We start from the raw sequence: 144,179 nt of genomic DNA, 5'->3' as shown, positions 1-144,179 counted from the left end.
CCGCGCAGTCCATGACTGCAGCGCCTTACACCGCTCTCTCGTTCCAGAAGTGAAAGCTAGCGGATTGTGAGAAGTATCCTCACGCAGACATACAACACTGTGAGCCAAGCACTGTTCAGCATGGCGCATGGGAATCCCCTTCTGCCAGTTGTTCTCATAATGCAGGCTTTGTAATGTGGTGTCCTAACCTTATCGAAAGAAGTCATGTAGCATGCTGTAAAAAGTACCTGGGCTGGTGCAGACTCTTTGCTTTTACAAGCTGTGCCTGCCGTCAAAACACATTTCAAAAGTTTTTCGCAGACGGGTCGGCTTCCTAGAATGCAGTAGAGTAGTAAACTTGTTCCAGATACAGATCTTTGTGTCCCGCGAGAAGCAATGCAACTGCAGTTTGCTCAGGATTTCTTTCCTGTCGTTTTAAAAGCGATGGGCTGACATTCTCGCGCTGCTCCATTTTGGGTGTATACACTACTGTGTAAAATGTTGTAAGATGGCACCTCACTGCTAATCTTAAAAAAAAATAGCAGACAAGGAGGCAAGACGCCACTTTGCGAGAAATTCGGACGTGGGGACAAGCATATTGGCTGAAATGAGAAATTTAACTGAAGGTTGGGAGTGCAACAGAATGATGTAAGAACTGCATATGTGGCAGTTAGGTGATTGGTTAACACTGTAAATTTTTTGTCAGATGGAGAGTTAGTTATTTTGTTATCAGCGATATCATTGGCCATCATGTTGTAGAGGCTTTTCACTGACGGACAGGATTGGTACAGGCTTGGTAGAGAGAAGAAAGAAGTCTGATTGAGGGTGAAACTCTTCGTCTTTGGACTGTAAGTGAAATTCATCGTCTGAAGATGTTGAGAGAGACGCTTGGTCCGCAGAGGCAGAGAAGAACACTTCGCCTATAGACGTAGAGAGGAGACGTTGCCACAGTCAGCAGCTGATGTGTTGCAGAGAACAACAGATCGCGGCCCTCGCAGCTTTCCACCCTGCAGTATGCACAGCGTGGTGAAAAATTCAAGCCTGTTACGGGACTCAAGCTGCACAGCGCCCACTTTAACTACGTCCTCCGGCCATCAACTTTTTCTTGTTAGTGGCGTTAGGTTTCAGTGTGTCCTGTTGGTGTTCTTATGTGAATCCTCACGTTGTAACATAAGTGCAGTATTGATGTTTAGAATTTGCTAAGTCTTGGTATACCATGCAGTAGACAGTACCACCTTTGGGCTGTGAAACATTATACCGATGCTTCTTCTTTAGTCTTTTTCTTCTTCTTGTTTATCCCGGCTTCTTGAGGTCTCTTGTGAAGAGACACGATACAACAAGTTCCATAGTGGTGTAGAACAATCAATGAAGTTGCACAACATTTAATAATTTAACTTTTGAAACCGCCGGTTTATTGGCTTTTATGGAAAGAAAAACACTCCCATACTCTCATGCGGTCAGCAGGCTTCGAGTGACATTTTGTGTGTGTAATGGGCCTTACTAAGTCGCAAAGCGTTCTAATGAATTAATTAAGGTGCTTTACAGTGTTGTTAGGCAACGTAATCAACAAGGTGATACGTGTCTCAATTAAAACTGGACCTCGATATTTTGAATAAACTTTCGGTTCATTATTTGTCAAAATCAGTACTTGTCTCAAAATTAATTTCCAACTTCGTGCATTAAGTCCAAACGCATTTGCAACAATTGTACGCTATTTACTGGAAATCTGGATCATACTCTGACGTGTAACGTATTTCAAATCGAGTGCGCAGGTTTCAGTTTTCCCTAATGGGCTAAACGACTCTTTTATAATAACGTGATGTGTCTATCTCACGTAAAGTTTAAATGAAACTCGATTTACGCTCCATTCAGGTCAAGATCACAAAATAAAATTCACCACGTAGGCCAGTGAACTGTACACGCGCACTTTTAGCGCTATAAGTGATAACTCGTCTCAGAGTAAAAGCCACACATAAATGCACACTTTTTTATGCATACAAAATCAAAACACTTTTATATTCAACAGATAAATTCCGGCATATAATTACTAATTAAACATTTCCGATTCTGAATAAACTTCAAGAACTTGTATTTCATAATCAGTAACATTTTATCGCCTGAGAGAAAGTATTAGTTTGCTAAAGCGGATTCCGATTACAGTCAACTCGTGTCTGGACGATGACGTCACGAATCGACAGTTGCTTGGAATGAACGAAATACCTGTACTGAAAAATACTATCCGTTGAGTGATTTACTGACTTTTACGACAAATCTGGTCCCCCTTGCATCGCTGCAACATGTGTTACAAGATAGTACTATTTTTGGTAGATGAAGGCAGCTGCCTATAATTTACAACTGAGCCTTGTGAGAGTATTATGCACCAGGATGAGATGTTCAAGGAAGAGTTTTTATGTTCTGACAATGCATGTTTGCTGCTGGCTTTCAACTTTTGATGGTGCCTCACGGCATAGAAACTTTAAGGTATTTTGTACTGCAGGAGAATATAGACATTTACATGTGTGTCAGTGTCCTGACCAGGTGAAACCAGTTACGTCTGGCCACATCTGTGGGTTCTTTGATTGCTTTAGGAGAAGGCTCATAAAACTTAAACACACGAAATATTAGTTCAATCTATTACATAAGCCACACTTCTTTGTCACAGGAGTACTCGATAATTTACAACTGTCGTGGACTAGCAAAGCATCACTCGATGCAATAATTAACAAACTGTTTTATGGGGTACAATGTTCTACATTAACGAAGTACATTTCATGACAAATTCTGTCACGGTCCTATTTAGTCATGTTGACCAGCTGAGGTCTCGAACTGGGCAGAGGTTTAGGATGCTTGACACTATATTGACCTCAGCGTGAGGACGCTGCTGTACTGACAAGGAAGGCGTGGTCTTCGTGAGCGCCTCGCATACGTCGTTGAGGATTGCAGCGAGCCATCGTTGGTGTTTGCGGTATTGATTCACGTGGCCAACTTTGGACGATACCATTGTCAGTATGCATAATACTGCAATGCATTCAATTGTTTCCTTCTGTTGTAGAACTTGACAATAGGATAAAATATCATAATTTCAATCACGGGTGTAAAAAAGGACTATCATACTGTTAGAAGGGAAGAGATATAGCAAAGTCTGAATAGATTGGAATTGTGAAAAGGAGTGCAACTGAGAAACAGAAACATGTCCAAAAATGCCTGAATTGTATTATAATATACATATACGTCTACATCTACATCTACATCCATACTCCGCAAGCCACCTGACGGTGTGTGGCGGAGGGTACCTTGAGTACCTCTATCGGTTGTCCCTCCTATTCCAGTCTCGTATTGTTCGTGGAAAGAAAGATTGTCGGTATGCCTCTGTGTGGGCTCTAATCTCTCTGATTTTATTCTCATGGTCTCTTCGCGAGATATACGTAGCAGAGAGCAGTATACTTCTTGACTCCTCGGTGAAGGTATGTTCTCGAAACTTCAACAAAAGCCCGTACCGAGCTACTGAGCGTCTCTCTAGCAGAGTCTTCCACTGGAGTATATCTATCATCTCCGTAACGTTTTCGCTAGTACTAGATGATCCTGTAACGAAGCGCGCTGCTCTCCGTTGGATCTTCTCTATCTCTTCTATCAACCCTATCTGGTACGGATCCCACACCGTTGAGCAGTATTCAAGCAGTGGGCGAACGAGTGTACTGTAACCTACGTCGGAGAATTAGAAAGTTTTGTAACAAACAGAGGGGTTTCTCAAGGAAGCGTTATCTCACCAGTGCTTCTTAATATAGCCATGGACAGCATCATAAAGAAAGTTCAGTGAGAGGCAACAACAGATAATTTGAAGATCATAGCATATGCGGAGGCAATGTGATGATTGGGGACTAAAATGCGCAGAAAATAGAAGAAGAACTGAACAGCTGGCAGAGAGTAACCGAAGAAGCAGGTATGGAAATAAGCTTAACAAAAAGGGAAGTAATGCAAACCAGGAGGGAAATTAAATGGTGCAATTTGCAATGGAAAAATCATTTAAGAAGAAGATGCTTTCAAGTATCTAGGAAGCAAATTAATAAAGAAACGAAACATCAAGCATGAAATTTCGAAGAGAATAGAAAATTGTTCGAAATGATTTTGTTGGTTAGTAGAGATAATTAGCAACTGAAAATTACCTGCAAACGCAATGATCATGATATACAACTCATATTATCTGCCAAATTTGAAGTATGGATCATAATGCTGGGCAAAGAAATACCCGAGCAGAATGTACGGAACAGAGATGTGCTTTGTACGAGGCATCCTGGGTAAGACGAGAAGAGACAGGATAAGGAATGAAACAATGAGAAGCACCTTGCAGATCTAGCTCCTAAAAGAAGTTATGGAGAAATACAGTCTTACGTGGTGTGGCCACATTAAAATGAGACCAGTAAAACTTCCATGAAAAGTCCCAAATGGACAAGAGAATTGGCGAAGACCAGTGGGGAGACCACCAACGAGATGGAGATATCAGGTGAAGGATGACGTGAACGGAAGAGGAGTGGAATGGGAATAATGTTGAATGATAGATTGTGGAAGAAAAACGAAGTTTGAAAGAAGCTTTTCGAACGATTTGCATAAGCAGAAACGTTTCAGAAAGAAGAAGAAGTCTCGAAAGATGTTGTGGTAAATATATCAAACATTTGACAACGGTGCGTAAGATTCTCGGTACTGACGCCGAGACTTAGTGTGTTTGCTTCAAACAGCTGCTTGTATTCCCACTGGTTGGGTCTGGATATCTTGCTGGTCACAGGAATACCCCAACATCATGCAGCAGTTCATGCAGATTTAAACCACGGGTGGACACTTGTTCTCCTGTTGGAAAGTGGCACTACATACTGTCTCATGAATGTGTGGGGCGGCGGGTGGATTTATTGTTATTTAAATGTTTTGTTTTTCCCGGCCGATGCACCATATGTGGGGCGGTGGGTGGAATATTTTTTGTTATATAATGTGCCTATTATTATTTATGCTGTTGTTTGCCGTTCTCAACACTGGCTCTCTAACTACAATATTGGCAGCCAGAAAGTGAGTAGCAAAACGTGAAGCCTGTAATTAGAATTCCTAGTGCCCACTTCATCTGAGAAATACATTTATAGCTACAGCTTATAGCTCTGAGGAATTAGGAGATTGTCTGGGATTCATAATCAAAAACAATTTTCTCTAAAATGTTTACTATATTCTGAAAGTCACAGACCAAAAAGCATCCACACAATCCAACTACCAGAGCAGTTCAGAGTCTAATGCGCTGATGCAACTATAACTATTCAAATTAAATATTTAAGTGAATGCTCGCCATAATTTGATGATAGTGTTCATCAAACGCCACGCTAAATAATGGTAGAATGTCTGTCCCGCAGCAGCACGTGAAAATACGACATACGCAAACTGAAGATAGGTCATTAAAGTCATCCCAGAATTAACACTTCACTCGAAAATGATTTCATGGTTACGCGTATCCCGAGTAACTTATTACGGCATCCGAGGCTGTTTATAGCAATGCTACCAACGCGACGCGTTTCCCGGCGCAGGTGGTGCGCTAATCAGCGTCTGGAGAGAACTGGGGCCTTTTTCTCTCGCGCAGCGTTCTTATATATGAAGCCGCGGTGCGGACGGCTAAGTAAACGCCTGATCAAATCCGCTCTCCCGACTAGCCGCTGGGCTAGTAATGCACCACTTTAAGTTATTGAATAAATCATTGCTTCCTTTGCTGATGGCCGATGAATCTCTCAATTTAAATGTGCAATCAGTACGCAGGTAAGTAATCATAATAAAAGTCTGACGTGGCTAAGTCAAATATTTTGGCCGAGAGAATTAATTCAATTACACTACACGCAGTAGACGAGCTCTGAACTTGCCCTTTGGAGATACGCTATCGCTATAGTTTTACAGTTATTCAATTGAAACTTCTCACATCTTTATCATTATAGCGGATCTCCCTTCTACTTAAATTTAAACATCCTAGCCTTATTTATTCGCCTACGTAATCTATCTTGCTTCCTTAATTTTTAAGACAAAAACCAGAAAATCATAAATTTCAACTAAAATTTTAATTTGTGAGAGCCAGAATACTGTTTCTACTAAATTATTATGCAAAAGGAATCTAAATATAAATTTTTAAGTTTCTAGCTCTTCTCTGTTGCGCCAATGATTTTTACAGAAAAACGTCCAAATTTCGAAAATGGTTAAAGTTATCGAACTGATATTCAACACATATTGATTTAGTATTACTCCTGACATGCTAGAAACGTTTCAGGTTATTTACTTGATTTTTAAACTATTGCGCAACATTAATGACGTCAGAGCTAGTTACAGCGGACTAGGCTGGCACACAATGGAAAGACTGATGTGAATTCTATACGGCGTGAGTAGGCTGCTTCCCTACTAATAGTAACACTTAAGGATGCAGGATGTCCATAAGTACAGTTTGCCGTCAGAGTTCCTCAGACTCTGTGACCCGTGACCTGATTGACCTGAAGTCACACACGATGCATCCACACACCATGACTCCTGGAGTAACACCGCTGTGTCTCTCCAAGATAGTGAAGGAATGGGACCTCTCTCCAGGACGCCGCCATACTCGCGAACGACGGTAATCTGCATTCATCACCGAACACAACTTGATGGCATTCATCTGCGTTCTATGCTTCCCAATCATGGCAACGTTGAAAATACAATCAGTGGTGTTGTGATGGCTGTCGCACCCTACACATGAGACATTAATTCAGTAGCCTGGTCACCGCTAGTCTCTGACCAATGGTGTGGGAAGACACAGAATGTTTCAGGGAGGCCATTACCTGCTCCCAGATGGTAGCTGGAGATGTGAAGGCGTTCTGACGTGCTTGGCCCACAATACGGCGATCCTTCCTTGTGACGGTCAGCTGCGATAGACGAGGTCCGTGACGATGGCTGTGACAGCCGCCACACTCCCGTGCAGAGCCACTGTGTCACGTCCGAATGGCCGGCAAATCAGGATCTTGGGCGATCCGACCAGCTGGCAAAACGGAGCCCTGCGACGAGGAAGCTTTAAAACTCTGCCAGGTGCTGATCACGCTGCCTCATACGAGTACACGACACTCTTGTGTCCTTCGAGGTGATCACTCGACATCTGACGCATTTCACACCACTCATACACCCTACCACACCTGGTAACAAGTCAACAGATAAACCACACCAAAGCACTCTAATTACCAATGAAATTCACCAAGAGGCGTGTAATTGAGATATTTCATTTTATTCTGACTACCAGTTTCGGCATTCCACTATGCCGTCTTCAGGCCCCATATTCACCTCTCAAAAGTAAACGATATTCTCACACAAATTCCATACACTCCTGGATGTCGTGAATTCAAAACCGTATACCACTACTATTGTAATTTAGTATTCTTTTACCTAAATAACAGAAAACCCTCTCTGTATGTGCCACGTATAACCCTCTTCCTAAATTTAGTTTAGTTTCCAAATAAAGTACACTATGGGAGGATAATCCTGTTAAAAGGAAAAGCTAATCGATAGAGTTACGCTTTTTAGAGGATCTGACCGTGTGTTATGTCTAATGGATAAGTAAATCAGACTATTCAATTCTTTTCCTAAGATCTTACCCAGCGGTTAGACAGAAATGCAGTATGAATAGTATTATATTGAAGCTAGGACAATTTAGTTCCAAGTTCACTTAATAGTTTAAAATATGTACCAACAGTCGCCAGTCTATCTAGGCAATGAAATATTGAAGTACTGGAAAAGCAGAAGTATCAATTTTGCCTACTTTCTTGTTACCGTTTAAGTGGCTTCTTCAAATAAATCTCACTCCACGTAAACAATGTTGGCGCAGTCACTGGAATTATTTGTCTACTACACTCTTATACATTGCGTTTTTAAAGGAGCAAAATCCCAAATAACTTCAAGAAGACTAAAAAAAAATTGGCAAGGGTGGACTTTTAGAACAGCACTTTCCATAATCAACAAACTTTAATACTAATACTTAGACACTAAAGCACACACTTTTTATATTGAATATATCACTTCAAGAAAATCTCTTTCCTACTCGAATTTACTTTCAAAAGCTATTACTCTTTCTTACTTGACTTTACTTTCAAAAGCTATTACTCTTTAAACTTAGTCTATATAGTCATCCAACAGATTCTAGTAACTTTGTTTCACTCTAACTGAATTTTACTTAAGCAATCTTTTAGCATAACACGCTGAATAGTTAAGAAAACTTTTAAAACAAGAATAGTTTGACTTTATTCCTCTGTAAGTATGGACGTGTTATTACTGTAACTAAACTTTTCATTACGCCTTTCAGTGAAACAACTAAGGGAACTTTTCTTTAACTATTCCTCAAGATGAAAATATTTATGATCTCTTTAACTTTATGATGAAAAATTGCATTTAAATTCATTCTATTCAATTTACACTCTTCCACTATTGAGGCGTAATTTCATTACTATAGGATTTAGTCCCTCACACATATATCTCCTTATTTACAGAAAAACCGCTTAAATGGTGCTTCTGTATATTAACTTGGCACTTCAGAAGTCTGTAAAACTGGATACTCGGATTAATCAACACCAGGGAGGAACCCGGTATAGGTGTATGATTTGGATAAAATAAGAAAGTGAGCCAGTTTCTTTAAAGTTCAAGAATGATTATCCACTAATAAAACACAGTTTAAATTAATGGTTCACGCTGTACAAAAGTAAAATACCAAAAAAAATGTTATCTGGTGCTTGTAGGCTTTGGTCTGACGAACGATTATAGCGACTACATTACCCCCAGTGCGGCATGCAAGTATCTATGTGGGCTCGATTTCTCTTCTTGGCGTTGTTCAATTTTATATACGATAGCCCAACAACACGCAGCCATGCCGTAAGCCGTTTGCAGTCTCCATCCGAGGCATTTTTGCGCAAATTTGCAGGCAAAGCTTCTCCTGCTCCACAAACGTGTGCCTCAATCACTGCTGCCTACATACAGACTGTATGACTTACTTCCCGCGCTTCCTCTAGGTAGCGCTCCAGCTCGCCCTTGCCACCTTTTCCACTCCCCAGAGCCACTTTCGTTTCAAACAATAGCACACTGGCTTTTACATAACACCTATTTTTTACATTGTTCTCCCAATTCTCAAATATACATCAACATCAACAGTTTGTTCACACAAACATTTTTAAATACAAGTCATCAGAAAATTATTTAACGTAATAAACGATTTACATAGTATTTTACATACATTACTCACATACAACGAAAAGAAATTCAACCTCTAGTATAGCACACTTTACTTAACATATACAGAAAATTATATAAATTTAGATGAACCACAAACAAATGGCGTTATAAAGTGCTTCATTCGAAGAATTGATTGAAACTCCAAGTCTTCGAATGAAGCACTTGGAATACGGTTTTGAATTCACGACATCCAGGAGTCTACATCTACACATCTACATGATGACTCTGCTATTCACAATAAAGTGCCTGGCAGAGGGTTCAATGAACCACCTTCTAGCCGTCTCTCTACCGTTCCACTCTCAAACGGCACGCGGGAAAAGCGAGCACTTAAATTTTTCTGTGCGAGACTTGATTTCTCTTATTACATCGTGATGATCATTCCTCACTATGTAGGTGGGTGCCAACAGAATGTTTTCGCAATGAGAGGTGCAAACTGCTGATTGAAAGTTCTTGAGAAGATCCTTTTGTTTTAATGATTGCCACTCCAATTCACGTATCATGTCTCTGGCACTATCTACCTTATTTCGCGATAATACAAAACGTGCCGCCCTTCTTTGTACTTCTTCGATGTCAACCGTCAGTCCCACCTGATGCGGATGCCACACCGCACAGCAATACTCCAGAATAGGGCGGACAAGCGTGGTGTAAGCAGTCTCTTTAGCCATCTAAGTGTTCTGCCAATGAATAAGTCTTTGGTTTGCTCTACCCACAACATTATCTATGTGATCGTTCCAATATAGGATATTTGTAATTGTAATCCCTAAGTATTAACTTGAATTTACAGCCTCCAGATTTGTGTGACTTATCGCGTAATCGAAATTTAGTGGATTTATTTTAGTACTCATGCGAATAACCTCACACTTTTCTTTATTCAGGGTCAATTGCCACTTTTCGCACCATACAGATATCTTATCTAAACGATTTTGCAATTCGTTTTGCTCATCTGATGACTTTACAAGGCGGTATATGACAGCATCATCTGCCAACAACCGAAGACGGCTACTCAGATTGTCTCCTATATCGTTAACATAAATCAGGAACAATGGAGGGCCTATAACACTTCCTTGGGGAACGGCGCGTATTACTTCTGTTTTACTCGAAGACTTTCGGTCTATTACTACGAACTGTGACCTTCCTGACAGGAAATAACGAATGCAGTCGCACAACCAAGGCGATACTCCGTAGGCACGCAGTTTGGTTAGAAGATGCCTGTGAGGAACGGTGTCGAAAGCCTTCTGGAAATCTAAAAATATGGAATCAATTTGACGTTCCCTGTCGATAGCATTCATTATATATAAAGAGTTAGTTGTGTTTCGCAAGAAGGATATTTTCTGAAATCGTGCTGACTATGTGTCAATAAATCGTTTTCTTCGAGGTACTTTCTAACGTTCGAATACAGTATATGTTCCAAAACCCTGCTGCAAATCTACGTTAGTGATATGGGCCTGTAATTCAACGGATTACTCCTACTTCCATTTTTGGGTATTGGTGTGACTTGAGAAATTTTCCAGTCTTTGGGTACGGATCTTTCTGTGAGCAAGTAGTTGTATATAATTGCTAGATATGGAGCTATTTTATCAGCATACTCTGAGAGGAACCTCACTGGTACAGAATCTAGACCAGAAGCCTTGTCTTTATTAAGTGATTTAAGCTTTTTTGCGACACCAAGGATATGTACTTCTATGTTTCTCATCTTGGCAGTTGTTCTTGATTGGAATTCAGGAATATCTACTTCGTCTTCTTTGGTGCAGGAGTTTCGGAAAGCCGTGTTTAATAATTCAGCTTTAGTGGCACTGTCATCAGTGACTTCACCGTTGTTATCGCGCAGTTACTGCGTCTTGCCACTGGTGTCCTTTACGTATGACCAGAATCTCTTTGGGTTTTCTGCCAGATTTTGAGACAGAGTTTCGTTATGGAAATTATTAAAAGCATCTCGTATTGAAGTACACTCTATATTTAGAACTTCTGTAGAACTTTGCCAGTCTTGGGGATATTGCGTTCTTTTAAATTTGGCATGCTTTTTTCGCCGCTTCTGCAACAGCGATCTGACCCATTTTGTGTACCATGGGAGATCGGTACCATCACTTATTAATTCATGTGGTATATATCTCTCAATTGCTCTTGATACTATCTCTTCTACAACTTTACTACGCTTACATAACCAGATCGGAAGGAGTGAAGACTGTCTCATAAAACGGCGTTAAGGGCATTTTTATCATCTTTTTTAAAAACACACATCAAAAAAAGTTTTGCATCACCTCGGTTCCGAGAGTTCCGCAACCTGTACAGAAAATTGGAATAGAGATCAACATAAACATCACTTCCGCCCTTTTTATTGCTTATGAAAAACACACATTGCATATTGTACCGCCATACAGCGAGACCCTAAAAGGTGGTGATCCAGATTGCTGTACACACCGGTACCTCTAATACCCAGTAGCACGTCCTCTAGCATTAACGCATGCCTGTATTCGTCGTGGCATGCTATCCACAAGTTCATCAAGGCACTGTTAGTCCAGATTGTCCCACTCCTCAACAGAGATTCGGCGCAGATCCCTCAGCGTGGTTGGTGGGTCACGTCGTCCATAAATAGCTCTTTTCAATCTATGCCAGGCATGTCCGATAGGGTTCATGTATGGAAAACATGCTAGCCACTCTAGTCGATCGATGTTGCTATCCTGAAGGAAGTCATTCCCAAGACAGGCACGATGGGGGTGCGAACTGTCGTCCACGCAGACGATTTTCTCGCCAATATGCTGCCGATATGGTTGCACTGTCTGTGGGAGAACGGCATTCACGTATCGTACAGCCGTTACGGCGCCTTCCATGACCACCAGCGGCATACGTCGGCCCCACATAATGCCACCCCAAAACACGAGTGAACCTCCACCTTGCTGCACTCGCTGGACAGTGTGTCTAAGGCGTCCAGCCTGACCCGGTTGTCTCCAAACACGTCTCCGACGATATTCTGCTTGAAGGTGTATGCGACGCTCATCGGTGAAGATAAAGTGATGCCAATCCTGAACGGCCCACTCGGCATGTTGTTGAGCCCATCTGCATGGTGTCGTGGTTGCAAAGATGGACCTCGCCACGGACGTCGGGAGTGAATTTTCGCATCATGCCGCCTATTGCGCACAGTTTGAGTCGTAACACGACGTCCTGTGGCTGCACGAAAAGCATTATTCAACGTGGTGGCGTTGCTGTCAGGGTTCCTCCGAGCCGTAGTCCGCAGGCAGCGGTCATCAACGACAGTAGTAGCCATTGGGCGGCCTGAGCGAGGCATGTCATCGACAGTTACTGTCTCCCTCTATCTCCTCTATGTCCTAACAACATCGCTTCGTTTCACTCCGAGACGCCTGGATATTTCCCTTGTTGAGAGCCCTTCCTGGCGCAGAGTAACAATGTGGACGCGGTCGTACCTCGTATGGGCCGTGTACCTCCTTCCCGGTGGAATGACTGGATCTGATCGGCTGTCGGACCGCCTCCGTCTAATAGCCACTGCTCATGCATAGTTGTTTACATCTTTAGGCGGTCTTAGTGACATATCTGAACAGTCAAAGGGACTGTGTTTGTGACACAATATCTACAGTCAACGGCTATCTTCAGGAGTTCTGGGAAGTCGTGTGATGCAAAACCTTTTTTTATGTGTATAAATATACACTCCTGGAAATAAAAAAGAACACATTGAGACCGGTGTGTCAGACCCACCATACTTGCTCCGGACACTGCGAGAGGGCTGTACAATCAATGATCACACGCACGGCACAGCGGACACACCAGGAACCGTGGTGTTGGCCGTCGAATGGCGATGGCTGCGCAGCATTTGTGCACCGCCGCCGTCAGTGTCAGCCAGTTTGCCGTGGCATACGGAGCTCCATCGCAGTCTTTAACACTGGTAGCATGCCGCGACAGCGTGGACGTGAACCGTATGTGCAGTTGACGGACTTTGAGCGAGGGCGTATAGTGGGCATGCGGGAGGCCGGGTGGACGTACCGCCGAATTGCTCAACACGTGGGGCGTGAGGTCTCCACAGTACATCGATGTTGTCGCCAGTGGTCGGCGGAAGGTGCACGTGCCCGTCGACCTGGGACCGGACCGCAGCGACGCACGGATGCACGCCAAGACCGTAGGATCCTACGCAGTGCCGTAGGGGACCGCACCGCCACTTCCCAGCAAATTAGGGACACTGTTGCTCCTGGGGTATCGGCGAGGACCATTCGCAACCGTCTCCATGAAGCTGGGCTACGGTCCCGCACACCGTTAGGCCGTCTTCCGCTCACGCCCCAACATCGTGCAGCCCGCCTCCAGTGGTGTCGTGACAGGCGTGAATGGAGGGACGAATGGAGACGTGTCGTCTTCAGCGATGAGAGTCGCTTCTGCCTTGGTGCCAATGATGGTCGTATGCGTGTTTGGCGCCGTGCAGGTGAGCGCCACAATCAGGACTGCATACGACCGAGGCACACAGGGCCAACACCCGGCATCATGGTGTGGGGAGCGATCTCCTACACTGGCCGTACACCACTGGTGATCGTTGAGGGGACACTGAATAGTGTACAGTACATCCAAACCGTCATCGAACCCATCGTTCTACCATTCCTAGACCGGCAAGGGAACTTGCTGTTCCAACAGGACAATGCACGTCCACATGTATCCCGTGCCACCCAACGTGCTTTAGAAGGTGTAAGTCAACTACCCTGGCCAGCAAGATCTCCGGATCTGTCCCCCATTGAGCATGTTTGGGACTGGATGAAGCGTCGTCTCACGCGGTCTGCACGTCCAGCACGAACGCTGGTCCAACTGAGGCGCCAGGTGGAAATGGCATGGCAAGCCGTTCCACAGGACTACATCCAGCATCTCTACGATCGTCTCCATGGGAGAATAGCAGCCTGCATTGCTGCGAAAGGTGGATATACACTGTACTAGTGCCGACATTGTGCATGCTCTGTTGCCTGTGTCTATGTGCCTGTGGTTCTGTCAGTGTGATCATGTGATGTATCTGACCCCAGGAATGTGTCAATAAAGTTTTCCCTTCCTGGGACAATGAATTCACGGTGTTCTTATTTCAATTTCCAGGAGTGTACTTTGCGTTCCTTTTTGATGGTTGTAGGTGTTAAGGCATTCAGCCTAGCAGCAACTGCCTTGTAGTCGCTAATCCCTGTATTCGTCACGATACTCAGTATTTGTCCAGGATTATTTGCTGCTAAGAGGTCAAGTATGCTTTCGCAACCATTTATGCTTGGTGTGCGCCCATGAACTATTTGTTCAAAATAATTTTCTGAGAAAGCATCCAGTACAATTTCAGATGACTTTCATGCTTGCCGCCGGCTTTATACGAGGGTTGTCCACAACGTAAGTTCCGATCGGTCGCGAAATGGAAACCACAGTGGAAACCAGAAACGTTTTATTTGCAATAGTTAGGTACACCTTCCACCCACTTCTCTACATAGTCGCCCCTCCAACTTGGAGTTTTTTCGTAGTGTTGTATCAACTTTCCAATATCCTCATCACAGAAAGCAGCCGTCTGTGCTTTCGGCCAGTTATCTGAGCTGGTCTGCAGCTCAACGTCTGTGGAAAAATTTTGTCATTATAGCCAGAGATTCTTGTGAGCAGAGATGAGACTCATGGAGAACCAATTTTTATTTTTATTTTTTATTTTGAGCTTTTCCTTATTACAGAGGCTTATCTCCAACACAATAATTTACTCGGAAATTACTCTACAAAGAATAAACGTTCTTAAACTATATTTCCAAAATATTCCTCCAGGACGTTGTGTGTCCTCTTCTTCTGGGCCCATTCTCCTCATTGTGTGCTGTACATTCTGGAGCCAGGTGGTCACAGGCCGTCCACTTCTTCTTCTCCCCTGTGGTCCCCACTCCACGATTTTGGTATTCTGGGTTCCTCCATTCTTCGTACATGCCCGTACCAATGTAATTTCTTCCTATCGATTACGTCATATATTCTTTCTTTTATTTCCATTCTCCTTATTATTTCGGTGTTCCTTATCTTCTCTTTCCTGGAGGGTCTTGCCGATCTTCTCCAGAAGTCCATCTCTAGAGCTTATAATTTTTTAATGTGCTTCAGGTTAATTGTCCAGGTCTCCGTTCCATACAGAACAACACTCTCTAATATAGATTTGTATATTAATTTTTTAGTTCTGCTCATTACATTCCTGCTCCATAAGACTGAGTTAAGCATCTCAATGGCCTCCCGTCCGCTACTAATTCTTTTATTGATTTCTGACTCTGATTTTTCCTCGATTTGTAAAATGGATCCCAATAACAGAGCCAATTACGGACAAACACTTCTCATCGCGAACGCTGTAGAAGCGTCTTTATTGCCCATGCAGTGCGCGGCCGAGAATTGGCATGAAGGAGGAGCTGCTCGACAAATGTGTTATGTGGGCTGCATGACACAGGCGAAATCTCTAACCAGGCCCTCATACTTGGCGGGAGATGCTATTCCCTACACATCTTTATGTGCCCACTGAACTCAAAACTGGAAATAGCGATGCGACACGCTCGACGGGCATACTAGAGACACTGCCCAACACATCTGTGCAAGCCGGCCAGAGTGGCCGTGCGGTTCTAGGCGCTACAGTCTGGAGCCGAGCGACCGCTACGGTCGCAGGTTCGAGTCCTGCCTCGGGCGTGGATGTGTGTGATGTCCTTAGGTTAGTTAGGTTTCATTAGTTCTAAGTTCTAGGCGACTGATGACCTCAGAAGTTAAGTCGCATAGTGCTCAGAGCCATTTGAGCCACATCTGTGCAAAGCTTTACCGGATTTTCCCAAAGGTATCCATTTCACGACCGATCGGAACTTACTTTCTGGACAACCCTCGTTTATGGCACTGTATGACAACATCATTTACTTTTGAGAGATGCTTATGGGGCCTGAAGACGCCATAGTGGAATGCGGAAACTGGTAGTTAAAATAAAATAAAATAAAATAACATCTCAATTACATTGCTGTTGGCGAATTTCATTGATAATTACTTGACCAGCTGGTATCCCCTCTCCACGATGGATCAACAGGAACCACAGCACTCTTGTGGCCATTCTACCTGCCATGGAGAATTGCAACTGCAACCATTTGGATACCTGATGATGGTGGCTACGTGTACGAAGTTAAATAGATGTCGGACCATGTCTTTTCGGTGCTTCAATTTGTTCGTCAGGAAGTGTTTAGTTAATGTGGATGGCTGTTGCGAAGTGAGCTGGCGAGTTGAAAATCCATTTCCTTTTAAGGGGACTTGGACGTCAAACGGGCCGAGTTGGAGCAGGAGAGGCACCACAGGACATTTTAATTTCCACTGTCTATACTTTTGCAAGTAAATTCATGAAACTTTGTCAGCATGACCAGGAAGAATTCAGGATTCACACTCGTAGCAGCGGAAGTTAAAAAACATAACAAAATAATTTTTTTACATGTGAAATTTCATCAGTTTTTCACTTACTATTGGCTGCATTTGTTGCTACACGTACACTTTCCTTCATAAGTAAGAGAGACTGTTCGATGAATTTTGCACAGGACACAAACCGTACTTACAGGTGTCTGAAACTCTAGAATCTATTTAATTTATGAAAAAATTAATGAGCTGTTACGTTTTAAACTTTATGTTTAGAAAAAAATCAAAATTTGTAGATAACTATCTGAATTTTTACCGCAGTTTTTAATAGATTTGGAAAATTCTAGAGTTTCATGACCTGAAAGTATGGTTTGTATGCTGTGCAAAATTCATCAAAGAATCTCTCTTACTTGTGAAGAAAAATGTACCTATAGCAACAAATGCAGCCAACAGTAAGTGAAAAATGATGAAATTTCATATCTAAAAAAAAATATTTTGTTATGATTTTGCAGTTACACTGCTATGAATGTGAATCCTGAATCCTTCCTGGTCATGCTGACAAAGTTTTATGAATTTATTTGTAAAAGTATAGACAGTAGAAAATAAAATGTCCTGTGGTGCCTCTCCTGCTCCAACTCGGCCAGCTTGACGTCCTACACCCCGTAAGTTTCCCCTACGAAAATGCGACACTGAAAACATTGGTGCAACACCCACCCAGCTTCAGATAGCACCAACAGCTGCTGACGAATTTAATGTACAATTGTTGTAACTCACCGACCCACCCACCCAAGCACCCACACACACGCACACACACACACACACACACACACAGGTTGTCCAGAGAGTGAAGAGACCACAACTCAGCGAGTAACTGGGCAGTTTGTCAACGTTTGCCGCCGCGTTGTCAGCGGGGAGCCCAGAGCGGCGTCTGCTCGCCGTGTTCGCGCCGCCGCACAAGGAGGCGTACGTAGGCGCCTGCCAGCAGGGCCGGCGCGCGCCGCGCCCTCTCCACAGCCTGAGGACGCCGCCGCGTCGCGCAGCCGCCGTCCATCACGCCGCTACACAGGGGGACGGGCTGGACCCGGCGGGGCGTGACGTCACCGCGCCTGCGCCGGCTACCTGCCGCCGCCGCCGCGCCGCGCCGCTCGTAAACAATCTCCGCGTCTCCCACACCTCGCGACGACGCCCCGTCCTCATTGTTCCTTGACGCAGAATACGGTACGAGGACGCACGCTGTACATCGCTTCTTCAAGGTGCTGCGCTAAATATGGAACCGCTATGCATCTCAAGGCTGAAAGAGACTAAAAGTGAAATCGTAAATTACTGTGTGTGTGGCTGTAGCACCGTCACAATACGCACGCTAACCATTCCAGTAATACATTACTTACTTCTGAAATATACACTACTGGCCATTAAAATTGCTACACCGCGTACATGACGTGCTACAGACGCAAAATTTAACCGACAGGAAGAAGATGCTGCGATACGCAAATGATTAGCTTTTCAGAGCATTCACACAAGGTTGGCGCCGGAGGCGACACCTACAACGTGCTGACATGAGGGAAGTTTCCAACCGATTTCTCATACACAAACAGCAGTTGACCGGCGTTGCCTGGGGAAACATTGTTATGATGCCTCGTGTAAGGAGAAGAAATGCGTACCATCACGTTTCCGACTTTGATTACGGTCGGATTGTAGCCTATCGCGATTGCGGTTATCGTATCGCGACATTGCTGCTCGCGTTGGTCGATATCCAATGACTGTTAGCAGAAAATGGAATCGGTGGGTTCATGAGGGTAATACGGAACGCCGTGCTGGATCCCTACGGCCTCGTATCACTAGCACTCGGGATGATAGGCATCTTATCCGCACGGCTGTAACGGATCGTGCAGCCACGTCTCGATCCCTGAGTCAACAGATGGGGACGTTTGCAAGACAACAACTATCTGCACGAACAGTTCGACGACGTTTGCAGCAGCACGGACTATCAGCTCGGAGACCGTGGCTGCGGTTACCCTTGACGCTGCATCAATTACAGCAGCGCCTGCGATGGTGTACTCAAGGACGAACCTGCGTGCACGAATGGCAAAACATTTTTTTTCGGATGAATCCAGGTTCTGTTTACAGCATCACGATGGCCGCATCCGTGTTTGGCGACATCGCGGTCAACGCACATTGGAAGTGTGTATTCGTCATCGCCATATAGGCTTATCACCCGGCGTGACGGTATGGGGTGCCATTTGTTACACGTCTCGGTCCCCTCTTGTTCGCATTTACGGCACTTTGAACAGTGGACGTTACATTTCAGATGTGTTACGACCCGTGGCTCTATCCTTCATTCGATCCCTGCGAAACCCTACTTTTCAGCAGGATAATGCACGACCGCATTTTGCAGGTCCTGTACGGGCCTTTCTGGATACAGAAAATTTTCGACTGTTGCCCTCGCCAGCACATTCCCCAGATCTCTCGCCAATTGAAAACGTCTGGTCAATGGAGGCCGAGCAACTGGCTCGTCACAATACTCCAGTCACTACTCTTGATCAACTGTGGTATCGTGTTGAATCTGCACGGGCAGCTGCACCTGTACACGCCATCCAAGCCCTGTTTGACTCAACGCCCAAGCGTATCAAGGCCGTTATTACGGCCAGAGGTGGTTGTTCTTGGTACTGATTTCTCAGGATCTATGCACCCAAATTGCGTGAAAATGTAATCACATGTCAGTTCTAGTATAATATATTTGTGCAATGAATAACCGTTTATCATCTGCATTTCTTCTTGGTGTAGCAATTTCAATGGCCAGTAGTGTATCATTACAATAATTCTAGCGAGCCTCATATCTTGTACATGTATTTTAAGTGTTGCTTTCAAGCCTAACACGTCACATTCAACGTCAATAGCCTTCAAGCTCTCAGTCTATCCCATTATTTTCGTAACACTTTTGTCACTTCCTGAACTTATAATAACATCTGTAACATTCTGCCATTCACACTGTGCTTCTGCGTCTTCGGTATATTTGTTGATTCCATTCTTACGCGCAATATTCAGACGACCGATGTAGCTGTCTGCTCCAGGTGCTGCAAGCAGTTATTACGCTTAGTCGCTGCCTAGACTCTAGCAACACTCAGTACCTGAAGGTGACCGAGTTGCTCGTCAAAATATCGTGTGTAAGACAACGGAAAGCACACAAAAATCCTATTACGCTGCGGAAACGTGAGACATCAGAGCACTGTCAGATGTTTGCCTAGTATCATCAGACATGACGTTTCTGTACGGAGCTAACAGACATGAGGTGTCGTGTGCTGCAGGGCCGGCCACAGCGAGCGAACTACACGCAGATCTGTTGTGCGGATCGTGTGCGAGCCACGTGCGGGCCACGTGTGGGCCACGGCGTGGCCTGTGTCGGCTTTTCTCGTTCCTTCTCGCACGTCCTCTGTAGAGCGCGACATTTTATTTAGTATTGTAGTGTGGCGTTATTCGCTCAGCAGAGCTCTCTTTCAGTTCGTCAGAAACGCGGCGGAAGCGGTGTTTACCCTTCGCTGTTTGTGGTAACAAGGACATCCACATGTTCAATGGATGTTTGCACAAAAAGAGGCAGTCTAGCAATCTGTCACCAAAAGCTTTCAAAATGTCTAGCAATGACGGACTAGAGGGACCAGACTTCTCAGTGTATTTATTTTCTATGAAATGATATAATAGAACGGTACTGAAACAATTAAAAGATTTATTTAATAATGAAAGAGCAGATAATTACAACGATTGACAGAAGAGATTAATTGGCCTGTACACCGTAAAGTAATAAGTACTCAAATTGGTGGCTAGGCGCACGTGATCATCTAATGGTATGAATACCAAATTTCGTGTAGTCGCACGCATTATTCCACTGTCAGTTACAACAATTTTCGATGGAACTGAACGAACAGTATCCAGATTTTATACATCGCTGCAAAGTACGTTGTTTAAGTCAAGGGGCATTTAAAACCAGCTATTGTTGAATTTATGAAGGAAAAACGAGTGCAGGAACGAAAATCAGTGGATTGTGGACCTCGCATCTTAAGTGGGCTTGAGTGCACGCTGCCCACAAAAACACATCGCAAGATGAGAAACAACTTCTTTCTCGTTTGATGGGAATGCATTGCAAAAGGAAATCGCGCTGTAGGAGGGGCACTTTCTGACGAACACAGTGCAGGTCCGTCCGCTGACTGCCTTTAAAGAAAGAAAAGGTCTGAGGAATTCATTGTAGCCGTGAAATAATTACAAGGATAGCCTCCTATACGATTTGAGGAAGCTGGCAGTCTTACAACCGCCATGCCATTTCAGTTGAAAGCGGCACTGTGTATGAGCAGATGTAACTAATTGACCTGCCTAGTAACTCCTCTTTTACTGACAAAGCTTTCCACGTTAAAACCGTATAGGACAACTACATTGCTTTCCTGAGAGAGAGCACTACAACATTTCGATCGATATATTTGTGTGAAAGCCAATTTTTTGATTATGAATCTAAGTAAGTCACGATTACGTGGCAATCTGAGTGAGAAAATCTGTGACATTTTCTGCGTCTCTCCGTACGCCATTAGACTGTACCAGATGAAAATTACATTGTTTTGAGCGCGCCAGAAGCAATTAAATACTGAAGATTTGCTTTAGTTGTGATCTACATTGTTGGAAAAAGTGAAATACAAAAGCGAGTCACTTGCAATTTGACTGCAGTGTCATTTAAATGCACCCCATTCGCAGACCCCCTATTTACCCCCCCCCCCCCCTCTCCCGCTCCTAGCGGAAAGACAGCTCGCCATGGCGGTGGGGGAAATGTGCGGGGAGACTGTGCGCTATGGCACTCATGCTGGGGCACAGGCTGCGACCCCACATCTTGGCCGCCCCTTGTGTACTGGCTTATCCAACATAATACACTCCTGGAAATTGAAATAAGAACACCGTGAATTCATTGTCCCAGGAAGGGGAAACTTTATTGACACATTCCTGGGGTCAGATACATCACATGATCACACTGACAGAACCACAGGCACATAGACACAGGCAACAGAGCATGCACAATGTCGGCACTAGTACAGTGTATATCCACCTTTCGCAGCAATGCAGGCTGCTATTCTCCCATGGAGACGATCGTAGAGATGCTGGATGTAGTCCTGTGGAACGGCTTGCCATGCCATTTCCACCTGGCGCCTCAGTTGGACCAGCGTTCGTGCTGGACGTGCAGACCGCGTGAGACGACGCTTCATCCAGTCCCAAACATGTTCAATGGGGGACAGATCCGGAGATCTTGCTGGCCAGGGTAGTTGACTTACACCTTCTAGAGCACGTTGGGTGGCACGGGATACATGCGGACGTGCATTGTCCTGTTGGAACAGCAAGTTCCTTTGCCGGTCTAGGAATGGTAGAACGATGGATTCGATGACGGTTTGGATGTACCGTGCACTATTCAGTGTCCCCTCGACGATCACCAGTGGTGTACGGCCAGTGTAGGAGATCGATCCCCACACCATGATGCCGGGTGTTGGCCCTGTGTGCCTCGGTCGTATGCAGTCCTGATTGTGGCGCTCACCTGCACGGCGCCAAACACGCATACGACCATCATTGGCACCAAGGCAGAAGCGACTCTCATCGCTGAAGACGACACGTCTCCATTCGTCCCTCCATTCACGCCTGTCGCGACACCACTGGAGGCGGGCTGCACGATGTTGGGGCATGAGCGGAATACGGCCTATCGGTGTGCGGGACCCTAGCCCAGCTTTATGGAGACGGTTGCGAATGGTCCTCGCCGATACCCCGGGAGCAACAGTGTCCCTAATTTGCTGGGAAGTGGCGGTGCGGTCCCCTACGGCACTGCGTAGAATCCTACGGTCTTGGCGTTCATCCGTGCGTCGCTGCGGTCCGGTCCCAGGTCGACGGGCACGTGCACCTTCCGCCGACCACTGGCGACAACATCGATGTACTGTGGAGACCTCACGCCCCACGTGTTGAGCAATTCGGCGGTACGTCCACCCGGCCTCCCGCATGCCCACTATACGCCCTCGCTCAAAGTCCGTCAACTGCACATACGGTTCACGTCCACGCTGTCGCGGCATGCTACCAGTGTTAAAGACTGCGATGGAGCTCCGTATGCCACGGCAAACTGGCTGACACTGACGGCGGCGGTGCACAAATGCTGAGCAGCTAGCGCCATTCGACGGCCAACACCGCGGTTCCTGGTGTGTCCGCTGTGCCGTGCGTGTGATCATTGCTTGTACAGCCCTCTCGCAGTGTCCGGAGCAAGTATGGTGTGTCTGAGACACCGGTGTCAATGTGTTCTTTTTTCCATTTCCAGGAGTGTATCTGGATAGCTCAGTCGGTAGACCAGTTGTTCCTGAAGGCACAGGTTATGGCCTAAAGTTTCAGCGTGCCACTGCAAAGTGAAACTCCGTAATGGATGCTTATGTAGATAAAGTACTACGCAGTTACTTTAAGGGCAGTGCTTTATATCGGGAGGAGCTACATCTCGTCATTATTAACTGCAAGTTTACTGGATTTTTGTCTGCATGGATGCGATAACGGCGAGGTACAGGGTGTTTTCAAAACCATCGGCAACCCTTTAGTACGTTATGCAGCACGCGGGACTAGTCGGTTTCCACGAGGCAACCCACGTCTTGGCGCGCACTGCCTGAGCACTGCAAAGCGTCGAAGTTTGAGAACTGTGGTCTGAGCGGCAAAAGCGTCCAGATTTGTAACCGATTTGATTTTCAAACTCATTCTACATCCAAACGGTACATTTACGGACGTAGGTTCCTTGTTCAAACTTTATCTACCAAGTTCCCCGTACAACTCTCAGAAACCTGTAGTAGAATTTGTGAAACACCCTGTATATGGCTATTATTTGTATAATAATATTGTGGGAGTAAGATACCCTTACTACCGCTAGGTACGGTTGTGTGGCTGAGAAAAAAATCACGTGTAAAAATATACGCAAAAGATCTGTTGGTAGTTCTTTCCTATATTTAGTTGACTTTCAATTCTTTACAAGTGTGGATTCAAGCTTTTTGCTTACTTTTTACCTAGGCAGAATTATAAGTTCTGTCAGGAGTCTGTTGAAACCGGAGGGTAATATTCGCTACAGATGTAAATGAAATATTTGTACAAATATGTGTGAAATATGTGAAATATACTTACAACATCTGCCCGAACTGTGGATGGTGTATGTTAGGTTGCGTGTCTTAAGGTGCATGAAATGTATTCTGGGACAGTCTTGTTTGGCCAACAAAACTGGAGCAATGATTAAGAGCAGAACATTCACCCAGGGCAAACTGATACTAGATTAAGATAAAACTGAATATGTGGAACCTTTCAATTACTTCGGAAGTACAATGTCAAGGATTGGAACTGCCAAACCAGAAGTACAGAACAGAATAAGAACAGGACCCAAATTTTCTCATTAAGTGTGGGACCTTGTGTTGGACTAGCGACTTCCTGTGAGAGCCAAACAAGCCATGTTTAAAACGTATCTCCCGCCGATTATGACATGCAGTTTGGAGTGGTGAGAAAGTTACAAGTATCCAAAATGAAGTTTCTGCGATCACCGATACATAAGAGTAGAAGAGAGAAAATTAGGAGGGAAGACGTCAGAGGAGAGATGCAAGTGGATCTGTTAATGGCCGAGAGCTGTGAAGTGCACGGTCAGGCGTCATGGACACTTTGAGAGCATGGAGTAGAACAGCCTTCCAGAACAATACTCATATGGGAGTGTGCTGTTGATAAGTCCAATAGGATGACCCAGAAAAAAAGACGTGCTAGAACTATGGCTCTTTCCTCAATTGGAAGAAGCTGAGTCGCAGAGCCTTATGTGACAGCAAGATGGCGCACCGCTTCACTGGCATAACTCAGTTGGATTGGCTGCAAGGGGCCAGATAGTAGAACTTGTTTTCCATCATCTCCACGTTGACACACAATCTGAGTTCATGCGATATTTACTTTTGGCGGTTCATAAAGGATCATATGTGCCTCCGCTACCAACTGATCTACCCGATTTTAGAAACAGTATTGTTGCAACAATTACTCCATAGACACTGATCAGAGTTTGGGACGAACGCGCCTATCGAATCGATGTTGTGGTGAATGTTACCCAAGTTGAACACTTGAAAGAAAAACTGTTTGAGTTGCTCTTTCACTTGATGTATTATTTATAATTGTAATATGAATGCAATAATGCTACAAAACTTTAAAATCAGTGCATTCGTTTTGAAATACCCTGCATACAGTGATGAGGTACCTGGTGGTTTTGCCCACGGGGTGATTTTGTGGTCAAGTGACACCATAAGGACAGTGTATAACCGGAACAGGGACGTTTCAGGAATCATTCTAGCGACAAAATGGTGACATCCACGAACGGTGAAATCCACCAACGTAAGCGACTTTGACAAAGGACAGATTGTTGTGGTCCGGTGCCTGAGTACGCACATTGTTCGCGCGGTACTGTTGTGAGGATCTATCTAAAGCTTCTGAAGGACGATGAAACCACGAGTGGGCTACAAAGTGGTGTAGGTCCACGCCTGCTCACAGCGTGAAGCAGGGTAGGCGACGATTTGTGGTAGATCTGACGACAGAGTACAGTGGTGGAGCAGGCAGGTTTTGGAGCTTACCATTCAGCGTAGATTTCTGCAGCAGACGAGCCCCACGTCTTTCCACGCTGACCCAATCAACTGCGACTGCAGTGGGCACGGGATCATCAAATTGTATCTTGAATCAATGGAGACGTGTCTCCTGGTCGGTTGAATCAAATTTTTCGCTAGGCCAGGTCGATGGTCGTGTACGGATATGCTGTCAAATGCGACACAGATGCAGACCGCCAGGCCATTGGGTGGTGTATTATGCAAAGGGGGGTAGCTTTCTCCAAGCATATAAATTGTTTCCAGAATGAGACTTTCACTCTGCAGCGGAGTGTGCGCTGATATGAAACTTCCTGGCAGATTAAAACTGTGTGCCCGACCGAGACTCGAACTCGGGACCTTTGCCTTTCGCGGGCAAGTGCTCTACCATCTGAGCTACCGAAGCACGACTCACGCCCGGTCCTCACAGCTTTACTTCTGCCAGTATCTCGTCTCCTACCTTCCAAACTTTACAGAAGCTCTCCTGCGAACCTTGCAGAACTAGCACTCCTGAAAGAAAGGATATAGCGGAGACATGGCTTAGCCACAGCCTGGGGGATGTTTCCAGAATGAGATTTTCACTCTGCAGCGGAGTGTGCGCTGATATGAAACTTCCTGGCAGATTAAAACTGTGTGCCCGACCGAGACTCGAACTCGGGACCTTTGCCTTTCGCGGGCAAGTGCTCTACCATCTGAGCTACCGAAGCACGACTCACGCCTGGTCCTCACAGCTTTACTTCTGCCAGTATCTCGTCTCCTACCTTCCAAGCTTTACAGAAGCTCTCCTGCGAACCTTGCAGAACTAGCACTCCTGAAAGAAAGGATATAGCGGAGACATAAAATTGTTTTTACAAATTGACACGCAACAATAAAGCCCACCTAATACAACATCAAAAAGAGCATCGAAGGGAGACGCTCTCTTAACTGTCATGGACACGACTGGGCTGTGCCTTGGAAATTTTTCTAAATACACTCCTGGAAATTGAAATAAGAACACCGTGAATTCATTGTCCCAGGAAGGGGAAACTTTATTGACACATTCCTGGGGTCAGATACATCACATGATCACACTGACAGAACCACAGGCACATAGACACAGGCAACAGAGCATGCACAATGTCGGCACTAGTACAGTGTATATCCACCTTTCGCAGCAATGCAGGCTGCTATTCTCCCATGGAGACGATCGTAGAGATGCTGGATGTAGTCCTGTGGAACGACTTGCCATGCCATTTCCACCTGGCGCCTCAGTTGGACCAGCGTTCGTGCTGGACGTGCAGACCGCGTGAGACGACGCTTCATTCAGTCCCAAACGTGCTCAATGGGGGACAGATCCGGAGATCTTGCTGGCCAGGGTAGTTGACTTACACCTTCTAGAGCACGTTGGGTGGCACGGGATACATGCGGACGTGCATTGCCCTGTTGGAGCAGCAAGTTCCCTTGCCGGTCTAGGAATGGTAGAACGATGGGTTCGATGACGGTTTGGATGTACCGTGCACTATTCAGTGTCCCCTCGACGATCACCAGTGGTGTACGGCCAGTGTAGGAGATCGCTCCCCACACCGTGATGCCGGGTGTTGGCCCTGTGTGCCTCGGTCGTATGCAGTCCTGATTGTGGCGCCCACCTGCACGGCGCCAAACACGCATACGACCATCATTGGCACCAAGGCAGAAGCGACTCTCATCGCTGAAGACGACACGTCTCCATTCGTCCCTCCATTCACGCCTGTCGCGACACCACTGCAGGCGGGCTGCACGATGTTGGGGCGTGAGCGGAAGACGGCCTAACGGTGTGCGGGACCGTAGCCCAGCTTCATGGAGACGGTTGCGAATGGTCCTCGCCGATACCCCGGGAGCAACAGTGTCCCTAATTTGCTGGGAAGTGGCGGTGCGGCCCCCTACGGCACTGCGTAGGATCCTACGGTCTTGGCGTGCATCCGTGCGTCGCTGCGGTCCGGTCCCAGGTCGACGGGCACGTGCACCTTCCGCCGACCACTGGCGACAACATCGATGTACTGTGGAGACCTCACGCCCCACGTGTTGAGCAATTCGGCGGTACGTCCACCCGGCCTCCCGCATGCCCACTATACGCCCTCGCTCAAAGTCCGTCAACTGCACATACGGTTCACGTCCACGCTGTCGCGGCATGCTACCAGTGTTAAAGACTGCGATGGAGCTCCGTATGCCACGGCAAACTGGCTGACACTGACGGCGGCGGTGCACAAATGCTGCGCAGCTAGCGCCATTCGACGGCCAACACCGCGGTTCCTGGTGTGTCCGCTGTGCCGTGCGTGTGATCATTGCTTGTACAGCCCTCTCGCAGTGTCCGGAGCAAGTATGGTGGGTCTGACACACCGGTGTCAATGTGTTCTTTTTTCCATTTCCAGGAGTGTATGTGATAAGTTCCTACGCGACCAAACTGTTGAGGTCATCGGTCACTAGGCTTACACACTATGTAATCTAACTTACGCTAAGGACAGCACACACACCAATTCCCGAGGGAGAGCCGCACGAATCGTGGCGAGGCAGCTCAGAGCGCGCGGATACCCCGTGCGGCGCTGTGCCTTGGTGGAGACTCCGTTACCACTAGACCGCGCCCCCTGGTGAATGGGTCATTTGGCTGCAGCCGACCATCCTGACTTGCGGCGGGAGGGGGCGGATGTGGTACAGAGCCGCTGGAGGTGTGGCTCAGCAGGCATCGGATCCAGCACGGCCACTATTAGCGCCTGACGGCAGCTTGTGTTGCCGTTACCAACTGTAGGACGCCGCTTGGGTAGTATCCATCAGTGATACCACATTGTAGACCATCTGCACCTCTCTGTGCTTTACGTATTCCCCGACAGCAATTCCGTCCTTGATCAGGATAACTTTGTCACAAGACCACAATCAAGCTTCATTGGTTTGAGGAGCTCAAGTTGATTTCGTGGCCACCAAATCCGCCTTATCTGAATTCGCTGTAACCCAATTAGGTCGCTGTAGGGCAGCAGCACCACACGTACGAATTTTCTGTCAGTAACTTATGGGAAATACGTGACCTGTCTGTAGCCATCTCGTGCCCTGTCCCCAGAAACCCACCACGGATTTGTCGAATCCATGCCACGAAGAATGGTTGCTCTATTGCAAAAATCAACCGACATGGTATCAAACAACTGGTCATAATGCATTAGGCTCATCAAAGTGCAGAAGAGGTTTTTCGGTTTTATTACATTCAATCACACTCGTAGACTTCTGTATGGGTGCTAAACGTCTTATTGTCGATTACTCGTACACTTCATAATCAGCACCATCGCCATCATAATCATCGGCCAGTCCAAAAATTATATTGACAGCAATAATTACAAGTGTACCAAATAGATTAAGAAAACAAACTAACACACACACACACACACAAATAAAACACACAGGAGGACAGGACGAAAAGAAATAAAATTCACTGGTTAAGAGGGTAAGTGCTGTTGTTTCAGTCATTAAAAAATCGAGCCAATTTACAAAGAATTTGCCAGTATGAACCCCTTATCACTATGATTTTGCACCCTCTCTGGCCTGCAGGCATGCACTGATGTAGTTGGGAAGGGTGTCATAAAGCCGATTCATCCTCTCCTAAGGCTTGCTGGATGCTGGCCCTGGAACACTGTAGATTTCTGAGCTGGTTCGGTACATGTTGTATCGGAGACAGATCTGGGGATCGTGTTGACCGTACGAGCACCTCATCCTCACGCAGATGGTTCACAGAGATGCATGCCATGTCTATACTAGCAGTGCACTGTTGAAAAATGGCACCACGGTATTGCAACATGAGGGATAACGCTAGATGGTGGAGGGTGTCCGTGAGGTATCGCTGTGTCCTGAGAGATCATCAGCCACATCCAGCCGTGATCTGTCCTCATGGCTTCCCACACCATAACGCCAGGAGCAGCATCGCCTTGCCTCTCCAAAACAGTGAAGGAATGGGACCTGTCTCCAGACCACCGCCATACGAGCTGACGACGCCCCTCAGGGGTAGTGCAGTTTCGTGATTCATCGCTGCACACGAAGCGGCACCATTCATCAACAATCTATGCTTCCCCGCCATGGCAGCACTCCAAACGCTGTCATTTGTGTTGTGGTGTTAACTCCAACCCACGTAAGAGACAGCAATCCCCAAGTCAGCTGCCGCTAGTCACTGATCAATAGTGCAGGATGACAAAGGACCCTTGCTGGGAATCTACTGCTTGTTTTTGGACGACAGGCGCAGATGTGGAGGTGTTACTATGCACAATACAGCGATCCCTCCCCCTTCCCCCCTCCCCCCCCCCCACCCCTTGAGGCACTCAGATGTGGTCGATTGAAAGTTTGATGACGAGTAAACCTGGGCTCGCGGTCCCATGCACTCCAACACCTGGCTACAAATTTGAATACTGGACAATTTGACCAGCTGGCCACATGGAGACCCACAGTGAGGTGTCTTCAAGCCCAGTTAGATGCTGATAATGCAGACGCAGACGATTACGGGGCATCTGCGTGTCCTTCGCTGTGACGCTGTTCGTGCCCGATATATTTGCTAGCTGGCATAGTTGAAAACTTAAACACGAACAATAGTAACGAATTCTGGTGGCCGTTCTATCAGTTACAGGCAATACTTATTCTAATCATTTACGTTACCGCCGATGGTGTGTTCTTGTACTAAGTTATATTTACATCTGGCATGTCTTCTGACTTATATTTTCTGTCGGGCGGTGTACGTTTCCAATATAGTGGTTGTATGGAACCCAGAGAAAGAGCCAAATGGTTCAAATGGCTCTAAGCACTATGGGCCTTAACAGCTCAGGTCATCAGTCCCCTAGACATAGAAGTACTTAAACCTAACTAACCTAAGGACATCACACACATCCATGCCCGAGGCAGGATTCGAACCTGCGACCGTAGCAACAGCGCGGTTCCGGACTGAAGCGCCTAGAACCGCTCTGCTACAGCGGCCGACTTGGAAGAGCCGTTGAACGGAATGAGCAATGATTTGAAATGAGTATACAAGATGAACATCAACAACAGCAAGACAAGGATAATGGAATGTAGTCGATTTGATTCAGGTGATGCTGAGGGAATTAGACTAGGAAACGAAACACTTAAAGTACAAGATGAATTTTGCTTTTTGGGCAGCAAAATAACGATTGTGGGCGAAGTAGAGAGGATATAAAATGCCGACTGGCAATTAAAGAAAATTGTTTAAGAAGAAGAGAACTGTTTTTTACTTCGAATGTAGATTGTCAAGTGTCAGGAAGCCGTTTCCGAAAGTGTATTCATGTTATGAAGCGAAATATGGACGATAAACAGTTTAGCCAAGAATAAACTACAAGCTGTTGAAATGTGGAGCTACAGAAGAATGAAGATTAGATGGGTAGATGACGTAATTAAGGAGAAGGTACTGAATAAAACTGACTAGGAGAAGAGATAGGCTGATAGGACACATTCTGAGACATCACGGTATCAGCAATTTAGTATTGGAGGGAAGCGCGAAGGGCAAAAATTTTAAAGGGAGACCAAGAGATGAACACAGTAAGCGGATTAAGAAGGATGTAGGATGCAGTAGTTACTCGGAGACGAAGAAACTTACATGGGAAGAGTAACACGGAGAGCTGCATTGAACCACTCTTCGGACTGAAGACCACAACAGCAGCAATAACAACAACAACACGGAGATTTTGTGATATCAAAGAAAACCACAACGTCTAGAGTTTCTAATTAGAAATTTTATTTATACACTCCTGGAAATTGAAATAAGAACACCGTGAATTCATTGTCCCAGGAAGGGGAAACTTTATTGACACATTCCTGGGATCAGATACATCACATGATCACACTGACTGAACCACAGGCACATAGACACAGGCAACAGAGCATGCACAATGTCGGCACTAGTACAGTGTATATCCACCTTTCGCAGCAATGCAGGCTGCTATTCTCCCATGGAGACGATCGTAGAGATGCTGGATGTAGTCCTGTGGAACGGCTTGCCATGCCATTTCCACCTGGCGCCTCAGTTGGACCAGCGTTCGTGCTGGACGTGCAGACCGCGTGAGACGACGCTTCATCCAGTCCCAAACATGCTCAATGGGGGACAGATCCGGAGATCTTGCTGGCCAGGGTAGTTGACTTACACCTTCTAGAGCACGTTGGGTGGCACGGGATACATGCGGACGCGCATTGTCCTGTTGGAACAGCAAGTTCCCTTGCCGGTCTAGGAATGGTAGAACGATGGGTTCGATGACGGTTTGGATGTACCGTGCACTATTCAGTGTCCCCTCGACGATCACCAGTGCTGTACGTCCACTGTAGGAGATCGCTCCCCACACCATGATGCCGGGTGTTGGCCCTGTGTGCCTCGGACGTATGCAGTCCTGATTGTGGCGCTCACCTGCACGGCGCCAAACACGCATACGACCATCATTCGCACCAAGGCAGAAGCGACTCTCATCGCTGAAGACGACACGTCTCCATTCGTCCCTCCATTCACGCCTGTCGCGACACCACTGGAGGCAGGCTGCACGATGTTGGGGCGTGAGCGGAAGACGGCCTAACGGTGTGCGGGACCGTAGCCCAGCTTCATGGAGACGGTTGCGAAAGGTCCTCGCCGATACCCCAGGAGCAACAGTGTCCCTAATTTGCTGGGAAGTGGCGGTGCGGTCCCCTACGGCACTGCGTAGGATCCTACGGTCTTGGCGTGCATCCGTGCGTCGCTGCGGTCCGGTCCCAGGTCGACGGGCACGTGCACCTTCCGCTGACCCCTGGCGACAACATCGATATACTGTGGAGACCTCACGCCCCACGTGTTGAGCAATTCGGCGGTACGTCCACCCGGCCTCCCGCATGCCCACTATACGCCCTCGCTCAAAGTCCGTCAACTGCACATACGGTTCACGTCCACGCTGTCGCGGCATGCTACCAGTGTTAAAGACTGCGATGGAGCTCCGTATGCCACGGCAAACTGGCTGACACTGACGGCGGCGGTGCACAAATGCTGCGCAGCTAGCGCCATTCGACGGCCAACACCGCGGTTCCTGGTGTGTCCGCTGTGCCGTGCGTGTGATCATTGCTTGTACAGCCCTCTCGCAGTGTCCGGAGCAAGTATGGTGGGTCTGACACACCGGTGTCAATGTGTTCTTTTTTCCATTTCCAGGAGTGTAGTTACATAATTAGTAATAATGTCAACGGCCTTGCTGCAATGGTAACTCCATTTCCTGTCAGACCACCAAAGATAAGCGCTGTCGGGCTTGGCTAGCACTTGGTGTGCGTCCGCCGAGCACTGCTGGCGAGCGGGCTACACCCCCACCCCTGTGAGCACAACTGAGTAGCCAGCCGCGTGACAGGAGTAGTGACAACGGCCGGGAGAGCGGTGCGCTGACCACGTGCCCCTCCATATCCGCATCCGGCGATGCCTTTCGGCTGTGGACGGCACGACGGTCGGTCGCCACCGTTGGGTATTCCGAGGCCTGTTCGAAAGGAGATAAGGACTGACTTATCGATCATCATTTTGTACTGACTAAAGTAGTAGCTATTTAAGTTGTAGAGACGGTACTTCTCCCACTAATTGTTAGCTAATGAAGTAAAGGTTAATAGTAGTTGAATTGTTGGTAGATTATTCCATCCAAGGAGTGGGATACGGCGTAAGCAGCAATTACAATGAAACAGAAGTACATAAACAAGATGAATATGAGTTAATGACTTAGTCTAGATACAAAGTGTGGTGTCACCGCCAGACACCACACTTATTAGGTGGTAGCCTTTAAATCGGCCGCGGTCCGTTAGTATACGTCGGACCCGCGTGTCGCCACTATCAGTGATTGCAGACCGAGCGCCGCCATACGGCAAGTCTAGAGAGACTTCCTAGCCCTCGCCCCAGCTGTACAACCGACTTTGCTAGCGATGGTTCACTGACAAAATACGCTCTCATTTGCCGAGGCGATAGTGAGCATAGCCTTCAGCTACGTCATTTGCTACGACCTAGCAAGGCGCCATTACCAGTTACTATTGACACTGAGTCATGTACAGTCAAGAGCGACGCTCATCATTAATGGATTAAAGTTAAGTATTCCACCAGCTACGTCCGTTTTTCTAAAGTCTAAATTCCTTGTCCTGTTCCAGACCTCACGCCAGCCTGCGTGAGCTAAAACGCGTGCCTTTCGGCTTCTTCTAGTACCCGGTGTTGGCTCTCCTGCCAACCCACAACACAAAGGGCGTTCAAAAAGTTTTTCACTGTCGTCTCTAATTTTTTTTTATTTTTTGGAGGAGAAGGAGAAATTTTTGTGAACATACATTTAGCTATAAGTTGGTATATAAAAGTTTTTGTTTTATTTACAGGTGAGCCATAATGGACCGTGAAGTAGATGTCAGGTTCCGACAACGGTCGGTGATGGACCTCCTCGTCAAGACCGGCGAAGATTCTGCCACATCGATTCACAGGAAGTTGCTCCCTGTTTGTGGGGAGGACGCAGTGGATATCGCAGCAGTATCCAGCGGTGGTTAGAGCGGTTAAAAGAAGGTGATTTCTCTCTACTGGATAATCCACGATGCGGTAGACCATCGACGGCAGTGAGTGATGTGAAAAAGGAGGATATTGAATTTTTTGGATCCTCGCTCCACAATTAACCGGGACCGTTACTGTTTGTCACTGGACAAGTTGCGACGTGCCATCAACACCCATAGACCACACAGCTCCAGGCTGAGTTCATCAGACTACATCATGACAATGCGAAACCCCATACAGCCCTTATGACGCAGGAGAAAATCAGGAAAATTGGTTGGAAAATTGTTCCCCATCCTCCTTACAGTTCGGACTTGGATGCGTCTGATTTTTACCTCTTTGGTCGTCTGAAGGCTCAACTGTGCGGTAAAAATGTAAATAAGCTGTTTAGGTTTTCATGTTGGTAACGCCACGTAGCGCTCTGCATGAAAATGACTGGCTGTGCTGTGTGCAGTCTGTGGCCGCTGGGCATTGTTGAAGTAGTCGCTATTGTAGTGTTGGGCAGTTGGCTGTTAACAGCGCGTAGAGTTGCGCAGTTGGAGGTGAGCCGCCAGCAGTGGTCGATGTGGGGAGAGAAATGGCGGAGTTTTGAGAGCGGATGATCTGGACAGAGACAGTAAATTTGTAAGACTGGATGTCATGAACTGATATATATATATTATGACTTTTGAACACTATTAAGCTAAATACATTGTTTGTTATCTATCAAAATCTTTCATTTCCTAACTATGCCTGTCAGTAGTTAGTGACTTCAGTAGTTAGAACCTTTTATTTAGCTGGCAGTATTGGCGCTCGCTGTATTGCAGTAATTCGAGTAATGAAGATTTTTGTGAGGTAAGTGATTCATGAAAGGTATAGGTTATTGTTAGTCAGGGCCATTCTTTTGTTGGGATTATTAAAAGTCAGATTGCGTTGCGCTAAAAATATTGTGTGTCAGTTTAGTGATGATCAGAATAAGTAAAGAGAGAAATGTCTGAGTACGTTCAGTTTTGCTCAGCTGTTTGAAAATCAAATAACATAAGGGGTTTACCAGCACAGTAACTCAATAATTTTTCTAAGGAGACGTTTCATAAAACATTTGATACTGGGAAAGACCTTATTTCCTGTGTCAAACGATGGGGGAAAAGCCAATCCCCAGAATTTTACAAAAGTGCGTTTACATGGAAAGAACATTGGGCCAGGTGCGTCACAGCTGACGGAGGCTAAATTGAGTAGGCTCAATGTACAGAGTGATTCAAAAAGAATACCACAACTTTAAAAATGTGTATTTAATGAAAGAAACATAATATAACCTTCTGTTATACATCATTACAAAGAGTATTTAAAAAGGTTTTTTTTTCACTCAAAAACAAGTTCAGAGATGTTCAATGTGGCCCCCTCCAGACACTCGAGCAATATCAACCCGATACTCCAACTCGTTCCACACTCTCTGTAGCATATCAGGCGTAACAGTTTGGATAGCTGCTGTTATTTCTCGTTTCAAATCATCAATGGTGGCTGGGAGAGGTGGCCGAAACACCATATCCTTAACATACCCCCATAAGAAAAAATCGCAGGGGGTAAGATCAGGGCTTTCTGTTGAGTGGTCGCCATCTTAGCATCAACTGACGCTGACGCCTAGTCAACAGCGCCTCAAGCGAACAAATGTACAACTAAATGAAACTTTATAGCTCCCTTAATTCGCCGACAGATAGTGCTTAGCTCTGCCTTTTGTCGTTGCAGAGTTTTAAATTCCTAAAGTTGTGGTATTCTTTTTGAATCACCCTGTATAGCTATATGTTCCAAGTATTTTCATAAAAAATTTCATTCTCCTCCTGCAAAAAGGATAAAAAAAATTAAAGACGACTGTGAAAAACTTTTTGAACGCCCTTTGTATCTCAGAAGTGGGCAACAACTGTGAAAGGATAAGTAAGGCAATATTGACAAATGTGGCACACAGACGGCAAGCGTCTTTCCCACAGCCACACTCGGCCTTGAGCGACGGCAGATCCTGGAGGACCTCTCTCTGTCTCTCTCTCTCTCTCTCTCTCTTTCTCTCTCTCTCACGCACCTCGCCTCGCCTCGGCCAGATTCGGAGGTATTACACGCACGCCTAGACCTGTGGCTCGCCCCTCTTTGTTTTGCGTCGGTCATTTACCGGGAACCGCTGTTTAAACACGCCGCGTTGACTCACGGCTTCTTTAAGCACCATTGATGTTTAGGCAACCCAGTAATCAGTGTTTCGTGTCGGAGTGTTTCGGGGCGTCTCTTTGTGTACCGCGAACGCAAACCGCTCGCTAGCTGTCCGCCCGGCCCCCGGCGTCCGGTTCGTTCTCGCAGGCGACAGCGTTTACCTCCCTGCTGTCGCGTTCTGTCAGAGGCACAAGAGAGAAAAGAAGAAAAAAAGAAGCCGTGTGTGCGTGCGTGTGTGTCAGCCAGGAAACAAAACAGTCTGCGTCTGTGTGGCCGATACGCAGAAAACGGTTCCGTGTTGTTGACTGTGAGCACCGACTGATATTTGGTTTACTCTACTATTCTACCTCTCCTTTATGCCGCGTCGACACAGACTTCTCCGAACCACCTCTCCACACAAAATGTCTCTATCACATATCGACACACAGTGCTCTCTACCACATTTCTATCCCACTGTCTCAACTCTCTACCTTTCCCAGCAATCCCACCTGCAGTCAGCTTTATCATACATTTTCCTGCATATTTATGTGTTATGTAAGATTAATACTATCAGCCGCCAAGATTTGTGGTTTATTTTGTGGTAAAGCTGAAGCAATTTTGCATGATGACTGATACACTGTATATACTTGAGAAAGTTGTATCGTTTAATACAACACTACGTGGCCGACTTAGTTGCCTCATCTCAGTTGTACCGTTTTGGTGTGTTACAGATGTTTGTGGTCTGTCTCCATCTAGGTGGATACCATTGAGTCAATAGATAATATCCACAGTGTTATTTTACGGTCATCGACATTGCTATTTTTCCAAATAGAGTTTGCAACGTACTAGCTGTTAAGGTTTTCTAATCAGATTCCCAGACGAGTAACCATATTTGTGACATACGAAATTTAAGGGATTGGTGGTCGGTTGGTATTTGGGCTACGCGCGGCTCTGTTTATATATTATGGATCGAGAACGTCATAGGGTCGAACCTTGAACGTCTGCTTTCATGTCCGTTATTAAGACAGCTCAAATAACAGTTGCAAATTAAACGAAACTTTTAATAAACACAAATTGCAATTAAATGAGTAAGGGAAATGGCAGTAAAAGATTATTATCTGCAGACAATATATTTGTGTAGATGACACTACAAAAATGTATGTAGAACGAAGTGATAATTTATTCAGTCACTCATATGAAAGGATATCTAGAAATGGTGGCCCTACAATGATCCACTATAAAGGTACATACTGAGGCCGAGGGTTGAGTGTGACAGTGAAGCCGTCTGGTCGCGCAGAACAGTTGTAGATGAAACCAATTGTTGGATTTTTTACCGGCCAACCGATTCCGCCGTGGCAGTTCTAGAGTCATTCAAAGAAAGTCCACTTTCAACAAAAAAATGGTTCAAATGGCTCTGAGCACTATGGGACTTCACATCTGAGGTCATCAGTCACCTAGAACATGTAGTTGTTGTGATCTTCAGTCCTGAGACTGGTTTGATGCAGCTCTCCATGCTACTCTATCCTGTGCAAGCTTCTTCATCTCCCAGTACCTACTGCAACCTACATCCTTCTGAATCTGTTTAGTGTAATCATCTCTTCGCCTCCCTCTACGATTTTGCCCTCCACGCTGCCCTCCAATACTCAACTGGTGATGCCTTGATGCCTCAGAACATGTCCTACCAACCGATCCCTTCTTCTAGTCAAGTTGTGCCACAAATTTCTCTTCTCCCCAATTCTGTTCAATACCTCCTCATTAGTTATGTGATCTACCCATCTAATCTTCAGCATTCTTCTGTAGCACCGCATTTCGAAAGCTTCTATTCACTTCTTGTCCAAACTATTTATCGCCCATGTTTCACTTCCATACATGGCTACACTCCATACAAATACTTTCACAAATGACTTCCTAACACTTAAATCTATACTCCATGTTAAAAATTTCTCGTCTTCAGAAACGCTTTCCTTGCCATTGCCAGTCTACATTTTATATCCTCTCTACTTCGACCATCATCAGTTATTTTGCTCCCCAAATAACAAAACTCATTTACTACTTTTAGTGTCTCATTTCCAAATCTCATTCCCTCAGCATCACCTGACATAATTCGACTACATTCCATTATCCTCGTTTTGCTTTTGTTGATGTTCATCTTATATCCTCCTTTCAAGACTGCCCATTCCATTCAACTGTTCTTCGAAGTACTTTGCTGTCTCTGACAATTACAATGTCATCGGCGAACCTCAAAGTTTTTGTTTCTTCTCCATGGATTTTAATACCTACTCCGAATTTTTCTTTTGTTTCCTTTACTGCTTGCTCAAAATACAGATTAAATAACATCGGGGAGAGGCTACAACCCTGTCTCACTCCCTTCCCAACCTCTGCTTCCCTTTCATGCCCCTCGACTCTTATAACTGCCATCTGGTTTATGTACAAATTGTAAATAGCCTTTTGCTCCCGGTATTTTACCCCTGCCACATTCAGTATTTAAAAGAGAGTATTCCAGTCAACATTGTCAAAAGCATTCTCTAAATCTGTAAATGCTAGAAACGTAGTTTTGCCTTTCCTTAATCTTTCTTCTAAGACAAGTCTTAAGGTCAGTATTGCCTCACGTGTTCCTACATTTCTACAGAATCCAAAACTGATCTTCCCCGAGGTGGGCTTCTACCAGTTTTTCCATCCGTCTGTAAAGAATTCGCGTTAGTATTTTGCAACTGTGACTTATTAAACTGATAGTTCGGTAATTTTCACATCTGTCAACACCTGCTTTCTTTGCGATTGGAATTATTATATTCTTCTTGAAGTCTGAGGGTATTTCGCCTGTCTCATACATCTTGCTCACCAGATAGTAGAGTTTTGTCAGGACTGGCTCTCCCAAGGCTGTCAGTAGTTCTAATGGAATGTTGTCTACTCCAAAAATGGCTCTGAGCACTATGTGACTTAACTTCTGCGGGCATCAGTCCCTAGGACTTAGAACTAATTAAACCTAACTAACCTAAGGACATCACACCCATCCATGCCCGAGGCAGGATTCGAACCTGCGACCGTAGCGGTCACGCGGTTCCAGACTGAAGCGCCTAGAACCGCACGGCCACATTGGCCAGCAAGTTGTCTTCTCCCTGGGCCTTGTTTCGACTCAGGTCTTTCAGTGCTCTGTCAAACTCTTCACGCAGTATCCTATCTCCCATTTCATCTTCGTCTACATCCTCTTCCATTTCCAAAATATGTAAGTAAGCTGTTTATGTTTTCTTATTGGCAACGTTACGTAGCGCTCTGTATGAAAATCACTGTCTGTGCTGTGTGCAGTCTGTGGCTAGTTTGCACTGTTGTCTGCCATTGTAGCGTTGGGCAGCTGGATGTGAACAGCGCGTAGCGTTGCGCAGTTGGAGGTGAGACGCCAGCAGTGGTGGATGTGGGGAGAGAGATGACGGAGTTTTGGAATTTGTAATACTGGATGACATGAACTGCTATATATATTATGATTATTAAGGTAAATACATTGTTTGTTCTCTATTATAATCTTTCATTTGCTAACTATGCCTATCAGTAGTTAGTGCCTTCCGTAGTTTGAATCTTTTATTTAGCTGGCAGTAGTGGCGCTCGCTGTATTGCAGTAGTTCGAGTAATGAAGATTTTTGTGAGGTAAGTGGTTTGTGAAAGGTATAGGTTAATGTTAGTCAGGGCCATTCTTTTGTAGAATTTTTGAAAGTCAGATTGCGTTGCGCTAAAAATATTGTGTGTCAGTTTAAGCACAGTCATGTATAATTTTTCTAAGGGGATGTTTCATAAGTCGACTCTTAGTCGAGGATACCTCACTGGAATCTTCTGATTTTTTCTTGTAGTTTGTGTATTTAGTGTAGCTTTTGTTTATTGCTAGCGAGTAATTATAGAGAGAATTTCCTTTGTAGTTGTGGTTTTTCATTGTTGCACAGTAAAACAGTTGTGGCATGCATGTAGATTTGCACCAAGTATTTCGCAGCTGCGCTTGCAATTAACTAGATATTATTTTCAGTGCTATGTTAATGTGTTCTCTTATTTTTGCTCTTCAAATTGTGTTTTTCTGTGTTGTCGTGTGAAATATTGTGACAATAATGGCGTGTGAAAAACATAATACTAGGCTCCAAAGTAAACTGAGAAATGACAGTGTAGACGAAAGCAGTGTGTTAGCGCCACCGTGTAATGAATTAACTAATGTTCAAAGTAGTAATTTGGTAATTGTGCATAGGGAAATGGAGCGGGCTGCAAATAATGGTGTAGGCAGTGAAACAATTAGTGAACAGGGAAGCATTATCGATCGACCGGTCGGCAACAGCTTGCCTCAGGAATCCGAAATGACAGGACACAATCCTGCAAATACTGTAGATTCAGGTTTTGCGTCCTCGCCGTTTTCTCAAATAAGTCAAGACACATTTCCTGCTTTTCAAAATGCGAATATTGCCGGTTCAAATGCATTGCTGAATAGCACTGAGGAACATGTTTCAGACACCAGTGCATTGTTATTACAATTAATGCAACAAATGGGACAAAAGCTTCAAAAGTTAGACACAATCGAACAAAATCTTCAAAAGTTAGACACAATGGAACAACAGCAGAGACAAACACAACAACAGTTAGACACAATGGAACAAAATCTTCAAAAATTAGACACAATGGAACAAAATCAGAGACAAACACAGCAAAAGCTTCAAAAGTTAGACACCACCCTTGAACAAACACGTGAAGATTTAACTACTGAGTTACATAACATTGAATCGAAATGTCAAAAAGTCTGTAATGACGTAAAAACACAAATTTGTGAGCATTTTCAACGTATTTTTTCGCGGCATGAAAATGCATTACAGAATCACGAAGCAGCCATAAAATAACTGCAAACTATTGTTCATCAAAACCATGAGACCCTGCAAGCTAAAATTGACTCAGTTGCATCTACCGATTTGGTTACGCAACTTGCAAAAACTCAAGAAAACATAAAGGACACAGTAGATACTCTGAAAATTGGTTCAGAAAGACACATGGAGGAAATTAGTTCATTATCAGAGAAAGTAGTTGAACATTCGGATCAGCTAAATAATTTATCTACGAAGGTAGATGATAATCTGAATGACACAAAACCGGTAGTCTTTAATGACACAGAAGAGTGCGAACAAATTAGGAAACTGAAACAAAATCTGAATCAAATTAATACGCAACACCAAAGAGAAATCCGGGAAGTACAAGATCAGCTGACACAGGTAATACAAGAATTACGTATTTCAGAGGACACTCGCACTCCAGTACGGGAAGAGGGACATAGAAATATGGAACAGCCATAAAATAATAACACAGGGCACTTCGGAAATTATGAAAGAAATTGGCAAGGTACACCGAATTTTGAGATGGAACCGCCGAAACGACGTAACAATGACCGACATGTGACTCGCCGACATGATGATTTTGACTATAAGCTGTTCATTACTACACGTAAATTCAAAACGTTTAAGAATTCTGCCAACGACATTCATCCACAAGCGTGGCTCCATCAATTCTCTCATTGTTTTCCTCCCAACTGGTCATTGGAGCACAGGTTAGAATTTATGTGTGGCTACTTGGAGAATGAACCAGCTGTAAGAATGCGATCGGTCATTCACGATTGTCACAGTGAAGGAGATCTTTATCATGCCTTCCTCTCAGCATATTGGTCTCAAGCTACACAAGACCGAGTAAAACATAGCATCATGATGATGAAACATTTTGAACAATCTGAGTTTTCCAGTCTTGTCAAATATTTTGAAGACATATTGCACAAGAATCAGTACCTGTCAAACCCATACAGCCCCTCAGAACTCATCCGCATTTGCTTAATCAAACTGCCTGAACATTTACGGCATATTATTTTGGCAGGACGTTGCAAAGATGACATTGAAGCTTTTCAGGGACTCTTACAAGAACTGGAAACTGACACTGACAATCGCGGAACGCGGAAACAGGAACACAACCATTACAGGTCACATCCGTCACAATTCCGCGATGAAAGAAATAATAACTGGACACGACAAGGCTATTCTCACAACACAACTCGTGACCAAAACAGACACCACCCGTATGACAACCGTTGGCAGAGTAGTAATAGTTACAGAGAAAGATTGCACTTCTGTAATTATGAATATGACAGAGATAACCATAGAAACAGACAATATGGAAACCAAAACAATTATTATGAAGGGAGACAGAATAACTTCAGATGCAACAGTTCAGCGCACAGTTACGATTCCGGTAGAAATTCTCCACCACACGTCCGACGAACAAGAAACTATGTAAACTACCAACAAAACGACAGACCTGAATTCCATCAGAACTGGCGGGATTCAAACAGAGCAGGGCACTCTCGACAAGGTGAATTTGTAGAAGTTAGGTCTCCTAATCCCAATAACGACGCACGCCAACAAAGAGACAATGACTCACACCGCAGGCAGCCACGTGCGCCGGCTGGCTCAGGGAAAAATTACATAGACGCTAACCTTGATAAAAATTCCAGTATTCTTTACCGACGTACGCCACATGATAATTGCGTTGAAGTTGAAACACCGCGTACTAGGAAGAGTAAAGGTTTACACCACATTTCACATGTAAAACCGTTTATTGAGAGATAATCTGCTTTTTAACTTTGTCTTTGCCATATAACTTTTCACTTTACATTACTAGTATCCTTTGTCAGACTTAGAATCTGTTAACATGCAACAATGTTTGAAGTTAAATATCCAGTCAAGAACCAAGAGAAATTATTTTAAAAAATATTATGAATGCATTGTTATAGTGAACAGACGACACAGTGTTGTTATTTGTGCATTCTTGCTTGTTAGTTCCACGATTATGTAACGACTATAAGGCTCACATACTTAGAACATTTACCAGTACTGCTAATGAGATTTTAATGCAACATTTTGGTTTACTTGAAAATACATTCTGGATTTAAAGTACTCTTAGTGAGATACCAGATGACACAGGGGTTAGTTTATGTGACAGCTACACGATTTTATCACGACACTACTAATGAGTGCCAATTTACAATGTTGCTTTTGCGGTGTTTCTGTTTTATATCTGCACAGTTTTTCTGAATTATTCTGGACAGTAAAACATGTTTTAGTAGTAACTTTTGTGGTATAGCTACAATGAGACAGCCTTTTCTGTAGCTCAACAATACGTTACATTATAGCACTTTCTTGATCACAGTAAGGTACGTAATAACTACGATATCTATACGCAAAGCATTTCACTTTTGTTTGTGATGAGGTAAGTACATTGACTTCTTCAGAACTTAGCTTTCAGAGGACGATAACTACGACACTTCCACAGAGATTATCTTACAACAAGATGCACAGTTTAGCGCTACAGTATATGTATTTGAGTGATTAATTTTGTACTTAACCCGTGTGGAGTTGCTAGTCTCCCATCGGGCGCCTCCCCAGGTGGCAGATAGGGGAATGCCCACCAGATATGGAGGGTACCGGGGAAATAAAATACCTGGGGTGGACCAAAACTAGCAACTACTGCCTTGTAGTTTAGGTATTGGATTACCAAAGACTAAAGGAAGAAAACCTTGAGCAAAAATTTTCTGGTCCTCCAGGTTGGGGGTTAATGCGATGGGCCAACTCCCCATTCATTGGAAAAAACCTCACTGGTTAAAAAGCCTATAAGATTACAGCAGGACGGACATAATAGGAGACGAAAAAGGCTAAGAAAACGGACTGTCTTAATTGGTGTATGGAATATACAAGGATTACAAAATAAAGTAGGAGAAGTGATTAAAGAAATGGAGGCTAGAAACTAAGAAATAAGGGCGAGGTATTGAACGAATAGGATCATATACACATTTCTATAGTGGTGTCCCAAAAAATCAAAGAGCAAAACGGGGGATATCGATATTGATGAAAAACAAATTCAAAAGAATGGTCACAAACTGGGAACCTATTGATGAAAATCTGATTAAAATTAATATTGATATTCATGGATACAAAATTACTCTTATAGGAGTATATGGAATAAGCGAAGATGAACCAATTTGTAAAAAGGATGATTTCTGTAATAATGTAAATGGAATCATAGAGGATATCGGGAAAACCAGGGAGATTATTATTGCAGGGGATTTTAACAGTAGAACTGGAAGTAAAATTAGAAATAAAATTATAGGACCATTTGGAGAAAATGTTATAAATGATAATGGTAATAGACTTATTGATATCTGTGAACAAAATTCATTGAAAATATTAAATGGCTTTTATCAACATAAAGAAATACATAAATACACATGGCATAAAGATACATTGAATCAAAAATCAATAATAGACTATATTATAATTAAACAGCAAATGAGGATAAAAATACATGACATAAGAGTATATAGAGGGGTAACTCTTAGCGATCATTATTTGGTAAATTCCAAATTTTTATTCCCCTTCAGAGGAAAAAGCACTGAAGAAAATCGAAATTGTCCTATAGAAAATATACAAACAGAAATCAAAATTCCTAAATATAATTTGAATAGTTTGGAGAATGAAAGCACAATATTTTTATATCAAAAGAGATTAGATGAAAAACTGGTAGAAACAGAGTTTGATAATACAGAAGATCAATATCATTATATTGTAAATAAACTACATGAAGCCGCCAAGGAAGCTTTAGGAGAAACAGAAGAAACACATACAAACCATCCATTATACTACTGGAATGAAGAAATTAAAAAGGAAGTGAAATTAAAGAAAGAAAAATATTTAAAATGGTTAAATACCAGAAATCTTCAAGATAAAATAGAGCTTAATGCACAACAAGCGAAAATCCGGAAAAAGGTTGCAGAAGCAAAAAACAAAGTTTGGGAACAGTCATGTCAAAAAATTGAATCCTAAATTGGTGGTAAAAGAAACACAGAAGCATGGAAAACTATAAAAACTTTAAGAAGGAATTCCAAAGAAACAACACATATTAAATATATTACTCATGACTCTTGGGAAAAATATTTTAAAAGTTTATTAACAGAAAACAGGGAAGAATACTTGGGAAACCCTGAATATAATGAAATGATAGATCTACAAGCAGAGAATTACATCCATTTGGAAATAGAGACAGTAAAAACTGCAATAAAATCTTTAAAGAATGGAAGGGCTACAGGCATTGGAGGTATTCCTGCAGAATTATTAAAATTAGGAACAAAGAAATTAATGGAATTGTTAAGAAACCTTTTCGAAAGATGTTTAAATGGGGAAGATGCCCCAAATGATTTGAAATTAGGATATATTTCAGTGATACATAAAAAAGAGCGAAAGATGAGTGTAAAAATTATAGGGGAATAACAGTGACCAATACCTTCAGTAGATTATATGGAAGAATTATTAAATATTTGTTAGAACAAGAATACAAAGAAAAGGAGGCTGAAGAACAAGCAGGTTTTAGAGCTGGAAGATCAACAATTGATCATATCTTTTGCCTACAACAAATTATTGAAAAAAAATGGTTCGGGCACAACCTATACATTTAGTATTCATAGATATAGAAAAAGCCTATGATAGTGTGCCTTTATCCAGTTTATGGAAAGCTTTAATATCAATAGGAATAAATCCAAGAATAATTAAAGCAATTCAAAATTTATATAAAAATTCTATTTCAAAAATAAAAATTGGTAAATATCTATCACATGGATTCCAAGTCACAAAAGGATTACGTCAAGGATGCAGCATCTCACCTACATTGTATAAAATATATACAGAAGTAACTTTACAGAATAGGAAGAAAAATGTCACGCTATGGGAATACCAATAAATGATAGAACAATATACTCGTTACAATTTGCAGATGACCAACTGATTATAGCCCAAGACTATGAGGACATAGAGTATATGACCAGAAAATTGATTCAAGAATATAAAAAATCAGGTCTAAATGTAAACATGAATAAAACAAAGTACATGGTAATTGGTGGAGTGAATGGAGACTTAATATTAGAAGAAGGGATGGGAACAATAACAGCTACTGAGGAATATAAACATTTAGGTGTGAAAATTACAAATGATGGGAAACAGGACAAAGAAATTAGATCAAGAATAAATTCTGGAAAGACGACAATCTCTTTATTGAATGGAATTCTCTGGGACAAACACATAACAACTGATAACAAAATAAGGATTTTTAAAACAATAGTTAGGAGCATTATTACATATGGTTCAGAAGTGTGGACAACAAAATGGCAACTGAAATCAAAATTATTAGCCACAGAAATGGATTTATGGAGATGTTCAGCAAGAATATCAAGACGAGAAAGAATGAGAAATGAAGTAATCAGAGACAAGATGAAATGTAAAAATTCAATTATTGATTTCATCGAGCACAAACAACTTAAATGGTATGGACACATCAGACGAATGGAACAGGAACGGCTACCAAAATGCATAATCGACTGGGTACCAATTGGAAGAAGAAAAAGGGGAAGACCACCTGATACATGGAAACAGGGAGTTCAGTCAGCAATGAGGAAGAACAACATTCCTGAAGATTTATGGACAAATAGAGAAGAGTGGAGAACAATAATTAGTGACTTACTGTAATCTAGAATAGGTGCTGGAAAAATGTAGTCACATTGTAAATCCAGAATAATAAATAATTTTGTACTTAAAACATTTATTTTTAAAGATATTTGAAGTACAATGATACAAAGGTTTTCCGTGATACATTTCATTCCATTGCTGTAATCTGTAACACCTGAGGGTATAATTACATTAATCCTCAGGGGGGTACACGCTTACTTTGTGTACCATGTGTTTGGCAAGCACAAGGAGCCCTGGCTAATATGGTATTTGCTTATACAACTTTACACATCGGTACCATATTTCTCTGACACATAAATTACACAGCTATCTGATCATTTAACTGAAAGAGACAAACATTTATTTTACTACATCAGTGACAGATGTTTACATAATTACACCGTTGGATAACTTCACACTTATGAAATTGTATTTTGTCTGTACTTTGTGAACTGTTCATATTTTTTCGGAACCATTGTGATACTATGAGAGCTTTGAATGATGTATTTGGTAAGGGAGCATGATTTTAAAGTACGTTTGAGGTAGATGACACTCTTGAAATGAGCAGAGAATTTTTTTGGGTTTTGACATTATTGGAGGAAGCTACGACAATTTTGAGAATTGACTGAGATGTTATGATATTATTACAATGACGATTTGTATTATGCTGTTGAGATATGATGCTACCGTATATGCGGAATTTGATTATGCCACGTATTTCTTATGAATAAATATTGAAGAAGTGTCGACAAATATGTATATGTATAATAAGGTAAGGAATAATGAGTAGTGGTTAGGGACTCTGATTTGTGGAAAAGGATGTTGGAAACCTAGAATCGTACTTCAAGAATTATGAAATGTGTGTACATGCATCAATGTATTACAATGCTGTCGAAAATTCTTTGGACACTGTTATATTTATAGGATTTTGTTTCTACACATTTGTATCGCAAATTCTCGACCTGTGAAATTTTTATATGAGACTGTCACTGTGGCGGAAACTAATGTTGTAAATATTTCTGTAAGGGAGGTAGGTCACCTTGACGTAATGCGTTTTGGGCGCCCAGCTGAGAGACAGTCGTCTGACAAAAGAAAGCCATTAGGTGGAGAAAAAAAAAGCGGCCATTATCCTCTCTATTGACATTTCTTTGTCGAAAGCATGGCAAATACGACACACCCAAACTTGAAAACATATGATTACACTGTGGAGCTCTTAATTTATGATATTTACTGAAATGAAATGATGAGAAACTGTCACTGTGGCGGAAACTAATGTTGTAAATATTTCTGTAAGGGAAGTAGGTCACCTTGACGTAATGCGTTTTGGGCGCCCAGCTGAGAGACAGTCGTCTGACAAAAGAAAGCCATTAGGTGGAGAAAAAAAAAGCGGCCATTATCCTCTCTATTGACATTTCTTTGTCGAAAGCATGGCAAATACGACACACCCAAACTTGAAAACATATGATTACACTGTGGAGCTCTTAATTTATGATATTTACTGAAATGAAATGATGAGAAACTGTCACTGTGGCGGAAACTAATGTTGTAAATATTTCTGTAAGGGAGGTAGGTCACCTTGACGTAATGCGTTTTGGGCGCCCAGCTGAGAGACAGTCGTCTGACAAAAGAAAGCCATTAGGTGGAGAAAAAAAAAGCGGCCATTATCCTCTCTATTGACATTTCTTTGTCGAAAGCATGGCAAATACGACACACCCAAACTTGAAAACATATGATTACACTGTGGAGCTCTTAATTTATGATATTTACTGAAATGAAATGATGAGAAACATTTCACGCCTATTGACTTGCTAGTTGAAAGATTGTTTACTGCATTATGAAATGCCATATGGCTAGTGAATGACGTTTCACGCCTTGCTTTGCCTATTTTGTTTAATATCTAGTTTCTAGCTGCACTGCAGCATTGGTTAAAATAAAATGTTATAGATGTACTAATATAAATATTTTACGCCTACAGATCCAGTAAAAAAAATAACTGTATGATGTACTTAAAAAAAAAACGAAGGAGCACAAAAACATTTCACAGGAATTGCATACAGAATTTTCTTTTCAAATACTTGGTAATTTGTTTTGTAGAATAATTTGTGGTGCACCACTTAATTTACATAGACATTAAGATGTGAATATACATTTCCCTTGTCTGCATTATTGTCTTTAGTGCAATGTTTTTTTCTGCTTGAGCTATGTCATGTTTAGATATAAGTTATTTCATTTCCTGCTGCTGTTTGCCAGGCATAGTGTTACTGAATTTGACTTTGTGTTACTCTGCTAAGCCAGTTTACTACTGATTTATTTTTCTTGTTTGCTGCTCATTGCCTTATATTAGTTGTAATATTGTTGCTTACTTTACCAATTTGTATTTTTTTTTGTCCTTGCTGTTTGTGTTAATTTGTTATGTGCTGCTGCATTGCCTCGTCCCTTGGTATATATATCTGAGCTCAGTAGATTTAAGTTAGCTTAAGAGGGGGTAGACTATGTAAGAAACTAACTATGATGAATTGGAAGAAATGCATTAAGAAGCTATAAGAAAATAGTTTGGCCAAAAAAGTAGTGCACAGTGGAGAAAAACTATTTTTGAAAGAGGATGTGAACAGAATACAGAAAGCATGCTTGGATAGGAGTTTTTTGGTGGAAGCAAATGTTGAAATAAGACGAAAGATCTATGGAATGAAGTTTTAGGTTGGACTGCAGTACCAAATGTTACACTGAAAACAAACCCTGTCCTTTCCTTTTGTATTATCCCACTGTGTGTTTATGTACCCTTGTTTGTTTGTCTTTCTCCTGTCTTTGTGTGTTTAGCTGATGAGAGCTATGTTGTAGAATTTTTCTGATAATATGTTATTTTCTTTGTAGAGATGTTTAGACATTATTTATTCTGTTTTGTTTTAATGCTTATGGGTAAAGTTGATGTTTCAAAAGTTATTCTGATCTTTTATGTATGTACTCATGTCATAATTCCTGTAACACTGATGTATATGTTATTTCAATTCTTTTGTAAAGCCTATATTACTACAAATGTTATCTGTATTGTTATGTTCTTTAATGATGTATTTTGTACCTTTGATATTGTATTCTTATGTTATAAAATTGTAATTGACACCAGTTCATCAAATTAAGTAACTTTTAAGTTACATTTCACTGCACACGTTTCTGTTGGTCATAGTATATGGACAATATGTGAGAAGTAGGGACTGATAGTGTTTGCACGTGTGTTAATAATTCAGCAAGGGACTGGATAACAGCATTGCTGGTTCTAAGGACATTTCAAAAAAAATTTTTGTGCGTGCACAAGTGGTGGTTCATGGACTTGCCATATTGTCCACAAGACTCTTCGATGGTGATTGTGGCACCTGCACAGTCGCAACAGATGGCTGCTGGCCATCTCTACAAGGACTACAGTGGGTCTACACCTTTGATGATCCATCAATACCATTATTTCTACAAGGACTGCAGTGGGTCTGCACCTCTGGTGGCCCACCAATACCGTAATCTCTACAAGGACTGCAGTGGGTCTGCACCTCTGGTGGCCCACCAATACCATACTCTCTACCAGGACTACAGTGGGTCTGCTCTGTGATGACCTACCTACCAATATTCTTCAAAACGTCGAATGACTCTGCTGTGGGTTTCCTCTGTTGTGGCCCATTACCTGTCAGCATGTCAAGAGTCAGCACTGTCGTTCCGTTGGAAGGACAACACTACTTCTTCAAGACTGCATGGAAATCCACTACTTCCTTGTGCATATTCTATTACTGCTCAGCCTTTGAGAAAAACACTGCAATTTTACTGTGATGAATGATCAGGACTGTCTTTATGGACTGTGAGAAAATTTTAGCTTTTGACCAACATTGTATCAATAAGTGTGTGCATTTGATATCTTTGATATTGTAATTATGAAAAATTTTATCAAATCATTATTGGCCACTGCCCAAAACAATTTGAAAATTTTTTTGTGGGGAGCATGGGGGCTATGTAAGTAAGCTGTTTATGTTTTCTTATTGGCAACGTTACGTAGCGCTCTGTATGGAAATCACTGGTTGTGCTGTGTGCAGTCTGTGGCTAGTTTGCATTGTTGTCTGCCATTGTAGTGTTGGGCAGCTGGATGTGAACAGCGCGTAGCGTTGCGCAGTTGGAGGTGAGCCGCCAGCACTGGTGGATGTGGGGAGAGAGATGACGGAGTTTTGAAATTTGTAATACTGGATGGCATGAACTGCTATATATATTATGATTATTAAGGTAAATACATTGTTTGTTCTCTATTAAAATCTTTCATTTGCTAACTATGCCTATCAGTAGTTAGTGCCTTCTGTAGTTTCAATCTTTTATTTAGCTGGCAGTAGTGGCGCTCGCTGTAATTGCAGTAGTTCGAGTAATGAAGATTTTTGTGAGGTAAGTGATTTGTGAAAGGTATAGGTTAATGTTAGTCAGGGCCATTCTTTTGTAGGGATTTTTGAAAGTCAGATGGCGTTGCGCTAAAAATATTGTGTGTCAGTTTAAGCTCAGTCCTGTATAATTTTTCTAAGGGGATGTTTCAAATATTGTCCTCAAGTACATCGCCCTTGTATAGACCGTCTATATACTTCTTCCACCTTTCTGCTTTCCCTTCTTTGCTTAGAACTGGGTTTCCTTCTGAGCTCTTGATATTCATACAAGTGGTTCTCTTTTCTCCAAAGGTCACTTTAATTTTCCTGTAGGCAGTATCTACCTTACCCCTAGTGAGACAAGCCTCTACATCCATACATTTGTCCTCTAGCCATCCCTGCTTAGCCATTTTACACTTCCTGTCGATTTCATTTTTGAGACGTTTGTATTCCTTTTTGCCTGCTTCATGTACTGCATTTTTATATTTTCTCCTTTCATCATTTAAATTCAATATTTCTTCTGTTACCCAAGGATTTCTACTAGCCCTCGTCTTTTTACCTACTTGATTCTCTGGTGCCTTCACTACTTCATCCCTCAAAGCTACCCATTCTTCTTTTACTGTATTTCTTTCCCCCATTCTTGTCAATTGTTCCCTTATGCTCTCCCTGAAACTCTGTACAACCTCTGGTTCTTTCAGTTTATCCACGTCCCATCTTCTTAAATTCCCACGTTTTTGCAGTTTCTTCAGTTTTAATCTACAGTTTATAACCAATAGATTGTGGTTTAACATTCTATGGTTCAAAAATGGTTCAAATGGCTCTGAGCACTATGCGACTTAACTTCTGAGGTCATCAGTCACCTAGAACTTAGAACTACTTAAACCTAACTAACCTAACCCACACACATCCATGCCCGAGGCAGGATTCGAACCTGCGACCTTAGCAGTCGCGCTTCCGGACTGCAGCGCCTAGAACCGCTCGCCCACCACAGCCGACTCCACTGCCAACAGCGCGTAAATACCCCCCATATCATGCAATACTAGTTGGAGGTGACTTTAACCTGCCGAGTACAGACCGGAATGTCTAAGGATTCATTGCGGGGGTACAGACAGACAGTCGTGGAAAATACTTTTGAACACGTCATCTGGAAATTGTCTTGAGCAGCTAGCTCGGCAGCACACATGTAGTGGAAATATCCTAGACCTTGTAGCTACAAATCGGCCAGACGTTATCGACAGTGTCAATATAGGAGCAGGGATTAGCGATCATGATGTCACTATAAAAACTATGATTACGAAAGTCAATAACTCACTCAAGAAGGCTAGGAGAGTCTTTCGGACTAGAAGAGCAGTTAAGCAGTTATTAACATCTCACTAATTGGCATTACTTAGTTCCAGTAAAATGGATGTACAGCAATTATGTGCAAACTTTAAGCAGATTGTAAATCATGATCTGGAGAGTTACGTGCCTAGTAAGTGGACAGAGGACGGAAAAAATACACCATGGTTTAATAGCGAAATTCGTAACATGCTGACGAAGCAGTTGCACTCTATATTCGAAAGGCGACGTACAAACGACGACAAGCGAAGGGTGCTGGAGATTCGTGCATCTGTGAAAAGATCTATGCGCGAACCGTACAACAACTACCACCGTCGCACCTTACCAAAAGATCTGTCAGAGAGCCTCAGAAAATTCTTGTCGTACGTAAAATACCTAAGCGGCTCTATGGCTTCAGTTCAGTCCCTTTTCGACCAGTATGGTGTAGCAGTTGACGATAGGAAACCGAAAGCCGAAGTTTTAAATTTCACGTTCAAGGAATCATTCACGCAGGAGAACCATACAAACCTACCGTCATTCGACCATCGGACAGACTGCTGAATGGAGGACATAGGAATAAGCGTACCTGGCGAATAGAAGCAACTTTAAAATTTGAAAAGAAATAAACCACCTGGTCCGAATGAGATCCCATTTCGATTTTACAAAGAGTATTCTACCATCTGTTGAGAAAGATGTATGAGACAGGCGAAATATCCTCACACTTCAAGAAGAATATAATAATTCCAATACCAAAGAAAACAGGTGTTGACAGATGTGAAAATTAGCGAACTATCAGTTTAATACGTCACAGTTGCAAAATACTAACGCGAATTCTTTACAGACGGATGGAAAAACTGGTAGAAGCCCACCTCGGGGAAGATCAGTTTGGATTCTGTAGAAACGTAGGTACACGTGAGGCGATACTGACCTTAAGACTTATCTTAGAAGAAAGATTAAGGGAAGGCAGACTTACGTTTCTAGCATTTACAGATTTAGAGAAAGCTTTTGACAATGTTAACTGGAATACTCTCTTTCAAATACTGAATGTGGCAGGGGTAAAATACCGGGAGCAAAGGGCTATTTACAATTTGTACATAAACCAGATGGCAGTTATAAGAGTCGAGGGGCATGAAAGGGAAGCAGAGGTTGGGAAGGGAGTGAGACAGGGTTGTAGCCTCTCCCCGATGTTATTTAATCTGTATTTTGAGCAAGCAGTAAAGGAAACAAAAGAAAAATTCGGAGTAGGTATTAAAATCCATGGAGAAGAAACAAAAACTTTGAGGTTCGCCGATGACATTGTAATTGTCAGAGACAGCAAAGTACTTCGAAGAACAGTTGAATGGAATGGGCAGTCTTGAAAGGAGGATATAAGATGAACATCAACAAAAGCAAAACGAGGATAATGGAATGTAGTCGAATTAAGTCGGGTGATGCTGAGGGAATGAGATTTGGAAATGAGACACTTAAAGTAGTAAAGGAATTTTGCTATTTGGGGAGCAAAATAACTGATGATGGTGGAAGTAGAGAGGATATAAAATATAGACTGGCAATGGCAAGGAAAGCGTTTCTGAAGAAGAGAAATTTGTTAACATCGAGTATAGATTTAAGTGTCAGGAAGCCGTTTCTGAAATTATTTGCATGGTTTGTAGCCATGTATGGAAGTGAAACATGGGCGATAAATAGTTTGGACAAGAAGAGAATAGAAGCTTTCGAAATGCGGTGCTACAGAAGAATGCTGAAGATTAGATGGGTAGATCACATAACTAATGAGGTGGTATTGAACAGAATTGGAGAGAAGAGGGGTTTGTGGCACAGCTTGACAAGAAGAAGGGACCGGTTGGTAGGACATGTTCTAAGGCATCAAGGGATCACAAATTTAGCATTGGAGGGCAGCGTGGAGGGTAAAAATCGTAGAGGGAGACCAAGAGATGAATACACTAAACAGATTCAGAAGGATGTAAGCTGCAGTAGGTACTGGGAGATGAAGAAGCTTGCACAGGATAGAGTAGCTTGCATCAAACCAGTCTCAGGACTGAAGACCACAACAACAACACATTCTACGGCATTGGCCCCTTACCTCGCTTGCATTCCAAGATGCTACTTCAGGCATGTGAAAAAATGAATGTCCGCAACGCAAAATACTAAACGCGAAAATAAAGATTTGGTCCTGTCTGTCCACCCCCTGAAGCAGATCTTAGGATCTCTTAGTGGTGATATTATTTCCTCCTTCTTGCTCAAAAAATGGTTCAAATGGCTCTGAGCTCTATGGGACTCAACATCTTAGGTCATAAGTCCCTTAGAACTTAGAACTACTTAAACCTAATTAACCTAAGGACATCACACACACCCATGCCCGAGGCAGGATTCGAACCTCCTTCTTGCTCTTGATCACATAATTTAAAACATAAAGGTAAGTAAATGATTAAGGGAACTAGTAACTAGAAAATAATAAATGCTGTTTCTACTTATACATTTATTGTAGATTAAAACATCTTAATATATCACAAATATTTATATATCAATGTCAAATTGACATAAAGAGATACAAAAGAATTTTCTAACTAAAATTACCGATCAGTTACCCAAATCTGCTCCCTTTTATGGGCACGCGATCTAATACAAAAAATGCGAGAGGCTAACATAATCTACGTACCAAACACTAGAAACACTACTTTCAAAGATGATATAAATTGGTGCGCAACCTCAGTGGAAATAAAAGTTACGTGATCGCTGCTGTTTTAGCCTTATATCCCAAATAAGTTTAAACAGTTAGGAATATCAAAATATGAACTGCTTCCGGGTGCGTCGGAGTGATGGTTCTCGTACACGTCTGCGACAATGGAAGACCTCCATCCACAAAATAAATAAAAAAACTCATTCAGACACTAGGACGGCAGAAGGTCGTCCTCTGACTACTATAATCTAATACGTCTTCTCATCTCTGTGTTCTACAGACAAGAAACGCGAACTCCAAGCCACAAGGACGGATTTCAGATAACGTCTCAACGAGTATAGACAGAAGAAGTGCTCTCAGTCACTGAACGCTGCGTACTGAACGACGACTCCCTACCCGGAGGCGAAGTCCAGAATCGTGCAAGTTCGCAACAGTACAGTGCCTAACCGTTATAACTATAAAATCTCTTGACAGCAAAGGCTGCAATGTCATCTGTATGAACAAAAGCTGATACTGAGCGACCATCAAACACGGGTGTCCAAAACGGAAGACCTCTTTCTCTCCACCGTTGGCTTCCCAGAAAAGCTCAGCTCCCCTCCCTCGTAACTGCAGAAGGCGAATCATACTCTCGAAAGCGCGGAATATTCTCCCTCTCTACAGAGTCTTCCGAACGCCAATCGACCACATTTTAGTCTTTTGTCGTCCCGCACGGAAAGTTTGTGAGGAAATACCTACCCCCGTTAATTAGAAAATCATACAATGGCACGCTTCTCAGAGTAAAAATGCTTGGAAATAACCCAGCCTGCGTGATTTCTGAGATAAAGCTTCCTCGCTCCTCACTGCTGCATCCAATGCATCCAAGATTTTCAGAGTTGCTAAAGTATTATCCGGTTACCCTTCCGGCCTCGCTACAATACTGGCCGACTCATAGCTTAAACAAGCTGACAGTAACAGCATCCACATATTTTCCTTCTCCATTCACGAACAGAGTATTAAAAATTATTCTGTTAAGATTTCTTCACAAACTGATCCTTTGCAGCTTTCGTTTCTGGATCACGAGTAAAAAATGCGATCGATTCAGCAGTTTTATGCGGAATATTTTCCTCACACGTAATCTCAAATTTCGGCGACTTATCTTCGTAATAGGAAATGCATCTCGCTTGCAAATAACTCAACATGGGCTCTGTCAGAAGGTAATTGCACTGCCTGGTTAAAAATTCAATTGCTCGTCTCCGATTTTATATTCCCTCGGGTTAGTTATCTTGGTAGGACGCCCACATACTAGAACGTCCATTGTATTTACGAAAATATCGTATGGAAATAATAAATCTGTCAACAATGTAACAGACTTTAACAAAATTACTTCAACTGACCAACAATGCGTATAAAATCTCACGCCCAGGGGAGTAATCGGCTTTGCCTGAAAAGCTATAGAGAACAAATTGCGTGTGATTCTACAATTCAGACTGGTGCCGCCCTTACATTGCTAGAGAGGTATGGTACAGATGGCGTTACGGGACCACACATTACAAGCCGGGCCATGGCATGCGGAGTTACCTCATTTGCTGCACATGGAGCAGTCGAAGTGCGACAGGTGGGGGAAGAGTTACAGTCGATAGCAGGAATAAATATCATGACAGATTTTGTTGTCTGGGAGAAGGGAAACGGTAGAAATTGCGTGGAATAGGATATGGAGTATGTGTAGGTGAAGTGACGGTGAGGTATGTTTGTAAAGGTATGACACCTTACCGTGAATGTTGATCACAGGGGGAACAATGCGGTTACTGGAATCCAGTTTGCAGATGGCGTACAATATACGGAGGTGCTCGATACTGCTGAGGAGGGTCGGAAATTTGATGAGACGGTAGAGAACCGACGAGAGGGAGGGTAAGTGGAAGCGGAGAGTAAAGGCTGACTGCATGACGTTGAAGCATTTGAAGGGACTGATGAAATTTGGTAGGGGTCGATATCTGTATAACTTTTGCATAGGAAAGCGTCGGATCAAGGTTTTGTAGGTGTTTAAGAGAGTGGAGGAGTATAATCCCCAAGTTCGACCCGTTTGAAGTTTTAGTACTTTTAGCTTATAGCGGATTCTCCGTTGGATCTTTAATAGTTGAGGTTTCCATGTTAGTTGCCGGTGTAGGCTTAGTCCACGATATTGCAGTGAATTATTTAATTAGATAAGACCGTTGTAAATGGTGAGATAGAAGTCATGAACGTGTAAGCTGCCCATGGTTCGTCCTATAATTATTGCCTGGGAGGAGTTCATCTTGAGGGGCCTTGGCTGCATCAGAAGGTAAACTGATTAACAAGGGGAGGTGACGATGTTGGAATTACGAATTTACTTCAAACTTTGTACACCTTCTGTAGGCCATCAAAACAACATAATCTGAAAGTAGTAAGCTGCACTACTCTGACAATTCAGAGAAAATCGCAAGAGAAGGTTTACGCGTCTGTTATGTAACTCATGTATCTGTGCGTGGGTGCCGGTAGTGAGAGCGCGTGGTGCTCAAGTGGTTGTCGTTCGAACTTCGTAAGACAAGCGTGTATGAGGCGACGGTCGGACTTCTGCTCAAACCTTCTTTTTTGTAGTACAAGTGTAAATTCTGTGATATTCAAAAAGTCTGCGCCTACACTATTCGTTCGTGCTAAATTAGCTACGCAGGTTAACTGCTAAATGGGGCCTGCCTCTGTGTCTACAGCTCTAAGCGTCGAGGTGCAAAGTAGTTCCGGGTACCTTACCAGATTGCATGTATAAGGCATTTCGCAAATCACGACAGGCATACATTTTAAGGAAAACTCTATGTTTTCCGTCATTGACTTGTCGACAGTTATAAATACACTCCTGGAAATGGAAAAAAGAACACATTGACACCGGTGTGTCAGACCCACCATACTTGCTCCGGACACTGCGAGAGGGCTATACAAGCAATGATCACACGCACGGCACAGCGGACACACCAGGAACCGCGGTGTTGGCCGTCGAATGGCGCTAGCTGCGCAGCATTTGTGCCAGCCAGTTTGCCGTGGCATACGGAGCTCCATCGCAGTCTTTAACACTGGTAGCATGCCGCGACAGCGTGGACGTGAACCGTATGTGACGGACTTTGAGCGAGGGCGTATAGTGGGCATGCGGGAGGCCGGGTGGACGTACCGCCGAATTGCTAACCAGTGGGGCGTGAGGTCTCCACAGTATATCGATGTTGTCGCCAGTGGTCGGCGGAAGGTGCACGTGCCCGTCGACCTGGGACCGGACCGCAGCGACGCACGGATGCACGCCAAGACCGTAGGATCCTACGCAGTGCCGTAGGGGACCGCACCGCCACTTCCCAGCAAATTAGGGACACTGTTGCTCCTGGGGTATCGGCGAGGACCATTCGCAACCGTCTCCATGAAGCTGGGCTACGGTCCCGCACACCGTTAGGCCGTCTTCCGCTCACGCCCCAACATCGTGCAGCCCGCCTCCAGTGGTGTCGCGACAGGCGTGAATGGAGGGACGAATGGAGACGTGTCGTCTTCAGCGATGAGAGTCGCTTCTGCTTCGGTGCCAATGATGGTCGTATGCGTGTTTGGCGCCGTGCAGGTGAGCGCCACAATCAGGACTGCATACGACCGAGGCACACAGGGCCAACACCCGCCATCATGGTGTGGGGAGCGATCTCCTACACTGGCCGTACACCACTGGTGATCGTCGAGGGGACACTGAATAGTGCACGCACGGTACATCCAAACCGTCATCGAACCCATCGTTCTACCATTCCTAGACCGGCAAGGGAACTTGCTGTTCCAACAGGACAATGCACGTCCGCATGTATCCCGTGCCACCCAACGTGCTCTAGAAGGTGTAAGTCAACTACCCTGGCCAGCAAGATCTCCGGATCTGTCCCCCATTGAGCATGTTTGGGACTGGATGAAGCGTCGTCTCACGCGGTCTGCACGTCCAGCACGAACGCTGGTCCAACTGAGGCGCCAGGTGGAAATGGCATGGCAAGCCGTTCCACAGGACTACATCCAGCATCTCTACGATCGTCTCCATGGGAGAATAGCAGCCTGCATTGCTGCGAAAGGTGGATATACACTGTACTAGTGCCGACATTGTGCATGCTCTGTTGCCTGTGTCGATGTGCCTGTGGTTCTGTCAGTGTGATCATGTGATGTATCTGACCCCAGGAATGTGTCAATAAAGTTTCCCCTTCCTGGGACAATGAATTCACGGTGTTCTTATTTCAATTTCCAGGAGTGTATATTTGTCCTAGTAATTAAATTTAATTAAAAATAGTAAGAGCCGAATAACATGAAATTCACTAAAACTTCATGCAAATACAAGTGGTTTTTCTAATTATATTACCTCTAAAATGTCATATAAATTAAAAATAAGTCTAATGATTAAAAAAATATAGATTACAATCTAAGTCTGAGCGGGAGTTGAACCATCGCCTCACACTCATTCATCTTACGTAACTCGAACGCTAACCACATTTTTTTCCATTACTGTTCGCTGTATTTGGTTGTAGCGGTCGTCACATGACATCCGCTGAAGTTCGTTGCTGATCCCTTCACTCAGTTTTTTGTTACAGAGAGCAACCAGCTCTCTGACCGATCACGCTTTTATTTCTTTTTTATTTTTTTAAATTTTGTTCGGTATTGTTCCTTTCGATTGGTCTGGGCGGACGAGACATGACGTCCGTTCTAGTTGATCGTTGATTCCTTTACTCAGTTTTCTTTATTATTACAGAGGACAATCGACCCTCTGATCGAACACGCCGAGCTACCGTGCCAGCGTACCAAGTGATTTATTTCCTCTTTTTTTTCATTTTGTTCGATATAGTTCGTTGCGTTTGGTCTGGGCGGATGTCACAAGACATCCGTTCAAATTGATCGTTGATTCCTTTATCAGTTTTTTATTACAGAGGGCGTACTGCCCTTTGACCGAGCACGATGATCTACCATGTCGGCTTTTTGTTGTCTAATTTTGTTCGTTGTTGTTCGTTCCATTCGTTGCGCGGATGTCCCAGGACACCCATTAACGTTCATCGTTGATCCACTTACTCAGTTTTTTGTTACAGAGGGCGAGTAAACCTCTGAGCAAACACGCTGAGCTACCGTGCTGGCGTCCACTTGACCACCATGAACTCTAAAAGCTAGCGTCTGCACACAGATACATTACTTACGTAAAAGACGCGTAAAACTTCTCTTGAGATTTCCTCGCAGTTGCCACAGTAGTACCTTACTATTTGCACATGATGTTGTTTTAATGGGCTACTAAAGGTGCACAAAGTTGGAGGTGAATATGTCACCCCAGAGTCGTAGCCTCCCCTTACGAGTGTGATTTGGGGGGATTGTTGGCATTTCTGGAATGTAGGGTAGAGCAAGAAATTATTGAGAATGTAATTTTGGAGCACAGCATTGTATTGTAGTGAAACACAGACTGTGGGAAAACCGGAAAAGAAGAGAATAGAAGCATTTAAGATGTGGTGCTGCAGAAGAATGTTGAAAATTAGGTGGAATGTTAAGGAGAGGAATGAGCAGGTTCTCTGGAGAATCAGCAAGGAAAGGAATATATGGGAAACGATGACAAGAAGGGACAGTGTGGGGCGGCTGGTTGAATTTATTGTTGTTATATGTTTGGTTTGTAATTTAATTTAGAAAAGAAAAGAAGCTCTTCCCGGCCGATTAACCATATGTGGGGCGTCGGGTGGAATTAATTGTTGTTATTTAAATGTTCCTATTATTTATGCTGTCTTTTGCCGTTCTCAACACTGGCTCTCTAACTACCATATTGGCAACCAGAAAGTGATTAGCAAAACGTGAAGCCTGTAATTAGAATTCCTAGTGCCCACTTCATCTGAGAAATACACTTATAGCTACAGCTTATAGCTCTGAGGAATTGGGAGATTGTCTGGGATTCATAATCAAAAAACGGTCCTGTAAAAACGTTCGCTATATTCTGAAAGTCACAGATGAAAAAAAAAAAAAAAGGAATCCACACAATCCAACTACCACAGCAGTTCAGAGTCTAATGCACTGATGCAACTATAACTGTCCAAATTAAATGTTTAGGTGAATGCTCGCCATAATTTGATGATAATGTTCATCAAACGCCACGCTAAATAATGTCTGTCCCGCGACGGCACGCGAAAATACGACATACGCAAACTGAAGATAGATAATTAAAGTCATCCCAGAATTAACACTTCACTCGAAAATGATTTCATGGTTAGGCATATCCCGAGTAACTTAGTACGGCATCCGAGGCTGTTTATAGCAATGATACCGACGCGACGCGACTCCCGACACAGGTGGTGTGCTATTCAGCGTCTGGAGAGAACTGGGGCCTTACTCTCTCACGCAGCATTCTTATATATAAAGCCGCGGTGCGGACGGCTAAGGGAACGCCTGATCAAATCGGCTCTCCCGACTTGCCACTGGGCTAGTAATGCACCACTTTAAGTTATTGAATAAATCATCGCTTCCTTTGCTGATGGCCGATGAAGCCCTCAATTTAAATGTGCATTCAGCACACAGGTAACTAATCATAATAAAAGTCTGACGTGGCTAAGTCAAATATTTTGGGCGAGAGAATTAATTTAATTACACTACACGCAGTAGACGAGCTCTGAACTTGCCCTTTGGAGATACGCTATCGCTATAGTTTTATAGTTATTCAGTTGCAACTTATCACATCCTTATGATTATAGCGGATCTCCATTCTATTTAAATTTAAACATCCTAGCCTTATTTATTAGCCTACTTAATCTATCTTGCTTCCCTAATTTTTAAGACAAAAACCAGAAAATATTGAATTTCAACTGAAATCTTAATTTGTGAGATCTAGAAGACTGTTTCTACTAAATTATTATGAAAAAGGAATCTAAATATAAATTTTTAAGTCTCTAGCTCTTTTCTGTTGCGCCAATGATTTTTACAGAAAAACGTCCAAATTTCGAAAATGGTTAAAGTTATCGAACTGACATTCAACACATTTTGATTTAGTATTACTCCTGACATGCTAGAACCGTTTCAGGTTATTTACTTGATTTTTAAAGTATTGCGCAACATTTATGACGTCAGAGCTAGGCTGGCACACAATGGAAAGACTGATGAGAAATTTATACGGCGTGAGTAGGCTGCTTCCCTACAACAGGATGATAGGACATCTGTTAAGATATCATGGAATAACGTCCAAGGTACTAGAGGGAGCGGTATAGGGTAAAAACTGTAGGGGAAGACAGACATTCGCATACATCCAACAAATAATTGAGGACGTAGGTTGCAACTGCTACTCTGAGATGAAGAGGTTGGCAAAGGAGAGAAGTTCATGAAGGACCGCGTCAAACTTGTCAGAACATATATTGTGTTCGAACATAATGAATTACCTCGAAAAAAACGGTCTAATGACACACAGTCAACATTAGAAAACATCGTTCTTGTGAAACACAACCAGCCCAAGTGCTGAGTGATATTGACAAGGGATTTCAGATCGATTCCATATTTCTGGATTTCCGGAAGGCTTTTGACACTGTACCACACAAGCGGAACGTAGTAAAATTGCGTGTTTATGGAATATCGTCTCAGTTATGTGACTGGATTTATAATTTCCTGTCACAGAAGTCACAGATCGTAGTAAATGACGGAAAGTCATGGAGTAAAACAGAAGTGATTTCTGGCGTTCCCCAAGGTAGTGTTATAGGCCCTTCGCTATTCCTTGTCTATATAAAGGATTATGGAGACAATCTGAGCAGCCGTCTTCGGTTGTTTGCAGATGACGCTGTCGTTTATCGACTAACAAAGTCATCAGAAGATCGCCGCACGGGATTAGCCGAGCGGTCTAAGGCGCTGCATCATGGGCTGTGCGGGTGATCCCGGCGGAGGTTCGATTCCTCCCTCGGGCATGGGTGTGTGTTTGTTCTTAGGATAATTTAGGTTAAGTAGTGTGTAAGCTTAGGGACTGATGACCTTAGCAGTTAAGTCCCATAAGATTTCACACACATTTTTTGAACATCAGAAGGTGAAAACAAACTGGAAAACGATTTACAAGAAATATCGGAATGGTGCAAAAAGTGGCAGTTGACCTTAAATAACGAAAAGTGTGAGGTCATCCACATGAGTGCTAAAACTAACTCGTTAAACTTCGGTTACACGATAAATCAGTCTAATCTAAAAGCCGTAAATTCAACTAAATACCTAAATATTACAATTACGAACAACTTAAATTGGAAGGAACACATAGAAAATGTTGTGGGGAAGGCTAACCAAAGACTGCGCTTTATTGGCAAGACACTTAGAAAATGTAACAGACCTACTGAGGACACTGCCTACACTACGCTTGTCCGCCCTCTTTCAGAATACTGCTGCGCGGTGTGGGATCCTTACCATATAGAAGTGACGGAGTACATCGAAAAAGTTCAAAGATAGCGAAATGTGTGGGAGAGTGTCACAGAAATGATATAGGATTTGGGCTGGAAATCATTAAAAGAAAGGCGTTTTTCGTTGCGACGGAATCTTGTCACGAAATCCCAGTCACCAATTTTCTCCTCCGAATGCGAAAATATATTGTTGACACCGACCTACATAGGAAGGAACGATCACCACGATAAAATAAGGGAAATCAGAGCTCGTACGGAGAGATATAGGTGTTCAGGCTTTCCGCGCATTATACGAGATTGGAATAATATAGAATTGTGAAGGTGGTTCGATGAACCCTCTGCCAGGCGCTTAAATGTGATTTGCAGAGTATCCATGTAGATGTAGAAGATAGATGATTTTAAAAAATGGTGGAGGTGGTGTCATCACGCTACTGAAGGTGGTGGACTGGTGGAAGTTGATTTGGGTGCATTGGCAGTTTAGAGGAGATAAAGGAGAAAAGGTGGAATCTTGTGGCACACCCGCAGTGGGATTGAAGATATGGGAACTGGTATTGTTAGCAGTGACAACCAACCTTCCGCCTCCGCGCAGGTGCTCTATAATCCTTGGCGGTAGGAGGAATCAAAGTAACCGTAGACCAGGGCCTCCCAACCTTTTCAGCAGGCGGACCCCTTCTTCAGTTGAAAATTCATGGTGGACCCCTAGTCAGTCAAGAGCACAGCAACTTTGTAACGCCGAAAATGCATATCCTCCTATTTCCATCTATTGTACTATAATTTTTTCCTTGTTTTGTTACCTCAAGATATGACATTTCTGTCTCTTTATATATTGTAATTGTTTTACTGTTTGTATATATATATTTATGCATTTATGTTGGTTTGTTTTGTGAATATTATTTGTATTCATACGCTGGGTCTGGCCTAGGGAAAACTATGCTATCGAACGAATACCTCGATAGGTCGTGTGGAGAACCAAAATGTCGACGATCTTTGGTAGTGTTAACTCTGTCGCGTGGAGCGCGGGCGGAGGGGGAGTCTGCCTGGAGTAGCGAGTGGAGCAGGTGTGTTGTGTGACGCTCCCGTGAGTTGCCACGCTTTCGGGGTTTGGCAGCATGTAATTGCGCTCGACTTGCGATGATAGTTTCTGACATGGTGTCGCGGACGGGAAACATTAACTAGCGCACATCAAGAGCCCGTTTCGTCTGGTGACCGTGTCGAGAAGAAGGCGCGCCAACATCCAGCTTCTGCAACAGCGACAGCCGACAATGAGTGACTGTCGCCACCTCCTCGACCGACGGCTTCAAACCTTCAATCAACCAACTGGAAGCACGTAAAGTTTTAGAACTGTATGGCAGACCTCAGCTTTACAAACTGTTCCATTTCCATCACTAAATTACAGCAACGTAGCATGAACCTTTGTTGCTCATTGTCCCATTCCTTTTCCGGAATGAACCCGAGTGTCGTTGAAATTGAAACGCCAGCATCATTCGATTTCACAGCTTTAATTTCAAAGTTCACTTAAGGTATTCATAGCTGGCTACAATATTTAGATTACACAGTCACAAATTAAGAGTGCGAGTTTTGTTACCGTATTTTAGCTTACCTGTGACTGCAGCTCAGCTTGGTACATACTAAATTTTACTATTCTTAATTGTTCATAATCATTTAATTCAAGTTCAAAGTTAAATCTCTTATTTCTAAATTGCGTAGATTCAAGTAGCTTTTGAAATGATTGTTGAGGTAGTCCAAGACTAACCGTATTTTACTGAATTTCGATGTGCTTCACAAACAAAGCTCACTATTAATTTCAGTCACTAAATTAACTCTCAGTTTTCCGGTTTTATTAAGTCTTTTGCTAAATTAAGTCAGAGTGTAGCGAAATTTATGACTTCTGACAAACTTTCAGTTTTCACACCACACGTGTCAACCTTCAGTTGCCACACTTCTAGTGCTAATTATATGTGCAATAACCTTTCTTTTTCAGTTATTGTAGTAGTTGTCCATAGGACTGGCGACCATAATTTTCCCCAAATCCCAAATATCTAATTAACGCCAATTAATTGTTAACGTGACGACTGCACATTTACTTTCTTTATTAACTTTACCCCTTTTCAAAATTAATTTCCATCAGTTTCATTGGCATTTTTCCTTTCATTTAGATGTAACCCTTTCCTCCCTCTTTACTGACAGATTAAGCTCGGTGACGATTGCTTTTCCCAAATTTCCATTAGGTACACGCGGTTTAATTTTTCACTGTCATTAAGGTCGGTAAGTGAGGGGGAGGTTACAACTTTAAATTTCAGAGCAAAACCCATGGGAACTGAAACCTTCTTAATGCAAGTACCATGTTCCCAATGACTCCCCCCCCCCCCCCCCCCCGAAGTATCAATAGTCTTTGGCTTTGGTTTAGAGATGAACGAAAACAACTTGAAATTAACGATCCAATTTGAATTCCCACTGTATCCAGACACTTACTAGTGGATTTACTCCCTTTGTTCAACACACTATAGCCTGATTAATATTACTTGGTAATTGACATTTCACACGTTGGAGCTGCCTTCCTCCAAGAGCAATCGATGTCACGTCCAAACTGTTCGCTGTTGACAAGCTGCCGCCTGTGGTCTGTTCACTTCCACTGTTTGGCAACTGTTGTGTAAGGAGCATGCTCATTTCGTAACAGTCGTGTGTGTGTGTGTGTGTGTGTGTGTGTGTGTGTGTGTGTGTGTGTGGTTGTTCGTGAAATCCGAAGACAAATGTTCAAATGTATGTAAGTCTATGGGTCTTAACTGCTGAGGTCATCAGTCCCTAGTCTCACACACTATTAACCTAAGTTTAACTTCCGCTAAGGACAACACACACACACACACACACACACACACGTGCCAGAGGGAGGACTCGAACCTCCGACAGCGGAAGCTGCACCAATGTTTTCGTTTGTGTTGCCGACTGTCAAATATTATTGCCGAAGATCGAATGTTATTGCCAACTTTCGAGTGCTAACACATGTTTTTCAAAGAAAAAAAATAGTGATGAATTTGATTTTCACATTTTTATTCAATAATTTTACTGATTATTTTACACGATTTGGTGATAGGTAGCCGCGGACCCCCTAGAAAGAGCCGGTGGACCCCTAAGGGGTCCGCGGACCACACGTTGGGAAGCCCTGCCGTAGACAGTACCTTGACAGCGCGCTCAGGCGGATATGGTTAGTCGAGTAGTTGATAACCACGACTCAGTTTTTCAGAAACATTGTCTTCAAATGGTTCAAATGGCTCTGAGCACTACGGGACTTAACATCTGAGGTCATCAGTCCCCTAGAACTTAGAACTACTTAAACCTAACTAACTTAAGGACATCACAGACATCCGTGCCCGAGGCAGGATTCGAACCTGCGACCGTAGCGGTCGCGCGGTTCCAGACTGAAGCGCCTAGAACCGCTCGGCCACACCGGCCGGCAAAGATCGTCTTCAGACAAAGGTGACTTCGCCTACGTCTCTGCGAACGGAACATTTGAGCACCTCGTCACGGACGTTACGGTGCAGAGGGCGGCGTCACGTGGCGAGGAAGTGAGCGGCGGGCGGCGCACGCGGCCGGAAGGAAGGTGGCGGTCAGCGGCCCCTGTGACGCAACGTGACGTCACGTGGCGCGACGTGACACACGAGGCGTGGGCAGGTGTCGCCACGGCCCCGGCCGAGATCATCTCTCAAAATTTACGTCGCGTGGCTGAGAGCGCGGCTATATCTGTTCAGGAAGCGCCTGGAGAAACACCCACATCTCAGGCTGTCCGCGGCCATCGCGTTTGGCATGGCAGCGCCGCCCCCGCGGCAATCCGTTAGGCGATTGGACGCGCCCCAGGTGTGCCGGTCTCGATTCAGCGTGTCCGTGACCGGAATCAGTTTGACACGGCAGAGCCTCGCTTTTCGCGAACCTGTGACAGGAACTGAAGAGTTCCGGGGATGACCGAGATAAAATCATCACAGCATCACATACTACACTCCGTGTCCCGTTCGGTAGCCGGCTGCAGCCCACCCTGGTTGAAAGGCGAACGGATGGAGGAGCCACTTCGATTTAGCAGGAGAGCTGAGGAGCTTTTAGAGATCTGAATGTTACAACCGTCGACAGCTCTGTGGAGGATTACGTCATCTCATCGCCTGTAAGTCGTAGTATTTCGAGACCAGAAGCAAAGAGCACAGAAAGAACAAATAGCATAGAAATAACAATAAAAACGTTTTCATGCACGTTGGAGACTGTTGTTCTTTTTGTTGTTGCGTCGTTGTTGTTATTGTCGTAATCATCTGTTAATGGTTTGATGCAGATCTCCATGCACGAATGTTTTTTGCAAGCCATCCCACATATGTGTAGCAGAATGGTTCAAATGGCTCTGAGCACTATGCTATGGGACTTAGCATCTATGGTCATCAGTCCCCTAGAACTTAGAACTACTTAACCCTAACTAACCTAAGGACATCACACACACACCCATGCCCGAGGCAGGATTCGAACCTGCGACCGTAGCGGTCGCGCGGTTCCAGACTGTAGCGCCTAGAACCGCTCGGCCACCCTGGCCGGCGCTATCTGCTGGCGTACGACGTTGAAACTATTATTAGTAGATCTACCATCCGCCAGGTGGCATATGCCATCATCAGATCAAAATCGTACGTCGTCTTTGAAAGTGTGCTACTTTTTCCGGCAGTGTGCAGGTCATCGGCACCGACCTCTACTTAACACCCATCTCTCCTGTTTAAGTGTTCTGTTGTTTCCATAATCCATTTCTTACGAGCAGAGGGATGGTGACAACGCATGTGCTGCCACAGATTTCCGCTGAACATTTTCCACTTGAGCTGGAGCTCCGCATGCCGCGAACGCGATATACGGCGTGATTGTTTCCACCGTATACAAACTGTAGGCATTGAGCGATGAGGGGATACAGAACAAATACGGTCTAATGTATTTATGTCCGGAAATGGATGGTTTCCAGGCTATAAACCATTTATTCAATCACACTTTGTTATAGAGGCTGCGGCTTAATACACGCCGTTCCATGCAAAAAAATGGCTCTGAGCACTATGGGACTTAACTACTGAGGTCATCAGTCCCCTAGAACTTAGAACTACTTAAACCTAACTAACCTAAGGACATCACACACATCCATGCCCGACGCAGGATTCGAACCTGCGACCGTAGCGGTCACGCGGTTCCAAACTGACGCGCTTAGAACCGCACGGCCACACCGGCCGGCATCCGTTCCGTGCAGCCACAGTTACAATATGCATGGTTTCCTTCTAGAGAGCGGTAACGTTGAAACGTCCCCTTAGAAAAATTTATGAATTACTGTGCTGATAAACCTCTTACATTGTTTGCTTTTCAAACAGCTGAGCAAAACTGAACGTACTCAAACATTCACTAAAGAGACACACAATACTTTTAGCGCAACGCAATCTGACTCTCAAAAATCCCTACAAAAGAATGGCCCTGACTAACATTAACCTATACCTTTCACAAATCACTTACCTCACCAAAAATCTTCGTTACTCGAACTACTGCAATACAGCGAGCGCCACTACTGCCAGCTAAATAAAAGATTCAAACTATTGAAGGCACTAACTACTAATAGGAATAGTTACCAAATGAAAGATTTTGATAGAGAACAAACAATGTATTTACCTCAATAGTGTTCAAAAGTCATAATGTATATAGCAGTTCATGACACCCAGTCTTACAAATTTCAAAACTCCGCCATCTCTCTCCCCACATCCACCACTGCTGGCGGCTCATCTCCAACTGCACAGCGCTACGCGCTGTTAACATCCAACTGCCCAACACTACAATGGCAGACAACAATGCAAACTAGCCACAGACTGCACACAGCACAGCCAGTGATTTACATACAGAGCGCTACGTGGCGTTACCTATATAAAAACCTAAACAGCCTACTTACAATGTTCTTCATACGTTAGACCCTAGCGGCCTCTCCTGCCGTGTATGTATGTATGTATGTATGTATGAATTAACCGGGAACCTAGAAACGACGGAGAGGCTTCGTCCCGCCGTAGCCCTGAGTGGTTCTCAACCCCACAACAGCCACAGCAGTCCACCCACCACACCGCCGCCCACTAGCTAACCCAGAGTTATCGTGCGGTTCAGGCCCCAGTGCCCCCCCCCCCCCCTCCCCGGGAACGTCTCATACCAGACGAGTGTAACCCCAAGGTATGCGTGGTAGAATAATTATGGTGTACGCGTACATGGAAACGGTATTTGCGCAGCAATCGTCGACACAGTGTAATTGAGGCGGAATAAGGGGAACCAGTCCGCTTTCGCCGAATCATACGGAAAACCGCCTAAAAACCACCCACAGGCTGGCGGCACGCCGGCCCTCCACACTAATCCGCCGGGTGGGTTCGTGGTGGGGACCGGCACGCCTTCCCGCTAGGGAAGCACCGCGTTAGATCGTACGGCTAGCTGGGCGGGCTCCCTTGCCATACTAATTCGTAATGTTGTGTACGATTCGCTTGCTGACTCATCTTGTTGCGGATGTGATACAGCGTTGTACACAATGATACCGTAGTCGAATCGAGAGCTTGCCGGCTTTACACTTACTTACGGAAAGGCAACTAGCTATGGGCGGCGGGCAGCAAGGTTGTATCAGGAGAGCTATCCCCACCGACAACAACCACAGCATTCAATGTCTGAAACAGCGTTTCGCCGTTTGTCTGAGACAGGCTCATGTCAGGAAGCGGGAAATGATGAAGGACGTACCCGAAATGATCGGACACCGGAGTTGGAGGACAATGTGATTAACACTGCGGAAGGCGATCGCCGTGTCAGTAGGGGGCAGTTGGTCCGCCCGTGCAGGGTAAGCCAGACGACCGTGTAGAACACTCTCCGTGACAATTGTTAGTACGCTTATCACTGACAGCGCGTCCAGAGCTTACTAGTGACAGAATTTCCACATCGGGAGGAGTTTTGTCACTGGTTTCTTGACCAGGCAACCATGATTCCGGGGTTTGTGTCATGCAGTCCGGAACCGCGCTGCTGCTACGGTCGCAGGTTCGAATCCTGCCTCGGGCATGGACGTGTGTGACGTCCCTAGGTTAGTTAGGTTTAAGTAGTTCTAGGGGACTGACGACCTCAGATGTTAAGTCCCATAGTGCTCAGAGCAATTTGAACCATTTTGAACTCCTATGGCATGGTGATAGCGAATCATCAACATCGGTGTAGCCAGCATGTGTGTGGCGCTATAATTGGCGACTCTATTTTGGGACCAGTCTTCCCTCCACGTCGCCTAACAGGCCGGAACTATCGGTGTTTCTTGCGGGTGACTTTGCCTCCGGTGCTGGAAGAAGTGCAATTGATGATTCGAAGACTGCTACATGATGATGTTTCAGCCCACTTCGCCGTTAACGTCCGGACACATCTCAGGCGTGTCTTATCTGGTCTATGGATCGTACGAGGTGGTCCAGCTGCATGACTTCAGCGGATGTCAAACCTTGCAATTTCTGGTTATGGAACCATTTCAAAAGTTTCGTATATGCAGAGCGTACTCAGGTTGTGGAGACACTGGAGAAGCGTGTTCATGCTGCCTTCGCCACTGTTCGGATGCAGGCTGGCCCATGTGAACGTGTGAAACAGAACATGCTACGGCGCGTACACGCATGCGTTGAGGTACATGGAAACATTTATAACACATACTGCAACTGTGGCTGCATGGTACAGCTTGAATCAGACCGCAGTATCTGTAGCAATGTGTGATTGAATAAATGGTCTCTAGCATGGGAACCACGCATTTCGCATCGCCGAGTGGCCGCGCGGTTCGAGGCGCCATATCACGGCCTGCGCGGCCACTTCGACCGGAGGTTTTGAGTCCTCAATCGGGCATGGGTATGTGTGTGTTGTTCTTAGCATAAGTTAGTTTAAGTTTGTTTAACTAGTGCGTAAGTCGAGGGACGGATGACCTCAGCAGTTTCGTCCTTTTTTGCTCCTTTCGGAATTCACACACATTTGAACATTTCACCCACGCATTTCCGGACATAAGTTCATTATACCTTTTTTGTTCCGTATCCTCTCATCGATAAATCCCTAGAGTTTGCACACTGTGGAGAAAATCGCCCTGTACGGATATATCACTTCTTAGCTTTTCTGGTCACGCCGCACTGCCCCGCAATTACAGTTCCGCACTGTCGCCTGATAAACAAAGTAAGAGCCTACGGAATATCAGACCAGCTGTGTGGCTGGATTGAAGAGTTTTTAGCAAACAGAACACAGCATGTTGTTCTCAATGGAGAGACGCCTACAGACGTTAAAGTAACCTCTGCCGTGCCACAGGGGAGTGTTATGGGTCCAATGCTTTTCACAATATATGTAAATGACCCAGTAGATAGTGTCGAAACTTCCATGGGGCTTTTCGCGGATGATGCTGTAGTATACAGAGAAGTTGCAGCATTAGAAAACTGCAGCGAAATGCAGGAAGATCTGCAGCGGATAGGCACTTGGTGCAGGGAGTGGCAACTGACCCTTAACATAGACAAATGTAATGTATTGCGGATACATAGATAGAAGGATCCTTTATTGTATGATTATATGATAGCAGAACAAACACTGGTAGCAGTTACTTCTGTAAAAGATCTGGGAGTATGCGTGCGGAACGATTTGAAGTGGAATGATTGTATAAAATTAATTGTTGGTAAGGCGGGTGCCAGGTTGAGATTCATTGGGAGAGTCCTTAGAAAATGTAGTCCATCAACAAAGTAGGTGGCTTAGAAAACACTCGTTGAGTATTGCTCATCAGTGTGGGATTCGTACCAGGTCGGGTTGACAGAGAAGATCCAAAGAAGAGCGGCGCGTTTCGTTACAGGGTTATTTGGGAAGCGTGATAGCGTTACGGAGATGTTTAGGAAACCCAAGTGGCAGACTCTGCAAGAGAGGCGCTCCGCATCGCGGTGTAGCTTGCTGTCCATGTTTCGAGAGGGTGCGTTTCTGGATGAGGTATGGAATATATTGCTTCCCCCTACTTATACCTCCCGAGGAGATCACGAATGTAAAGTTAGAGAGATTCGAGCGCGCACGGAGGCTTTCCAGCAGTCGTTCTTCCCGCGAACGATGCGCGACTGGAACAGGAAGGGAGGTAATGACAGTGGCACGTAAAGTGCCCTCCGCCACACACCGTCGGGTGGTTTGCGCAGTATAAATGTAGATGTAGATGTAGGTTCCAGACGCGGCCGCCGCGGACGGTGTGACAGATCCCTTCCTGCAGAGAGCGGATATCCGGAAAGGCGAATCGCTGTGGAAGGGGCGCCTATTCCGGTGACGCAGGTCGCGCCGGCAGACACATCGGCTCCCGGCCACCTGCAGATCCTTCCGCTAAGTATAGGCGCAGGCGGAGGAAGTGTTCGTCGTGAAGCCGGCGCTCCGGCCGCCCCGACGCCGACGTCGTTAGGGGAGGTCGCGCCGCGCGCCCCGGCGTCACCAATCAGCGGGACGTCGCAGCGAGGAGCAGGGCACAGCTAGGCGCACTTCCTCTTCCGGCCGCCGCCTCGGGCTCACTGCGGCACTTGCCCGCTAGCAGCAGCGGCAGAACGAGGCCGGGGTGGACGAAGGTATCGAAACACCGTAAACACAACACAGTAGCGTGCCCAGCAGGTAGTCACTTACATGTACCATAAATTATTTGGACGATTCTGGTATGGAAACGATCTTAATTATTACACTCCTGGAAATTGAAATAAGAACACCGTGAATTCATTGCCCCAGGAAGGGGAAACTTTATTGACACATTCCTGGGGTCAGATACATCACATGATCACACTGACAGAACCACAGGCACATAGACACAGGAAACAGAGCGTGCACAATGTCGGCACTAGTACAGTGTATATCCACCTTTCGCACCAATGCAGGCTGCTATTCTCCCATGGAGACGATCGTAGAGATGCTGGATGTAGTCCTGTGGAACGGCTTGCCATGCCATTTCCACCTGGCGCCTCAGTTGCACCAGCGTTCGTGCTGGACGTGCAGGCCGCGTGAGACGACGCTTCATCCAGTCCCAAACATGCTCAATGGGGGACAGATCCGGAGATCTTGCTGGCCAGGGTAGTTGACTTACACCTTCTAGAGCACGTTGGGTGGCACGGGATACATGCGGACGTGCATTGTCCTGTTGGAACAGCAAGTTCCCTAGCCGGTCTAGGAATGGTAGAACGATGGGTTCGATGACGGTTTGGATGTACCGTGCACTATTCAGTGTCCCCTTGACGATCACCAGTGGTGTACGGCCAGTGTAGGAGATCGCTCCCCACACCATGATGCCGGGTGTTGGCCCTGTATGCCTCGGTCGTATGCAGTCCTGATTGTGGCGCTCACCTGCATGGCGCCAAACACGCACACGACCATCATTGGCACCAAGGCAGAAGCGACTCTCATCACTGAAGACGACACGTCTCCATTCGTCCCTCCATTCACGCCTGTCGCGACACCACTGGAGGCGGGCTGCACGATGTTGGGGCGTGAGCGGAAGACGGCCTAACGGTGTGCGGGACCGTAGCCCAGCTTCGTGGAGACGGTTGCGAATGGCCCTCGCCGATACCCCAGGAGCAACAGTGTCCCTAATTTGCTGGGAAGTGGCGGTGCGGTCCCCTACGGCACTGCGTAGGATCCTACGCTCTTGGCGTGCATCCGTGCGTCGCTGCGGTCCGGTCCCAGGTCGACGGGCACGTGCACCTTCCGCCGACCACTGGCGACAACATCGATGTACTGTGGAGACCTCACGCCCCACGTGTTGAGCAATTCGGCGGTACGTCTACCCGGCCTCCCGCATGCCCACTATACGCCCTCGCTCAAAGTCCGTCAAGTGCACATACGGTTCACGTCCACGCTGTCGCGGCATGCTACCAGTGTTAAAGACTGCGATGAAGCTCCGTATGCCACGGCAAACTGGCTGACACTGATGGCGGCGGTGCACAAATGCTGCGCAGATAGCGCCATTCGACGGCCAACACCGCGGTTCCTGGTGTGTCCGCTGTGCCGTGCGTGTGATCATTGCTTGTACAGCCCTCTCGCAGTGTCCGGAGCAAGTATGGTGGGTCTGACACACCGGTGTCAATGTGTTCTTTTTTCCATTTCCAGGAGTGTACATGCAAAAGACTATATAGTGTAAGCGAAAATCGTGATAGACGAAAACACAACACTTTGCAACAACACACTCTTTACCGCTCTAAGACAACTAGCACAGGACACAGAACAGGAAAACACACACACACACACACACACACACACACACATACACACACATACACACACACAAATCCACTCCCCCATCACACACACAGACATAACTCCAGTTACAATTTTACAACCCTCTCGCAATATGCGTTACATCTATCAGCGACACACACGAACAACAAGGTGGCGTAACGTTTTGGATAACGAACAAGGTGCGAAACTTCATCTACATCTACATACACACTCCGCAGTGCACCATACGGTGCGTGGCGGAGGGTACCTCGTACCACAACTAGCATCTTCTCTCCCTGTTCCACTCCCAAACAGAACGAGGGAAAAATGACTGCCTATATGCCACTGTCAGAGCCCTAATCACTCTTATCTTATCTTTATGGTCTTTCCGCGAAATGTAAGTTGGCGGCAGTAAAATTGTACTGCAGTCAGCCTCAAATGCTGGTTCTCTAAATTTCCTCAGTAGCGATTCACGAAAAGAACGCCTCCTTTCCTCTAGAGACTCCCACCCTAGTTCCTGAAGCATTTCCGTAACACTACCGTGATGATCAAACCTACCAGTAACAAATCTAGCAGCCCGCCTCTGAATTGCTTCTATGTCCTCCCAAACGCTCGAGCAGTACTCAAGAATAGGTTGTATTAGTGTTTTATAACCGGTCTCCTTTACAGATGAACCACATCGTCCCAAAATTCTACCAATGAACCGAAGACGACTGCCCGCCTTCCCCCCAAATGCCATTACATGCTTGTTCCACATCATATCGCTCTGCAATGTTACGCCCAAATATTTAATCGACGTGACTGTGTCAAGCGCTACACTACTAATGAAGTATTCAAACATTACTGGATTCTTTTTCCTATTCATCTGCATTAATTTACATTTATCTACACTCCTGGAAATGGAAAAAAGAACACATTGACACCGGTGTGTCAGACCCACCATACATGCTCCGGACACTGCGAGAGGGCTGTACAAGCAATGATCACACGCACGGCACAGCGGACACACCAGGAACCGCGGTGTTGGCCGTCGAATGGCGCTAGCTGCGCAGCATTTGTGCACCGCCGCCGTCAGTGTCAGCCAGTTTGCCGTGGCATACGGAGCTCCATCGCAGTCTTTAACACTGGTAGCATGCCGCGACAGCGTGGACGTGAGCCGTATGTGCACTTGACGGACTTTGAGCGAGGGCGTATAGTGGGTATGCGGGAGGCCGGGTGGACGTACCGCCGAATTGCTCAACACGTGGGGCGTGAGGTCTCCACAGTACATCGATGTTGTCGCCAGTGGTCGGCGGAAGGTGCACGTGCCCGTCGACCTGGGACCGGACCGCAGCGACGCACGGATGCACGCCAAGACCGCAGGATCCTACGCAGTGCCGTAGGGGACCGCACCGCCACTTCCCAGCAAATTAGGGATACTGTTGCTCCTGGGGTATCGGCGAGGACCATTCGCAACCGTCTCCATGAAGCTGGGCTACGGTCCCGCACACCGTTAGGCCGTCTTCCGCTCACGCCCCAACATCGTGCAGCCCGCCTCCAGTGGTGTCGCGACAGGCGTGAATGGAGGGACGAATGGAGACGTGTCGTCTTCAGCGATGAGAGTCGCTTCTGCCTTGGTGCCAATGATGGTCGTATGCGTGTTTGGCGCCGTGCAGGTGAGCGCCACAATCAGGACTGCATACGACCGAGGCACACAGGGCCAACACCCGGCATCATGGTGTGGGGAGCGATCTCCTACACTGGCCGTACACCACTGGTGATCGTCGAGGGGACACTGAATAGTGCACGGTACATCCAAACCGTCATCGAACCCATCGTTCTACCATTCCTAGACCGGCAAGGGAACTTGCTGTTCCAACAGGACAATGCACGTCCGCATGTATTCCGTGCCACCCAACGTGCTCTAGAAGGTGTAAGTCAACTACCCTGGCCAGCAAGATCTCCGGATCTGTCCCCCATTGAGCATGTTTGGGACTGGATGAAGCGTCGTCTCACCCGGTCTGCACGTCCAGCACGAACGCTGGTCCAACTGAGGCGCCAGGTGGAAATGTCATGGCAAGCCGTTCCACAGGACTACATCCAGCATCTCTACGATCGTCTCCATGGGAGAATACCAGCCTGCATTGCTGCGAAAGGTGGATATACACTGTACTAGTGCCGACATTGTGCATGCTCTGTTGCCTGTGTCTATGTGCCTGTGGTTCTGTCAGTGTGATCATGTGATGTATCTGACCCCAGGAATGTGTCAATAAAGTTTCCCCTTCCTGGGACAATGAATTCACGGTGTTCTTATTTCAATTTCCAGGAGTGTATATTTAGAGTTAGCTGTCATTCCTTAAACCAAACACAAATCCTGTCCAAGTCATCTTGTATTCTCCTACAGTCACTCGACGACGATACCTTCCCGTACACCACAGCATCATCAGCAAACAGCCGGATATTGCTATCCGCCCTATCCAAAAGATCATTTATGTAGATAGAAATCAACAGCAGACCTATCACACTTCCCTGGGGCACTCCAGATGATATCCTGACCTCCAATGGACACTCACCATCGAGGTTCTATTACTAAAAAGTCAAACTTATTTATTTTCTTTCTGTGTCTAAAAGTAGCTGCAAGCTGTCCAACGAACGAATACATGACAAACTATGTAACACCATAGTAGACACCAAAACTGTATCCACAACATTATCGCAGTCCTACTTTACAACGCTGACATACATAAGTTCACGTTTTTATACTCGTTTACTAACAGCCACTCATAAATTTGTATATGACGTCATTTATGCCGACAAAAACGGCAAAAAACACCAAAAATATGCTGGAAACAGCGCCAACAATAGCGAAAAGTATGCTGTGACGTATATTAATAATGCATTATGATATCATGCACAAAAAGCAGTACGGATTTTGGAACCAAACAGGACACACGTAATAATGTTTTACAATGTCTATAAATGTGCTATTTTTGCATGTTTTAAGGTCAAAGAACCGACTGATGATGGCGATATTGTCGCTGAAACTAGTTTGGGAATAAATAAATAAATAGAAAACGTGTTTTGCTTGAAGGCGGTCCCACAATCCCATATTATTGTTTTTATACAAACACGGATCAAATTGGTTCAAATGGCTATGAGCACTATGGGACTTAACATCTCTGGTCATCAGTCCCCTAGAACATAGAACTACTTAAGCCTAACTAACCAAAGGACATCACACACATCCATGCACGAGGCACGATTCGAACCTGTGACCGTAGCGGTCACGCGGTTCCAGACTGAAGCGCGTAGAACCGCACGGCCACACCTGCCGGCAAACACGGATCAATGGAAGAGTTTCAAGATAATTTCAGTTCCGGAAAAAAACAACTCTTTATGGCACAAACTGACGAGGGAAGAAACATCCTGGCAGATTAAAACTGCCTACCGGACCGAGAGTCGAACTCGGGACCGTCGCCCTGAGTGGGCAAATGCCCTACCAAAGCGGCTACTCAATCAAGAAACGCGACCCTCCCTCACAGCTCCGCCAGTACCTCGTAATGTACCGTAATGTTTACAGTTGTTCTTGATGGAACGTAGTTTCTACTTTACTGACGTTTCTTTGTTGTATATCGGCAGTGAAAACTCTTCCATGGTGTTCTTAAATACAGATTAAAGACTTCAGTCAAAAATGGTTCAAATGGCTCTGACCACTATGGGACTTAACTTCCGAGGTCATCAGTCCCCTAGAACTTAGAACTACTTAAACCTAACTAACCTAAGAACATCACACACATCCATGCCCGAGGCAGGATTCTAACCTGCGACCGTAGCGGTCGCGCGGCTCCAGACTGTAGCGCCTAGAACCGCTCGGCCACTCTGGCTGGCAGACTTCAGTCGCTTATACGGAAATCCAGCTATAAATTTCCAATATATGTGTCTGCAATTAGTCCAGTGGCCAAGATGACCAACAAAAACGGACGGAACAAACTATCACACAGACGAAATAATACGAACTTGTTACCTCATCAGCTATAAAACGTAAAAGATATCTTGACCTGAAATAAATCTCACGTATTTCAGCAGTTGCTAGGGAGTAGATACTTGCTACATTTCTGTTATTATACTTATCCTCCGTAAACGTGATTCAGAAGAATCTCCTTGCATTCTGACCTGACAGGAGCACAACGTACTTTCACTGATGCAGCGCATTCAGATGTTAGTGGGTGAGAGTCACGTGAAGTGCTCCAGAAATCGTGTTGTTGAAATCCGAATTGATAACCACCATCAACGCGAAAAGTAAAAGCGTAACGTATGTAGGAAAGTAAGCGATATAAAACAGGCGAGTGACACCTGATGCTGAACGTACCGTGCGTCCGCAAAGTACCTCCGTAGCGGCGAGCCTCAAGTGTCCCTGATTGCGGATGGGGTTTCCATCCATCCGGATACATCGGGACCGTCACCGTTATGGACGTTCTTGTCCCGACATCCCCACAAGACCTGGTACTGTTACGAGCCTTGATCAAGTACTGAAGTAACGCCATCTGTAAGAGCAACATGTAAATGCAGCCTCAGTTTCATTTACGCCAACAAGTTTATGTTGACAAGGTCGTCTCACAGATGGCGATGCATGTTGCGTTTCCTGTATCGACGGTACGAAGCCCCTTCTACACTCCTGGAAATGGAAAAAAGAACACATTGACACCGGTGTGTCAGACCCACCATACTTGCTCCGGACACTGCGAGAGGGCTGTACAAGCAATGATCACACGCACGGCACGGCGGACACACCGGGAACCGCGGTGTTGGCCGTCGAATGGCGCTAGCTGCGCAGCATTTGTGCACCGCCGCCGTCAGTGTCAGCCAGTTTGCCGTGGCATACGGAGCTCCATCGCAGTCTTTAACACTGGTAGCATGCCGCGACAGCGTGGACGTGAACCGTATGTGCAGTTGACGGACTTTGAGCGAGGGCGTATAGTGGGCATGCGGGAGGCCGGGTGGACGTACCGCCGAATTGCTCAACACGTGGGGCGTGAGGTCTCCACAGTACATCGATGTTATCGCCAGTGGTCGGCGGAAGGTGCACGTGCCCGTCGACCTAGGACCGGACCGCAGCGACGCACGGATGCACGCCAAGACCGTAGGATCCTACGCAGTGCCGTAGGGGACCGCACCGCCACTTCCCAGCAAATTAGGGACACTGTTGCTCCTGGGGTACCGGCGAGGACCATTCGCAACCGTCTCCATGAAGCTGGGCTACAGTCCCGCACACCGTTAGGCCGTCTTCCGCTCACGCCCCAACATCGTGCAGCCTGCCTCCAGTGGTGTCGCGACAGGCGTGAATGGAGGGACGAATGGAGACGTGTCGTCTTCAGCGATGAGAGTCGCTTCTGCCTTGGTGCCAATGATGGTCGTATGCGTGTTTGGCGCCGTGCAGGTGAGCGCCACAATCAGGACTGCATACGACCGAGGCACACAGGGCCAGCACCCGGCATCATGGTGTGGGGAGCGATCTCCTACACTGGCCGTACACCACTGGTGATCGTCGAGGGGACACTGAATAGTGCACGGTACATCCAAACCGTCATCGAACCCATCGTTCTACCATTCCTAGACCGGCAAGGGAACTTGCTGTTCCAACAGGACAATGCACGTCCGCATGTATCCCGCGCATGTATCCCGTGCCACCCAACGTGCTCTAGAAGGTGTAAGTCAACTACCCTGGCCAGCAAGATCTCCGGATCTGTCCCCCATTGAGCATGTTTGGGACTGGATGAAGCGTCGTCTCACGCGGTCTGCACGTCCAGCACGAACGCTGGTCCAACTGAGGCGCCAGGTGGAAATGGCATGGCAAGCCGTTCCACAGGACTACATCCAGCATCTCTACGATCGTCTCCATGGGAGAATAGCAGCCTGCATTGCTGCGAAAGGTGGATATACACTGTACTAGTGCCGATATTGAGCATGCTCTGTTGCCTTTGTCTATGTGCCTGTGGTTCTGTCAGTGTGATCATGTGATGTATCTGACCCCAGGAATGTGTCAATAAAGTTTCCCCTTCCTGGGACAATGAATTCACGGTGTTCTTATTTTAATTTCCAGGAGTGTACTTTCACTGATGCAGCGCATTCAGATGTTAGTGATTGAGAGTCACGTGAAGTGCTCCAGAAATCTTGTTGTTGAAATCCGAATTGATAACCACCATCAACGCGAAAAGTAAAAGCGTAACGTATGTAGGAAAGTAAGCGATATAAAACAGGCGAGTGACACCTGATGCTGAACGTACCGTGCGTCCACAAAGTCCCTCCGTAGCGGCGAGCCTCAAGTGTCCCTGATTGCGGATAGGGTTTCCATCCATCCGGATACATCGGGACCGTCACCGTTATGGACGTTCTTGTCCCGACATCCCCACAAGACCTGGTACTGTTACGAGCCTTGATCAAGTACTGAAGTAACGCCATCTGTAAGAGCAACATGTAAATGCAGCCTCAGTTTCATTTACGCCAACAAGTTTATGTTGACAAGGTCGTCTCACAGATGGCGATGCATGTTGCGTTTCCTGTATCGACGGTACGAAGCCCCTTCTAGATCTAGCGGCATCATTCGAGAAAATACCAGCCCTCTCCAATAATGCAAAAACCAGATGGCAGTTGTAAGAGCCGAGGGGCATGAAAGGGAAGCAGTGGTTGAGATGGGAATGAGACAGAGTTGTAGCCTATCCCAGACTCATTAAATCTCTATATTGAGCAAGCGGTAAAGAAAACAAAAAAAAATTGGAGTAGGAATTAAAGTCCATGGAGAAGAAAAAAAAAACTTTAAGGTTCGTCGATGACATTGTAATTCCGTCAGAGACAGCAAAGGACCTGGAAGAGCAGCTGAACGGAATGGACAGCGTGTTGAAAGGAGGATATAAGATGAACATCAACAAAAGCAAAACGGGGATAATGGAATGTGGTGGAGTTAAATCAGATGATACTGAGGGAATTAGATTGGTAAATGGGACACTTAAAACAGTAGATGAGCTTTGATATTTGACGAACAAAATAACTGATGACTGTCGAAGTAGGGAGGATAGAAAATGTAGACTAGTTATGGCAAGGTTCAAATGGCTCTGAGCACTATGGGACTTAACATCTATGGTCATCAGTCCCCTAGACCTTGGAACTACTTAAACCTAACTAACCTAAGGATAGCACACAACACCCAGTCATCACGAGGCAGAGAAAATCCCTCACCCCGCCGGGAATCGAACCCGGGAACCCGGGCGTGGGAAGCGAGAATGCTACCGCACGACCACGAGCTGCGGACGGTTATGGCAAGGAAAGCGCTTGTAAAGAAGAGAAATTTGTTAACATCGAGTATAGGTTTAAGTGTCAGGAAATCCTTTTGAGAGTATTTGTATGGAGTGTAGCCACGTATGGAAGTGAAACATGGACAATAAATAGTTCAGGCAAGAAGAGAAGCTTTCTAAATGTGGCGCTACAGAAGAATGCTGAAGATTAGATGGGTGGATTACGTAACTAATGAGGAGGTACTGAATAGAATTGGAGAGAAGAGGATTTTGTGTCACAGATTGACTAGAAGAAAGGATCTGTTGGTAGGAAACTTTCTGAAGCATCAAGGTGTCACCAATTTAGTACTGCAGGGAACCGTGGAGGGTAAAAATCGTAGATGGAGACCAAGAGATGAATACGTTCAGAATGACGTAGGTTGCAGCAGTTATTCGGAGATGAAGAGGCTTGCACAGGATAGAGTAGCATGGAGAGCTGCATCAGAGCAGTCTCTGGAATGAAGACCACAACAACAACAACACTCCAATAGTACGGAGCTGGAACTTTTAAGCAGCACCACGCGGAAGAATAGGGCAGTTCCTGTTTGAATAGCGATGATAAGACGATTCTTTCTAGACGTAATACGACTGCAATTTAGTACTGTTTGAAGTGTTCACTGCAGGTATATAGGGCGTGAAGTGTGTAGTGACATGTACTTCGATGACTAAAGTGTTATTTATGACCGTAGATGTTGAGTCCCATAGTGCTCAGAGCCATTTGAACCATTTTTGAACTAAAGTGTTATTGTTGACTGTTTACGTCTAGTAAATTTATCGTAGCTTCCGAAAAAGCCTAAAGATGAAGAGAGAAAATGTCAGTTTCCAGATTATTACACGGAAGAGTGGTCTTTTGTAAAGAGAGATGTCATGATTGCAACGCCCATCCCACCGGAGGTTCGAGTCCTCCTTCGAGCGTGGGTGTGTGTATTGTTCTCAGTATAAGTTAGTTTAAGTCAGTTTAAGTAGTGTGTAAGTCTGGCACCGATGACCTCAGCAGTTTGGTCCCCTAGGAATTCAAATACATTTGAACATTTTTTTTGTCAAGGAAAGACTTACGGATCAGAAAGCGATGTGTGAGAATTGTACCTGTAATTATATTAAATAATTTTTTTTTACTTCATTTCTACACCACCATCGCAGAGTGTCCCGACGAGGTCCCAGCTAGATATGGCAGCCCTGACTGAGGGGAGGGTAAAGGTGGCACCACAGTCAAGCCTCACGAGCACGTGGTCCTTGGACGTGCAGTGGTGGTAGTGTTTTGTGTGTGTTGCAGCTGTTGTCTACTTCTTGTGTAAGCCGAGTGTTGTGAGACTGCTTACTGTTACAGAGAGAGCGTTTTTGATGAAAGAGGTTTCCCGTGCAGGAGAAATCCTTACGGAGCACGTAAGGCGGCAGTTTACACTAAGTATTCCTGCTTTGCGGTGTCCACATCTTGACAATGTATGCGATTCAATCCACAAATTCCAGACAACAGGTTCAGTTCATGACGCACCAAGAACTGGTAGGCCCACAATTTTAACTGAACAAAAGCATGACGATATTTCTGACGTCATGTTGCGGAGTCCAAAATAATCAGTGAGAAGATTATTGCAAGAGGCTAATGTCTCGTACGACAGCACGTAAGGCCCTACCCAAACAACTGGGCATGAATCCGTATAATATTACTGCTGTGCAACAATTACGTTGTACGGACCATGCGAAACGCATAGCTTATTGTGAATGGTTTCAGCGATTTGTCAATCGAAATGGAGTCGGTGTTTTATACTGAACCTGTTTCACTGATGAGGCTTTGCTTCACCTACCTGGCTGTATTAATTCCCAAAGTTCACGAAATTGGTCATTAGAAAATCCACAAACCTTAAGAGAAACACCATTGTACGAAGAGAAAATGAGAGTGCGAGTTGCCACAAAGCGAGCGCGAACTATAGGGCCCATATTTTTCGATACTATCGTCACTTCTGATCTATTGCTCCCAGATAATTTATCCATTTATTGGCCTGCTGAATGAAAATGAGATCAATTATTCATGCTTCCAACAATACAACGCTGCTGCTCGTGCGACACGCCAGTTCCTACGAGTTCTAGATGAAATCTTTGGTGGCAGAGTAATTGCGGAAGGTCTGTGGCCCCCGCGTTCACCGGATCTGTCTCCACACGACTATTTCCTGTGGCGTGCGGCTAAAATATTCGTGTATCAGAATAATCCAAAGACAACAGATGAACTGAAGACAGCAATAACTGAATATCGGCATTCGATTACACGTGAAACAATGGTAAAAGTGTTAGCAAATAAATGTAAAAGTGTTAAACTATGCCTTGTAGAAAGAGGAAAACATTTCCAGCGACCATTATGATGTTGGTAGGTGAAGTGTATTTAATTGTAATGTGTAAAAACAATTAATTTCATTGTTTTAATTGTAATAATGTTCAATCTTATCTGCAAACGTAACTGCAGCCACTAGCTTATACAGCAATACGACACACGCAGAGCTCGCCGCTGCAGGGAGACTTTGTGGACGCCCTGTACTCCAGCCCATGTATTTGTGCTGAATCACCGTACAGTGAAACAGCTTACGAGGGGACCGCGCCTACTCGTCGTCACCGGTTTCGCCCAAATTTACGGAACATGCGGGGCTTAGTCATAAGTGAAAGTGATAGAAAGGGGAGCTCCAGGTGGCCAGTAGTTTATAAAAAAAATAGCATTTCTGGAGCGGGTCAGGGGTGGTATGAGTCATTTATGTTTCAGTAGTTTCCAGGCAGCGACTGGAGCATCGGGAAAAGAGCACAACTGTAATGCGAGGCTCGTGTCATAGAGCGACTTCCTTCTAGTTTCAATACTTACGTTACTTAGACTGCTAATAAACCGAAATAGTGTTCCGTATATTGTACTTAATAATATTTTATACGTCATGAAAAGGAAACGCAAAGGAAAATATGAGGTTGCAAATAAATGGCAACGAACTGATTGTAAAGTGTATACGATAACTTCGTATATAATACTAGAAACTTTTATTATTTCATGATTGATTATTTACATGTATTGGTGTGGAATGTAGCATAAAATCATGGAATACAATAAATTTTCTATGCATATATCCGTATTTTTACAATTACGTGGTTGTTTCTAAGTTTCTATAAAAAGAAACTTTTGTTTAAATATAAAAATGTTCTCCCTCATGGCAGACTTTGGCAGAAAACCAGCCGTAAGACATCATTTCCACACATATTGGCGGGAATAGCTGGTGGTGGACAATGGAATGTATTTTGCTGCAGTCTTCTTGGAATATGATATCCTTTTCCCACGATGTGATAAGAGCAGTTTTGAAGTTTTTGATCAGCTTTCTTACTTGATGATCAAAACAGACATTGCAAGACTGCATTATCTGGCGAGGGCTGCTCGAAAGTCAAAGTGAAACTAATGGAATACGAAGTACTGCAAGCTTTAATTACAATCCCTTCTTATAAAGTTATTTATAGAGTCGTCGTGGACGCTATAAGTACAGTCCTTTGTTGGAAATTTATGTGCAATCACAAATTTTCTATGCCTTTCGTCTCACGCATTTTATTAAAATGTTAATTAGTACAATATACTGACCATTGTTTCGATTTATTTGAAGTGTAAGTGACGTAAAAATGGGAAATATAAAAAAAAGTTCCCGCAGAGGCTCTCGATCGCATTACCCTCATTTTACCGTTCTGCATCCTTTCCACTGCGCCAGCCGCTGCTCGGAAATAAACATAAGCGGCATATGCCTCGCGTGACTCGCGCCAAAAGTACTATTTTCTCTAAATTTTTGGCCATCTGGAGCTCTCAATTTTGCCACTTTCGTTTCTAGCCAAGCACTGCATATAACATAAATCTGGACGAAATTGGAGAAGACGAGTAGGCGTGGTCCCCCTATTAGTGAATAAACACTTGTTTGCGGAGCGGGCCACTCTGGCCGCCGCACGCCTCGCCCCTACCAAAGTTGAAGATGCACCCAGCGCAGCAGTTCTGCTGCGCGGGAAGGCTGCAGCATTTGCAAGCTCCCTGACTGGCGTCTGTTCGAATAGTTGCGTACTACTGCGACTGTCACGATAGTACGAGGCCTATTCGGAAAGTAAGGTCCAATTAGGCGCGGAATGGAATCCACTGTGAAAATCCATTGCAACTTTGCACAGATGTTTTGGGCAGTGCCTTTAGTGGCCTGTCGATCCCTTCACGTCGCTCTTTTCAGTTCAGAGCGCAAAGCGACCACGTAGAAGGGCCTAAAACAACAGTCTCTCCCGCCAAGTGTGTGGATCTGGTGAGAGATTTCGCCTGAAGCTATGCAGCCCACATAACATAAATGTCATGCGTGTCTTTCTTTTGCAGGGACAATGAAGAAGCTCCTGCAGCTTTTTCGATGGGAAGTGTCACCCACAATGCAACCCTTAATTGGCTCCCTCCGTTGTTCATCTCTACGAAGACAGCATTTTACTACAAACAACGGATGTCAGACCGCCGTAGAGAATAGGCGGAAAGCACAGGCGGCTACTTTCTGTGACGAGAGTACTGGAAAGTTTGTACAAAGCCATGACGAGCGTCTAAGTCGGAGTGGCGACTATTTAGAAAGGTGGCTGAAAGGTGTGGCTAACTGTTGCGATAAAAAATTTTTGATTTCCACTGTGGTTTTCATTTCGCGACCGATCAGACCCTTACTTTCCGAACAGCCCTCGTCTGTATTTCAAGGTCATCTCATTGTCCTACATCATTGCAGTTAATGATAATTTCAAATGTTAGTAAAAATTCAGAAACAAATATTAGACGTTTCTATGTTTGGTCTAGATATAACGGAGTACTTTCTAAAAGAAAATTCTTGACAGCTACTACGAAATAATATAAATACTAACGTCATTAGAAATTTTGAAGAAAAATATTTTATTACTTCAACTGGTGGAAAAAATAAAACCATTGACTTATTTGGGATTAAAGTAATACATAAACATTCTCAAAGTTTACAGATCCATGTGATACACATTTTATCGTGAAAACATAAAAGGATTTGGAGATAAAAAATAAAATGCCTTTTTTTTTTTTTTTTTTTTTTTTTTTTTTTTTTTTTTTTTTTTTTTTTTTTTTTTTTTGTCGTCGTCAGTCTACTGACTGGTTTGATGCGGCCCGCCACGAATTACTTTCCTGTGCTAACCTCTTCATCTCAGAGTAGCACTTGCAACCTCAGTTATTTGCTTGACGTATTCCAATCTCTGTCTTCCACTACAGTTTTTGCCCTCTACAGCTCCCTCTAGTACCATGGAAGTCATTCCCTCATGTCTTAGCAGAAATGCCGTAAGAGGACTAAAACTGTTCCGCCTCTGTAAGAAAAATATCGTCACTTACGAATTTGCGTTCTGTTGGGCATTCTAAAAACTTGCAGTGAGAATGTTGTTAACACAACTATGAAATTAATTTTGACAACATCGGAGACACCTTTATTGTATCCTTTTTTTAGGAGTGACTAAGTGCGCGAATACTTGTATGCCGCTAGGAGTTTAGTTCCGACGGCGCCTCTTAATATGAGCGAGAATATTTCCTACCTCTTGATTTTTTCTTATTTGCAGTTCTTACTGGGCTTTCGTCACTGCACCATCACCCAGATCGCCGATATACGCTATACAAAAGTAACTGTAGATACTTTCAGGCCAATATTTATGTTGAAGTCGAGCAAAATACTTTTTGCCTGCGGTTTTGTAAAACCAAAGCTTTATCGAAGAATACTACAAGACTATCTCAGCACGTAGTAAGTGCATTTTACAGTTAACTTCATTCTTGCTGCTGCAATGTCTCTGTATTCCATTAAAATTTTTTGTCCTTCCTTATACTTTCAGAAGCAGAAACCAAGAGACCGGACAAGATAACGAACAGAGATCTCTGAGGCAGAGTAATTAATATTTTTACCGACATCTCTATATTTTTCTAGCCGACGGATACACACCTCATCCGCAATATAGTTCTAAGCACTAACTTTTTGTCAAAATCGTCAGATCTCGTGATTTCCGTTTTCATTTATATCCTTTCCTTGGAGAACCAAAACGCGTGCTAACATCTAGAGATTCTGCAAATTTTCCTGCACTGTTAATACGGAATGCAGTAGATTTGGAAATACTGCAAGGTTCCTTTCTCGTTTTATGAAGTTGCGCAAAAAATACAGGGTGATTCAAAAAGAATACCACAACTTTAAGAATTTAAAACTCAACGACAAAAGGCAGAGCTAAGCACTGTTGAGTGGTACTTAAGTAAATAAATTAGTGAAATCAAAGTGAAGTAGAAATTAGAATATAAATGAAAAACTTGGTTTAGTTTAGAGAGTTACATACTAGCATTCAGCGGGCAAAACAGCAGAACAGAGAGACAATGACCGTGAAGTCAGCAAGTTCCACATAAGCGGGCGCTGTCGATTCAGCCGTCAGGGCATCGCCCGACCGGCTCACGTGTTTCTCAGTTGTCGCATGTGAGCAAAGGCCCTCGCCTACATCCCAAGAGCCAATGACCGACGTTAAGAAGATTCTTCGAGAAGCTTTTCAACGTGACAGAAGAGGCAATGACCGGCTCACGTGTTTCTCAGTTGTCGCATGTGAGCAAAGGCCCTCGCCTACATCCCAAGAGCCAATGACCGACGTTAAGAAGATTCTTCGAGAAGCTTTTCAACGTGACAGAAGAGGCAATGACCGGCTCACGTGTTTCTCAGTTGTCGCATGTGAGCAAAGGCCCTCGCCTACATTCCAAGAGCCAATGACCGACGTTAAGAAGAATCTTCGAGAATCTTTTCAACGTGACAGAAGAGGCAATGGCCGTGAAGTCGTTCACCTCCAGTAAACTGAAGTGAATAAATACGCGAGACGCAGTGGGCCCGACAGATGAAGACGAGAGGAAGACGAAGGCGAAGACGGAGACGAAGACGGAGACGAGCGACGAAGAAGACGAAGAAGAAGCGTAGCAGTTGTTTTAAGTTAGTTTCGGTGCTGAAGATCGTCATGCAAGAAGAGACTACATCATGCACAGACGCACCGAGTCCGCCGCTGTAATGGAATAGCAAGCAGCAGCCTCAGTGCCAGAAGAAGAAGTTAAAAGGTATTTTGAAGTCTGATTTTACATACCCGGGTGACTCGTGAGGACGGGAAGGAGACGGCCTCACTTCAGCAGTCACCTGTGAGCTGGGATAAAGACCGGACAGCCGAAGACTGGCAAGCGGGAGTCCGTGGTTCGAGTCCGGGACACTGGCCTTCCCCCGCCGCGCCGCTCTGCTGGACGACGCACAACACACGCGGCCGCTTAGAGAAGAGAAACACTGGGACGCCACATTCAAGGTATCACCACCCTATGCACGACGTCGCTCGCAATAATTAAACGGGCCACCTCGCGCTGCGCGTCTCCGGTCAGCTGGGCGAGACGGCGACACGAGATACACACCGCTACGCGTAATCAGACGCCGCCGCCGCCGCCGCCGCTGCCGCAGCAGAAGGCTACGCAAACGACACGGCTGCCGCTCTCCGAACCAGAACGTCCAGTAAGATAACAGTTGTACGAAACTTTCAATAAAAGTTATCTTATGTATAAAATGATGTTTCATTCGACCTCATACCCGAGCCAAGGAAGAACCCACCCTGCCCACATGTTGTTAAGTGAGAAAAGTTAATTTATTTAATATTTTCACCCTGACAGAATGCTTTAGAATGCTCATCCTGACAATTGACAGCATCAAAAGAGAAAACCCAGTTACATTGAGTGACAGAAGTGTCACAATTAGTAACACAACTGTTACATTTGGTGTCAGAGAAAAACCCTTGGCTCAATATGAGGTGTGAATGACAGTCACTAAAGGTCCACAGTTAGTATCGTTTAATGTGAGAAAGGATAGACGTTGCATAGACAGTCGTAATATTTTCGTTATTTAGAAGTGTATTCTCTCTCATAATTTTAAGAGTTTGTCGAAAATATTTAAACATCTTTTGCATTCAGTGTAGTAAGATTGTGTAACTAACAGTTGTAAAATGATGACACGAAATCGTACAAAGTCAGAGTCAGCATCACAAGCGGTTTCTACTGAGGAAGCTATTCAGATCTTAGTAAATCAGATAGCACAGCTTAAAAATGATAATAATGCATTATTTAAACAGTTGAGTGAGGTTAGGCAAACCAGTTCAATCCCTCCCACCGTAGATTCCTCAGCAGCAGCCTTGGTAACTCCTTTTTCAGGTAAACCTGGCGAAGACATAACAGCCTTTTTTGATGATTTAGTAGCAGCTGCAAAATTTGGATCATGGTCAGATGAACAGCTCCTACAAATGACAAAGTTAAGATTGCTAGGAGTGGCTAAAGCACACGTATTATACCATGAAGAATTACGGAATGCTCCAACATTTGAGGAATTGAAGAAAGGATTACTTAAACGTTTTCAAAAACAGAACAGCTGTAGATTTTATAGGGAACAGTTAAACACTATCACTCAGAGGCAAAACGAATCGTTAGAAAGCTTTGTAGACAGGATTAGAAAAGTTAATATTAACACCTATCAGTTGACAACTAGTGATGAAGCAAATAGAGTTATTTTACAAGAGGCAGAAAATAGAGCTCTGGACACATTTTTACATGGGTTACCTCCTGAAACGTCCCGTCGTGTCAGGGCAGAGTTTCCTAAGAATTGAGCAGAAGCTGTATCTGTGGCGACAGCTTTTGAAGAAATTGACATTGCCACCAGATACAAGGAGAAGCGAAATGTATTTTCAGCAGGAGTACGATGTTTTAGGTGCGATCGACAAGGCCATATAGCAAAAAACTGCAGACAACCTCAATGCACTAATTGTCAAAGAATAGGTCACACATTCAAGGAATGCAGGTCTAAGAAAGTTTTTGGAAATAGAAATCAGTTAAACTCAAACGGGAATGTCGGAACCGCCGCCAGGCGTTCCCAATAAAATTTCATGCCATTAAGGCGAATGTGAAGGCGGAATGCTGGTTATCTGCTACCATACGGGATAAAGAGGCAAGGATACTGGTGGATACAGGCGCAAACGTATCAATAATGAGTAATGAATGTATTGGAGAAAAGAAATATGACCTTCCAAGGTATAGATTGAGTGGAGTAGGAGGAGGTACAGTGAAGTCATTAGGATGTACATCATTGATTTTCTATATTCACGGTGTACAATTTCAAGAAGATGTAGAAGTGGTAACAAAGATAACTGACGGGTACGACGCGATCCTAGGGTTGGATTTCCTGAATAAACATCACGCTGAAATTGACCTCAGACAGCAAACTGTAGAACTTAGCGGAATAGTATTTCAGCTAGGTGACACCGCTGCAAAGGGCCCTCTGCCGCAAGATTTCCCTAACCGGAAGGCGAAATCAACTACACTGCGTGCAACGTCCTTGAAGGTTGATTCGCGGGATCAGATACCATCTGGCTCAGGAAAACTTTTCTGGATGACCGTTGACCCCGAGGTACCTACAGATACAATATGTCTAATAGAGCCACTAGAGGAAAATGAGGAATTAGATGTATCACATTGTTTTGTACGTAGAAGTGTTGTACGGGTTCAAGACGTTGAGGGAGAAAGAAAAGTACTGGTACTTATCGACAATTTCGGAGTGGAGGACAAAGAGTTGCATAAAGGAATATTAGTAGCTACAGTCAGTACTTTTGAAGAAGAAGATTTCATTTGGTCAGATATTAATGATGGTCAGAAACCAGCCCCTATAAAACCGCATTGCGCCAGAAGATTGAGCATTTGAAAGGAAAGGATAGAGACACGATAGAAGCAGTTTTAGTTGAGTTTCAAGATTTATTTAATGCAGAAGGTCCACTTCCAGCAACAGATATCACACAGCATAGGATCCCAACAGGACATAGCCCCCCAGTTTATAGAAAGCCTTATAGAGTTGCGCATCACTTACAGCCAGTACTGGATGAATTTTTAGATCAGCACCTAAAAGATGGAATCATAGAATATTCTGATTCGCCTTATAATTCAAATATTGTAATTATTCCAAAGAAGCCTCCCGACGGTACGAAACGATATAGATTTTGTTGTGACTACAGACACCTTAACAAACAAACAATCTCAGATGTTTATCCTCTTCCAAACATTACAGATATCATTGACAGTTTAGGTAACAGTAAATACTTTTCAACAATCGATTTACGTAGCGGATATCATCAATTGGAAGTCGCACCTGAAGATAGGCATAAAACAGCATTTTCTACCCCTGGAGGCCACTGGCAATTTAAAAGAATGCCTTTCGGTTTGAAAAATGCACCAGCAACTTTTCAAAGACTACTCGATGGAGTATTGCGAGGCCTAAAAACTCAGCAATGTTGTGTATATCTAGACGATATTATTGTATTCTCCAAAGACATTAATGAACATGCTGTGCGTTTGCGTAATGTTTTTCAGAGACTTAGAAAAGCTAAATTAACATTAAATATGGAAAAATGTAGTTTTGCATTGACAGAGGTTACATACCTAGGGCATGTCATTAGTGAAAAAGGAATTAGAACAGATCCTCGATTAATTTCGGCAGTTAAGGACTTCCCAACACCACAACGCGTTAAGGAAGTACAAAGTTTCATTGGTCTCGCGTCGTATTACCGAAAATATGTTCAAAATTTTGCTGAAATTGCCCGACCCTTAACCCAGTTATTGAAAAAGGGTGCAAAATTTCATTGGTCTGAAGATTGTGAATCAGCATTTCAAACCCTTAAAGATAAGTTAACACACAGTCCAGTATTAGCCTACCCAGATTATAATAAAGAATTTATTTTATCCTGTGACGCAAGTGGTCATTCAGTAGGAGTTGTTTTGAGTCAGAATATTAATGGCGCGGAACACCCCATAGCCTACGCTTCGAGACAACTAACAACAGCAGAAAGAAATTATTCCACAACAGAGAAAGAATTGTTAAGTGTTATTTATGGTATCAAATACTTTAAATGCTACTTGTATGGTAGGAAATTCAAGGTCATTACAGACCACGCAGCTTTAAAATGGTTGCTTGGGTTAAAGGATCCATCTAGTCGTCTCACGCATTGGGCCCTATGTCTTTCCGAAATGGATTTCGAAGTTATCCATAAACCAGGCAAAAAACACACGAATGCAGATTGTCTAAGTCGGAAAATAGCACTTTTGGAAGCAACAGGCCGAGATACTGAGGACTGGAGAAAGGCACAAAATGAGGATACAGAATGCAAAAAATACGCAACTCAAAAACAATTTTGCTTTGAAGATGGTGTATTATGCCGTAAAACAAAACTTGGACCGCGAATTGTTGTTCCCCAACACCTTAGACAAGAAATAATGGCAGAGGCCCACGACCACATCCTTGCAGGACACGGTGGACAGTGGACAACCGAAAGACGTGTAGCAGAGCGATTTTGGTGGCAAATGAGAAAGCAGGATGTTGCGCAGTACGTTCGTAATTGCATTGCGTGCGCACAACGAGCTGAACTTTCTCGATCAAAAATACCCTTACAGAGGCTCCCTGAGGCTTCATGTCCATTTCAAATCTGTGGACTGGATCTCTACGGGCCCTTTCATAAAACACCTGCTGGTAATAAGTATGTTCTCACAATTATAGATCACATTTCACGCTATCTAGCTATGGTGAGTCTCCCAGATCAGCAAGCAAATACAGTTGCCCAAGCTTTAGTTAACAATTGGATACTTAAATTTGGCGTACCTGAAGCTATTATCACAGATCAGGGATCTAATTTTATGTCTGAACTAATGAAACAGCTCTGCCACTTACTAAAAATACGCAAATTACGCACAACTCCGTTACACCCTCAGTGCAACGGACGCACAGAAAGAGTTCATCGGACAATTGGCAAGATGCTTAGTTATTATATTAACGAACAACATTCTAATTGGGATACGTATTTACCAATAATCGTGTCGGTATACAACGCCAAAACGCATGAAGCAACTGGCATGTCACCTTATGAAGTGGTCTATGGGAGAAAAATGCCGTCCCCTTTTGATGTAATCAGGCAGAAAAACGGAAAAGTCGGAGAAACAGTAAGAGATTTCAGTCGAATGATGAAGGATGTATGGAAAAAGGTTCAAAAATCTAATACAAAGGCTTTGGAACGACAGGAAAGATTAGGTAATACCCAAGCTAAATATCCAAATTACAAAATCGGTCAGTGGGTTATGCTTTTAACTCCATACGTTGCGAAAGGAAAAACAAAGAAATTTGTAACAAACTACAGAGGTCCTTATCAAATTATTGAGATCACGTCACCAGTCAACGTTAAATTGCAACTGCCCACCAGAACTATTGTTGTGCATGTCAGTCGTTTAAAACCTTTTAAGGGCGCTCCAGATGTAATTCCTTCAACAATAGTATCTGCTTTTCCGAAGGCTGGAGGAAGTACCCGAAAAGGAAAAAGAGTGGCCACGCCAGCACAACATACAGACATGGCACCATACAATCTTCGACCAAGAGTGCGAATGTCCTAGTGGAATCTCAGTAGACTGTGGATAGTATACATATGTAAATAATTAATAAATGATAATGGTTTATTTTTCTAAGAAAAAAAAGGGTTGAACGTAGATTGATGTAGATCTTGTAGTTAACAATGTATTCCTTCTTTTCTTTGTTTTTGCTTTTACTAGGTTTGTAGGTTCATAACCATGTTGTTTGCTTTTTTCAGAAAACGCCATGCAAGCATTTCCTGCACAAAACCTGTCCTACCTCAATGACTCCCTTGACAGTTCCCTTCTGAAGTCATTAGATACGTTCATAAACTCACAGCAAGACAAAATTGATGCCAATGTTATAATGCAACATGTCTTAAAATTAAAAGGTGAACACAAAACTAAAATTATAATGCTAGGAACGGGTACATCTGGAACCTTTGTGTTGGTGTTTCTGCTTTGTACAGTTTTCTTTTATTTAAGACGAAAAAATAAGCCAAATCATAATATACCACTTCATCAAATCCCTGTTAACTGGATACCACACTCTTAACTGGTGTACTTCAATGGTTACTTTTCAGCATTAGTGTATTAATTTTGTTTATTGTACTTCACTCTTTACTAAACAGTCTTATGTTAAAGTAAACAATACTGTAGAATAGATATTCTTGCATTAATATAGGGTAGATTAAACAGCTGTTGCTATGTAATTTTCTAAGTGAAAAATCTATTTCTGTTTATTCATTCTCATCAAGATTTGTTACACTTATTGTAACCATTTATGTGTGAACTATGTGATTCATGAGCGCACAGTGCTTTGGTAAAGTGATAAAGTATTTTCAGCATACTTAATGTGAAGCGTGTGTGATCTTCTAAGTCGAGAGTTTTCATTACTTGTGTTAGTGCTTTTGCCGTGTGAAGAGTGGAGGAATGTTGAGTGGTAAATTCGAGGGCGAATTTCTCCGAAGGGTGGAGGAATGTTGAGTGGTACTTACGTAAATAAATTAGTGAAATCAAAGTGAAGTAGAAATTAGAATATAAATGAAAAACTTGGTTTAGTTTAGAGAGTTACATACTAGCATTCAGCGGGCAAAACAGCAGAACAGAGAGACAATGACCGTGAAGTCAGCAAGTTCCACATAAGCGGGAGCTGTCGATTCAGCCGTCAGGGCATCGCCCGACCGGCTCACGTGTTTCTCAGTTGTCGCATGTGAGCAAAGGCCCTCGCCTACATCCCAAGAGCCAATGACCGACGTTAAGAAGATTCTTCGAGAAGCTTTTCAACGTGACAGAAGAGGCAATGACCGGCTCACGTGTTTCTCAGTTGTCGCATGTGAGCAAAGGCCCTCGCCTACATTCCAAGAGCCAATGACCGACGTTAAGAAGAATCTTCGAGAATCTTTCAACGTGACAGAAGAGGCAATGGCCGTGAAGTCGTTCACCTCCAGTAAACTGAAGTGAATAAATACGCGAGACGCAGTGGGCCCGACAGATGAAGACGAGAGGAAGACGAAGGCGAAGACGGAGACGAAGACGGAGACGAGCGACGAAGAAGACGAAGAAAAAGCGTGGCAGTTGTTTTAAGTTAGTTTCGGTGCTGAAGATCGTCATGCAAGAAGAGACTACATCATGCACAGACGCACCGAGTCCGCCGCTGTAATGGAATAGCAAGCAGCAGCCTCAGTGCCAGAAGAAGAAGTTAAAAGGTATTTTGAAGTCTGATTTTACATACCCGGGTGACTCGTGAGGACGGGAAGGAGACGGCCTCACTTCAGCAGTCACCTGTGAGCTGGGATAAAGACCTGACAGCCGAAGACTGGCAAGCGGGAGTCCGTGGTTCGAGTCCGGGACACTGGCCTTCCCCCGCCGCGCCGCTCTGCTGGACGACGCACAACACACGCGGCCGCTTAGAGAAGAGAAACACTGGGACGCCACATTCAAGGTATCACCAACCGATGCACGACGTCGCTCGCAATAATTAAACGGGCCACCTCGCGCTGCGCGTCTCCGGTCAGCTGGGCGAGACGGCGACACGAGATACACACCGCTACGCGTAATCAGACGCCGCCGCCGCCGCCGCCGCCGCCGCCGCCGCTGCCGCAGCAGAAGGCTACGCAAACGACACGGCTGCCGCTCTCCGAACCAGAACGTCCAGTAAGATAACAGTTGTACGAAACTTTCAATAAAAGTTATCTTATGTATAAAATGATGTTTCATTCGACCTCATACCCGAGCCAAGGAAGAACCCACCCTGCCCACATGTTGTTAAGTGAGAAAAGTTAATTTATTTAATATTTTCACCCTGACAGAATGCTTTAGAATGCTCATCCTGACAATTGACAGCATCAAAAGAGAAAACCCAGTTACATTGAGTGACAGAAGTGTCACAATTAGTAACACAACTGTTACAGTACTATCTGTCGGCGAATTAAGGGAGCTATAAAGTTTCATTTAGTTCTACATTTGCTCGCTTGAGGCGCTGTTGACTAGGCGTCAGCGTCAGTTGATGCTAAGATGGCGACCGCTCAACAGAAAGCTCTGATCTTACCCCCTGCGATTTTTTCTTATGGGGGTATGTTAAGGATATGGTGTTTCTGCCACCTCTCCCAGCCACCATTGATGATTTGAAACGAGAAATAACAGCAGCTATCCAGACTGTTACGCCTGATATGCTACAGAGAGTGTGGAACGAGTTGGAGTATCGGGTTGATATTGCTCGAGTGTCTGGAGGGGGCCATATTGAACATCTCTGAACTTGTTTTTGAGTGAAAAAAAACCTTTTTAAATACTCATTGTAATGATGTATAACAGAAGGTTATATTATGTTTCCTTCATTAAATACACATTTTTAAAGTTGTGGTATTCTTTTTGAATCACCCTGTATGTTATCCCTGGCTGCTTCAGTGTTTGGCTCCTTGCTCCTGCATTTCGTTCACTACCAAACACACGGCAATGCATCGTGAAACCACATATCAATACACGACATCGCACGGAAACACATTCCAAGCAACTCCTTATTTGTTCTACACTTGCCTAATATGTGGTTTCACAATCTATTATCGGTTTGCGCCTGTGTTCATGATGATGTCACTAATGATGTGACATTTAATGTCTTTTGAACGATGTGTCATGCAACATTATAATTCTGTACGTACTATCATGCTCAAAGATCTGGGTTACTTCCCGTTAAATTAGTATGCAACCCAGATAAAGTCACATTCTTGTAGGGCATCTACTCGTAATATCTTTTCGGGACAATCGTTTGACTATACAAAATGAGATCACTAGAGAATACCGATTTGTATGGCTATCAGTCCAGATGCATATTAATATAGTTATTATGCAAATATCAAGAAACACTTTATTAGACAGGACAGAGTCTTTAATGCTTGTAAATCTAAATTGAGTGGAATAAACGACATTTCCAAAAGCAAGTTTCAGCTTGAAATTATGTTACGAAAATTTTTGTATTGGACCAAGGACTCCCACCCAGAAACTATTGTCCCCATTATCTAACGATGAAAGATCTTGTATGTGGTTTCAGTTTATCGCCACGTCAGCAAACAGATACGTATAGAAAGTGCGTTTATTCTGGCGCAAATCAATTAATTGTTATTAATAAATATTTGCTGACACAAGTTGCCTTTTGCCACTCAGACATTAGAAGCAGTCTACAGCTCATAATACTATCTGTCAGTGATTTGACAATGCCAGAAATCGTCGATATTAATAAATAAATGAATAACTTTGCCATAACCGGACATTTACGATCTTATACGAACTATACCGATTGTACGTTCACGTTACAGAGTGTGCACCATAGTCGTTAGACGTCGATAGAACGTCTTTCGATCTAGTCATGCGATAGACCATGCTCTCGTGCCGTTGATAGTTGGCTTATAATCGGTGCGAACAAATTCATTTTACGGTGTTTCTTAAATAAACGCACCACAATGGCATCCCGCGTAAAAATTATTTGCACAAAAAACTTATTCCCACTTCATTATGTAAAACATGGATAGTGACATTGCACTTTCAGGCTCCGCCGAAGCTGCTACGGCTCTGAAAGAGGATACAAAACTACGAGAACATCTCCACATAGCAGGTAGGAAGGATTCCTACGCAGCAGCTCACTGAGCCATTTCAAGAACGGTCTGGCTTAATTACTGCAAAACTAGGGTGGGAAACAGTGGCCAGCTATACTGTACCTCCCTTCTACCACCATCTACGTTTTTACCGGTTAAACTGAGACATCTCTGGAGGTTTAGTACAAGTGAAGGGGAGAGGGGGGGGGGAGTCTTGCGAGTTGACACCCTGCTGTGTAAGTAGGAAGTCATGCACTCAGCAGATGCATTAACGTCGGAGGCATGTACCTGAACTATTGGAAGATTTGGGACACTTTCAAAAATATTCGCGATGGTAGGAGAAGAAAAGAAAAATGCTCATGTCTCATAGGCTAACATCGTGGCTACGGATCTGATTGGGTACTAAGATGTGACGCAATTCGTTCTGATGCTCATGAAGCGAGGGGAGGAGAATTTTTAGGAAAATTTTCTATTTTGCAAGCACTGGTTGGCTGAGGCGAGCTTTTAGTGGAATTATTTTTTTGAGACGACAGAGACAGAAAAAAGGAGAAGCGGGACCACTCTCCTCTGGATGGCAGTCGAAAGCGAATTTTATTTACACTCCTGGAAATGGAAAAAAGAACACATTGACACCGGTGTGTCAGACCCACCATACTTGCTCCGGACACTGCGAGAGGGCTGTACAAGCAATGATCACACGCACGGCACAGCGGAGACACCAGGAACCGCCGTGTTGGCCGTCGAATGGCGCTAGCTGCGCAGCATTTGTGCACCGCCGCCGTCAGTGTCAGCCAGTTTGCCGTGGCATACGGAGCTCCATCGCAGTCTTTAACACTGGTAGCATGCCGCGACAGCGTGGACGTGAACCGTATGTGCAGTTGACGGACTTTGAGCGAGGGCGTATAGTGGGCATGCGGGAGGCCGGGTGGACGTACCGCCGAATTGCTCAACACGTGGGGCGTGAGGTCTCCACAGTACATCGATGTTGTCGCCAGTGGTCGGCGGAAGGTGCACGTGCCCGTCGACCTGGGACCGGACCGCAGCGACGCACGGATGCACGCCAAGACCGTAGGATCCTACGCAGTGCCTTAGGGGACCGCACCGCCACTTCCCAGCAAATTAGTGACACTGTTGCTCCTGGGGTATCGGCGAGGACCATTCGCAACCGTCTCCATGAAGCTGGGCTACGGTCCCGCACACCGTTAGGCCGTCTTCCGCTCACGCCCCAACATCGTGCAGCCCGCCTCCAGTGGTGTCGCGACAGGCGTGAATGGAGGGACGAATGGAGACGTGTCGTCTTTAGCGATGAGAGTCGCTTCTGCCTTGGTGCCAATGATGGTCGTATGCGTGTTTGGCGCCGTGCAGGTGAGCGCCACAATCAGGACTGCATACGACCGAGACAAACAGGGCCAACACCCGGCATCATGGTGTGGGGAGCGATCTCCTACACTGGCCGTACACCACTGGTGATCGTCGAGGGGACACTGAATAGTGCACGATACATCCAAACCGTCATCGAACCCATCGTTCTACCATTCCTAGACCGGCAAGGGAACTTGCTGTTCCAACAGGACAATGCACGTCCGCATGTATCCCGTGCCACCCAACGTGCTCTAGAAGGTGTAAGTCAACTACCCTGGCCAGCAAGATCTCCGGATCTGTCCCCCATTGAGCATGTTTGGGACTGGATGAAGCGTCGTCTCACGCGGTCTGCACGTCCAGCACGAACGCTGGTCCAACTGAGGCGCCAGGTGGAAATGGCATGGCAAGCCGTTCCACAGGACTACATCCAGCATCTCTACGATCGTCTCCATGGGAGAATAGCAGCCTGCATTGCTGCGAAAGGTGGATATACACTGTACTAGTGCCGACATTGTGCATGCTCTGTTGCCTGTGTCTATGTGCCTGTGGTTCTGTCAGTGTGATCATGTGATGTATCTGACCCCAGGAATGTGTCAATAAAGTTTCCCCTTCCTGGGACAATGAATTCACGGTGTTCTTATTTCAATTTCCAGGAGTGTAGAAGAGCGGTGAGGAGCAGTTAGTGATTGTTGAGGATCCGGGATCGGAGACGGCAGCTAAAATTGCGAGTGTCCTCGTATTTTGAGTCGTTTCTCAGCCAAAGTCATGATTTTTGACTTTTTATTTAAATTCTTTCGCTATTTGGAATTTAATGTTTTGTTACATAACTTGCACGTTGCATGTATTATTTCTGGTGCAAGTAATCCCTCCTTAACGCCATGGGAAATGTAATTATTTCTGCAAAATCATATATTCAGTGGCGATCTTTAGAAATAACATCTGTTTTCCATTTCACATTAACTTGAGGACCCAGCATAACGTGCATTGATTGTAATTACAACAGTTTAAACTTCATTGCGCTTCATGTCATTTTTGAACGAAGACATTCGCCATGTTCAGTTTGTCCCATGTATGCAGATATCCACAAAATAAAAGTATATGAATCGAATTCCTCTGAATATCATTCTAATAATTAAATAATCGCATCTCATTTCTATACAGATTAACCAAGGCCATCGGCATACATGTACGTGATTGACATTGCTTTCTTAAGACTATTAAGTGGTGCTTATTTTCTTCTAAATTTACAGACAGCTTCCGATTAACCTACAGGCCATAGGAAATCTAACATCGTTTTTGTTTTAATCATTGATGCTTAGGCATCTGACGGCCCTTGAATTGAATAATTAGAACTATCAGACAGCAAGAGCACGCATGGTTCCTCCCCATGAAGTAATAGCTATCTTTCAGGTCTAGTTCAGGAGCAGTGATCAAATGGTTTCAATCAAATGGCTGTAAGCACTATGGTACTTAACATCTGAGATCTTCAGTTCCCTAGACCTAGAACTACTTAAACCTAACTAACCTAAAGACATCACACTGATCCATGCCCAAGGCAGGATTCGAACCTGCGACCGTAGCAGCAGCGCGGTTCCGGACTGAAGCGCCTAGAACCGCCCGGCCACAGCGGCCGGCTAGGAGCAGCGAGACGCGCACATGTCTGTACTGGAAATAACTGTGCCGCCGGTGAATTCAAATGACTATCGCTATTTTTGATAACGGATGGAGAGATGTGAGAAATCATAACTATTTATCACTTTTAGTTCGGCTTGTGCATGCACAGTTTGAAATGACATGATGAAATTTTTTGTTCCACTCCAGTATTCTAACCCCGACATGTGTCTCTCATTTAGACCATGAGAAGTTTAACATTTTGGGGAAGCAACGAAATAATGGAACTGTATCGTCCCGAAGGTATCAAATCTCGCAAAAGGGCAGATCTGAGATCGAATATAATGAGACAAGTTCAAATCAAATAAGGAATAAGATCCATGTGATCTTACATAACAACATATCCATTAATAAAAAAACTTCTGATGTAACAACGCTTATGAACGTCAGAGCTTCTATTTGTGGCAACCTCCTCCTCTGTTATGGTCCAACCTACATCCCCTCCAGTTGGTGGCGAAGGGACATCATAGTCAGTGTAGGATTGGAACCAAGGTGCAAGCCAGCGTTGTTCTATTGGCGCTACCAGAAATGGTCTCTTCGTTCTTGTTAAAAAATGGTTGCCTAAGGTGTCAACTGAACCAATGCTTTAAGCATACGATGATAGAATCATTTCAACAAACCACCAAACAACACATATACGGGTCTCACGATTTTGTCACAAAAAAAGCTACTCCAAACTGAATGAGAATTCTGACGCTCTAATTGTGCATTACAGCCAGTTGAAAGCGTTAATTTCCTTGCTGTGATGCATCGCGATTCAACCACTGCCTCCGATACACAATCCGTATTTTCGAATTGATTTCGTAATCACTGAAATAAAATTGCATAACGGCCATCTACATGAATTGTCAACACGGTAGGAATCGGAAATTTCTGGATGAACTATACCTTCCCATTTGAGTGGATGCAATCGTCAGCTGCCTACTGCAGCGTAAATTCTAAGCTGATATATGGAGCGCACTCATCTCCTTACTTTGTAAATTGCATTTCATCTGATATCACTGTGTAGTGAAAATGGCTCTGAGCACTATGGGACTCAACATAGTAGGTCATAAGTCCCTAGAACGTAGAACTACTTAAACCTAACTAACCTAAGGACATCACACACACCCATGCCCGAGGCAGGATTCGAACCTGCGACCGTAGCAGTCCCGCGGTTCCGGACTGCAGCGCCAGAACCGCTAGACCACCGCGGCCGGCACTGTGTAGTCAATAGGGTAGTGACCTTTACTAATGCAGCATGTTATGTGACAAATTTAATACTGAAGCATGTAATTCGTCACTAGTCTAATAGCGCAGTACATTTATCAAATGCCATTTTTTATTTAAGGTCCTAAAACTGTTCTTGTGGTGGGTTATTGAAGTTCGTGAAACTTAGTCTAAGTGTCACAGAACGGAGGGCGAATCGAAAGAAATACCTAACAGTCATGACATTTTGTTCTCTTTAGATTTGACAGAGCGTTGCAGGCAGCGGAAGCACTGTAAATGTTTGTGTCGCGTACGAGATAAGCACGTTGAGGAACTCACGACAGAAAATAGTTTACTTGTTTCGAGTTGGATTGTTTTGTTGTGAATTATTCAACATATTCAAGAAGACCAATGGTCTTCGATGAATTACGTTTTTATGGTTTACCATTATGGTCCACTCGACTATGGATAAATGTGATGAACTGCGACCATTTAACTTTCAAGAGATACTTTCATTCAGTGGGTAATGTAGGGGAAAAAAGAAGGGAAGGACAATTCGGGTTGACTATCAAGTTTCTGATAGCGTCGTTATAGATGAAACAGGAGCTACGATTGAAAAGGGTTGAGAAGGAAATCGACCCTGCCCTTTCAAAGGAAAGATCCTAGCATTTGACTTATTCGATTTAAGGAGGTAACGTTAAACTTAACTCTAGATGGCCATACGACGATATGACCCACCGTGTGTTAACTTCATAAAAAGGAAACAACTTTTGACCCTAAAAAGAAATATCTGTAGTAAAGGCTAGGGTGAGTCACTAATATGCAACGTTATGTATAAGCTGGCGCTAGATAGGTTTTTTGTGTTACGAACTGGATTCCAAGTGTATGTCCATCGCAGCTGACATTTGTTGCCAAGAACTTAGATGCCTTTCGATCCTAGTACAAGAAAAACGACCCAGAAAACTGCTTCAAGTGTTGCTGCTACAAGAGAACGCCCATCTGCATTATGGTGACTTCACTAAACAGCGTACCCAAAAAGTTGGCATACTATCACACTTATTTTTCAAGTCTTCTGTCCTCGCTCCTTTACATTCGTCACTTCTTATCGAGTCCGCCCCCGGTAGCTGACTGGTCAGCGCGACAGAACTTCAATCCTAAGGGCTGAGTAGGAGATTTTCTCCGCTCAGGGAATTGGTGTTGTGTTGTCCCAATCATCATCATTTCATGCCCATCGACACGCAAGTCGCCGAAGTGGCGTCAAATCGAAAGACTTGAACCCGGCGAACGGTCTACCCGACGGGAGGCCCTAGTCACACGACATTTTACTTGTTATTGAACAATCAAGAAAATTCTTTGTCAATGAAAATGCACATTAAACATGGGTTGACTACATCTTTATCTTCGAACCAGTAGCTTCCTGCAGGAGAGGAATCCAAAACCTCCCTGACTGTCAACAGGCTAATTTAGTTAATGTGAGAGAATATATTATTTATGATAATTTTATTATGTTTTTCTGTTGTATTCAGTAAATCATCGAGAAGCTATAAAACATGAAGTGTTCCAATACAAATGTATTACAACTTACCTTGATAACCTTACACCGAGAGTCTAATTTAATAAAACAAATAGTATCCATAAAATTAATGGCTCTGAGCACTATGCGACTTAACATCTGAGGTCATCAGTCCCCTATCACTTAGAACTACTTAAACCTAACTAACCTAAAGACGTCACACACATCCATGCCCGAGGCAGGATTCGAACCTGCGACCGTAGCGGTCGCGCGGTTCTAGACTGAAGCGCCTAGAACCGCTCGGCCACACCGTGGACTCATAAAACTAGTTTATCCTAAATATTACTAATTAGTAAGATATTACGCACTTTTGGGCTCGATATGGTCTCTGTCTACGTTAAGTGTTACTTCTCACCCAAGAAGAAGCTCAGGACTGCCACCTAAATTTGTAAATTTAGCAGTAAGAGTAGACTGAAAAAGGAATTCAGTTAACAAATTAATCATTGCCACCCATAAATCAGTCAAACTAAGCATTCCGAAAAACCTGATATTTGTGTGAGTATAAGAACCATAATACGAGTTTTAATGAAGGTGCACTGTCTCAATTTCTTAATTTTTTTATCTTTAGATCTAGAGGATGGTAAAGAAAGGCTGCGGTAGATGGAGATGTTAAGACTTCTCTATTGACTTTCTGCCTTTAAGCTTGTCGATCGGTAAGAGAAGAAGTAGAAAGCTGAGAAATTGTTTAGGTTTTGACTTCCTAAGACTGAAGAAACAATGAGTTTAGTTTATCAATAAAAAACATTAAATTAATTGACGAAAATACAGTTGGTCTGATCAAAATTAATCTGAATTGATTATAATGTTAATTAACATGACTGGTTCCTTTGGTCTTAAGTACTCATTGACTGTTTTTATCAAGCTCTTTAGACAGTGTCACTGATGGCAGTGTGAAAAGTGGATTCTGACAGAGTTGTTTCTTTGAGACATAATCTTTATGATCCATGTTACTCATTCCCTGTGAAACCTGTAGGTGTCCATGTCATCTATGCCATAATTTACAAGCCGGCATGAGTTGCCGAGCGGTTCTGAGCGCTTCAGTCTGGAACCGCGCGACCGCCACGGACGCAGGTTCGAATCCTGCCTCGGGATCGATGTGTGTGATGTCCTTAGGTTAGTTAGGTTTAAGTAGTTCTAAGTTCTAGGGGCCTGATGACCTCAGATGTTAAGTCCCATAGTGCTCAGAGCGATTTGAAACCATGCTGTTTGTGGCAATATGTTGTTTTTGTTGTGGTCTTCAGTCCTGAGACTGGTTTGATGCAGTTCCACATCCTACTCTATCCTGTGCAAGCCTTTTCATCTCCCAGTACCTACTGCAGCCTACATCCTTCTGAATCTGCTTAGTGTATTCATCTCTTCCTCTTCGATTTTTACCCTCCACGCTGCCCTCCAATACTAAATTGGTGATCCCTTGATGCCTCAGAATATGTCCTACCAACCGATCCTTTCTTCTAGTCAAGTTGTGCCACAAATTTCTCTTCTCCCCAATTCTATTCAATACCTCCTCATTAGTTATGTGATCTACCCATCTAATCTTCAGCATTCCTCCGCAGCACCACATTTCGAAAGTCTCTATTCTCTTCTTGTCCAAACTATTTATCGTCCACGTTTCACTTCCACACATGGCTACACTCCATACAAATACATTCAGAAACGATTTCCTGACACTTAAATCTATACTCGATGTTAACAATTTCTCTTCTTCAGAAACGCTTTTCTTGCCATTGCCAGTCTACATTTTATATCCTCTCTACTTCGACCATCATCAGTTACTTTGCTCCCAAAATAGCAAAACTCATCTACTACTTTCAGTGTCTCATTTCCTAACCTAATTCCCGCAGCACCACCCGATTTAATTCGACTACATTCCATTATCCTCGTTTTGCTTTTGTTGATGTTCATCTAATATCCTCCTTTCAAGACACTGTCCACTCCGTTCAGCTGCTCTTCCACGTCCTTTGCTGTCTCTGACAGAATTACAATGTCATCGGCGAACCTCAAAGTTTTTATTTCTACTCCATGGATTTTAATTCCTACTCCGAATTTTTCTTTGTTTGCTTTACTGCTTGCTCGATATACAGATTGATATAACATCGGGGATATGCTGCAACCCTGTCTCACTCCCTTCCCAACCACTGCTTCCCTTTCATGCCCCTCGACTCTTATAACTGCCATCTGGTTTCTGTACAAATTGTAAATAGCCTTTCGCTCCCTGTGTTTTACCCCGGCCCCCTTCAGAATTCGAAAGAGGGTATTCCAATCAACATTGTCCAAAGCTTTCTCTAAGTCTACAAATGCTAGAAACGTAGGCTTGCCTTTCCTTAATCTAGTCTCTAAGATAAGTCGTAGGGTCAGTATTGTCTCACGTGTTCCACCATTTCTACGGAATCCGAACTGATCTTCCCTGAGGTCGGCTTCTACCAGTTTTTCCATTCGTCTGTAAAGAATTCGTGTTAGTATTTTGTAGCCGTGGCTTATTAAACTGATAGTTCGGAAATTTTCACATCTGTGAGCCCCTGCTTTCTTTAGGATTGCAATTACTATATTCTTCTTGAAGTCTGAGGGTATTTCGCCTGTCTCATACATCTTGCTCACCAGGTGGTAGAGTTTTGTCAGAACTGGCTCCCCCAAGGCCGTCAGTATTTCTAATAGAATGTTGTTTACTCCCGGGGCCTTGTTTCCACTTAGGTCTTTCAGTGCTCTGTCAAACTCTTCACGCAGTATCATATCTCCCATTTCATCTTCTTCTACCTCCATAATATTGTCCTCAGGAACATCGCCCTTGTATAGACCCTCTATATACTCCTTCCACCTTTCTGCTTTCCACTCTTTGCTTAGGATTGGGTTTCCATCTGAGCTCTTGATATTCGCGCAAGTGGTTCTTTTTTCTCCAAAGGTCTCTTTAATTTTCCTGTACGCAGTATCTCTCTTACCCCTAGTGATACATTCTTCTACAACTACATTTGTCCTCTAGCCAACCATGCTTAGCCATTTTGCACTTCCTGTGGATTTCATTTTTTAGACGTTTGTATTCCTTTCTGCCTGCTTCATTTACTACATTTTTGTATTTTCTCCTTTCATCAATTCAATGTCTCTTCTGTTACCCAAGGATTTCTATTAACCCTCGTCTTTTTACCTACTTGATCCTCTGCTGCTTTCACTATTTTATCTCTCAAAGCTACCCATCCTTCTTCTACTGTATTTCTTTCCCCCATTCTTGTCAATCGTCCCCTAATGCTCTCCCTGAAACTCTCTACAACCTCTGGTTCTTTCAATTTATCCAGGTCCCATCTCCTTAAATTCCCACCTTTTTGCAGTTTCTTCATTTTTAATCTACAGTTCATAACCAATAGATTGTATTGAGAGTCCACATCTGCCCCTGGAAATGTCTTACAATTTAAAACCTGGTTCCTAAATCTCTGTCTTACCATTATATAATCTATCTGACAGCTTCCAGTATCTGCAGGCTTCTTCCATGTATACAACCTTTCTTTTATGATTCTTGAACCAAGTGTTAGCTATCATTTCGTTATGCTCTGTCCAAAATCCTACCTCTTTCATTCCTTAACTCCATTCCATGTTCGCCTACTACGTTTGCTTCTCTTCCTTTTCCTGCTATCGAATTCCAGTCACCCATGACTATTAAATTTTCGTCTCCCTTCACTATCTGAATAATTTCTTTTATCTCATCATACATTTCATCAACCTCTTCGTCATCTGCGGAGCTAGTTGGCATATAAACTTGTACTACTGTAGTAGGCGTGGGCTTCGTGTCTATCTTGGCCACAATAACGCGTTCACTATGCTGCTTGTAGTAGCTTACCCGCATTCCTACTTTTTTATTCATTATTAAACCTACTCCTGCATTGTCCCTATTTGATTTTTTATTTATAACCCTGTATTCACCTGACCAGAAGTCTTGTTCACCCTGCCAACGAACTTCACTAATTCACACTATATCTATCCATTTCCCTTTTTAAGATTTCTAACCTACCTACCCGATTAAGGGATCTGACATTCCACGCTCCGACCCATAGAACGCCAGTTTTCTTTCTCCTGATAACAACGTCCTCCTGAGTAGTGCCCGCCCGGAGATCCGAATGGGGGACTATTTTACCTCGGGAATATTTTACCCAAGAGGACGCGATCATCATTTTACCATACAGTAAAGCTGCATGCCCTCGGGAAAAATTACGGCTGTAGTTTCCCCTTGCTTTCAGCCGTTTGCAGTACCTGCACAGCAAGGCCGTTTTGGTTAGTGTTACAAGGCCAGATCAGTCAACCATCCAGACAGTTGCCCCTGCAACTACTGAAAAGGCTGCTGCCCCCCTTCAGGAACCACACGTTTGTCTGGCCTCTCAACAGATACCCCTCCGTTGTGGTAGCATCTACGGTACGGCTATCTGTATCGCTGAGGCACGCAAGCCTTCCCCACCAACGGCAAGATCCATGGTTCATGGGGGGGGGGGGGGGGGCAATATATTCTTTATAAATTTCAGAGTTATCTCATTATTCGGTTCACAGGGTTCGAACTCGGATAGTACGCTGAGATGTACATAGGATTCATTCCGCGCCTCCTCAGAGTGGCCCTCTACAGTCTTCATCTGAACTGTGGATCGTTATGAGATGTGGTTCTGCCCACGCGTCCTGCTTTGCCATGAAGTCGCCGCACAGTTCCTTTGGCACAGACAGTGCTGTGGCTCTGTGTTGTTGTTTCAGAGTCACAAATTTTTGTGTTAGTTCAACAGCGACTAATATTATCGGTATCCTGTCCTTGTTATGGGTAATGGTCCCATCAAGTCAGCTGCCGCAAAGTGTCGTAGTTTCTGTGGCACAGTGGGACAGAGCGGTGTCTGCATTCCCTGGCTGCTCGGTTTCGCCTTCTGACATGCTTTGCAGACTTCCCTTATCCTCCAGTCCACATTATTAAAATGACATAATGTCTTCAGTCGCAAAAAGTATTTCTTCGGTTCAAACTGTGCTCAGCCGAGGTGTGTGTACCACATTGTATTATTTATCAGCTCCTCTGGGATACAGAGTGCCCACAGTGGGTCCGTCACACTCCTCTGGCAGAGCAGGACAGAACAGTCTGGTCACTGGCTCCTCTCCATCCCGCCATTTTTCCTTTATTCCTCTTGTAGTGTCACAGCACTACAATTTTCGAACGCCATGTTTCTTGCGTAAAATACACTGAAACAGTTGCCTACAATGTCCTCCGCTACTTCACGCTTCCTTCCTACTGGCAAACACGACAGTGTGTCAGCAATTATGTTGGCCTCTCCTGCCACATACGTGATAGAAAAACTAAATTCTTTCAGGAAGAGAACCCGCCGTTTCACTCTATCGTAGTTTGGCACGATGGCCGGTGTACAATCATGTCTTGCGCCTGAAGATAAAACACCGGAAATTTTTTAATCCCCAAACCACAGCTAAAGCCGTGAGTTCCTTCACGAAGTAGTTCCGTGCACACTTTGTCAGTACCCGACTTCAAAATACCATCGTCTTCGTTATCGTCACTCCATTCTCCTCGATTTTCTGGAAGATCATAACCCCTGCTGCTGATTTTGCGCCATCAGTTGCCATGAAGATGTATGCTGACAAGTCAGGGTGCGGTAATATTGGCGCAGGTACCAGGATATGCTTCAGTGCTGTGAATTTGTAACGCCGGAAATGCATATCCTCCTATTTCCATCTATTGTACTATAAATTTGTTTTCCTTAATTTTGTTACCTGAATATATGACATTTCTGTGTCTTTACATATTGTAATTGTTTTACTATTTGTATATATATATTTATGCATTTATGTCGATGTATAATTGGTTTGTTTCGTAAATATTATTTGTATTTTTACGCTGGGTCTTGCCTAGGGAAAACTGCTATCGAACGATTACATCGATAAGTCGTGTGAAGAATCAAAGTGTGTAGGATCTTTGGTAGTGTTAACTCTGTCGCGTGGAGCGCGGGGAGAGAGGGGGTCTGGCTGGGGTGGTGCAGTGGAGCAGGTGTGTTGTGTGACGCTCCCGCGAGTTGCCGCGCTTTTGGGGTTTGGCAGCATGTAATTGCGCTCGACTCGCGATGATAGTTTCTGACATGGTGTCGCGGACGGGAAGCATTAGCTGGCGCACATCAAGAGCCCGTTTTGCCTGGTGACCGTGTCGAGAAGAAGGCGCGCCAACATCCAGCTTCTGCAACAGCGACGGCCGACAATGAGTGACTGTCGCCACCTCCTCGATCGACGGTTTCAAACCTTCAATCAACCAACAAGGAAGACTGGAAGCACGTAAAGTTTTAGAACTGTATGGCAGACCTCAGCTTTTCAAACTGTACCATTTTCATTACTATAATTACAGCAACTTAGCGTGAACATTTGTTGCTCATTGTCCCAATTGCATTACCAAGCAGGGTCCCTTCCTTTCCCGGAATGAACCCGAGTGTCGTTGAAATTCAAACGCCAGCATTAAAATAATAATAAAGCATTTCACTGCTTTAATTGCAAAGTTCAGTTAAAGTATTCATAGCTGGCTACAATATTTAGATTACACAAGCACGAATTAAGAGTGCGAGTTTTGTTACCGTATTTTAGCTTACCTGTGACTGCAGCTCAGCTTGGTACGTACAAAATTTTACTATTGTTAATTGTTCAGAATCATTTAATTCAAGTTCAGAGTTAAATCTCTTCTTTCTAAATTGCGTAGATTCAAGTAGCTTTTGAAATGATTGTTGAGGTAGCCCAAGACTAACCGTATTTTACTGAATTTCGATGTGCTTCAGAAAGAAAGCTCACTATTAACTTCAGTCAATAAATTAACCCTCAGTTTTCCGGTTTTATTAATTCTTTCGCTAAATTAAGTCAGGGTGTAGCGAAATTTATTACTTCTGACAAACTTTCAGTTTTCACACTACCTTCAGTTGCCACGCTTCTAGTGCTAATTATATGTGTAATAATCTTTCTTTTTGAGTTACTATAGTAATTGTCCTTAGAACTGGCGACCGTAATTTCCCCCAAATCTCAAATATCTAATTATCGCTAGTTAATTGTTGACGTAACGGCCGCACATTTACTTTCTTTATTAACTTTACCCCTTTTCAAAATTAATTTCCACCTGTTCCATTGGCATTTTTCCTTTCATTTAGATGTAACCCTTTCCTCCCTCTTTACCGACAGATTAACTTCGGTGACGACTGCTTTTCCCAAATTTCCATTAGGTACACGCGGTTTAATTTTTCACTGTCATTAAGGTCGATAAGTGAGGGGGAGGTTACAAATTCACTCTCAGAATCTTCATTTCATACCCACGGTGCCCTCTTCCCGGTCAGTGCAGACAACTTTCGTACTGCCAATGCACCTATTCGTATGAATGTCTTGTAGAAGTCGATGACTCCAAGAAAACCTCTCAAGTCTTTCCCAGTCTAAGGTGTATGGAACTGCGCAATTGCCTCTAGTTTCTCCGGATTCGGAGCTATTTTCTCTCCAGGGACGATATGGCTGAGTCGTGCGTGGCTCATGTTCGTGCCATCTATTATTTAACGTCTTGTTTTTTACCGTACGGCCACCTCGTCATTTTAATTCAAAATTTTGTTGTCACTGAATTGCTGTCTTGCCTACCCGTGAGTGGCAGCAGCAGAGCGTATCCATATTTGCCCTGGCTTATTATCTTCGCTGGACGACTATTACTGCTCGGTCGTCGTGTGTCGTGAGGTGAGATCGGACCTGGAGCGGTTGAGAGTTGGAACGCGGCAGAAGTGCAGTCGGGACGAAGCAGCAGTCGGGGACGGAGCGCTAGGGAGGCGCGGACAGCCAGTATTCGCCGACCGCTCGCGACACGGGATGAACTGTCCGACGGATGCAGATGGCAGCGGCAGTTGGTCGCCTCTTTGGGCGACGTGTGTTTGGTCTTTTGACCGTTTCGGGGCCTCGGTACTGGGTCATCTTGCTGGACGTGGGTCGGTTCCTTCTTGTGCAGAGACCTCGTGGCCAATGGGCAAGAGTTAGCTCTGCATGACTGGGTCCGAACCGGTGTGCCCGGATAGCCGTCTCTCCCAGTTCCGGTCGGACATCGGTTTGAGTCGGGTTGACGTTGCAGTGAGCTCCGGATAGTCTAGACTCGCCCGACCGTTGCCGACACACACGGTTTGAGTGGCAACGACCTTGGTTGGTTGTTGGTCGTTCGTCTGGTCAGACGACGTGTGGTTCGTCAGCGACCGTCTTTCGGTTTGGTGTGTCCGTCCGCCAGTGATTAGTCCTGGTTGTTCATCAGTGATTCGTCTTACGAGTGTTCGAGTTTCATGCGGCAGTGTTTCGTGGAACACTGTGCACTCTGTGTCAGTTCGACTGAGCGATGCCTTAAATGCTGTAATGCTGTCTGCGTACTGCAGTAGCCAGTCGGTCGGCTGCGACAGAGCAGCGAGTGAGTGTTTTCTTACCGTGTTGGTGCTGTCCGCCTGTAATGAATTCTACTGTAATTGATGAAAGTATGTGAATGCAGCTTGCCGCTAACTTGGTGTAATGTTTTGTCTGTACAGAGGTGTATCTGTCGCCTTTATTACCCCTTCACTCTCACACACAAATCGGTACAATACAGTTAGGGCCTCCTGTTTTATCTTGAGGCTGATCCGTGATAAGACAGGCAAACAATTATGCTAATGGAGGATTCTGAGTATTTTCTCGAATTTCATTCGCTCTCTCTCTCTCTCTCTCTCTCTCTCTCTCTCTCTCTCTCTCTCTCTTTCTCTCTCTCTCTTTGTCCTTTATCTGTGTACAGTTTTAAATATATTATTTCATTTACGTGGAATCAGCCCAATAGAATCTCTGGTGGAGCCCTTCGTCTTAATATTCAGCGGCTGGTCGTTTGAGCAATTCGTTCATTTTTACGACAGATTTAGAATTTCAGATGTGGACGAAGCCTTTTTGGATGATTTTACCAAAACTCGGAGACTGCAGGCTCTCTTCGTCACAGCTGAAACTTCCCCACTAATTACAGGGCCAAGGCAATCATCAATGATTCAGACAGAGAACTCATTCTTCATTCACTCTAGAATAAAAGGGTCACAAACCTTATTTCTGAGGAAAATAGTATATTCAATCCATCTCCATTACATGTTCCGTTTTCTGTTGATTCCAAGTCTTACTTAATTTTCGTTTACCGTTTTTCTCTATCCACCAATAACCCGCTAGTGGCACAAACTTTAATAGCTCGCTTTAGCGAGAAGAAGAGCAAATATGTCTCTTTTAGCAACCCGACAATCTTCTTCCAACAGATACTTCCGAAGCTGTACTCCTTCTCCCTCTATAATATCCATGGAGAATACATCTATGTATCTCTGTTATTCCAAAGAATAATCTTACTAGAAAAATACCTTGGCGTCGACGAGCTGTCGGCGCATATATTACTAGAAATCCGATCAGATACTTTCCAAAAGTGAATAAATGTGGATGATTTGGTTGACCATTATTAATTATTGCGTGGTAGAGGGTAAACTTCCGTGGGGAGATTACACGCCACGGCGTGTAGTTCCACAGCCGTTGCTATGGTGCCTTGGCTTATTAACACAGAAATATTTGAAGACGAGTGTTACTGGTCGCTTGGCCTCGCTGGCATTTTGGTTGTAGTGCCGTCGGTCTGGAGACCGAAATCAGGTAGTTGCTCGGTTCGTCGGCAGTCTGTCGGTTGGGTTGCCTTCCGATTAAAAGATTGTTGGTCAGGCTGCCGATCTAGCCTAAACGGGCGTCAGTGTTGCAATTCCTGGCCTACCCTTGGAAACTTCTGAGCGTCCTTCCGTGTCTGTTACATAGTAACTTCTCTGTTTGAGTTTTAGTTATTTGGTTGATGTGTGGCCTTCGGCCGAGTTTTAATATATCCTGAATTAATGTTCCTGTCTTGCCTGTTAGGCGTAAAATTGTTATTCCTTATGTGGGGCTCTCGGCCGAATTTTACAGGAAATCTTTTAAGGCCTTAAGCCGTTAAATTATTGTGTTGATGTGTGGCCTTCAGCCGAGTGTTGATATCTCTTAAACTAATGTTCTTGTCTTGCCCTTAAGGCGTACGATTCTGATCTTTTTGTATGGGGCCTTCAGCCGAATTTGCTTCAATTGTTTAAACATAAGACCTTCTGCCGTTTGACTGGAACACTTCTTATTGCTTACCATCCGGCCTCCAACCGAGTTGCATTAAAATGAAAGTGCTAAGGCCTTCAGCCTGTTTGGATTGAAAATTTAGAAAATATTTTTGGGCCACACCTCCAGAAGTACATTGTATGTCCTTTTCTTACTTAGGCCTTGCATCTTGGATTTTGAGTGTGGCCTTCGGCCGATCTAAAGTTAATCGAAGGAGAACGATTAAAATTTTGAGTGTTTTCCACTCTTGTTGTAATATTATGTGTGAGGACAAATAAAGTTTTTATTTTGAGTACAACTGACAGCAACCTTATTCTGGCCCCTTTCCACAACCTAATCCTCTCTGTCCTGCTAGCCCAGGCGTTTCAGTAACCTAATAATTCTACCTCCTGTGTACCAAAACAAGACTGTTCCAAAGTAACTGTTACTCTGCGATTCCGTAGAGCACCGAGTAAGGACTTCAGGACTCTGTTATCATCCCTCAAAGTACTTCTTGCTATTAAGGGGCTCCGGAAAGGCTCAAAATCATGAAAAGTTCAATTTTTACTTTTTTGCGTTTTCTGAATCTGCAGACATTACCTTTTAATAGATATATAATTTATTCAATTCCGAAGACTACAACTATTTTTAAATTTTTTTTTGAAATGTGTTCTACATGGGCGTGACCCACTGTGGCACTGTGAGATATGTTAATTACCTTGGTGACAGTGATTCTAAAAGTTTCAAACATGTTCAAGGACTGAAGCCCTATGGTGATGATGTTGTAGTGCAGAAATTTGAGTATATTGGACACGTACAGAAGCGAATGGGAACAAGACTTCGGCAACTGAAAGCTTCGTACAAAAAACAAAAACTCAGTGATGGTAAAGGGTTGGATGGGAAGGGAAGGTTAACTGACAGTGTAATTGACAAAAAACAGAACTATTATGGAATGGCTATTAGGCAAAATACACAAAATGTCGACGAAATGAAGAAGGCTGTTTGGGCTCTTTTTTTTCATACTCCTTCAACCGATGAAAATCCCCAACATAGCTTGTGTCCCAAAGAAGAAGACAGTTGGTGTAAATATAACAAAGGATTGCTAACTGGTGAAGTGTACACTCATAAGCATAGTCTGCCTCATGCAATAATGGAGGTGATAAAACCTATTTTCAGAGACTTAGCAGCACCTGAACTGTTGAAAAAGTGTATTTACGGAAAAACTCAAAACCCCAATGAAAGTGTAAATAGTGTTATATGGTCGAGAATCCCCAAGACTGTATTTGTTGGAATAGAAACACTTCACTTTGGTGTGTATGATGCTGTTGCGACTTTCAATGATGTCAACATTGTAAGGTGCAAGGTATTTAGAAATATGGGAATGAAGATAGGTTCTAACATGGTACGAGCGATGCTTGCTTTAGACAAGGAACGCCTTCGGGCTGCAGACAGGGCTGTAAAGAGTCTAGAAATACAAGCAAGAGTAAACAGGAGGAGGAACAAGAGGAAGCTGGAGGAGGAGTTTGCAGAGGATGAAGATAATCCATCCTATGGACATGGAATGCACTAAAAAGTTAATCCAATCTTTGTCGCTCGATTCCCAAAACTTTTATTTTCTCATACTAATTACATGTTTTCTAAGGATCTTCCAAACATATTTGTTTCAAACTTTCAGTAAATGTTACACAGTACCTTCTGCATAATTTAACACAGCATTTTTCCAAAAAACTGTATATTTTTGAATATATAAATAAAAAATTGCAAAAAAATGTTGTTCATTTTCATTACAATTGAAAAAAATCATCTTTAATAACTGAACTAAAATTTTGTAAAATCCCTGTGTTAAGTTGTAGCCCATATTCCAATAAATAATCTGTAAAAAGTTCAACTTCCTACCTCAAATACTTTGTGAGGAAAGATGTAATTTATAAGCGTTATTTTAACATTGCAAGTATAGGGCGTTCCGGAGCCCCTTAACAGGTCGTCGAACTAGTGGGTTTGCACCAGTGTGCATATTTATCCTGTTTAACTCGCTGGTCCACAAACTGTCTTAAACACCTCTCCCGTATTTGAGCATGGATGCCATGTTCTTCAGATCGAAGCTTCATCTTTCTGCATCTGTACTTCATTTCTTACCGAGTCTAATAATGCTACATAATCACTGAGAAAGTAAATCACCAAAACAAGATCTGTCACCAATTTAGGTTCCGCAAGGAAATTACCGACTGATGTGGGTCCTTGGCACACAAATTCAAATTTCACTTGTCCGTTGACTTCGCTAATCTTCTCTCAAACTGCGCCGTTTATTCAGATTTTCTTTAATGAGAGTTCCAGTCAATTGAATTTTACATTGCATCTCTCAAAGGTTGTTTCCCATATGGCGGAAATGTGGCTCCTGCCGTCTAAAATTCCCCGTAAATTCACGTCCCTTATTGTCGCCGTTATCACTGGGGTGGATGTCCTTTGCCAATCTTCTTTCCTTTTCCTCAGTAAAACTTCCGATTCATCGTCATATCTTATTACGTTGATGAGGCTAGTTTCGATTGTCATGGCGGGTGTTGCATTAGCCTCCGCCTTGCTAATTTGTTGTCAGTTTCTGTGTGGGTTAGGGACACAGGTATCAGCGATTCCAACCCTGTTCTGATCCATCTCTGCTACTCTGTAGCTTGTTGCAGTTCACTATCTCCTGTAATTGTTCCTTCGATCATTCCAGTCACCATTCTGTGCTCCATTATTCCAAAGCCTCTGACATCACTACAAGGTCCATAGCTATAGAACTGTTACTATGCCCATTATGGTGTCCGACATCTGCTCCTCCTGATGCACTCCGGAATGGTACCCGTTTTCTGCACGTCCGTTTCTTTGGTTATTATTGTTCTGAATATCCAGAATGAGATTTTCACTCTGCAGCGGAGTGTGCGCTGATACGAAACTTCCTGGCAGATTAAAATTGTGTTCCGGACCGAAACTCGAACTATGGGCTTTTGCATTTCGCGAGCAAGTGCTCTGCGAAAGACAAGTCCCGAGTTCGAGTCTCAGCCCGGTACAGAGTTTTAATCTGCCAGGAAGTTTCATTGTACTGATTTTGATCAGGTGACTGACCGCGATTGCCTTCATTTTCGCGCCTTCCTTACTGACTACTGCAGCCTCGCGTTTCTGAATGTATTTATGTCCACACTGCATCTACCTGTTAAAACTTGTTGGTAGTGCGATGGTACTTCCGTTAGTTTTGTATGGCAGTGCCTAATTAATTCAGGTGCTGTGTACGGTACATTCATAAACTGATTCTTTTTTATCATCGATTCCAGAAATTTCACTGGGCCTTTAAATCACGATTCTATGTAATTTTTCACAATTATCATTTCGTGCTTGATTCATTCTTGAATGTCCTTGGACTAGTAATTCTCCAGAAAAGCGTCGTGGAACTCATTGTACTTGCAACATGTCAGTGCTGCTCCTCACGTCTTTTCTGCTACAGTTCCCTCTAAGTGTCCACAGATAAAGTCTAATTTCTACTGTAGTGGCAGTGACATGTTAACCTGTGATATCAATGTCTTAGGACATAATGAATTCCCTTCGCATTTGTAATTTTGGTATTTTCTTACTCGGATAAAACACTTAGAGGCAAACTTAACTCCCATCGTTAGACACGCTGGAACACTTGTTTCTACTCTATCCATGCCTTCTTGCCTCCATAACTCTTGTGAACCTGCAATACTGTCAATTGCGAAGCTGATTTCACTGGCACCTTGTCCGTGGGTTGTTCCCGGTTACACACAGTTGTGTGACTCATGTGTTATGTTATCCACACTAGCCATCATTCTATCGCTTCTTTGTTGCTGCATACTTATTTTGAATGTGGCTTCGATTTCCTTTTCTATTCCTGCATCAATAATTTCTTTCTGATTTTTAAAGGTTAGTATTACCAAAAGTTCTTCTGTTTTTGCAACTAGGACTGGAGTTGTTATATTGGATCCTGTACTCAGTTTTTGCATCTCATTTTCGATTTTATCTCTTGTTTAATTTGCTAGCAGATTCGTTTCCTCTTCCAACCTTTCCCCGATGCATTTCTCTAAATCTTCTATTCTGTTTCCTGTCTTTACAATTGACTCGCGGCTATTCTTGTCAGTTATTTTATTTGTTTCTTTCACCTCATTTGCAAATTCGTTTTACTTCCTGGGTTCCGCTTTTCGCTTGTTCAGTCGTTTTCTTCGAGCCATTTGCTAAATGCAAAGACTTCTTCGTCTCATTCTTTGTCTCATAAATTTCGTTCTGTTTTTTTTCCCCATGTCTTTGTTTACTTGAATTATCTTCCTCCGTCGGCCACGGTGGCCGAGCGGTTCTGGGCGCTTCAGTCCGGAACCGCGCGACTGCTACGGTCGCAGGTTCGAATCCTGCCTCGGGCATGGATGTGTGTGATGTCCTTAGGTTAGTTAGGTTTAAGTAGTTCTAAGGGGATTGATGACCTTAGATGTTAAGTCCCAAAGTGCTCAGAGCCATTTGAACCATTTTTATCTTCCTCCCCCCTTTTCCTTATTCTCTTTCTTTATTTTCTCCCCCTTGTCTTCAGTTTCCGTCTGATTTTCCCTTGGAACTTCTCCATCATGTCTACTTCCTCTTTCCGCACTCCCTTCAGAAAGTCTATTAAATTGAAATCATCATCTCGTGATTTGCTCGATCTGTCAGGTGAAGCACCTCTGAATGCTAACAAAGTGATTCCTCTCACTTCTGGGTTTGATTTCCTATTCTCTTCTCCCACCTGGTTCTGAATTATTACTACTGTTTTGAAATGTTGTGGTCTGCTCTCTTTGATCACCCCTCGAGAACTCCCATCATCTTTACTTGCTCCATTTCCCAACTGACTGCTATCTATTACAATATCATCATGGTTTCCACTTATTGCGGTCGACTGTTTAAACACATGATACAATTGAGATTCGTATATTACTGTCGATGTTAATATTCATCACAGTCTAATGTGACTGACTTAACACAATATTTCCCATATTTCCCATTCCGGAATTGCACGCTGATGTCCAATGCGGGGTATCAACAGACGTGGAACAGAATCCACAAAACTCTGAACTAGAAGCAATACAAAAAAAAAATGCAAAAGAACTAATTACTGGCGCAAGCAGGTTGCTAAAGATTACCGTGATATGATTTGTCTCTCATTCAGTCACCACAAACTTAATTACTGAAAAATAAGGTCCTTCGATTAATATTAAAAACTACTAAACAGAAAATTATGTTCAATTCATGAACAGCGATTGCTAAAATTACTGATCATATTTTCTTGACATCCAGGTTAAGTCCTGGTTCAACATTTGACAGTTTATGCATATCCTGCAGTTATTGCTTCTGATTGCGTTTCAGTGGGTTCTGGACCCATACCCTGGCTCAGGGTTCGCCACTTCATGCGATCTGCCCTCTCCATTGTTTTGTGGTCCCTACACAGAAAACTGATTGTGAGAAAGCCATAATTAATGTGACAGGAAAATTTCTAGAAAAAGCAAACTTTTCGTTTAAATACACAAGTCTGTTCTAGTGAAACAATAATTATGACTCGTATTACAGGAAACAGAGAAACAATGAATAACGCCATCTCTGGGGAATTACTGATTACTGTGTATTTAGGATAACGGAGTGTGTCTTCTGTCTCCTACATAGGCCCAGTGAACTCAAACGGCACCTGAAGCTTACGTATGCTCTCTCCACGAATTTCTGACAGAAACAATGACTATAAACTTGGCAACTGCTGACAAAAATCATGCAATCAACGCATGCACTCTGATCCTGAAACTGGCAGTAGTATTCAATCCCTAAAGTATGGGTCAAATTGAAACTTCCTAGCAGATTAAAACTGTGTGCCCGACCGAGACTCGAACTCGGGACCTTTGCCTTTCGCGGGCAAGTGCTCTACCAACTGAGCTACCGAAGCAGGACTCACGCCCGCTACTCACAGCTTTACTTCTGTTCGAGTCTCGGTCGGGCGCACAGTTTTAATCTGCCAGGAAGTTTCATATCAGCGCACACTCCGCTGCAGAGTGAAAATCTCATTCTGGAAACATCCCCCAGGCTGTGGCTAAGCCATGTCTCCGCAATATCCTTTCTTTCAGGAGTGCTAGTTCTGCAAGGTTCGCAGGAGAGCTTCTGTAAAGTTTGGAAGGTAGGAGACGAGGTACTGGCAGAAGTAAAGCTGTGAGTACCGGGCGTGAGTCGTGCTTGGGTAGCTCAGTTGGTAGAGCACTTGCCCGCGAAAGGCAAAGGTCCCGAGTTCGAGTCTCGGTCGGGCACACAGTTTTAATCTGCCAGGAAGTTTCATACCAGCGCACACTCCGCTGCAGAGTGAAAATCTCATTATGGGACAAATTGCCCCCGTCTCACCGCCGCCACCCGCATCGCTCACCGTGAATTCCTGTACGCTCAGAGGATCGGCACTGACGTGGAAGTGACGCTCTGAGACAGCTGCAGCTGCGCCCCCTGCCAGCCTGTTTAGCCGCACTGCTGTTCACCTCAATCTGTGACTCCTCTCCACTTGCTCTGCATCCAAACGTCTGACTGCTTAAGCCTAGAATCGGTGACTGAATATTTTCCAAATGTCTCTCACCTGCGCTCAGCTTCTTGCCCAGCAGCATCTTTTGCCAACAGAAAAATTGCCAAAGCACTGCTGCCTAATAGCAGAGTCCCACCAAAGACAGCGCAACGTCTTCAGATGCCAGTAAAGTCACACAGTGCTCCCCTACCACTAAAAAAAAAACGTACGGCTTCAGTCTGTGCTCATGATACCACATTCAGACACTCCAATCGCACGCCTATCACACCCTTAGCACTAGCGTCACATCTGAAGGTTTCCAAAATGAGGAAAATGAAGCTCACGAGGCTAGCCCATTATTCTGTGAGCCTCGTGTTTTCGGAGGTGGTCGATGGCTGCCTCCAAAGCCACTCTGCAAAAAAACATTCAGAAACAGCCCCTGCCCCCATCTCAGCCCTCGGCGCCCCAGACGCAGCCAGAGGTTGTAAACCCAGACAGTGGTTAGCTGGCTGCTGCGGCGACAACGGTAGCTCTGGTTCCACGAATTTGCTGCCTGACCCGCCTGTCTCCCGACGCAGTATCGCTCTTGGCAACATCTCATGTTGCCACAGTCTCGGCCCCCATTGCACTGTGTTTTGTCACAATTCCAAAAGCATTCAAAACGACTGAGTACTTCACCAAGTAAGAGGAAAAAATATTTACATAGAGCACTGTCCTACAAGTCACGCCAGCACACGCTCATTAATGAAGTATTCAAAGCAATCCCCAACACTCTCCTACTCTAATTACGAAATCGATGGCAGAATAAAATAAAACAGGCATGCTAATTCCCCTCCCACATTTCAACCTTTAGCCGACTTTTTGCCTTGCAATTGCTTCTTCTGCATTGAAATTATGGAGTAATCCATTTCCTTCTTTTATGTCTAACGCGAGTTTTCTGATGTCTGACATGCTTATAGCGAACATCATGTTCTTCCAGTTCGTTTTGAACTTCATTGGAAACACTTCAATGCGACCAAAATTTTTTACATCCCTGTTTGCATTTTCGTTTTTATTTTCAGCTTCCCTCTTAATTATTGGCTTATGCACATTTCATATACACAATCATTTAATATACATCTCCATTTAGATATACTGTTGTAGTTAAATGCAATTCATCTGTGCTTCACTGTCCATAATGCCTTTCTGTTGCCATCCTGTAATACAAAATAATTATTTAATTAATAACCTCGGCTGAAGAACACATTAGAGAATTCATCACATAGTTTCTAAACATTGTATTACACCAATAATGCTAAGACGATTTATTAAACATCACGATGCGAGCAGATTTCTCAAGTTGTACTGGTACAATATCGAAAACTCATAGCACTACAGTATAGGCAACGTCGCCATTTGTTCTTTGTCAATTTTCTACAAACGAGTCACAACGAATAGAGATTGATGACTGTCTGCAAAAGTAAGACTATTTCATGTGTATTCGCCCATAAATAAAACAGTATGTTACCACTCATCATACAACAATTCCCTTCACCACATACACAAAAAATTGGTTAGAAACTACAACAAAATCAACGATGTCTTTAGGCGATCTGTTCCTCAACACACAGAGCTCATAGCTGACAGTATGGCTCCAGCAGACACGTAGTTCACGCTCACCTCATTAAATGCTGGTTAGCGCAAGAGTTACCAATTTTATGGCAGCGGTATAAGTTAGGAGCCACAGCAACATCGGCTGTTTTCCCCTACATTAAATAAAGAATAACTAAATGCAATTAACTACAGCAATAATATCTTCGTCTGTACATGACAAACAGTCATGGTTGTATTAGGAGTGGATGAAGCTCGGATGGTGACTCTGCGGAAAAATCCACAGACGCCGAAACGCGACGCAAGCATCCTGTGCGAATCCCAGAGGGAGAAAGGGTGGAGGGATTGTACGTGACATACTGAAGACGGGTCGCAAAGGTTCTCACAAATTTAAATCCAAATTTACAACTTTCTTGCTAACACTGAACTCATCAACACAAGCGGTCAGTATGAAACAACTGGTTAAACCTCTCCACGAAAATAAAAGTCTAGTAACACCATCGAAAAACTCGCATTGAAAATGAAGAAATTTTTGGAATTTATGGATATCGCTTCTTTAGGAGGCAAAACCCAAACCGGCGTGGTGAAGAACACCCTAGTTCTCTGTGCTTTCTTTGCTGTCTATAAGAAAATCTTAGGGTTGTCTCAGACTTATAACAACAAGAGACAGATGTTAGCCAGCAACGCGCTGTGCAAACAAAACGTACACTTTTAACAACACCCATGCCCCAACAAACGACATATATCAGCAGCATATTAAAATAGGCTGACCAGACATCCCGATTTTGGCTGGACAGTCCCAATTTTCACATAAATGTCCTGGTGTTCCAAGAACATCATTGGAGACATATAACTGTTCCGGTTTTTAATCGAGAAACTAAAAGCGTAGAATAATATTTTTCATTTAATTATATGTGAAAAACAAGTTTCCCTAAAGTAGAACATTATAGAAATAGAAATACGTATTTTGACGGCATATTATTCTACCACGTTTGGTTTAAGTAGTCTTATGCCTAAGGAAAGAATGAGAGGGGAAGGAATATCCTGAAAACAATACCAGGTATTAACTTCGCCCGCCTCTAAGTAGCCGACCTTCCACTTTACGGCTCTCAAGACAAGTGAAACCAAAACCGAAGGAGGTATAGGGGAGCATCACTTAAACCATTTCTACTAACGGGACTGCAGCTATATGGGCGTTAATTTTGCGAAGAATCTGAGCGGTGAAGCGAGTTGGCAGTGCAATACCCATCACGGAAATGGGAGAATTCTAAATAGACCAAGTTGCCAAATCTCAAAGGCACAGTCCAAAAATAATTAATTTCAGAGTCAAAAAGAGAAAAGTGTAGACGCACATCACTATCCTTCAGTAACAAAGCTCTGACCCATACCTCTTAATGGAAATAGGAACGGAACGGCTTCGTACCGATTCGATACGGAGAAACTAAAAGAAAAATAAAAAGAGTTCAAAGAACTAGCTCTAAGAGTTGAGGAAGACTTCGAAAGGTCAAAATGCGTGTTGATACAGAATCCAAAAGAAACAGGAGTAATCCGAAAGAGAAAGAAGCACACCAGGTAGAGTGATATCTATGGGCAGCCATTGGATGGCTCTTTAACTAGATACCGCACGTCCGAGAAACGATTCGCGTTAGGACGTTCGAGCTCTACGGTTGGCTGCGGGGCATGATGGGAATTAGCATGCGCATGCATGGTTTGGTTTATCGACGAAGCCCACTTTTATTTGGATGGGTTCCTCAATAAGCAAAATTTGCGCATTGGGGGGACTGAGAATCCGCATTTCGCGATCGGGAAGTTTCTTCACCCTCAACGGGTGGCTGCGTGGTGTGCAGTGTCCAGTCACGGAATAATCGGTACGATATTACTCGATAGCTCGGTGACATGAAGGTTTTTGAAGATTATTTCATCCCCATTATCCAAAGTGACCCCGATTTCGACAAGACGTGGTTCATGCAAGACGGAGCTCGAACCTATCGAAGCAGGAGAGTGTTTGATGTCCTGGAGGAGCACTTTGAGGACCGCATTCTGGCTCTGGGGTACCCAGAGGCCACTGGCATGGGCCTCGATTGGCCGCCATATTCTCCGGATCTGGACACATGCGACTCTTTTTTGTGGGGCTGTATTAAAGACAAAGTGTGCAGCAACAAACCCAGAACCATTGCTGAGCTGAAAACAGCCATTCAGGAGGTCATCGACAGCATCGATGTTCCGACACTTCAGTGGGTCATGCAGAATTTCGCTATTCGTCTGCGCCACATCATCGCAAATGCTGGCAGGCATATCGAACATGTCATGACCTAAATCCGAACATCTGTAGTGACATTTACATGTTGAATAAAGTGTATGCAGGCCTTAGTTTATAATAATTAGTTTTTTCATATAGTTCGGTAACTGTCTGCGATATACACTCCTGGAAATAGAAAAAAGAACACATTGACACCGGTGTGTCAGACCCACCATACTTGCTCCGGACACTGCGAGAGGGCTGTACAAGCAATGATCACACGCACGGCACAGTGGACACACCAGGAACCGCGGTGTTGGCCGTCGAATGGCGCTAGCTGCGCAGCATTTGTGCACCGCCGCCGTCAGTGTCAGCCAGTTTGCCGTGGCATACGGAGCTCCATCGCAGTGTTTAACACTGGTAGCATGCCGCGACAGCGTGGACGTGAACCGTATGTGCAGTTGACGGACTTTGAGCGAGGGCGTATAGTGGACATGCGGGAGGCCGGGTGGACGTACCGCCGAATTGCTCAACACGTGCGGCGTGAGGTCTCCACAGTACATCGATGTTGTCGCCAGTGGTCGGCGGAAGGTGCACGTGCCCGTCGACCTGGGACCGGACCGCAGTGACGCACGGATGCACGCCAAGACCGTAGGATCCTACGCAGTGCCGTAGGGGACCGCACCGCCACTTCCCAGCAAATTAGGGACACTGTTGCTCCTGGGGTATCGGCGAGGACCATTCGCAACCGTCTCCATGAAGCTGGGCTACGGTCCCGCACACCGTTAGGCCGTCTTCCGCTCACGCCCCAACATCGTGCAGCCCGCCTCCAGTGGTGTCGCGACAGGCGTGAATGGAGGGACGAATGGAGACGTGTCGTGTTCAGCGATGAGAGTCGCTTCTGCCTTGGTGCCAATGATGGTCGTATGCGTGTTTGGCGCCGTGCAGGTGAGCGCCACAATCAGGACTGCATACGACCGAGGCACACAGGGCCAACACCCGGCATCATGGTGTGGGGAGCGATCTCCTACACTGGCCGTACACCACTGGTGATCGTCGAGGGGACACTGAATAGTGCACGGTACATCCAAACCGTCATCGAACCCATCGTTCTACCATTCCTAGACCGGCAAGGGAACTTGCTGTTCCAACAGGACAATGCACGTCCGCATGTATCCCGTGCCACCCAACGTGCTCTAGAAGGTGTAAGTCAACTACCCTGGCCAGCAAGATCTCCGGATCTGTCCCCCATTGAGCATGTTTGGGACTGGATGAAGCGTCGTCTCACGCGGTCTGCACGTCCAGCACGAACGCTGGTCCAACTGAGGCGCCAGGTGGAAATGGCATGGCAAGCCGTTCCACAGGACTATATCCAGAATCTCTACGATCGTCTCCATGGGAGAATAGCAGCCTGCATTGCTGTGAAAGGTGGATATACACTGTACTAGTGCCGACATTGTGCATGCTCTGTTGCCTGTGTCTATGTGCCTGTGGTTCTGTCAGTGTGATCATGTGATGTATCTGACCCCAGGAATGTGTCAATAAAGTTTCCCCTTCCTCTGACAATGAATTCACGGTGTTCTTATATCAATTTCCAGGAGTGTATATCAAACGCATCGAGCACAAACATCAAAGCAAATAAGCAGTGAAAATGGGAGTATGAAAGAGCACAACTAAAAATAGTACAAGAAAAGAACCGGCTAAATGAATTCTGCAAATAAAAAAAAGTCCATTTGTTTACTCAGTCATTAATGGTCCTATCTGTGAGCAGACTTGGTGTCCAATTTGTATGCAGTCCAATTACAGAACGGTATTTAATGCATCTCGGAGTTGGCCTTACCGAAACAAAAAAACTTTCAGTTGCTGCTTATCGCTGCGTATGTAAGTAGCGTATAAATTTGTTATCTTAGTTGCCCCTTTCATCTTCCTCCTGTACGATATCGTCTTCCACTGTCCTTTATAAACATTAACAGTGTAGGTTTGATGTAGCGAACCGACTATTCTCCGCAGCAAGATTTACACGCAGAGCAACAACTGTGTAATAAAACGTGTGTTAGTGTTGTAAATCACGCTAGACTCGCTTACTTCGCATTAGAGACTGGTGCGTGGAACCAGATAGCGTCAGCTGTAAAACTGCGCTACACGCTGTATTTAGGGGTTAACAGCCGGGGCGAGCGTGGCAGGTATAAACTAAACCGCCGGCTGTCCTTTTACTGCTGGACAGGCCGACGCGGACAACACAGTCGTGGACGTTCATGGGGTCGTCTTTGTCACAGCGAGCGGACCAACAAAGACTGTGTCGACTATATTTCACCGAAAGTTTATGTCGGCACCTAGAAAAATTTATTGCGTTGCCAAACGACAGCCATGTTGTACAAAACGAAATCCATATACGAAACTCAAATTCTAACAGACAGTTATTGCTCAACTATCTGTCGTCAAGAGTAAATTCTGGACGATGACAGAGCTGAGTAGTATAGGCAAAGAAAAAAACTATCACAGAGACAGGCTAGTGAAATACAGCGGGACGAGTTTGCTCCTTTGCAGTGAAGAGTCGATCTCTGTAGCGAATTCATTCCCACACTCTCTTTTCACCTCCAATTCGACTAGCTAAGAATTCTAAATAAATTGAAGTTTTAATAGGATCCGTAAATCCAACTAGTGGATAATGTCGTATATAAAAAAAAAAGAATGCAGAAAGTTGTACTTAGTAATTCAACCATTCTGGTCTCGAGACGTCATTCTGACTGGGGATAAATCATATACGGGGTTCCCCAAGGCTCAGTCTATTATTGTTCCTCATATAATTATGTAAACGATCCTCCATCTAAAATACAACAAGCATAATCACTTCATTTTGTAGATGACACTAGTACCGTAAACAAGCCAGGCATATATACAGAAACAGAAGAAATGGTAAACAACGTGCTTAAAAGTACCATTGACTGGTTTTCTGCGAATGGTCTCAGATTCAGTTTTAAAAAGACACAACTTGTTCATTTCTGCACGACTAGGGGTACTGCACCAATGATAACTGCAACGCATGGTGAGAAAACAATAAATAGGATGGTAACTTCTTCTTAGGTGTCCATATTGATGAGAATTTAAACTGGCAAAAGCACATTTCGGAACTCTTTAAACAACATAGTTCGGCCACATTTGCACTTGGAATCGTTGCAAATCTTGGGGAGAGTCAAATTAGCAAGTTGACATCTTTTGCATATTTTCATTCAGTAGTGTCATGTGGACTAATGTTCTGGGGCAACTCATCGTCAAAAAAGAAAGTCTTCATTGCGCCAAAACATGCTGTAAAACTAATCTGTGTTGCCCATCCAAGCTGGTCTAGTAGACATCTGTTTCATGAGTCGGGAACACCGACTACTGCTTCGCAGTACATTTATTCACTTATGCAAATTGTCGTAAATAACCCGTTGCAATTCAAAAGGAACGAGGATGTACATAATTACAATTCCAGAAGAAAAAATACATTCGTTGCGCTACATTAAGATTGTCTCTAGCACAAAAAGAGGTACACAAAGCTACAACAAAAATTGTTGATAAGTTCCTCACTGACATAAAATGTCCGAGAGATAGCAAAGTAAAATTTGAAAATAAACAGAAGTAGTTCCTCCTCGACAATTTGTAACGCTACCACTGACTACCTTAAACGGCAATCGATGCTAACGTTATACCTCTTCGAAGAATTTTTGAGGTGTGGCCGTGAAATAACCTAATGGAAACAGAGCAATCAAACTGGGATTCGTTTCCGAAATACTTCAGCAGAGTATAAATAATAGTGACCGGTGGGAATTTAAATCAAGGGGTCTACTAATGATCATAAACTATAACTTCATTGCCTAATACAGGGTCTCTATGCCTATGCACTAACCAACTTGCATTAGAATAGATAACGCAGTAAACAGTTCTTTCTTAAACTCGGTTTGAAGCAACTAAACTGGCTCTGAAGGAGTCTTTGCATTGCTTCATTAAATAACTAGGCTGGTACAGGAGGACCCTTTTTCTTTCACTGGTTGAAGAACCATGCTCATTAACAAAACTACACCAGTTTGTATGAGGAAAGGTAAATATTCTTATCATTGATTATTAGTTAAGTGAAGCACAGCAAACTATAACTCTTTAAACAACAAAGGTGCTTTCATAAGCACTCTTTTGACCTGCTCAAAATTATAATTGGTTGTGCAGATGACAAGACATCGTTAATTGGATTTCAGTCACTTTCTCATAATAAATTAGGACACTTGGAAGTAAATTCACAACGATAGGAATCCTTTTCTGCTGTGTGATTTGAACAATTTAGAGGAAAGCTGGTACCACTGGTGGAGCAATTTGCAGTAGCTATGAACCTGGCGGCGATGCAGTTATGACAGTACTGTTGGCCTCGCCCTATTACTGATCTTCTTGGGCCGAATAATAATTTTATAGGGCCAAAAACCATGACATGATAATGGTATGTCACCAAATTCAGCATCTGAGGCCCATAAATACTGCCCTTAAGCTCTTCTGGCCTCAAAACTCCGGCAATATGAGCCACAGTGATCCGCTGCTGCTAGCGAGGTGTTAACCCCAGCACTGCTCAGCCCAGACTCCTTACCCTTCACAGAGGACGAGTTGCCAGTTGCGCGACAACCACACCTTCCCCACTCCGCCAGGCTACTTCCGTAGCTGGGGGGCCTCTCCACATCTTTTACATTCAACACTACGTTCCCTAATTATGGACCAAGTCATTTATAGTACATTACATAACCATCATTTCAATAGTTATTTAAATTCACAACCATAATTTAAACAACATCGTTCTAAAATTCACATAACTGAAACATGTATACGTAGTCAAAGAATTTCCATGACAGATACAATTTTCTACATAAGCAATACTACAAACTGACATAGAAATATCGATAGAGATAGAAAACAGGACAAAAATAGGTGTTACAAATTCCTTCTCTTCTGCAGAGGAGTTTCTGTTTGATGTGTAAAACGTGGCCGGTAGGAAATACCAACGTACATAAAAATGGTTTAATGGGTACAAGTGCAGATATTTTTGTACGTGGTACTTTAATATGTACACACATATATTTTCTTAGTGTCAAACAGTCTTCCCACAAATGCATTACAAGCTTTAGACCTGATGTTTCCTGCATGGCCTTAACTGCACCACTAAGTGGACTCCACCTGTCGATATAGACTAACCATTTTGTGTCCACGTACCCACACTTCCACAACTGACCCCACTACCCATGGGAAAAATAGGCTTCAGTGGCTTGCTCTTGTCATATGTACTTGAAGGTACTAACCGACCTACAAACGTAGTACTCCTAACAGCTATAATTATTAGTCTGAAAATGAAGTAAATGCTAGTGTACTGTTGTTCTGTACATTACCCTCAGTCACCAATAGCAATATCTGCACTTATATCATAATATCACGTACATATTAAAGAAAGATCTTGTACATTTTCAGCACGTAGTCATGTTTAAAAATTAATTTGCGATGTGAATGTACACTCCTGGAAATTGAAATAAGAACACCGTGAATTCATTGTCCCAGGAAGGGGAAACTTTATGGACACATTCCTGGGGTCAGATACATCACATGATCACACTGACAGAACCACAGGCACATAGACACAGGCAACAGAGCATGCACAATGTCGGCACTAGTACAGTGTATATCCACCTTTCGCAGCAATGCAGGCTGCTATTCTCTCATGGAGACGATCGTAGAGATGCTGGATGTAGTCCTGTGGAACGGCTTGCCATGCCATTTCCACCTGGCGCCTCAGTTGGACCAGCGTTCGTGCTGGACGTGCAGACCGCGTGAGACGACGCTTCATCCAGTCCCAAACATGCTCAATGGGGGACAGATCCGGAGATCTTGCTGGCCAGGGTAGTTGACTTACACCTTCTAGAGCACGTTGGGTGGCACGGGATACATGCGGACGTGCATTGTCCTGTTGGAACAGCAAGTTCCCTTGCCGGTCTAGGAATGGTAGAACGATGGGTTCGATGACGGTTTGGATGTACCGTGCACTATTCAGTGTCCCCTCGACGATCACCAGTGGTGTACGGCCAGTGTAGGAGATCGCTCCCCACACCGTGATGCCGAGTGTTGGCCCTGTGTGCCTCGGTCGTATGCAGTCCTGATTGTGGCGCTCACCTGCACGGCGCCAAACACGCATACGACCATCATTGGCACCGAGGCAGAAGCGACTCTCATCGCTGAAGACGACACGTCTCCATTCGTCCCTCCATTCACGCCTGTCGCGACACCACTGGAGGCGGGCTGCACGATGTTGGGGCGTGAGCGGAAGACGGCCTAACGGTGTGCGGGACCGTAGCCCAGCTTCATGGAGACGGTTGCGAATGGTCCTCGCCGATACCCCAGGAGCAACAGTGTCCCTAATTTGCTGGGAAGTGGCGGTGCGGTCCCCTACGGCACTGCGTAGGATCCTACGGTCTTGGCGTGCATCCGTGCGTCGCTACGGTCCGGTCCCAGGTCGACGGGCACGTGCACCTTCCGCCGACCACTGGCGACAACATCGATGTACTGTGGAGACCTCACGCCCCACGTGTTGAGCAATTCGGCGGTACGTCCACCCGGCCTCCCGCATGCCCACTATACGCCCTCGCTCAAAGTCCGTCAACTGCACATACGGTTCACGTCCACGCTGTCGCGGCATGCTACCAGTGTTAAAGACTGCGATGGAGCTCCGTATGCCACGGCAAACTGGCTGACACTGACGGCGGCGGTGCACAAATGCTGCGCAGCTAGCGCCATTCGATGGCCAACTCCGCGGTTCCTGGTGTGTCCGCTGTGCCGTGCGTGTGATCATTGCTTGTACAGCCCTCTCGCAGTGTCCGGAGCAAGTATGGTGGGTCTGACACACCGGTGTCAATGCGTTCTTTTTTCCATTTCCAGGAGTGTATATTGACTTCTATATTATTACGAGTTATCGTGCAAATGATCCCTGGAACATGAGACTAACTAAATGACTAACAAACCTTATCGTTACCCACTCACTCTCCACGTAATGAAAACACAAACAACAAGTTGGCGGCACTAACCTCGTACGACTCCTGCAATACCCACTGTGATTTCAGCTGGCACACTTCCAGTCAGCAGTCACGTTGTAACTTCAGGTGCCTATTGACGGCTTGCGACGAGCTATGCGTAGACGGACGGTCTGAGTGTCCGCGGTCACTGGTTCAGAGCATTGCCATTGAGTTTCACTGCTTGCAACACGGGGACCAACAACGAGTTTTGCAATCTTCGAAGACTTTTTTGATGCACCTCTCCAGATTAGTCCATCCTGTGCAAGCCCCTCCATCTCTGCATAACTACTGCTGCCTACATCAACCTGAATCTCCTTACTGTATTCCGGCCTTGATCTACCTCTGCAATTTTTATGCCCCTCTCGCGTTCCACACACGTAGGCACACAAGCTCACTTACTTCAGTTATCGAATTGACCATCCGTTGATACCTCTGGTTGTGTCCTATCATCTGATGTCTTCGTTTAGGCAAGTTGTGCCAAACACAGGTTATTTTCTCCCCAACTCGATTCAGTACCTCTTCATTAGGTATTCGATCTACCCACCCAATTTTCAACATCCTTCTGTAGCAACATACCTCATAAGCTTCAGTTCTCTTCTTGTCCGAACTACATATCGTCCACTTTTCACTTCCGCACTAGGGTACATTCCAGATACCTTCAGAAAAGACTTCTAACACTTAAATTTATATTCAGCGTTATCAAATTTGTCCTTTCGGAGGCGCTTCGTGTTGACGCTCTACATTTCATATCCTTTCTCCTTTGGCCATTGTAAGCTGTTTTTTCTTGCCAAACATCAAAGCTCATCTACTATTCTTAGTGTCTCATTGTGTAATCTAATTTTCTTAGTCCCTGCTCGATTTCATCCCACCGCAGTCTATCACGCATGTTTTACTTCTGTTTGTGTTGATGTTATAATCTCTATTCAAGACTGTCCATCTGCTGAACAGCTCTCCAAAGTCCTTTACCGTCACCGACTGAATTATAGTGTCGTCGTCTAATTTCAGAGATTTTATTTGTCGTCCCTTCCCTATATGTATCTGGTTTGTATATTCCTTGCTCAATTTGCACTCCGCTACACCGCAACCCTGATAAAGTCCACCAGTGTCCTTTAGAGTGGCGACGTTAACACTTGAGTCTTGTAATTACCACACCAGAGTACGCTGAGTACATTAACAAGGTACACCTGCGGTAGTACATCGCGTTGATCACTGTGCTAAAATGCCTCAGTATGAGCGGCTCCCCCAGCCGGAGGTCCGAGTCCTCCCTCGGGCATGGGTGTGTGTGTCGTCCGTATCGTAGGTTAGTGTAAGTTAGGTTAAGTAGTGTGTAAGCTTAGGGACCGATGACGTAAGCAGTTTGGTCCCATGAGATCGTACCACATAAAAAATTTACTTCACAATGAAGCCGTAGTTATTTCGAAATAGAGTGCAAATACACTCCTGGAAATAGAAAAAAGAACACATTGACACCGGTGTGTCAGACCCACCATACTTGCTCCGGACACTGCGAGAGGGCTGTACAAGCAATGATCACACGCACAGCACAGCGGACACACCAGGAACCGCGGTGTTGGCCGTCGAATGGCGCTAGCTGCGCAGCATTTGTGCACCGCCGCCGTCAGTGTCAGCCAGTTTGCCGTGGCATACGGAGCTCCATCGCAGTCTTTAACACTGGTAGCATGCCGCGACAGCGTGGACGTGAACCGTATGTGCAGTTGACGGACTTTGAGCGAGGGCGTATAGTGGGCATGCGGGAGGCCGGGTGGACGTACCGCCGAATTGCTCAACACGTGGGGCGTGAGGTCTCCACAGTACATCGATGTTGTCGCCAGTGGTCGGCGGGAGGTGCACGTGCCCGTCGACCTGGGACCGGACCGCAGCGACGCACGGATGCACGCCAAGACTGTAGGGTCCTACGCAGTGCCGTAGGGGACCGCACCGCCACTTCCCAGCAAATTAGGGACACTGTTGCTCCTGGGGTATCGGCGAGGACCATTCGCAACCGTCTCCATGAAGCTGGGCTACGGTCCCGCACACCGTTAGGCCGTCTTCCGCTCACGCCCCAACATCGTGCAGCCCGCCTCCAGTGGTGTCGCGACAGGCGTGAATGGGGGGACGAATGGAGACGTGTCGTCTTCAGCGATGAGAGTCGCTTCTGCCTTGGTGCCAATGATGGTCGTATGCGTGTTTGGCGCCGTGCAGGTGAGCGCCACAATCAGGACTGCATACGACCGAGGCACACAGGGCCAACACCCGGCATCATGGTGTGGGGAGCGATCTCCTACACTGGCCGTACACCACTGGTGATCGTCGAGGGGACACTGAATAGTGCACGGTACATCCAAACCGTCATCGAACCCATCGTTCTACCATTCCTAGACCGGCAAGGGAACTTGCTGTTCCAACAGGACAATGCATGTCCGCATGTATCCCGTGCCACCCAACGTGCTCTAGAAGGTGTAAGTCAACTACCCTGGCCAGCAAGATCTCCGGATCTGTCCCCCATTGAGCATGTTTGGGACTGGATGAAGCGTCGTCTCACGCGGTCTGCACGTCCAGCACGAACGCTGGTCCAACTGAGGCGCCAGGTGGAAATGGCATGGCAAGCCGTTCCACAGGACTACATCCAGCATCTCTACGATCGTCTCCATGGGAGAATAGCAGCCTGCATTGCTGCGAAAGGTGTACTAGTGCCGACATTGTGCATGCTCTGTTGCCTGTGTCTATGTGCCTGTGGTTCTGTCAGTGTGATCATGTGATGTATCTGACCCCAGGAATGTGTCAATAAAGTTTCCCCTTCCTGGGACAATGAATTCACGGTGTTCTTATTTCAATTTCCAGGAGTGTAAATTAAGACAAGAAACACAGCTAAGTCGAAGGAAAATACGTAGTAATAGAATAGACTGTGTTTTTGATTTAAAAAAAAGTGCACTCACTGATAAAAAAGTGAAATACCCGGAAGACAATGTAACTTCATACACACACATCCCATCGACATATATGTAAATAATTAGAGATGCAGTTCCCTGCAACAGGTAGAAGGTCCATTGGAGTGTACTACTGCTGCTTTTGCTTCGTGTTCTTACCAGGCGTGGCAAGGTATATACGACCAGCGAACAGCTTCAGATTTTGAGTGATCACTCTGAAGGACGCCGATTTGCCGTATATTTTCGTGAGACAGCGTTATCAGCATCTGACAGAGTTTTAAAGGGTCCTCTGTGGGTCTTCACCTGTCCAGCTGGTCGAATTGTGCCATATCTATATTTGTGCGACATTCGGATAACGCAATGGTCCATCGTTGGACAGCAGGGAGTATGGCGACAGTCAGCGTCGACTTTACGGTCCACTAGGTGTTACGGCAACCAGGAAAGAGCACTGGATTGTGAACGAAGCACACCGTAACCTCTTCACACCTGTGCCTGACATCCGAGAACAATTATCGCACTCCCTGAAACCGTCGGCCCAAGGTTAACAGCAGCCGGTCTAGGAAATTACAGTCTCATGCGTTGGATGGTGTAAAAGTCCGGGACAAACGGCTGCATTTGGAGTGATGCCATGACCAGGAGCCAGGAGTGCTGATGAATGGAATCGCATTGTATTCAGCGATGAACCGCGGACGTGCGCGACCCTGGAGGACCATTGTTGGCGAGTATAGTGCCGACTTGGGGAGAGGTCCCGTTCTTCCAGTGTTTTAGAGAGGCAGAATGGTGTTAGTCCTGGCGACATGGCGTGGGGAGCTGCCGAGAATTCTTCCGGGTTGTGTGGCCGTGGTCCATGGAACTCTTCAATCCCTGACGTTTCGTCCGAAGCTACAGAGTCGGCAAGACTCAGCACAACCTGGAGCACCTCTGAAGGTGTCCAACGTAGCTTCGGACGAAACGTGAGGGATTGAAGAGTTCCACGGACCACGGCCACACAACCCGGAAGAATTCTCGGCAGCTGAAACATCCGGTCGTGAAAGCCTTCATTGTATGATGGCGTGGGGAGCCATCAGGTATGTCTTCAGGTCACGGCTGGTAGAGTTGGAGGGCACAATGGTACGTCACAGAGTCCCTACCTTCTCGTGTGTTGCCTCTCGTGGAACGACGTCGTGGTGGGATCTTTCGACAGGACAATGCTCGTCAAAAGACATGACACATGTCTGCATGAACTGTCCGTATAATTTTGAGTGTCCCCACGCCCAACAAGACCCAGTGATGTGTCCCCTACGCAGCACCTGTGTGGAACCAGCTCAAGCGTCAGCTCCGTAGCAGTGCCAGAACTCAGGACCTCTAGGTCCAGTGACAGCAGCTGTGGGCCAGCCTGCGTCAGTGGGAGATATAATGGCTTTATGGCACTCTTCCTGTGCATGCGTCCAGGTCAGAGGGAGTGCAACGTTATACTGATAAGTGGTCTCACGTTGCCAATTTCTTTTCAAAGCTCATTACATTTTGTAATCACGTACCTTCCCAATCCCTAAAGCTTCAGTTCATTTCCTCCTCACTTTTTCTGTGTTTCTCTTTTTTGTCGGCTAGTATACAATGAAGCGACGAAAGGCATGGGACGCGTCCTAATATTTCTGATGCAATAATTTACCAACAGCCGAATGTTTTGTAGAAATTTCTTTCATGAACTTCTTATGTGCTACCAGTTTCGGCATTAGATTGATGCCATCTTTAGGCCCCACAAGTCTGTGTCGCCGGGCCACCAATAGCTTTTGCATAGCGATTTAATTCACGGATCCTGTTATATGCCTAATTCCATGTATAGAAATTTTTCGACTATGACGTCTGGAGCCTGAAGATGGCATCAATGTAATGCCGAAACTGGTAGTACATAAGAAGTTCATAAAATAAATTTCTACAATACATACGGCTGTTGGTAAATTATTGCATCAAAAAATACGTGCTAGCCGTTGTTTCAGAGTCCATAATGGATCAACAAAGACATCCTAATATCGTGTCGGGACTCCTTTTGCCCGGCGTACTGCAGCATCGCGACGTGGCGTGGACTGAACAAGTCGTTGGAAACCCCTGCAGTAATATTGAGCGATGCTGCCTTCATAGCCGTCCACAATTGCGAAAGTATTGCCGCTGCAACAACTGACCTCTCGATTATCTCCAATAAATTTTCTACGGGATTCATGTCAGGCTATGTGGGTGGCTAAATCGCGAACACCTGCGGCCGACTGACATGGCGTTTCATTGTTTGGCAACGTGAAGTCAGTGAATTGTTAAAAATGGTCTCCAAATAGCCGAACACAACCATTTCCAGCCAATCATCGGTTCAATTGGACCAAAGCACCCAATCCATTCCAAGTAAACACAGCGCACAGTCCACAGCCCACAGCCACCACCAGCTTGCACTGTGCCTTGTTAACAAATTGGATTCATGGCTTCCTGAGGTCTGCGCCACATTCCAACCCTACCATCAGCTCTTACCAACCGAAATCGGGACTCATATGACCAGGCAACGCTTTTATAGTCAACTACGGTCCAACCGATATGGTGAAGAGCCTAGAAGAGACGCTGCAGACGGTTTCGAGCCGTTAGCAAAGGCACCCGCGTCGGCTGTCTCCTGCCACAGCCCATTAACGGCAAATTTCGCCGTGCTGTCCTGACAAATACGTTCGTCGTTCGAATGGTTCAAATGGCTGTGAGCAAATGGTTCAAATGGCTCTGAGCGCTATGGGACTTAACATCTCAGGTCATCAGTCCCCTAGAACTTAGAACTACGTAAACCTAACTAACCTAAGGACATCACACACATCCATGCCCGAGGCAGGATTCGAACCTGCGACCGTAGCGGTCACGCGGTTCCAGACTGAAGCGCCTAGAAGCGCTCGGCCACCAGCGGCCGGCGTCTCTGAGGACTATGGGGCTTAACTTCTGAGGTCATCAGTCCCCTAGAACTTAGAACTACTTAAGCCTAACTAACCTAAGGACATCACACACATCCATGCCCGAGGCAGGATTCGAACCTGCGACCGTAGCGGTCGCGCGGTTCCAGACTGTAGCGCCGGGAACAGCTCGGCCACCACGGCCGGCTACGTTCGTCGTACTTCTCCCACTGATTTCCGCGGTTATTTCAAGCAGTGTTGCATGTCTCTTAGGACTTGCAACTGTACACAAATGCCGCTGCTCTCGGTCGTTAAGTGAAGCCCGTCGGCAGCTGCTTTGCACGTGGTGAGAGGTAACGCCTGAAAAGTGGTATTTCGACACAGTCTTGACACTGTTAATCTCGGAATATGGGATTTTCTAGCAATTTCCGAAATGGACTGTTGCATGCGTCTGGCTCCGACTACCATCCCGCGTTCAGACTCTGTTAATTCCCGTCGCGCGGCCGTAACCACACCGGAAACCTTTCCACATGCATCACCTGAATAGAAATGCCAGCACCGGTAATGCACCGCTCTTTTATATCTTGTGTGTGTGAGACTTCCGCCATCTGTATACACTCCTGGAAATTGAAATAAGAACACCGTGAATTCGTTGTCCCAGGAAGGGGAAACTTTATTGACACATTCCTGGGGTCAGATACATCACATGATCACACTGACAGAACCACAGGCACATAGACACAGGCAACAGAGCATGCACAATGTCGGCACTAGTACAGTGTATATCCACCTTTCGCAGCAATGCAGGCTGCTATTCTCCCATGGAGACGATCGTAGAGATGCTGGATGTAGTCCTGTGGAACGGCTTGCCATGCCATTTCCACCTGGCGCCTCAGTTGGACCAGCGTTCATGCTGGACGTGCAGACCGCGTGAGACGACGCTTCATCCAGTCCCAAACATGCTCAATGGGGGACAGATCCGGAGATCTTGCTGGCCAGGGTAGTTGACTTACACTTCTAGAGCACGTTGGGTGGCACGGGATACATGCGGACGTCCATTGTCCTGTTGGAACAGCAAGTTCCCTTGCCGGTCTAGGAATGGTAGAACGATGGGTTCGATGACGGTTTGGATGTACCGTGCACTATTCAGTGTCCCCTCGACGATCACCAATGGTGTACGGCCAGTGTAGGAGATCGCTCCCCACACCATGACGCCGGGTGTTGGCCCTGTGTGCCTCGGTCGTATGCAGTCCTGATTGTGGCGCTCACCTGCACGGCGCCAAACACGCATACGACCATCATTGGCACCAAGGCAGAAGCGACTCTCATCGCTGAAGACGACACGTCTCCATTCGTCCCTCCATTCACGCCTGTCGCGACACCACTGGAGGCGGGCTGCACGATGTTGGGGCGTGAGCGGAAGACGGCCTAACGGTGTGCGGAACCGTAGCCCAGCTTCATGGAGACGGTTGCGAATGGTCCTCGCCGATACCCCAGGAGCAACAGTGTCCCTAATTTGCTGGGAAGTGGCGGTGCGGTCCCCTACGGCACTGCGTAGGATCCTACGGTCTTGGCGTGCATCCGTGCGTCGCTGCGGTCCGGTCCCAGGTCGACGGGCACGTGCACCTTCCGCCGACCACTGGCGACAACATCGATGTACTGTGGAGACCTCACGCCCCACGTGTTGAGCAATTCGGCGGTACGTCCACCCGGCCTCCCGCATGCCCACTATACGCCCTCGCTCAAAGTCCGTCAACTGCACATACGGTTCACGTCCACGCTGTCGCGGCATGCTACCAGTGTTAGAGACTGCGATGGAGCTCCGTATGCCACGGCAAACTGGCTGACACTGACGGCGGCGGTGCACAAACGCTGCGCAGCTAGCGCCATTCGACGGCCAACACCGCGGTTCCTGGTGTGTCCGCTGTGCCGAGCGTGTGATCATTGCTTGTACAGCCCTCTCGCAGTGTCCGGAGCAAGTATGGTGGGTCTGACACACCGGTGTCAATGTGTTCTTTTTTCCATTTCCAGGAGTGTATGCGCATATAGGGAGCCCAAGATTTTCCGACCACAGTGTACAGCTGACGCCCCCAGTACGGAAGCAACAAGATCCTAGCGTTAGTGTCCAGTGACTGCCGCCGTTCCGTCTTTCCTCTTTTACCTCTCCTCAGTTCGTCCTCGTGGCGTGTGACCGGCCTCCAGCCGCGGACCCTCGGCCAGTGCGGCCGCGGCAGCAGCAGCCGCGGTGGACGTCCGCGCTACGCCGCCCCACGCCGCCCCCGCTGGCCGTCTACTCAGCCCGCACGCGCGCGCCGCCCGCCGCCTCCGGATGCGCCCTAATCCCGCGACCGTAGCTCACCTCTCGGCCTATTTCCAGCGCGTGCCTCGAGTCGGTTATAATTATACGGTAGGCCCTAGGTGTCATAAAGCCCGTCACACGCACGCGCGGCAAATGAAACGTAACACTCACTCCCCGGCTAATTCCAGCGGCTGACACGTGGGCAACGCACGCCTCACGCACGACACACACTCACGCTACGGTTCCTTCAGTCACAGCTTACGTTTCCTTTACCAGACCCTCTAATTTTTTCCGTGTTTCTACAACACCGTAGCAAAGAGAATTCCGAACAACAGATCTTGTGCGATATCCCCTAAACCCATTGCCAATCTCGTGGTGTCAAGTGCTTGGCATCTCTCTAATGTAGAGAGGCAGGGAGTAGTAGATCATATGGTCGACGGGATTGGTGGACTCACTGCGGTCCCGAATCCTTTGCAAACTTTAGTCAGACACTCTCTCTCTCTGCGACATTCTTGTTGTTGCACTCTTCAGCCTGAAGAGTGGCTTGCTGCAGTTTTCAACGACCGTCCGCCATCCTATGCAAATCTGTTTATATCTGCACAGCTATTGCAACCTACAGGGGTTGAGCAAAAATACAGAACACCGCGAGGCATGCTTGCTTGAACACACAGGGTGACAGTCAATGAACTGTATGACATAAAATCGTCGTAACTTCTGAACGGTTTGCGTCAGGACGTTTAAATTGCACGGTTGGCCGCAGAGTATGATGGGAATTAGTATGCGCATGCATGGTTCGGTTTAGCGACGAATCCCACTTTCATTTGGGTGGGTGAGTCATAAGCAAAATTGGCGGATTTGGGGGACTGAGAATCCGTATTTCGCGACCGAGAAGTCTCTCCATCCTCAACAGGTGGTTGCGTGGTGTGCAACGTCTAGTCACGGAATAATCGGTGCGATATTCGTAGACGGCACGGTTACTACCGAACGGGAGGTAAAGGTTTTGAAAAATGATTTCACCCCCACTATCCAAAGTGACCCTGATTTCGACAGGATGTGGTCCATTCAAGACGCAGCTCGACCCCATCGAAGCAGGAGAGTGTTTGGTGTCCTGGAGGAGCACTTCGCGGACCGCATTCTGGCTCTGGAACAGCCAGAGACCACTGCCATGGGCCTCGACTCGCCGCCTTAGTCTCCGGATCAGAACACGTGCGACTCCTTCTTGCGGGGCCATATTAAACAGAAGGTGTGCAGCAACAAACGCAGAACCATTGCTGAGCTGAAAACAGCTATCCAAGAGGTCATCGACAGCATCGGTGTTCTGACACTTCAGTGGGTCTGCATCACATCGTCGCCAATGACGACAGGCATAACGAACACGTCATGACCTACGTCCGAATATCTGTAGCGATGTTTACATGTTGAATAAGCCGTAGTTTGTAGCTAATTTACGTTGTTTTTTTCATATGCGCACGTCAAAAAAAGTTTTGCTTCAGCCCGGTTCCCAGAACTCCTGAAGATAGACGTTGACTGTGGATATTGTATCACAGGCATAGTCCCTTTGACTGGTCGGACATGTCACTAAACCCCCCCAAAGATGTACACAACCATGCATGAGCAGTGCCTATTAGAGGGAGGGGGTCCGACAGCCGATCAATTCGTCATTCCACAACGAAGGAGGTACACGGCTCCTGTTGCCTTTAGTTCAACCATGCCTAGACGGTCAGTACCGCGGTTCGATCGCGTCCGCATTGTTACTTTGTGTGGTGTCACCGCCAGACACCACACTTGCTAGGTGGTAGCCTTTAAATCGGCCGCGGTCCGCTAGTATACGTCGGACCCGCGTGTCGCCACTGTCAGTGATGGCAGACCGAGCGCCGCCACACGGCAGGTCTAGAGAGACGTACTAGCACTCGCCCCAGTTGTACAGCCGACTTAGCCAGAGATGGATCACTGACAACTACGCTCTCATTTGCCGAGACGATAGTTAGCATAGCCTTCAGCTACGTCATTTGCTACGACCTAGCAAGGCGCCATAGCATTTTATATTGAGATTCAAATTATGTATCATCAAGAGAGATGTTCTACAATTGTGGATTAAAGTTAAGTATTCTACCAGTTACTCTTGTTTTGCTAGTCTTATTTCTCTGACCTGTTCCAGACCTCACGCCAGCCTGCGTGAGCTTGATCGCGTGCCTTTCGGCTTCCTCCAAACTCCGTGAATTGGCTCCTGCCAATTCACAACACTTTGTGCCAAGAAGGGCTCTCAACGAAAGAAGTGTCCAGGAGTTTCGGAGTGAAACAAAGCGATGTTGTTCGGACATGGAGGAGATATAGAGAGACAGGAACTGTCGACGAACCCTGACAGCAATGCCATCCTGTTGGATAATGCTTTTCGTGCAGCCACAGGACGTCGTGTTACGACTCAAACTGTGCGCAATAGGACGTATGATGCGCAACTTCACTCCCGAAGTCCATGGCGAGGTCCATCTTTGCAACCACGATAACATGTAGCGTGGTACAGATGGGCCCAACAACATGCCGAATGGTCCTCTCAGGATTGGCATCACGTTCTCTTCACTGATGGGTGTCGCCTACACCTTCAACCAGACGATCGTCGGAGACGTCTTTGGAGGCAATCCGGTCAGGCTGAACGCCTTAGACAATGTCCAGCGAGTGCAGCGAGGTGCAGGTTCCCTGCTGTTATGCGATGGCATCATTTGGGGCCGATGTACGCAGCTGGTGGTCATAGAAGACGCCATAATGGCTGTACGATACGTGAATGCCATCCTCCGACCGATAGTGCAACCATATCAGCAGCATATTGGATAGACATTCGTCTTCATGGACGGCAGTTCCCGCCCCCAGTGTGCACGTCTTGTGAATGACTTCCTAGACTAGAGTGGCCAGCACGTTCTCCGCACATTAACCCTGTCGAAAATGTCTGGGATACATTTAAAAGGGCTCTCTAGGGACGACATGACCCACCAACCACTCTGAGGGATCTACGCCTAAGCGCCATTGAGTAGTGGGACAATCTGCACCAACAGTGCCTTGATGAACTTGTGGATAGTATGCCACGACGAATACAGGCAAGCGTCAATGCAAGAGAACCTGCTACTGGGTATTAGAGGTACAGGTTCCGGAAGTCTCGGAACTGAGGTGATGGAAAACTTTCTTTGATGTGTGTAGTTCAATAATTGTCATCCTGTAAATGCAGATGCTACCCAACCCTGCAGGTTGCGCTGTTGTACACTCCTGGAAATTGAAATAAGAACACCGTGAATTCATTGTCCCAGGAAGGGGAAACTTTATTGACACATTCCTGGGGTCAGATACATCACATGATCACACTGACAGAACCACAGGCACATAGACACAGGCAACAGAGCATGCACAATGTCGGCACTAGTACAGTGTATATCCACCTTTCGCAGCAATGTAGGCTGCTATTCTCCCATGGAGACGATCGTAGAGATGCTGGATGTAGTCCTGTGGAACGGCTTGCCATGCCATTTCCACCTGGCGCCTCAGTTGGACCAGCGTTCGTGCTGGACGTGCAGACCGCGTGAGACGACGCTTCATCCAGTCCCAAACATGCTCAATGGGGGACAGATCCGGAGATCTTGCTGGCCAGGGTAGTTGCCTTACACCTTCTAGAGCACGTTGGGTGGCACGGGATACATGCGGACGTGCATTGTCCTGTTGGAACAGCAAGTTCCCTTGCCGGTCTAGGAATGGTAGAACGATGGGTTCGATGACGGTTTGGATGTACCGTGCACTATTCAGTGTCCCCTCGACGATCACCAGTGGTGTACGGCCAGTGTAGGAGATCGCTCCCCACACCATGATGCCGGGTGTTGGCCCTGTGTGCCTCGGTCGTATGCAGTCCTGATTGTGGCGCTCACCTGCACGGCGCCAAACACGCATACGACCATCATTGGCACCAAGGCAGAAGCGACTCTCATCGCTGAAGACGACACGTCTCCATTCGTCCCTCCATTCACGCCTGTCGCGACACCACTGGAGGCGGGCTGCACGATGTTGGGGCGTGAGCGGAAGACGGCCTAACGGTGTGCGGGACCGTAGCCCAGCTTCATGGAGACGGTTGCGAATGGTCCTCGCCGATACCCCAGGAGCAACAGTGTCCCTAATTTGCTGGGAAGTGGCGGTGCGGTCCCCTACGGCACTGCGTAGGATCCTACGGTCTTGGCGTGCATCCGTGCGTCGCTGCGGTCCGGTCCCAGGTCGACGGGCACGTGCACCTTCCGCCGACCACTGGCGACAACATCGATGTACTGTGGAGACCTCACGCCCCACGTGTTGAGCAATTCGGCGGTACGTCCACCCGGCCTCCCGCATGCCCACTATACGCCCTCGCTCAAAGTCCGTCAACTGCACATACGGTTCACGTCCACGCTGTCGCGGCATGCTACCAGTGTTAAAGACTGCGATGGAGCTCCGTATGCCACGGCAAACTGGCTGACACTGACGGCGGCGGTGCACAAATGCTGCGCAGCTAGCGCCATTCGACGGCCAACATCGCGGT

This window comes from Schistocerca cancellata, chromosome 5 (assembly GCF_023864275.1).
Source record: "Schistocerca cancellata isolate TAMUIC-IGC-003103 chromosome 5, iqSchCanc2.1, whole genome shotgun sequence".
Taxonomy (NCBI): Eukaryota; Metazoa; Arthropoda; class Insecta; order Orthoptera; family Acrididae; genus Schistocerca; species Schistocerca cancellata.
Note: the sequence above shows the minus strand (reverse complement) of the source record.